The sequence below is a fragment of the Aptenodytes patagonicus genome, chromosome 7 (assembly GCF_965638725.1).
Source record: "Aptenodytes patagonicus chromosome 7, bAptPat1.pri.cur, whole genome shotgun sequence".
Taxonomy (NCBI): Eukaryota; Metazoa; Chordata; class Aves; order Sphenisciformes; family Spheniscidae; genus Aptenodytes; species Aptenodytes patagonicus.
Window position 1 is genome coordinate 41918037 of NC_134955.1, and position 121896 is coordinate 42039932.

General features: G+C 37.1%; 2 protein-coding genes across 3 annotated transcripts; both read left to right on the forward strand.

Moving 5' to 3' along the window:
- Positions 1-42543: 42543 nt before the first annotated feature.
- Positions 42544-66376, forward strand: G2E3 (G2/M-phase specific E3 ubiquitin protein ligase). Of its 2 annotated transcripts, none has more exons than XM_076344968.1 (16): positions 42544-42615; positions 45519-45574; positions 46618-46715; positions 48571-48672; positions 49268-49392; positions 51388-51553; positions 52246-52352; positions 53418-53534; positions 54869-54993; positions 55097-55229; positions 55956-56081; positions 57207-57517; positions 58195-58376; positions 58542-58714; positions 60997-61196; positions 61808-66376. In XM_076344968.1, the coding sequence occupies exons 2-16, from the start codon at positions 45538-45540 to the stop codon at positions 62038-62040; spliced, it is 2235 nt and encodes a 744-aa protein (XP_076201083.1). In that variant the 5' UTR covers positions 42544-42615; positions 45519-45537; the 3' UTR covers positions 62041-66376. The 2 variants fall into 2 exon arrangements, with proteins under 2 accessions (XP_076201083.1, XP_076201082.1); XM_076344967.1 differs by having other exon boundaries at positions 42581-42615; positions 45523-45574.
- An 833-nt stretch (positions 66377-67209) lies between these two features.
- On the forward strand, positions 67210-121328 carry SCFD1 (sec1 family domain containing 1). The gene is made up of 25 exons (XM_076344969.1): positions 67210-67272; positions 70314-70384; positions 71249-71337; positions 72417-72507; positions 73345-73467; positions 74695-74782; positions 78867-78956; positions 80151-80206; positions 81198-81283; positions 83090-83189; positions 86576-86715; positions 87141-87231; positions 87582-87655; positions 89983-90064; positions 97112-97208; positions 101078-101148; positions 102063-102142; positions 102717-102779; positions 104375-104450; positions 107159-107212; positions 111942-111994; positions 114705-114738; positions 116006-116071; positions 120073-120141; positions 121109-121328. Exons 1-25 carry the CDS (start codon positions 67242-67244, stop codon positions 121130-121132), a joined length of 1899 nt encoding a protein of 632 aa, XP_076201084.1. The 5' UTR covers positions 67210-67241; the 3' UTR covers positions 121133-121328.
- Positions 121329-121896: the final 568 nt, after the last annotated feature.

A 121896-nucleotide genomic window follows, 5' to 3' on the forward strand; every position in this document is an offset into this window, starting at 1 on the left:
TAAACTTTATTATAAAATACTTTGCAATTACATATATTGTATTTCAATTTAAATCCAGTCAGGTGTGCTGTAAAGATAATATCCCTTAGACTGAAGTAAGGCACTTATACTAAAAATGTACTGACTTTATCCCCCTAATTGTGTTTAGATAGGTAAGAATGTAAATGTGTGTATGTGTGTCTGCTTGTGTGTGTGTCGTACAGACCATTTATAAATTGCCATAAAGATTAGTCACCTAATTAGTTGCTACTGTATATTATTTTTTAAAAGATCCAGATAGAGGATACATTGGCAAAAGTCCAGACCATCTTTATGTTATTACATCTAATTGTAAATATCAACACATTTAATTATCATGCAAGCATGAACAATTATGTCATTACTTTGTAAACATACATGAAAGGTTATGCATCACTGACATATAATATAAAATATTAGTAATATCATGAAAGACAACCATACCAAACTTCTTCCCCAGTCTGGTTTACTCATCATTTGAGAAAGCCACAATAATGAGATTACTAACACAGAAAGTTGTTTTTCTGATAGAGAATATGTATCTATTCCATCTGAAACATTGAGAGGCGTCTGCATTATCTTTCCTTTAATATCGTGTTGAAGTTACTTATACAAGTTTATACATCTTTGACAATATTTAGTCACATACGTTCCACCACAGAAAACAGAAGCAAACATCCATTTGCCTTCTGAAGAGGCCTTATGAAAACTAACTTAGACATCTTTAAAGATATAGGGGAGGAAATAATCTAGGATCATAGAAGCTGCACTGTGCTTTTTAATTTGTTTGAAAGCAGATAAGGAGTAGGCTAACAAAAAGGTAGTAATTTTATATCATCATTTTTACACATGCTCCTATGCATAAAAGACACTAATTTTAGAAAACGTCTAGACTTAAGGTTGTCTAACACTTTACCATTTTAATATTCAATTTTGACTTGCATTTAAATTTGCTAAATTTTCAAACTCTGGACTCAAATTCTCATGTCAGGTGTTGGATGCTGAATATTTTTCAAAGATTTGCTAATACTATAAAAGCCTTTCATAAGAAATTCTTAGCCCATGCATACTTTGGAGCAGAAACCTCAATTTCGTCCAGCCAAATACAGCCAAGTTATGAACTTACAGTTCATCTTGTACTAAGGAATACCACATACTAGATCTTAGTAAGAAGCTTTTAGAATTAAGCAATATAATTTCCTGAACACTAGGCATGCTTAACTCAATAGTGCATGACACTATGTGCACTAGGCATCCTTCAACTCTACGCAGCAGCCAACAGGCCCGTACAGTCTGATGTACTCCAATTTAAAGAGACTAGCTCAAGTCCAAAAGTGGTTTAGGCATGTCAGCATCAAACTGCATCCATTCTAACAAACCTGCTAAGACCACCGGCTCATTAGCTACAGGGAAGCAATCTGCCAACATAACTATACTATTTCCCACTTAATTGCTCCAGAATTCTTCTGCTGTGAGAAAAATACCCGTGAAGCATGCCGGGAAGATGATGTAACATCAGCTTGAAGACAATAGCCTGCTACTTACCAGCTATTTGCCCAGATATACTAGTATAAGTTCTGTGCTGGTGATTATATACAAGATGCAATATGGTTACTATGCAGCTGATTTTTGCTATTTATTTTCTGGGAAAAAATCAGAAATTGTACGTGTTGCAGTGCAAGAATGTTAATTTTCTAAGTTAGAAACTCAAAACTTAGGAAACCCAGGAATTAATGTTGATTCAGCAATGTTAATTCAGCCCTCACACATACATTTTAGGCTGTAGTCCTTATTTATCTGTTCTTGCAAGAATTTTTTCACGTTTTGCCTAATTGAATAGACTACACTATGTTCTGGAAGCGTATCAAGGATAAACTGTGAGGAAGAATAATGACCAAAAGAAAACTGATTCATCCATCATGTAACTAGGAAAGTCTGTAGGAACAGAGTATGTCTGGAAATGGTAAGTGAAGGATACGGGATTTGAATTGTGACAGTGAGAACTGAATCTACCACAAAGTTCTAATGTGATGGTAATCGAGACACTTAAACCAAAATTTTCACATATGGCTGCTAATGGCTGCTAAAAATGGCCACATTTTCTGGGTACCTATTTGAGTCATCCTTGGCAGATACATAGAAGTGCCAAGTGATCACAGCTGTGACTGAAATGAGTTGGATCTATACTTGTTATTTAAAATGCTCTGAAAAATCAGGCCCAAACTCTTTCAAATTAGCTAAATATTAGTGAAAACTTGATCATTTTAATTTGTTTCAAAACTTCAATTTCTTGTACTGACTTCCTTAATACTGGCAGAATTATTTTACAAGTTATTGAGTTTTTAATCAGCTTATGGTTTTAATACACAATTTTTAGTTGTTTTAATGCAGCTTACGTGGTAGACTTAAAGACCCAGACTCAAATGACCTATATTCCACCAAAGTATCTATGCCTACTGTCAAATTCAGAAATGACATTAATGTTTGCAATACTGTTTTCACTTGTAATAAGCCAATTTAGCCTCTGAATGAATTTAGCACTGTAATGTTAGACTGACTGTAAACCTTAGCTGTTTAAATGAAGTTTCAGAAGGGCATAGAGATGCATTTCCATTGCATTATCCAGGAAGTTCACTTTCTTGCTTGTTTTCACTGTTCCTACACACACTGGAAATGTGGAGTGTCTTCATCATTTTCAGAAACTTATAGACAGCATCATGCAAGGACCTATGTTGAAGACTGAGATAATCAAGCATACATCAAAGATTTCAGTTTCTGACTTCTGGGCTACTTCCAAGCTAGCTTTCATCTGAGATGTGTTTTTATTTTTTTAATTAATTAAATTAACGGATAGTTTATTTCCTGGTGTTACAGGATCATATATATAAACGGGATATATCTTGTATATCCTACTTTGCAACAACAGCGTTTTAGTAGGAAAACTTGGCTATTTCTAGCTAGTGGAAGAAATTAGCCTGGGAGAATCATAGAACCACAGAATGGTTGAGGTTGGAAGAGACCTCTGGAGGTCATTAGTCCCACCCCTTGCTCAGGCAGGGTGAGCTAGAGCAGATTGCTGAGGACCATGTCCAATCAGGTGTTGATTATCTCCACAGACAGAGACTCCACAACTTCACCATGCTAACACACCTGTATTCAAGTTAGCTTATATTTATTTCTACATTTTATTTCCTCCTTGAATTGCCTAAAAGTTCTCCCTGCTAAATGGTTATACATATAAATGATCATGGACTGGCCAGAAGGCAAAGATTTCAGAATATCGCCAGAAGAGGAGGTGATGCATGCTGAAGAGGCCCCACTGTATAATAAACTACCAGAAAATGAGAAGTAATAGGCCCTGTTCACTGATGGGTCCTGTCGTATTGTAGGAAAGCATTGGACATGGAGGGCTGCTGTGTAGAGTCCCATGCAACAAGTTGTAGAAACTGCTGAAGGAGAAGGTGAATCGAGTCAATTTGCAGAAGTAAAGGCCATCCAGGTGGCTTTAGACATTGCTGACCGAGAAAAGTGGCCAGTGCTTTATCTCTATACTGTCTCATGGATGGTGGCAAATGCCCTGTGGGGGTGGTTGCAGCAATGGAAGCGGAGCAACTGACAGCAAACCCATCTGGGCTGCCGCATTGTGGCAAGATACTGCTGCCCAGGTAGGGGAACTGGTTGTAAAAGTCTCTCACATAGATGCTCACGTACCCAAGAGTCGGGCCACTGAAGAACATCAAAACAACCAGCAGGTGGATCAGGCTGCTAAGATTGAAGTGGCTCAGGTGGATCTGGACTGGCAACATAAGGGTGAATTATTTATAGCTTGGTGGGCCCATGACACCTCAGGCCACCAAGGAAGAGATGCAACATACAGATGGGCTCGTGATCAAGGGGTGGACTTGACCATGGACACTATTGCGCAGGTTATCCATGAATGTGAAACGTGCACTGCGATCAAGCAAGCCAAGCGGTTAAAGCCCCTCTGGTATGGAGGACGATGGCTGAAACATAAATATGGGGAGGCCTGGCAGATCGATTATATCACACTCCCACAAACCCGCCAAGGCAAGCGCCATGTGATTGCAATGGTGGAAGCAACCACCAGATGGCTGGAAACATATCCCGTGCCCCATGCCACCGCCCAGAACACTATCCTGGGCCTTGAAAAGCAAGTCTATGGTGACATGGCACCCCAGAACGAATTGAGTCAGACATTGGGACTCATTTCCGAAACAACCTCATAGACACCTGGGCCAAAGAGCACGGCATTGAGTGGGTGTATCACATCCCCTATCATGCACCAGCCTCTGGGAAAATGGAACGATAGAATGGACTGTTAAAGACTACACTGAGAGCAATGGGTGGTGGGACGTTCAAACATTGGGACACACATTTAGCAAAAGCCACCTGGTTAGTCAACACCAGGGGATCTGCCGATCGAGCTGGCCCTGCCCAGTCAAAACTTTTACGTACTGTAGAGGGGGATAAAGTCCCTGTAGTGCACATAAAAAATATGCTGGGGAAGACAGTCTGGGTTATTCCTGCCTCGGGCAAAGGCAAACCCATCCGTGGGATTGCTTTTGCTGAAGGACCTGGGTGCACTTGGTGGGTGATGCGGGAGGATGGAGAAGTCCAATGTGTACCTCAAGGGGATTTGATTTTGGGTGAGAATAGCCAATGATTTAAATTATATGATATTAATTGCCATAATACTGTATGTCATCATTCTATGGTGGCTATATGCCATAGCAACGGCATTACAGTAAGAATCACCTAGATTACTGAAGAATGAACTTTGATGAAACCAAGCAAAGTGCAGCGATGATAGAACCGGACAAGTGCAGCGGTGATGGGACCAAAACTGGCTTCAGCATGCAACAATCCAACACCACAGACCATCTCTTCTGCCCTGAAGGACTGTTATGACAGATGGAGCCCAAAGTCATGGACTAAATTAACTCAACGAACATTTTATAGGGGTGGCCCATAGACTAAGGGAATGAAATCTGTGTGTATATATATCAAAAGGCAGGAAAAGTGGTAGTGATTAATTGGTGATGTATTGGAAAGTGGGGGACCTGGGCATGACGTAGATGGTATAGAATAAGGGGTGGATACTGTCCTGGTTTCAGCTGGGATAGAGTTAATTTTCTTCCTAGTAGCTGGTACAGTGCTGTCTTTTGGATTTAGCATGAGAATAATGTTGTTAACACACCGATGTCTTAGTTGTTGCTGAGCAGTGCTTACACTAGTCAAGGACTTTTCAGCTTCTCATGCCCTGCCAGTGAGAAGCTGGGAGGGGGCACAGCCAGGACAGCTGACCCCAACTGGCCAAAGGGGTATTCTATACCATGTGATGTCCTGCTCAGTATATAAACTGGGGGGAGCTGGCTGGGGGGCAGTGACCGCAGCTCGGGAACTGGCTGGGCATCGGTTGGTGGGTGGTGAGCTATTGCATTGTGCATCACTTGCTTTCTATATTATTATTCCTTCTGTTTCTGTGCTATTAAACTGTCTTTATCTCAACTCACGAATTTTACCTTTTTTTTTCCAATTCTCTCCCCTATCCCACTGGTGGGGGGGCCAGTGAGTGAATGGCTGGGTGCTGTTTAGCTGCCTGCCGGGTTAAACCAGAACACATTATAACATAGCAGAGATGAATATTCATCAGTTTTCACCAACCTCTAACCTACTTCTAGGACAACTACTTTCTTAAATCGAATGCAAATTAAACACAGTACCTTCCAAATCTGTTAACTCTGTCAAATAATAGAAGCAGCAGATCAAAGGCTTATAGAATGAAAGTCACAATGATTTTGACTGAATTCAATCCCTGTTTTTAGAGCTTTTCATTCACTGTACAGATTTAAACTGTATAGTCTGCATTTTCTACTCAGGCACTGAGCCTGTAAAGATGTAATGCATGCTTAATTTTAATGGCTTTTATCCCCATTCAACTGCAAAGCATTAAAGCTTTCCATGTTGTAAAGTTTCCATGTTTCACATGGTTGTTCCGCCATTGTAGAAGAGCTGGTGTTTGTGGTCTGAGAATCAATGTTTTCCGCAGTTTTGTTGCATATCGTCTGTTCTTCCTCAAAATCAAACTTCTGAGCACTTATAATGTATGACCACTTATAAATTGATAGTATTCTTGTTACTGTGATAGGTTGCCAGTTACTTTCTTTTTAAAGTCCAATATATTTTCCAAGTTATCATTGGGGAAACTGTTTGGCATTCCTCTACCATTATTGCTCTAGGCAGGTTTCCTGGAGAATAATTCTTTTGTTACTGCGTACTATCTTTTGCTCAAGAACATATTGAAATTTGGTAATAAAGTGTATGTTCTTCTTCCTATAAATCTGACAATTATTGATTCTGATGAAATATTGTGAAAGATTTTGTAATAGTTCAGCAGAGGGTTGGGGAGAATGAAGAGGTAGCAAAGTCTGTCTGTAACTAACACAGGTAACCTCCCTGCATACAAAATTCATCATTGCCTTTATAGCTATATATTCAGACTTTTCAGTCAGTAAGAGGTAGTGCAGGACAGGGCGTACACGTGTGTGAGGTGTAGGGGTATGGTGAAGTGTGGACTTTATAATAAGGGAAGGTGAGTTTTCAAGCAAAGGAAAAGCTTTGATCTTGTAAGGGAATGTAGGAAAGGAAAGAGAGAAGAGTAGAACCCTGAGTCCCGAAGTGTCAGGTGATGGAAGTTTCAGCACTGAGTGCAAATGATCAAACAGAAGGAAGAGAAAATCGTAACGTGAAATGGGGGAGTACTTCTGAAGAGAGAGCTTAAGTTCTCTTAGAGATCTTAAGTTAATGAGTGGAAAATTATAGGACATTCTGAGCTAAGAATGGTTGAGTTGTGCTGTTGAAACTGAGTGCAGAAAAAGCAAAATAAATCATATATAGAATTGGTGGTGTGCACGTTGACATAAGAGGGCAAGACTTGAGCTAGATTTGAATGAATGAAATTGAGAGTGGAGATAGGGAAGAGGTGACACAGTGATAAAAATTTATCCCAACCTGTCCTTACTACAAAGTGTCCCAGTTTTCTATTTTAGCACTGGAAGTGAGATGAAGAGTGCCCTTTCTCCCCTCCCCCCCGAATTCCTGGCCAGCTTCCCTTTCCCTGTGCCAGAATGTTTCCCTGAGAACCCCTGAACACAACACCCCAGTTTTTCGCTTTAAAAATATGATCAGTCTGCAAGGAGATAGAAAGAATCCGCAGATTGCTACTGACTTACCAGTTATTTTGGCATCATTTTCCACATGACCTATCTTGGGAGTTATTTTAACTCACATTGTGAGTGATGTTTCCAAATGGAAACCTCGATCTTTAATGGTTGATTTTGCAGCACCAGCCAGTCTCATAATTTTGATCTGAATTATAGAAGTAACATCTTGGTCCAATGCTTTTCATATTTGCTATCTTTGCTTTCACCTACACCAGTGTAAATATACTAGTATTCAGTTAAGTGTCTCAGTCTACTGAAGTACAATTAATTCTGAATTTTGGTCTACCTGGACAACAGACGTTCAAAATACACACCAACTTTCTAGAATGTGGTTAGCCTCTTGGTAACCATCCACCTTCATTAGCTGAATGAATATTTAGTATACCTGACAAATAGTTACTGATTTTCAGGCAAAGTGATTCCAAATATCTGTCATCACAGCTAGAAATCTAGAATCTCACCAAAAGACTCTGGATGTAAATGTAGATTTGATGTTTTAAGGTTAGAAGAGGTTGGTCAAAAAGGGAAATAAAACCATTGATCTTTGACAGAAAATATAAAGTAGATTCTGACTTCCTCATCCCTACTTATCTGGGAATGACTTGAGAATTCCCTTTCAGCATAAGTCCAGTGGGGAGGAAAAAACACAATCTGTATTCTCTTGGATTCTCAAACATTTGCCATCCTACTGGATGCTTCTCCCTCTTTTTGGCAATAGAGGAAAAGGAAAAGAACTTTCCTCAACCGTTTGTGTCAGAGAATAAGTTCTGCTACCATTTAAAATGCAGTTTTCCCCCTGTGCTGGTTTTGGCTGGGGTAGAGTTAATTTTCTTCACAGTAGCTGGTATGGAGCCGTGTTTTGGATTTGTGCTGGAAACAGTGCTGATAATACAGGGATGTTTTCGTTACTGCTGAGCAGCGCTTACACAGAGTCAAGGCCTTTTCTGCCTCTCACCCCACCCCACCAGCGAGTAGGCTGGGGGTGCACAAGAAGTTGGGAGGGGACACAGCCAGGACAGCTGACCCCAACTGGCCAAAGGGATATTCCACACCATATGACGTCATGCTCAGCACATAAAGCTGGGGGAAGAAGAAGGAAATGGGAGATGTTTGGAGTGACGGCGTTTGTCTTCCCAAGAAACTGTTACACATGATGGAGCCCTGCTTTCCTGGAGATGGCTGAACACCTGCCTGCTGGTGGGAAGTGGTGAATGAATTCCTTGTTTTGCTTTGCTTGCGTGCGCGGCTTTTGCTTTACTTATTAAACTGTCTTTCTCAACCCACGAGTTTTCTCACTTTTACCCTTCCGATTCTCTCCCCCATCCCACCGGGGGGGAGTGAGCGAGCGGCTGGGTGGTGCTTAGTTGCCGGCCAGGGTTAAACCACAACACCCCCATGATGATTAAGCCGTAGTATTTAGCTTCCTAAAACAGCCTCTGGATGGAAGTGCAATGTGTTCCAATACAGTTTGCTTTCACATGTGCAATTTGTTTGTGACTCATGAATCCCCATCAATATGCCTTCTGTAGAAGACGTTATAAATGCCATCAATCCTTTATTTGTATTTGAATCACATGTATAAGGCACTGAGATTTCATAAGTTACCAAGCAGATTTTGAGAGGTCAGCAGTTTTCATCTCCAGAACAAAAAAAAATTATTTATGTGCAAGATTTTAGTGAAAAGTCAATGTGAAAGAGCAACAGAAATTCCTGACAAAGCCTTCCCCCCTTCAATCCCTCCCACTGCCTCTCCGTTGTCATCCTTCTTAAGTATCACCTCTCCTTTCCATCAGGACTGGCACTCAAAGATACCAGATGGCAGCCTCAAGATTGTAGCACCCTTTAATGTCTGCCCTTTACTGTCTGGCAAAAGTGTTGACATTTCTGCCTTGAATGAGAACTGAAAACATTTAAAAATATATTCAACATGAACAGTCAGTGTCTAAGATGTTGTTTACACACTGCTAATGGGCTTTGACTTTAATAGAATGATCCTTAGGTCTGCAGAACCCACAGTCAGGTGTGAACTGGATATTTTCTTCTGTTATTTCTATTACATTAGAGAAATAACCAGCCTTTCTGCCCATGGACTTAAGAGCTGCACATATTATTTCCATCAGCAAATATGAAGGCACTGTTGTGGTTTTTCTTGCAAGCATCAACCAAGCTATGAGAGCACAACCTCCTAGAACAGCCCCCAGGAAGCTCTGCCTCCTCCTCTGGGAGTTGTTACATGGGTAGGATCAGGAAGAGATCAGGCTCTTAATTTTAAGGGACGGAAATAAGAAGTTCATGTGCTATTAAACACTTGAGTCTTGAGCAGTTACTGGATTTTAATACTCACTGTCACAGGTTTTTGTCTTTAGTTGCGCACTGATGTTCAGGAGGTAAATTATACAAACACCTCTTCATCGCTGAAAGTAAAATTAATTTATTTTGTTGGCTGAGCTGAGCACAGAAATAATGGACTGAATTGTTCATTTCTAAGAGTAAGCTTCAGGGAAATCTCTGGTATTCTTTTTTCTGAAGGACTCAAAATAGGGACCTGAATCCATAAGAAGACAGGTATTTTCTGTAAAACACTAAACAATCTCAACTTACAGTAGAGCAGAGTTACAAGAAGATCTTAGTTTGTCATGGTATTGGGCACTGGCTGAATGCACCCCTGACACTTGTGAAGAGAGCACAGGTAGCATAATATCCCTCTCCTGCGACTCACTCGTAGCACAGTATTACTTCTGATGGACATTAAAAAACCTGTTTGTCTCCTCTTCATCATAAGCTGTTAGATAGCTCTTACTAGAAAGATTTTGAGGCCGCATTTCATGTTTGACATGTTCACAGAGTTTTCTTTTTTGTTGCTGTTAATTTGTCTTTAAATATTGCCAGTTGTTAACAGGCAGAAATTTCCCATTAACAATATATGTGGTCCTTTAATCCTCAGATATGTGGAACAATTCAAGACATATGGGTGACAAAATATAGGACATAATTTACCAGCAAATCCCTCGGATTAATGTATACTGCTTAAAGATTTAGCACAGGAGGACTACACGCCTGGGAAATGAATACTACTTTCTGCTTGCAAACCCTGTATTTTGACAGGCCATATTGTCTTGAGGTAGAACATCAGAAAAAGAATGAATAATTTAATCAGAAATAGATGAGACAAATAGTATAAGGGACAGTACATGGATTTCCTTCTTGAAAGCTGAAGTCTACCCATGCTTCATATGACCTGCCAACCATTCCACACTAAATGGTGAGTTGTTCAGAAGCAGGCTTTTTCCTGTTAGTTTCTAAACCAAACAGATAAAACATTCAGATTGCTAGCAGGTACCGTGAGTTGTTCGGTGGATTTAAGGAGGCACATAGCTTTTAGTGCCCTTATTAAAAGTCTGGAAGGTCATTTTAAGATTAAAACTACTACCCGATTGATCTGAATTTTTTTAATCAATTTTTTATTCAACAAAACAATGAAAACAGTAGGGTTCATCTCCATAAAAATATTACATAGGTTTACTTTTTGCATCCAAGCTTTTATCTGGAATAATATTCCATACGATTTGTTTATCTGAAAAAAAATTGAATACCGTTGTACTTCACTAGACATCTCCCTTCTCTTCCTCAGCAGCACGAAGAACTGTAGGACAGAGTTATTTTTAGATGGAGTGAGCAGAACGAGAAAACCTGGGTCTTATTTAGGAAAAAACACGTATATTAAGAACTAAATATGAATGGTCTCTTTTGATCAAAAGAGGTGGAATAAGCATGTGGGACATAAATGGCTTATGTCAAGGCGTGCTGTTCCTGCATTTCCTTACCGTTCTTTCATATTTTAAATGCTGTTTTATTTCATCTTCACATTAGAACATGCCGAGCGATAGGGTTAGAGAGATCTAGCGGTTTTATATTTGCACGTCTAAACCCTGTTTATTGGTATTTTGATGACATCTAGTGGTGACAGAGCTGTTAGCCAATTTTATGTCCTATGCTGATGTAGCAGGATCGTCACATTATGAAGAATGCTTGTAACTGTGGGTGCAAGGCTGGCATTTTGTAAGCTGCAGAAGAAAAGGCTCAGCAACAGTTCTCTCCTCTTCTTTCACTGCCTAATCATAGGGAACAGCGAATTTCTGGTACTTTCAGGTACAAAGAAACTGTTATTCTTGTAGATTATTTTAAGATTTCAAAGTCAGGTTCCACTGATATTGTCAGGAGCGGTAGCGAAATAGAAGACTAGAACCGGGGTTAGACGATGCCATAGTGAAACCTTGATAGCCAGCCTGTTCTTCAGTCTCCACCCACTGCCAACGAGATAAAAATATTGTGTACAAATTGTAAGTGCTTGTATGCAATAAAGCAATACCTGGTGCTGACAGAAAGCCACAGAAAACACGGTGGGTTTAGATGTGTCTAAATGAAAGAGAACGAACCTCGGCTGCCCTGGCTGGGAATATCAAACCAGTTTTACATATGTTAGATGGTTGCCTTTGTTAGAATTCACATCCATATCTGCGAAATCAGTCTCAGGCCCAGTGTATGCAATAAAGTGAAAAAAGAAATCAAGCTGTGAGAATTCTCTTTTCTCTCCCTCAGAGAATTAGTGCTGAATAGAGATACTTTGGTTGAACAGCACTATTTTCTACAACACAAACATTTTATTTTTAATAAATATTTATGAGGAGTTGGCAGGGGAGGAAGAGGTTATTTTTTGTTGATTAGAAAAAACAGTGATTCAATAAATGACATTAAGCTACTGGCTTTTCTGCTTTTGTTTCAATACTATGAATATGGACACAGAGAGAGAGAGAGAGTTTGAAAGAGAGAAAGAGTGTGTGTGAGACAGGTGGCAGTGGGGTTGCTATAGCAATTACTTGTCACTAATGATAGGAGGGTAATTACTGCAGCAAATTCCCACATAGCTATTCAGCACACAAGTTAGACTATTTCCCATCCTAAAATATTCTTTCTGTATTTGCAAGATTACCTTTTTCGCCAGATGGCTACAGGCTACATTTCTAAAATTTACAGTAGTGTAAAACCAGAAGTTCATTAGTTACGGTGTCACTGGAATCAGAATTTAGTCACCCCCTCAATTTTGAAAGAGGCAGTGAAGTTCTGTCTTTTGGGGTCTACTTTTCTTGAGACGCAATACAAAATTTTGTTTTTCAGAACACTTTTTGTAAGTTCAATGTCAAAAACATATTGAGGTCACCTTCAATGTTGCATTCAAGTAATCGAGATTAGCATGTGATTGAGTCTGACTCATCACTTAATTGCACAAGATGTAAATCAGGTTTTTCTGCAGTGAACTAATAAAATTAAACTATTAATAACTGTGCAAACAACTACAAATCAGGCCACGTTTGAAGGAAAATAGACTCAGGCATTGAGAGAGTCATTGAGAGAGTTTCATTGCAACATGTTCATTAGTATATTTTTCGTTTCCTCTCTTTCCATTATCAACAGTGGTTTATCACCTCATGCAAATCAGAAAAAAATCCACGTTGCATTTCATCTTTAGGCTGGTTCATTCTGCAGTGTTTCAAACATTTCTAAAGGAACAAATATAGATGCAACTTCTTTGCTAATATATATAATGAATTTTTTTGTTTTGTGTAGAGTAATCATCACTAATAAAATGGTCTCAAAAGTTGCGTATCTCATTTCCACAAAAACATGGTGTTACCTTGGCTACAGTATTTCTTAATGATTCTCTTTTCCTTAATGATTCTCTTTATCCTTTTACCTGCCTTTTACTAATGAAAATATGGATTACAGACATTACCTTTTAATTAACTGGTGGCAAATATGTGGAATTACAAGCTGCTTTAGGGAGTTCTTTTTTCCCCCCAGCTGGCTGGACTGTGATGATTTGAGGGAATACACAATAGTTTATGTCTTTTCAAGAAGGTGAAGTAATGGATTTCATAACTACGGGCTGGAAAGATAGCACCTAGGCTTCCTAGGTGGATGAGATTGTCTATTGTGTCATAATTAACAAACGTTTGATGCACTCCAACTTAAGTGTATTTCTTTCTGACTCACTTGTTATAAAATTTAAAACTGTGCATCTCTCTGGTTACTGGTATTAAAAATAGTGCAAATCTGCTTAGCTAGGCTTATTTCACTTTCCATCATTCAGGCAAATTACTGATAAATTCATTTTCCCCACTTTTTTTCTCCAGGATTGCATTTTATTAATGTGAAAAAAAAGACAGCTGTTATTTGGTGTACTAACATTGCTAAAAGAAACCCTTATAAAATGCAACTCTTTGGAGTTATGTTTTAGTGCAATTGAGTTAATTCTTAGATAAAACCAGGTTAATATGCTAGAAGTTAAAATCCACTTGGCAGCTGGTGACCTTGTACAGTAATTAAAATAATACTCACTATAACATCATGAATAATTGTATGTTTAAATAAGGATTTTCACAATTCCCTTTCCTTTGTTTATGCCTCAGGTGAATATTTCATAAATGAGAAAGTTGATTTATAATCTGCTTCTGATGCGTGAATCAGTAAATCTTATGAATCAGTTTCTCCTCAAAGACAGCACTTGAATTCCCAAGGATTTCATGAAAAGCACTTCCCATTTTTCTCACTAAAAATATATAGCTTGATGCCAATTAAAATTCAGTGCACAGTGTATCCAGTAACCCTGATAATCAGTAACAACATGTCAGAGAGCAAGATGGTTTCTCCAACTGAATGGAAATCTCAACAAGCAGTTAACCTACAATAGGAAGAAACTCATTACTGGGATAGCTTGCTGCCTTACAGCACTTGAAAAGCTGATTAAAGAAATAATGACGTGAAACTATATAAAATCCTGGCAAAAGCGGTAGGGAGGATAATGACAGATAGTTCAGCTTGCACCAATACTTATTTCGGCTCAGAACAACAACAAAAAAACATTGATTGGACCGCTACATGTTGCGTTAATGTACAAGAATGACAATTTCTTCCCCCAAACCCCACATTGTTTTTATTGTTTCAGCTCTTCGACTCTTGATGACTTGAGTTCAAGTCCCAAACGGACTTCTGATCAGCAGGGTAGCTGATTTCAGAATAAAGAGAGAGAGAAAATGTGTAAACTTGGCGAAGTGCTCCACAAGCTCCAGCTTGCAAACCTCACAGAGGTTGCAGCCCATCCAGCTCGCAAACTCTCACCTAATACAACGTGCTATAAGTTGTGAAGAAATGTGTTTAAGTATAAATAGTCTCTACTGGCTTCAGGAAGTAAAACTGTTCCCTTAGTTTAGTCAACACATTGCTTGCTGGGGAAGCTGAGAGGCCGATGCCCTAGGCTCACCAGTGATTTCTCCTTGTAAAATGAAAGTTAGCAATAATTGTGTGTATAATATTGTCTATTAGGTGGTGCATAAAGACTTGCATTGTATGTACATACTGTAGTTGTATAGAAAACATTACAGAGTGAGCCTGCTTTTAGCTTGATGCCTCATACAGTGGTAATTAAGGAGAACGGTCTTTTGATTTGCTACTATTTGCAGTTCTGCAGGAAAAACTGAGTTTAGGCTATCTTGTGCTGTGCATTGTTGCCATGTTTAATCTTCTGATTCGCTAGGAACAATTACATGCGACACCTATGGGGAATTTAATTGCTTAGCTCCTGCCTCTACAGCAATTGTAATTATGGTGCAGTACTATTTGGGGAAAAAAAAGGAGAGAGAGAGAGAGAAAAAAAAGAAGCGTGGTGTTTTTTAGAACATAGCACTGAATAATACCAAGGTTAGATTTATACCACAGCATAGCTCCAAGAATTAGCTTCCAGAATTAACCCTGTGTTTCTTTTGATGAGAGGCCAGACAAAATAAAGCATTGGTTATTGTAAATATCCTCATGTAAAGCTTTCCATTCAAGCCTATCAAATGCATTTATCCTCCCAATATATGTGGGAGTTAGCACAGCTTCTTTTTTTCCCTCTCCTTCTCCAGCTGAGGAAACTAAGGCACAGAAATGTGCTGCCTGATTTGTCTTTATGAAAAATCCAAAGGAGAGCAAATTAGTATGTGAGAAATTTTTAATTTCTAGCATTTCCAAGCTTCTTTTACTTTTCATGGATGCAGCTTTGAAAGAAACATAATGGGCAAAAGACATGCCTTTTTAAGCTATAAGACCTCAAAAAATTCTGTAAAATGGAACATAATAAATAAATGAATAAATGTTGCTGCGCACTATTCTGTTGATAATTCCTGTTGAGCAGAATTGAAGATGTCATTGTCTGAATCATCCTGCACAATCCCAACCAAAGGAAGTTGTCGTCAGGATTATCCTATTGCATTCTGAAGGAAATTTTAAAGAGAAGCCAGAGCACTACTGTATTAGAATGTCTTTTATTCCTTATAGAAAAGAAGGAATGATCACTGCTTCGTTTGCAGAAGGCATTTTTATTTCTTTCATCATCTAGATGATTTTCAGAACTGACCTTGATGGTAATTCAGTTAGAAATTAAACTCTCATCGGGAAGTCCTCCAGCGGCTTCACGAGTTAACACTCTTTTAGAAGTAGTGTACAGATCAAAATCAGGACCAATACTCCACAGAACAGAGCCCGTTCTGGCTGAAAAACTCATGACATTTAACAATAATGCTAAGGTTTATTTGTCTCAAATAAACAGTAATCATACAGAAGTGAAATTCACTCACAATTTTCCATGTTACCTGATCACCTTCAACATCTGCTATAGGCCCCTTTAAATGATATACGACATGGCCAAACGTGACCTATAGATAGCAAAAAGGCAACCCACTCCTTCGGTATAATTATACTGTACAAGAAATATACATTTAAGATAACTACAAGGTTTTTCTCTTTGCAGCCTATCAAACATAAGTTTAGTCATGCCAGAGAAGGTATAATGCTATAATTGCCTGCATGAATCTTGGTAGCATTTAGACAACGTGCTGCAAAAGTGAAGGTACATGGTACATACCCCTGCAGATCTGCTGCCATGATTAACCTGAGAAATTTTGTATGAGAAAGAAAGTAACTAAGAGAAATGTGTTTTCTTCAGATAATTATTAACTTCTTTTGATACTGACATCAACACAACTGACAAGATCTCTTTGAAAGTCATGATTACCTTTCTGGAAGTTTTTGCATTCTTTGTCATTAAAAGAAAAAATACCTACGTTGATATTTTAAGCTTTCCCCATGTTTCGTATTAAAAAAGCAAAGGAGTTGATGGAAGATCCTTTGAAGACCAAAGGGAACAAATCTCATACAAGAGCCACTATAATTTTTTCCACACAGTATATCCTTTTTTTTTCCAGTTAATAAAGGTCACTACATATAGTTATGACAATATCTAGTTGTTTCACTGAATTAGCAGTTCCATGTGTGAACTATCCATATCCATTCTCCCCACCTTTTATTATGTCGCAAAAGACTTCCTCTGGACTGGTACAAAACCGGTCAGGTTTTCCACTCAGAACACAATCTGTGTGTTCAAAGCCAATGTGATAATCTCCCTGAGAAGTCAGCACATGGGAACTGTCATTTGAAGACCTGTAGTTTGCCACCATCTGGCCAAACAACATTGGACAAGTCACTTGAAGTCTTTGTTCTTTTAATTTCTCGTTTGTGAAGTAAAGCTATTATCAACCAATATTTGCAAATTGCTTTGTGCTTCTGTCGTAGGTTTAAAGTCATTTTTGTCTTTACTGTACCTTAAAACCATGTTCTGACTTTGTTTGCTCCAAATTTACATGTCTAGCCCTCAACCAACCTCAAGCTGCATCCCTTGTTTTATAATGTGAACAGTGCAGGCACAGTACAGAAGAGAAGAGACTCCAAACAGTGAATCTGAATGCACTTTTAAACGTGCTTTTCCACTGCAGATATTTGCAAATGAAACCCTGTGATGCAGCATTTAATTCCCACGAGAAGTGCTATTCTCATTATATCTTCTGTCTGTATACAAGCTTCTGCTGTGTTACTTGTATTGCCATTTTCAGCAGGGACTCAGAAGAGAGAAAGGATAGAAACTCAGACAGAATTACTAAACTGTAACACAAAGATAATGAACTCTAATGCAACAGGACAGCAAACTAAAAGACTGGGAAGTTGTTAGCCCGTGTAAAAATAGGAAGAAAAAGAGCTTTATTCCATACTTTTGAAGCATTCTTCAAAGCTCAGAGAGCCTACTAAACGAAGCAGTCCAGTTAATCTGCCTAGAGCTCCTCAGTTCGGCTCTCTTTACAAAAGAAATCCAACCAGACATTTTTAAGAGCAATTATTTTTTTATGAAAAGGAAATAACTAAGGCCTAGAAAGGCACATTAGGGGCTAGAAGACACACCAATCAGGAAATGGTTTAAGATCCCCATTCAGCTCAATTTGTTTTAAAGTATTTCAAACCCCCTGAATACAGCAAATTCTACAAATAGCCAAGTGGCTGGGAGACATAGTGCATATTGCCAAACAGATTTAAATGCAAAACCAAGACTCTTGTTTCCCAAAGCTGCGGAGGGTGATTATAACACTGTCTAGTCTTAAGGCAAAGCTAGTCTCTGCTGTTTTTATGTATTTCCCTACCAGAGTCCTAATGTTCCCCTCTGTGCAAATATACCTACAGAAGAACAAACCCATACAGAAACTTGGTAGTTCCAAAAATGGCATGGATTTGGCAAAATCGTGCCCTGGTTCACAACATTATCAACCACAAGCATTCAAGCATCATCCCTGTCCTTTGCTTTGGGACCAAAATTATAATAATTTTAAAATATGCATTTCATAATACATTTTAGAATTTTATTTACTTTTCATTTTTAAAACTCTTGTGAAAATCTAAATCATATGTTAATTTTTTCTTTAGAAACATGAAGTCTAGGAATTTGCATTTTTATTAAAACAAATCCTCAGATTCCCCTCTTCCAAATAATTTTAGCAGCTGAAACGTACAGAAATGCACCACGTATCACAAGACCGTGATAAAATCTGAAAGATGACAATGTTGGATCCATGGGCTGCAAGTTAGTTTTATTGCTCCAAACGTTTATGGGTACTGTCACGTGAAAAGGTACAAACCTATTGTCATCCTGACCTTTTCAAGTAACTGGCATCCTGCAAATGTTCTGACACTTCTAATTTATGGGATCGGGTGAATTTTCTTTTTTTCTGGAAAAAATAAGCCATCTGAATCTCTTAGTCTGCATAGGAACCTGAGAACTGAAAGAAATGAAGGCAGTGTTTCCAGATTTTGGGGGAAAAAAGCACTACCCCTCAGGAAATCAGATATTCAGCTGTGTCTGCAGGTTATAGAAAGCTACAACACAATCTTTCAGCAGAATGAGAGAGACTTGCAAAAAGTCCTTTGCAAGGTTTGCAAGACAGAATAATTCAGAATATTTCTACCAAGACTATTCATTGCAAAAGCACGTTTTCTTTCTACTTACCCACATTTCTGATTTTAAAGGCCTGCACAATAACGGTGAAGTATATGGAGCTGAAAAACCAGTTAAAGCTGCATACAGAATCCCTGATATCTGCTGATCAAAGAGAAGCTATTCGAGAAATTTCATAAGCAACCACAACCATTTGAAGGATAAATTAAAACCGTCTACTGAGAGATAATATGTGAAATAATGGCTGTTAAATAAACATTAATAAATGGGCATTAAAAGAGAATATGAATATAGTCAAATGGCAAAGACCAGGTTTGTTCCTAAGACACATGGAAACAATTTCAGAGATTTTCAGCAAAGCAGCACAGTGGCAGACACGCAGTGAAAGCAGTCGGTTTCCGCGTTTCAGCACAAGTTGCACCACACAAGGCAAAGAAAAGCGGAAGTGTATTAATAAGCACGTAACTAGAAGACAAAGCTGTTGTGATGACCGCGGTCATGCAGAAAAAGATTCTTTCTTGGATCTCATAAAAACGTACAAGACAAAAGGTTTTTTTCAGATGACAGATTTGTGATATTGGAAACAAATTGACATTAAAGAAGGATTAGGAATGATGATGAGCTGGTGGGAAAAAAGTATGAATTATGCCTCTTTTATGTGCAGGTGCATGTTGCAAATTCACAGTGGCATATTTCTAGAATACCAGCCATCCTTCAGATTGTGAGGCAAAAGTTTCCAAACGCAAAACCCAAAGGTGGGTTCTCATTATCTGAAGAAAAAGGTGGAAAAAAAACCCTTAACTAACTTAACGACATCCAAAAGTTATGATATATCATAGGTATAATACTGAAAACCCTGTGAAACACCTGTATTATATGTAAGTTCTCATAACCATTCAGACTAAGTAAAACTGACCATGACTGAATTCTCCATCCTGTGACTGGAATATCAATGTTTACCACAATAAAGTAAAACTATTTAAGAAGTGTTACAGAATAAGAGCTTTAAGGAAGTGAACACAATTCCTCTCGACAGAAGTGCTGCTATTAAGGCTAAGAGAATAAACCTTCCACCCCAATAGGTAGAACACAGTTGCAAGACATTGGTGTGAAAACAGAACTACGGCAAGAATGACAACTGCACGTAGAAGAAATGTTGTGACTTCAGCCTTTCAAAGTAATGGTTAAATGGTTCATTCCGTGGTCATGATAGCTATTCTTGCAGATCAGTCTGGTCACACTCATTCCTGAGGATCAGTCCTGCAAAAAGCACCAAAGCTAAAGAAAAAAAAAAGGCTAATACAGTTTTCCAGTTCTTTCGGGATACTCAAATTACCACCGCCTATGTTCCTTCACTGAAAAATTCTTACCTAATCACTAATAGTGAAAGTCATTGCATGCACAGCAAAACAAACGCTACGATAGAAGCCTAGCTGAATGAATTGTTTGGATAATAAAGCCCTGGGATTCAATATTTAAACCCTATGAAAAAATGTCCAGTGAGACACAGAATCACTTCAGCTAAAAATCTGTCTGTCTCCCGAAGCGTGCTACTAAGTGATTTTATGGGGTATTTGTTGCTCTTTTTATTTGGTGTTTTGTTTCCATTTCCATTAAATGATAAGCAAAATGGAGTCTCAACTTCAATGTTCAATTAGTTTTATTTAAGCATTAAAATAATTGACTGCTTCGTGGAACCTAGCTTCATTTGAGCCAGATTTTGTATCCTTTTTGTCATTATCTTTTCCTATCCTTCAAAGAATTTTTCAAGAAAAATGTTTATAAAAACCTCTTTTTGTTCTGTTAGCCCTGCAAATGAAACATGTTCCATTTATTTTTAAATTAAGTGAAAATTAGCCAGGTGTGATAGATAAGCTTTCTATACACAGGTCTAAATATTGACAAAAGGAGACGTGTCACTGGAAAAATCATCAGTCTAGCAATTATCACGTTAGCATGTTAAATGGAAAAAGATGTGAAACTTTCAAATGTGTCAATACAGATTATTTCATTTCCACCAGCTATCAGCTATACTGTGAACATCAGTGTCTTAATGTATACTCAGCAGCAGGTCTCTTTTGCAAGCAAATACCTTAACGTGACATCCAGAATTGTCAGATCTGTGGCGAAATCACGTATATTCCCTTCAGAAATGGGCTGCCAAGCAAATATTAGACATTTCTAGAAGGCCAGACAGTACAGGGATAGAGCCAGAGGACAGGGACAGGAACAAGCAGTCAGCAAGGACCATCTTTCTCACAGACGTGGCAGTGACTTTCAGGTCCAAACCTGGCTGGACAGGGAACAGAGGAGAAGGAGCTTGCCACCATTTCCCCAGAGAGAAAGTAGCAGCAGAGAATAAAACAGTAGGTCCAGAAACCAGCTGTGATTTTAACAGCTGGTTCTGCCAGAAAAAATCCAATCTCCTTCAGTACGGTCCTGATCCTTTTACGATTCCCTGCCCAAAACTTAAACGGGATTGGTAGCCAAAAAAGAAAGCCTTTTCCTCACTTTCTTCCAACCTCTGCTACTCGTTTCGGATCCCTACCTATTAACAGTTTCTCAGATAAGGAATGTATTTGCCATTTTCATAATCTAGTCAATGTCACATTACCTGCAAGTCAGTTTAACCTTTTCTATTGCTGCTGTCCATCAAAGAATTTTTCAAGAAGTTAAATGAAGGTGCCTTCATTAATGAGTAGCAGACAAAGTGAGGAAGACAGAATAATGATCCGTATAGTTGAACATGGTGCATTTAAAACATATTTTTCTTTACAATGTAAATAACTCATTCCAAAAGCCCTGAGTGGACTAGTGCCTACACTAGGTGTCGTGGTTTAACCCCAGCCGGCAACTAAGCACCACACACTAAGCTGCTCACTCACTCCCCCCCGGTGGGATGGGGGAGAGAATCGGAAGGGTAAAAGTGAGAAAACTCGTGGGTTGAGATAAAGACACTTTAATAGGTAAAGCAAAAGCCGCACATGCAAGCAAAGCAAAACAAGGAATTCATTCACCTCTTCCCACCAGCAGGCAGGTGTTCAGCCATCTCCATCACGTGTAATGGCTTCTTGGGAAGACAAACGCCATCACTCCAAACGTCTCCCATTTCCTTCTTCTTCCCCCAGCTTTATACGCTGAGCATGATGTCATATGGCATAGAATATCCCTTTGGTCAGTTGGGGTCAGCTGTCCTGGCTGTGTCCCCTCCCAGCTTCTTGTGCACCCTCAGCCTACTCGCTGGTGGGGTGGGGTGAGAGGCAGAAAAGGCCTTGACTCTGTGTAAGCACTGCTCAGCAGTAATGAAAACATCTCTGTGTTATCAACACTGTTTTCAGCACAAATCCAAAACACGGCCCCATACCAGCTACTATGAAGAAAATTAACTCTACCCCAGCCAAAACCAGCACACTAGGTTTGAACTTGAAACTCTTTCTCTGGTGAATAATGGCACTGGTAATTTTGTGGCAGCTTATGAGAGCCAGAATCACAGGATAATAGCTCTCAGGGTACATTATTTTGGAGGGGGAACTTACAGAAAGTTCTCACCCCAGTGTGACCTAACAAAATGAGTTAAATACCCTTGAGACCAATTAAACTTTCTTTCAAGGATCTCATATAATCTAAGATTTTTTTAGTATGATTTAAAAAATAATAATAATTTACTTTTAAAAAGCCAGCGTTACATGATGTGTGCTCAAAACATGAGACATTTTTGGTAATGATTCATCTGACATGTATCAATATAAGGTTAGCAGCATGGGCAGTGCCTCAGACAAAGCCTGGGGACGTCCATAGAGTGAATCCCACCAGTTTCAGTGGCTTTGGATCAGACCATTACCGAATGACTCCAGGCCACATTGCGCAATTTGTATGGGTAGTTTTGTTAAGAGCTACAGTACACAGCTATTGTATTCTGGCTACATTATGTCCCGCCTTTGCAGACTCCTCTAGGAGGCACTGTAGAAGGCATGTGGGCAAGATAGAATTTATGATGCAGCTTGATCACAGAAATACAGTTACTGAAGTGCTGAACTTGTTTATAACAGCATTCATTGTACCATGGTCTTATAGACTTTTTAGGTGAAGATGAACAAAATCTTCTTAACTTTATTTGCACTGATTCTTCCTTAGAAGCATTCTTAGTTGATATTTTAAGCCTCTTTTGTCTCAGAAGTGCATTATGCAGGCTGCTGGTGGGATACTGCGAACATTATTCAAAGCCTGAAACTACTTTTCCACAGAAACAAATCTGCATATGCTAATTTTTAATAAGTACTGGGAGATTATTAAGCTATATCACCTTCCCATCTATTTCCTTCAAGAATTTTACTACTCTTTGACTTCTAGGCAAGAACTCCCAAGCACATAAAACAGTGACAAAAAGATGACATTCAGATAAATATCACAAATTTATGTAAAACGCCTCTATAAATAGGTTTTTCCTATTTTTCATTGTGTGGTATTAAATTTAAGATATTGCAGTCATCCCATTTATCCCTTTTTCAATGTTCTCAGGAGTCCAGGGCTTGCAATCTCCTGAAATAAATATTTCAAGATAAAATTTCAAAAGCTAAGAAGAAAGATATTTTAAGATTTCCCTTATGTCTTTTTTTACTCTCCCTTGGTGTTCAGCATCATGCAAGATTTGGCCCCAAGTCATGGAGATTTTAGGCAATAGTTTCCCCATGCTTAAATTTTAAAAGTAGTTGCCATAGCAACTGCCAGACACAGCATATGGTGTGTCTGTTACCTCCAAGATAACAGAGCAATTTCTAAAGAATTTTCTTTACAATATGCTACGAACCTTTGTACTTTTTACAATTTTTCAGAGTGCAGTATAAGGTACTGTTGTTCCCTGACATTCTCTTCAAGTTGAATGCTCATTTTGTAACTCTCTCTTTCATATTAGGCAAATATTTCCCTCTCTTCCTTGTCTTTTTATTCTCCCAATATTCAGCAAAACATGAAAGAATAAAGTGGGGAAAAGGAGACATCTATTAAGTTTTATTAAGGATTTTACGTAGTTTTGCTACAATGTTACCTTTCCTTCACAGTGACAATCCAAAAGACAAAAATACAGAAAAAGACAGAAATCTTATTAAAACTTCTTCAATATATAGGTGCTGGGCAGTCAGACGTTTGGCAGAACTATGTGCAGCCTTCAACCCTTTGACTCCCATACTTGCCCAGCTTCTCATCTCCAATGAAGAATTAGTATCTGTGCACAGTGGCCTCAAACAAGAGGAACTCAGAAACACACCTGGCACCTCTTGTTTGGTAGGTAGGACATTCTCCTTGAATAGCAAAGGCCTATGTTGCGGATCCTCTTCCAAAATGGCTTGGCTCTACTGTGTGTAGCTCCTGAAAAGAAATCCCCTAGGACAGCTTGCGAGTGGGATGACACTACCTACCTTCCTCCACACACCCGAGAAGACCCCGCTGTCCAGCAGAGCTCCCAACAGTTAAGCATTTCAATGCTTGCCTTGCTTTGTAGAATCACCTGCAGATTCGGGAAATAGGGGAAATAAGGCCTTTGTTCCTCCTTCTGCCCCTTTGTGGTTGTACAGGCTGAGACAGGATTAAAAGAATAGTTACTAGGATACGTAATAATGTTCTGCTCTGTAATTCTCTGTCCCCCGAGTCCTTCATTCTGACAACTTTCTGCAGTTAAGGCACCTTCTGCATGTCTTCTAAAAAATTAAAAAATAAAACTCCACCAAAGCAGGATGTATGAGTGCACATTTAATTCTCCCCCTGAGAAGAAGCTAAGAGAATGAACCACTCATTATACACTTAGCTTAATGCACAACTACAAGGTGTTGACACTACCCTTATGAAGATAGAAGTTAGTGTAAGAACAGAAGAAAATAGTTTAAAGGGGACTTTGCATGTTTGGTTTTTTTTTTCCTTTATTTACTCTTCATTTACCATAGTTACTTCTCAGGGAAGGGGTAATCATTCTGTAATTGGAATTGCATGTGATTACCTTCAAGAAATACTTGGCCAAATGTTTTGCAAGGAAATGCTTATAGTTAATTAACAAGTTGCACGGTTCACTGCAGCAATTTATAGCGTAGATATATTTTTTGAAATCCTCTTTTGCTGCCTGGGCAAGGGGAGAAAGAGACCAAAGAGCATAGCAGCAGGTACTATTTCTGGGCAAGTGTAGCTTTCAGTAAAGGCTGAATGACTGTGCTGTGGGAAAAACAGGAGAAATTTTTGCTGCTGAAAAGACACTAGTGACAGCATTTTTTTTCCTAGTAATAGCAGTTGAAGTTAACTAATAACCATAGTTACAGGAAAAGCCATGGTAGTAACTTCAGGTTTTAGCTGCTAAATGGCATGTAACAGAAAGAGAAGGAGGGTCATGTGTGAGTTTCACCTCATCTTAGTCATGCATTACCAATTTATTAGCCTGGAGCATTTAGGAGAAGAAAGTTACTTCTGGTGTCCTGACTGATTGAAGGATGGTGAGAAGATACGATAAATCTGTTAAATTAATAAAAAATACATTATATTTATTGCATATAATGTAAAAGTCATCATGAAATGAAAATTCTACAATGTAGAAAGATATAGTTGTCATATATCATGCCTCACTTTTATTTATGCTGGAGATAATATCATAGTGCATAGGGAGATCATGAGTTAAGGTCATTTCAATACCCATGAATGTAATGTTTCTCTCAAATTGTAATTTCATAGGTTCTTATGGCTTAGTTTTCCTTGCCAGCTCATGGATGGCATTATCTGTTGCATTAGACATACATGTGACATTAGGGTCTTTGTAAGTCCCTAAAGGAACAGCTGATCTCTCTCCTACTTAGTCACTTCCTTCTTCTGAAGCAACCTCTTTCCACTTAATCCTGAATTTTTCTAGTTCTGCTCTTAGCAATCAACCACAATCTCCATGGACACTGGCTGTCTGTACCAGCCAGCCACCAGGCCACACAGTGTACAAGAAGGGGCTGAAAGAAGTGGGTTCGTTCAGTCTTAAGAAGAAAAAGTAAAAGGGGGATCTTGTTGCTGTCTTCAAGTACCTACTAGGAGGGTATGGAAGACCAGAGTCAAACTCCTTCTAGGGTGCGCAGTGATAGGATGAGAGGCGGTGGACACAAATTGCAACATGGGAAATTCCAATTAGATGTTAGGAAAAATATTTTCACCATAGTCAAACAGTGGAACAGGTTTCCCAGAGAAGTTGTGGCATCACCACCACTCAAAACCCAATTGGGCAAGGTACTGAGTAAGTTATTTAAGTTGGTCTTGCTTTGAGGGGGGCCAGATGACCTCAAAAGGTCTCTTCCAACCTAAATTAGGTGGTGATTCTACGATCCTATTCAACTGCAGTTCAGGAGAGCTCAGCAGGCAGTGTTTGTCATTGAAGAAACTACTCTAATTGAAAATCTGAGTACGCCTGAGAGAATAGGTCCCTCTTATAAGTGAAAGGGTGTGATTTATGCCAAAGTAGTTTGTGCCACAGAGGGAGAGGTTGTTACTGTTCTCTTTTGGATGTGTTTTTTCTATATTGGCATACAGCATGTTGAATTTAGTAGAGTTATTCCTGATGAAAATACAAATAGCACAGAATCAACTCCTAAACATGAATGCACCAAAAATAAAATAACTGATAAGTTTCCTTTCAGTATGGCTTATTCTATTTCAGAAAACATAGAACCCAATAAGTTATATTCAAAGCCCCTCTATAATTAAGTGTGAGTGAAGTATATCGCTACCTTGTATTAGCGACTCCATGTAAACATATTTTCCTCCTGAATGGTTATAAACAGGCACACCATAACCTCATTTTTAGCTTTTTTCCACATTATAAATTCATTTTTCTCTCTGCAAAATGTCACTTTCTTTCCAGCAGGTTAATCCCAGGAGGTCTGGTAACTATAATTACTCCATTTAAATATTCCACATATCTGTCAAGACTCAAAAGAATTCTGTAGTGTCAGTTTAAATATAAATATATATAATTCTAGTTAATAATCATCACTTCAAGTCTGTTATGAAAACTGTATTACTCATTCAGAGTGTGTGTGATGTTGTGTACGTATGCAGCATTTGTTGCAGCATTTTCATTGATTTATTGGTTAAAAAACAACCATGCTAACTGCAACACATCAATGATCTCACGCAGAAAACAACACTTTCAAAGGTAAACTTGTCTATAAGTTTTTATTCTAATTACTTAAGGAAAAGGCACCAGAAATTTCCTAGCTTTTTATACAGAGAAAGCTGAAAATTTATATAATACTGTAAAAGCAAATGCTAGCAAAACATATTTGATGCTTTTCATTTCTATGTCATTTCCATCTAAAGAAAATCTTTTCATTTACCAGTGACCAGCTTTATTTTTTAGGGAGTAGGAAGGTTTGGGGGAGTTGACAATTTTCTGCCACCTTATAAATAGCCTGAAACACTACACAGTTAAAAGACAAGCATCTTAATGGCTTAGAAACTAAAATTGTAATGTTGATCAAAAATAGATCACAGTTTATTCTCCTTAAGTTGAATGTGCTCATCAGGTCTTTATTTACTTAGCCTGCTAGAATAGCCTTTGCAATACAGGTAAAAGTGTCATGTTTTTACAATGAAAATTTCAAAGTAGCAGAATGAATATCCTTATGCCCAGCAAACACAACTAATACCAATGAATAGCATTTCAAAGCTTTTAATCTCCATGACAACCCACCTCAGATTCTTCAAGAAAAATGCCACTTTACACACAACATACTCATTTATGCACACCTACCATGTGTTCATAAATATCACCAGTGCTGTGCATCTTAAAACCATATATAATACCATTGATGTCTTTCTCTTGGAAAACTAATCAGTCAGCACTCCAGCTAAAAATTTAATTTGTATCCTTCTGCTTATATTAACTGTTGAATAAACAAAAAGCAAAGAGATACATACAAAATATGGCTCAAACATACAAGGACATACCTTGAGTTTTGGCAAGCATCAGGAGAAATACCTGATTTATAAATAAATCGGAAGAGTTACTTCAAAGACCTACACAACAGAATCACAAATTGCATAGCAGAATTATTCACGGTACTTTTTCTGTCTCAGAAAGGAAATAGTTGACTTAAGTATTATAAGCAGAGCGCTCACTAAGCTGTGTGAGTAAGGATCTAATTATTGATATGAGTCACGTACTGATGTAAATGTGGCTCACACCTAATACTGGAAAAATCACGGCAAGTGTTTAAAAAACTGTCCCAAGACCAAAGTTCAATCTAAGCCACCCCAGGAAATGGGACGTTACAGAGGTCTGCCCACATAAAGGACACAGATACGCGCTGCCATTTGCCCAGCTTGTAATACTGCATTCACAAAATTCACTAATTGCGGTCCGTTACCTTGCCTGTTTGGTATTTTTAGGACTGGTTCCCTGGACTACCCCTACTGCCACAGCTGTAAGATACCCGCTGGGGGATGCACCACATCAGCGCAGAATGCAGTATTGTCACAAATGAAAGAAAAACGTATGCTCAGGCCTGGACGTGGGCCTGCCGAACTATCACATGCATGGCCTGAATGGATCACCGTAGCTGCAACTCATATCCTCCTCCAGCCTGTGGCTTCAAAAGGCAGCATGCCCCTTGCCCCCAACCCTCTGGAGTCTCCGCTCCAGCAAATCTTGCCAGCATTTCTAAATAACCTGTTTTAACAATCTCTCATATCTAACACCCCTGCCCAATCACAATAGACTTTATTAGTCAGGGTTAATTGCACACGTTTCAAGTACGATTTGTACCTGTTAAGCTACTCTGCAAGGTAATATCTGACGAACTGAGCAGATGTCTTTTTCCTGCCTTCTCCCAGGGTGTGTCAAAGGGTAGCCTAGCCATCAGTATCAATTTTGGGAAAAGCACTTTTCTCCACGCACACACAAAAAGGGAAGAAAAAGTCAGAAGCAGCTTTCAGCTGTGGGAATAGCCTTCTCTGTGGCATCCCAGGCCATCCCTCACTTTCTCATGAGTCTGCTCATCACAAGACCTTTTATCCCAATTAGTACGGTCAGTGCGCAGCAGATGACATAAAACTCCTGTGAATCTCACTGCCAGCCTGGAAGCACAGGTGAGAAACTCAGCAGAGAGGACTCTGAAATACCACCAGGTATCTTTTGTGATAGACATGAACAGAAATTCTCAGCAGTCTCCTTCTTGTCCGTTCCTTTCTACCATCCCTGCACTGACCTCTACTACAGAACAACACTACACGTGCGTTTATACAGGAACAAAGGCCACTTCAGCATACCTGTATTTGCATGGCATGTCACAGGACCTTAAGGGCTTAGGAAGGGCTCGAGGGCATGCTGAAGACCTTCATATGAACAGCTTAGCCCTTAAGAGAGTCTCAGAAGGCATTATGGATGCAGGCTAGCTGGCTCATACGCTTTCCTAAAAGACACGTAACAGAACTGTGTTTCAGAAAATGTCAGGGGGCAGGGCAGGGAGCCAGGGCAGATTTTGCAGTCTTGGAGTAACCAATGCTGCGCTATCTGGCTAGCCTGCAGGCATCCTCGAGCAGTAATCTATCAGATATGTTAACTCTGCCTATTCATTTAAGATTAGCTGTGAACTCTGTAATAAAAGTGCCGGGTTTAATATCAGCACTAACTTTTGCTGTTGCCTTAGGTGTCCAACCAAAAAAAAAAAAGCTTCCTGCAGTCCAAGTACATCTCCCATAATGTATCAATACTAATAACGCTGTCTATCCCAAAAGCCTCCAGTGTGGCCACCCCCCTTCCTATGACTCCATCAACAGTGAAGACATATTGTGCATTCTAAAATGGCATTGCATTATACTATAAAATAAAGGTAACTTGCTTAAGCTTTGTGGATAAATGCCAAATTGAGTTTATTTTCAAACTTCAGTATATAAAGTCTGCAGACCGTTTCACTGCAAGCCAACAAAATGAGTCAGTCAAGATGTATTCCTCAAAATTTCTTGCTCTGCCCTGTAACTTCTTCATATACTACTTTCCCTGCTTGAAAAACTTCAATAAGAATTCTTATTGAGACAGAAACTCATCTGCCTTTTAATTAGACATTTATGCTCCTTCTAAATCTGGCAAAAGGACAGAAAGTCTAAAAGGCCAAAATCGAATTCTTTTCCCAAAGAAGACTTAAAATCTTTTCCCATAGTAAAAAGGTAGAGTTCCAGCATGACAGAGATATAAACAAGAGTTTACAAGCCAAAATGAAACCTTCCTGCAAAGAAATGCCTTGCGATGCTTCCTCTTCTAGTCTTTCTTCATTGATAGCCAGTTGCATCATTTCTAAGTTTTCATTATCTTCCCTCTATTAAAATGACCACCTAAGTTACCAAAAGACAATGTGCAATATATATAATCTCCTTTCATGTATGTTGAATGCTACACACAGCCTCAAAATACTAATGCTTGATTGTACTATGTCTAGCCTGAACATCTAAATTTCATACCTAGATATTCCCTGAAATGCTTTGTTTTGTAAGCTGGTGTTGATGGTGCCAAAAAGAGCTCAGCTACATTATTTAGGTACTCAAACAAACACACCAAAAGGTAGGCGTTACCTTTTATCTGCATTTCTAAGATGTAGAGAGCCCAAGGTTGGCCTGTCCACCTCTAGAGCACGAATCATTGTAGAACATAAACCCGTAGAGATTAACCTTATTGTTTTCTCACTATTTCTTTAAGGCACTGTTAAAATCAAATTAAAAAGACAGTGAATTGGACTTTTCATGGTGCCTGGATATAGTTCAGAGTAGATTAAAAAAGTCACAAGTTCAGAGATACTAATTCTTATTAATCATAATGATATTTTTTACATTACAGCTACCACATTGGTAACAACTTCATTTTAGATAAAGAACCCTGTGAACAGATAGCAAAAAACTTTCGTTGCCACCTGTGTTTCTAATGGAAATCTAATATAGGGACCACAGATTTTACATGGAATTAGCAGAGCTTTTGAGCTGTCAAGACCCGATGCAGGTTATTAGAAGATCTAGCCATGCAACTCACAGTAATAATAAGCAGCTTCTCCCTGCTGAATGAGTTTAAGCATTAAGCCAATGCTTCACTTTTTAAAAAAATGTTTTATATGTTCATTTTATTACTAACTACTGCATCATGCAGTTAATTCTCAAGTCAAAAATACTGTTTGTCTAGGATGCTAATGACATTTACAGGGCCTACAATTAAATAAACAAAAGATACTTTACCGTCTCTCAGTGTCTTGTCCCTGTAAAAATTACATACTGTACTTCTACAGAAATGTATCTTTTCTTCTGTTTAGTTTATTATCTACAGAGAAAAAGTTTTAGGTATCTTTTTATGTCTTGTAGCTGTAGCCTCTAAACGATATGTAATTACTTTCAATGAAAAAAGAAAACTATAATGGGAATAGTTTTATTGTCATATTTTTACCAGTGGGTGTGAGAAGTGATTTAACTTACAGGTACTGATTATTTAATTGTATTGATATAGAGCATACAGCCTACCACGACTAGTGAATCATTCAGACTGACAAGAGGAGGTGTAAAAACTCTTCTTGTTTCTATTCTGCCACATCCTTCCAGTTTTACAAAGGAAAAAGCTTTATTCATAGGTGGGGGTTAGTAAGCCATTAAAGTTCTTGATAACAGCTCTGAATGCATAAAGCAAACACGTCAAATCCATACGGTATAATTCTGAAATTAATTGGATAGTGAAACAAACTATTCCAGGAGATGACTATATCATCAGATACACAATATAGCTGACTCTGAGCCTGCATATAGTTTAAAAATAATCTTTGTAAACTTTACAAAATTAAGTTTATGTATAAATTGCTTATTCTAATGTGTTCCATTTCGTTTGTTAGTGTGTGACCTTTATTCAACACAATTGTTGCATAAACCCATTTACTTGTTTAGATATGAAAAGACACCACAAACTATTGAAGTCTTAGCTACATCATTAAGTATGAAAGTAATTGTAGTGTGTATTTTTAAACCTATGGCCCTGAAGCAGTAGTTGGTAAAAAGAACATTAATTTAGTCTGCAAAATAATTGTGCTCTGGACAATACTTGACCAAAAATAATTAGCAGAATTTAGATAAATTCTCAGTCTGGCTTTCAGCAACCTGAATAGAAAAAGCTACCTAGAGATAGGCTTGAATATGACTGTTCGAGTTCTACAGTAATATTACACAGGTATAATAGGGCTCAGATTTTAGATATACAACAAAGCACAGGCTTTTGGCTCAAAAAAGTCTGGTTTTCTTTTCTTCCTCATCAGTTTTGTTTATGTTTTTCACTAAACACACGATGACGAAAAGCGAGTAAGGGATTCGCGTAAAACTCTTAATTTCTTTTCAGTATCACTTTTTGATGAGGATAATTAAAAATAAGATGCAAGTCATCTGCTTTCTTTAAAAAGTTATAATTTTGTATAGTTACAGCCAACAATAGATTTTAAAGTTATACTTTTCTCATTATTTTTCCTATAGTATTTAAATAATACATAACTTTCTGTTTATGTGGTTTTTTCACTGTGTAGTATACATATCCAAAATTGTTATCTTCTATTTTCAGTATCATTAATAATTCCTTTATTAATATAAATGAATATTCTAAGAAGCTGGGTGAAAGTAATATCCTGAAAGCATTAACTAATTTGCCAATAACAGAAACATTAAGTATAAGATGAGGGGGGTTTTTTAATTATTTTTTTTTCTTGTTATTAACAGAAGAAACAAAATAAGGTAAGAGTTGTGTTAGAAGAGATCCAGCACCGGTAAAAGAGTTCTGAACTAGTGACTATATTCACTAAATAGTGAAAGAGTTCCTTTTAAGTACTGCCACGTGCTTGTTTTGCCAGAAATGAAGTGGTTTTCTCCAATAAATTACTAAAAATCTGCCTGGTACTTGTAGTCCAAGAAGAGCAACGTTGTTGAAGGGAAATCTTTTCTCCCTTTTTTTTTGTACAAAAGACAACCACAATGGGTCTGTCTGCAGGGCAAAAATCTCAGAAAATGAAGAAGTTGAGAATGGCTGTACATTCAGCACAACTTCACAGGTGACACGTTAGTAATGGCCCATGGGAAGAAAGCTGGCACATCTGGACAACTCTTCGATGAAAGCAAGTTATATTTGATGGAATAAAAATGAATGAAAATTTTGGCAGGCTAGCTATCTTCAGATGAGGAAGCTAGACCATTCTAAGTAATGCATTATGAAAAAAATCATTACAGTTTCACTTGGATGACACTTGAAATGAAAGTAATGCTGGTCTAAGGTGAAGTTTGCAGATCCTGACAGAAGAATCTTTGTGCTGGGAAATTTAGGACAGCGTACTTCTAACAACTGGGATTTCATGTTTGTTGATGATTTCCAAGTTGCTTTTCAGAACAGTGCATAACAGTATTTTTATTTAAACATGAACTAAAAATTGTAAGTATGGCAATTCACCTTATTTAATAATTTATAATTAATAAAAAGGATGAAACCACTAGAATTGAACTTGCCCTTTGAAATGACAGGATTGAAGAGAATCATAAGAACAACTTAGAGACCTCAATAGAGAATGTGAGCACTGATACAGGATGTTGTAAGTCTGATAAAGAATTCTATTAAAATATTGTTATTCAGCATCAAATTGTAAAAAATATTTTTAGATGAGGTGAAAAATCATAAATTGTAAAGCTAAAAGAACAGATAATGTAATTATAACAAGATACAGGTGAGCTACTTAAATTATCATATTCCACTTAACAACTCAGTGATCGTAATCATTTTGCAACTCTATTATATCCAAAGCGATGAAGAATAATTTAGAAAATCATTGACTCCATCTAGTGGTGATTTTCTGTAATTTTCACTTGCAACTCTGCTTCAGCAGGGAATTCTATTCCAAGCTTTGATTTTAATTTGTTACACTTCAAGAAACAACAACAGATAACAACAGCAATCCACTTGATTGATATATGAAATGCTTTTAGACTTTTTATAGTATTGAAGTAAATCAGTTTCAAAACCTATGCTTAAGCGTTTAAATTTTAATCTTAGGAAAACCAATTGGTAGTAATGCCCATATCTCTTCCAAGAACGGTGCTCAAAATGTCTTGCAAAGAAAGACATCATTTTTCATACACTTGGGAAAGTGTATGCATCTCAGCTTGGGAAGCTGAGATGGGAGAAATGAGGCAATTTTGGCCAGTGCCAGAATGTAGAAAAGAACCTGAGCCTCCTCAGCCACTCAGCTCAGGGTTCCCCCGCAGAGAACTAGGACGAGGGAGGCAGAATCTTTCTCCTTGGATGTTTTTGGCTCAGATCAATGACAAACTGGTGGTGACTGGCACTCCGTGATGACATATGAAATGACATGGTATTTTTTCATCTTATAACTTGAGGAGGGAGCCATATCACTGCAGCCACCACCTTAGCCATTACAAGTAAGCACGTTTGCAGCCTGCTGAGATGATATAAAATCTGTTAGACTTCAGAACCTGATCCGTTTACGCAGTCCCCACTAGTGTACAACTGAATCTAAGTGGCAGCATGGCATGAAGAAATTTACACTGCCACTCCCCAATGATCTACGTTATTCTATAGAAAAAAAGCAATGTCAAGTCCCCAGGGCAATAACTGTCATTTTTCAAAAGCATTTAATCCAGATGAAGTCATTTTGGATATTCTCATTTATATAACAACTAAAATGTAAGTCTGCTTGTGAAGTTTGAGATGCTTGGAAAGCAGTATGCACCAGGCTGCCGCATGTTTATTCAGGGTCAATGAAAGGAAAATTAAGTCCATAGTGATCAGAATCAAAGGAACTAGAGACAAAAGTGATTTTAGCATTGTGAAGGGTTGGGGCTTTGGGGGAGTGTGGACATCAAACAAGGTTAATTTTTATTTCTATTTTTACAACAATACTGTTCAAGCAATATGGTGGACCTCAGGAAGGAGGCCCAGTATTCATCTGCAGAGTTTCCATGACAAGGCAACAAAAATGTCCCAAATACTGTTCTATGCTATGTAAAGTCAAATACATAACACTTCCCAATTGATAATTTGGAAAGCTATCAATAAACTGTGAACTGGTCCACAGCTATGAGGAAAATATCAATTACTGATATAAATAAACATAATTCCATAAGCAGGATGACTGGGGTTCAACCCTAGCTTGATCTGACTATCACTATCTTGTCAGTCATAGTCTGCCATAACACCTAGGACACTGAGCAAAGGATTAGCACTATAGTGAACTGTGCTTTCAGAGCTAAAATTTGAATGTTGAAAGCATTCACTGGTGAAATTATCCAAAGATTATTTTGAGTGAGTAAACTTGGCAAACAGAGTGCTCTTCCAAAAGCAGTATAAATAGTACATGTCAATAAAGCAGCTCGCTCACCCTCTGCTGGTTTTAATCAACCACAGTTGATTCACAGAATTTGTACAGCCAAGCCCTCTCCCACTCAAACCTATCTTCCTTTGACAAGAGTACTAATGAAAATTCACTGGATTGAAGGAATTCTTAGCTACTAGCATTCATTCTCCCAAGAGATTACATGTGTTCAGTACACTGCTTCCAAGTCAAAGTAGCATTCTACATGCTGTCCTTGTCAACACCTGTGGATGAATGGAGCATCTTCAAATAATTCTCTAGACACCTGAGAGTGACTCTGTAGCTAAACAGTTAAAAAAAGCTGGAATTTCATAGGATACTTATCTCTCAGACATAATTACCAAAACAAAAAATAGAGGAAAAGTTTTTTTCCAATTTTCGAGTGATGGAGATACAGGATGACTTCAGGTCTTCATATATGAGCCAACGGCAGCCTAGCAAGAGATCAGTCATTTAGGATATATTACATACTCTACAGCAGCTAACTAATAATTTGGTATGAGTGGTTTGATATGAGTAACAGTTCTCTTCTAACTGTTCATAAATAAGATGTAGATCAACACAATAAATGCAGAACTTGAAACAAATACAGTACTATATTTTTCATGGTAAGTGATGCAGCAAACAGAGTTGTAAGAAACACACCTTTATTAAGGTATTAAAAAGACCAATGTCAGGTACTGGCACTTTTCTCTTTGCCTTTTAAATCATATCCCAGAGCTGGTCCCCAGTGCACAGATCTAATACTGTGGTCTTACAGCTGTATACTAGAACCTTCTTCTCCTATTACACCCATACCTTAGAGAAAGGAAAAATGCCTAAACAGAAGAACAGACTTTTTAATAGGAATAATTTTCCCTGCTTCTAGTTTAAAAACTACCAATTTTGTAATAAAATTCTTTATTTTTAACTATTTGCATATTTGAAAAGAATAAAGGCTGTACTCCCTTGATAGTGATCCAATAAAAGAATGTATTCAAGGAACTAAATAATCTCCTGCTATTTTTAATCTTTTGTCTAGCCACTTTTCAGATCTTGGGCAATTTGCAGAATGTGAGAAGTCTGGATAATCATGGATTGTGGTAGCGAGTTTCAGCTCCAAATTTCTGCAATGAGATAACACTTATGAGACAACATCTCAACCAAACTTATTTGTGTTCTCCAAAGAAGGTCTTCCTCGGTAGAATGGGAAGATAGTAAATTAAACACAGAATGCTTACGTAGGGGTAGCACAGCTGAATTCAGGTGCAGAATATATCATAATCATTAAAACAATCAAGATTTCAGGTTGTCTAGCCATTTCAGAGCTGAGAATTTAACCTCATCTCAGCACTTGAGCAGAAATAATAAAAGAGGGTTAGGATCAAATTTCCTTTCCCTGTAAATACAAAAGAAATCATCAGTAACAAATACGAAAATCAAGACTCATACTCATTTGTCACTGGTGAATAATGCTTCCTTGGCTGGTGTCAGCTCATCTGGTGTTTTCCTTACATCTATCCGTGAACTTCATGAGGGCACTGCATAGGCCCTTCCCTCCCAGACTCTTTATTGCGGTGAACAAAATGTAGATATTGTAACCCCCTGATACCTTCCTGCTTTTTACTTAAGTGAAGTACAGTCAGCAAAGTTCACTGAGGCCATCCCCAGTTTTCTTCTGCTTTTGTCAGACTCCAGAACTAATCTTTCGTGGTGAAATTCCTATATTAGCATCTAAATCTTTTGAAAAGAGATTTAGTGTTACGAACCAACAAAACTGCAACAGGCGTTCTGGCTCTTGGAGCTGCGATCTTCATTCATATGTAATTCCAAGGCATTTGTGCAGCACAGGCCAATTACGTACTCCCTGAGGGTACAGCACCGGTTTCACATGGGAGTGGAGCAGTGTTTCTGTCTTGTCTGGGTCTGATGAAAACAAAGGGTTTGCAGGGTGCACTGAAGGATGATCTACCATTGTCTGAGAAGCCAAAATTAGCATCTTAATTGTCACAGTTAAACCCAAAGGTCTTTTAAAAAACATGTATTAAAAAAAAAATACTTTTGTCAGGGCGGCTTCCTTTTTGATGTGTGAACCTTTGTCCCTGTATCTGTAAAAATTATGAGGGACTTAATCCGTCTTATTCGTGAATGATGTTCAGAGCATCAGTATCAAAGGAAAAGAAAATATGATTGACTGGATATTAGGTGAAAGGAATTTAAAGTCAACTCTAAACGAGGTCAACCCTCAATGACAATTCAGGGATGTGTTCCCATTGTTTTCAAAATCTGAGGCTCTTTCTGACATCCTCATTAAAGATGAGCTAAACAATAACAAGTCCTATTTTATTAAGAAAGAAAAACTAGTACTCATCACCTCTCCAGCAGGGTTCTCCATGAGCTTTTAGCAGAAGTAATATGCTAAGGAGGGAACAGGCAGAAACTTTCTTCAAATAAAAAAGCCATCATCTGATGTACACTTTTGGTTGATTTCGAGATGCTTGAGAAATTTCTGTTTCTGCATCCGCTGACTGCTCCCTCGTCTGCGTCTTCTTGGCAACCTGTTTCACTCTGCACTGACATGGACTTGTTTAGATACTACTCGATAAGTAAGCTGACTACAGTCTACCTGTCTGAAGTACTTGGTTCAACAGATTTCAGTTGTTTGCTTACTTCTGCTTGTTAATAAAAACATTAAGATTTCCACAGTAAATTAAACAGAAAATACCAGCCCTTAAAGGAACAACCCCTGCCCACCTTTAAAATAAGTATTTTATTTAAATGCTCAAAGAAAATGTTTTATATTCTACTTAACCGTTATAGATAAGATTCTTGCCTGAGGTGGGTTAGGAATTTCATAAGCAAGGCTATTTATCTCCCAAATTATGTAAAATATTTGTGTGCTCAAATGAACATCTCAAGAAACCTTAAACTGTTTTCAAGATATAAGAAATAAAGACAGACTTTGACCTAAGTGGCAGCAGAATACCAAAACATTTTCCCAGCTACTCATTTTCCTTAAAGCTACCTACTGTACAAAAATGATTCCATTTTCTTTTGGAATTTTTAGAAGTCTCTGAAACAAAAGTATTTTTCTTTACAAAAACTAATTCAGAGTGCTGAATAAGCCATATAAGAGCTGGCAGTGTTCTCCCGTCCTTTAGAAAACAGCATGTATCTTACCCTTTGAAGATATTGTGGCTGGTTGTTTGCATCTTAATCAAATACTTCACGAAATATCATCAGCATCACCCACAATCGGCAATTAATGACTCCACAAAATGCTTTCTGCAAGGCAAGTATTAACTGACATTTACATATAACTTTCAAACATAAAACAAAACATAAACTATTCAAGCAAAACAGCACATTTACACCTACAGTCTATAGTTTGTTCATTTGGATTGGGAGACGATGAGTGGAAGTTTTCCTGCCTCTTATTTACAGGATGAAAAAGGAAAAACTTTCTAAGTGTCCTGGTTTCAGCTGGGATAGAGTTAATTTCCTTCCTAGTAGCTGGTACAGTGCTGTCTTTTGGATTTAGCATGAGAATAACGTTGATAACACACCGATGTTTTAGTTGTTGCTGAGCAGTGCTTACACTAGTCAAGGACTTTTCAGCTTTTCATGCCCTGCCAGCGAGAAGCTGGGAGGGGGCACAGCCAGGACAGCTGACCCCAACTGGCCAAAGGGGTATTCTATACCATGTGATGTCCTGCTCAGTATATAAACTGGGGGGAGTTGGCCAGGGCAGGGGTGATGACCGCTGCTCGGGAACTGGCTGGGCATCGGTCAGTGGGTGGTGAGCAATTGCATTGTGCATCACTTGCTTTGTATATTCTTTTATCATTATTATTTTTATTACTATTTTCCCTTCCCTTTCTGTCCTATTAAACTGTCTTTACCTCAACCCATGAATTTTACTTTTTTTTTCCCCCCCGATTCTCTCCCCCATCCCACTGCAGGGAGGGCGGGGAGTGAGGGAATGGCTGTGTGGTGGTTAGCTGCCCGCCGGGTTAAACCACAACACTAAGTTTTTTAATGAACCTAAAAATCTCAGTAAACAAGCAAGTAAAAAAACCATAGATACATAAACTACAACTGGTCGTCACACGTAGGAAGGTAATTTTAAGTGCTTTCTCAACTTCAGGAAGGGTAACAGGTACAATGTGTGTAATCACTTTCACCTCAGTATCACAGTTGTTGCCCCAGGGTTCATCTACCCACCGCAATTGCCCTGCCCTCGGCAGAGTGCTGATCGTGGATCACAGTGTTCAGATACATCAAAAGAGAAGCACCATTTAAACTTTTAGCTTGGGAAGAAAAAATTATAAGCAATTTAGCTTACGTCCTGTCTGAAAGGCCGAGCGGAACAGAGTGGTATTGCATTTATATGGACACATTAAGCTGCTGACCCAGAATGAACACAGCAATGCAGGCAGCAGATGAGCTCTGCGGGGTGAAGCCACACCACCTCACAGCAGGAGAAGTATCACCCCTAACCATTGCTGCTCACATACCTGCTTATTATCCGAGCAACCCGGTACCAGGAGACCTGAAATTGCTGTTTTGTGAGGAAATTCCTGCTGCCAAGAGGTGGTATGTTTGAGTTCAAAAGACACCGAGAACAGTCAGAAGTGGTTTCAGATCAAAACATTCAAACAAGGACCAGAAAAGATAATAGGAGAGAACTAGGAAAAAAACCCTTGTGTTTTGTGGTAAATAGTGAGCTAGTACTTTTCAAAGGGTTATCTGAAAACAAAGGAACCAAGAGAGCCCATGATTAAAAAAAAAAAAAAAAAAAAAATTAAGGTAACCTGGTCACCTTTCTCCTAAAAACAATTAAAGAATAAGGACCCAATTAGTTCTTCTTTTAATTTTACTAATATATAACCATGCAAATTGAGTATAAAATGCTGCCATCATGGTTAGGTCCTAAAAACTTAACAAGCTATGTCATGACTGAGCAACTCCATATGTGATTTGGCGTTCTAGACAGCCTACCATACTTCAGATGTTTAGAGGAGGATGCTATTGCTTGTCAGAATTTTACATAAATATAGAAAAATGTTTGAGACTGTCTCATAAAAAAAATCCATAAAAACCAGCAGAACACACAGATATATTCAAATGTTAATTCTTCCTTTAGAGCTTTTTCTCCCTTCTGGGTAAGGGCTACCTGAATGACTGGTAAAGAATGAAGGAAAACAAAAATGTTCAGGCTTTTTCTGAATGATAATAATAATTAAAAAACCACTAACAGATCAGCTGACCCAAAACGGAACATTCTGTATTTGGAAATTATCAGTGTACAGCAAAGGAAATAATGGTATATATTACAAAAGATGGAGGTAGTATAATAATAACAACATCCTTTCTTTATTCAGTAGACCATAATTTGGGACATTTATCCAGAATGTGGCAGACTGGGGTTTAACCCCTGACTCTCAAAAGACAACACTAAAGCTCGTCATTCCCATTGGCAGTGTGACACTTCCTTTTATATATTAGAATAGTCAGCAAGCCAGAGAGGGTACAGACAAGAACGATACTCCACACTTCATGAAACTGTGGATTCAAACCCATGTAGGAGGATGGAATCTATTCTGGATTTTTCATATAGCAGGTAGGTGCTCAGTTATTGCATAAAATGGGACGTCCACCATACTGAGGCACATTTAGGAAAACTAATGTAATTTGTTAAAAATTACTTTTTTTTTTTTTAGCAAACCAATAATTACCTATAATTGTCTCTCTCTACCTTTTGCCCCGTTTCACATCCAGAGACACCCTTCTTCTTTTTCAGAAGTACACACCGTAAGGATATGTAGAATAATCATTTTTTTCTCAGGATACCTGATTAACAGCTGTTTAACATTCAAGACTTGGACAACAGACAGGAGAAGTCATTAATCCCCAGATACACAAACCCAGGAGATAATGGGGACAATACCAAAGACCAGAAATCTCAGGCCACTGATGGGCCATTGAAGGAACCACTCAAAATTCTCGAGGAGATTCAGCTGGAACTTTCTAACTGATGAGGGGGAAGGTAGATTATCACAAGTCTCTCAGGAAAGAACAAACGCATTATGGGGTACTTTAGGGTGTTTACACGATTGCACAAAATGCATTACAGGATTTTTAGGGGAGAGGCCAAAGATGGGGAAAGGGTGGGATGAAGGTACTTTGAGGATGAACAAGCACGGGAAAACAGAGAGGCAGTGGGACAACAGGGGCCAGTTGTGTGTAAACAAGCTGCTGGTCAGCACACTTGCCTAGCCAAGTCCTAACCACGTTCCCTGGTAAGCTCTCTGTTCTGTCTGTGTGTGCTGCTAGCAAACTTCAAGCCAGGGTAGCTAGCCAACAGGGCAAAACGTCTGGGACCTAGCTACTGGAGAGAGCTTGGGTCTGGGTGTCAGGTAGAGTACAGACTCCAGGTTTGACAGTCGAGTTGCCGGGTGGAATATAGGCCTGGACCAGGTATTGGAGAGACCCGCCTGGGTAGGGGGGGAATGAGGTGGAAGATCTGCTACTGACACCGCCTGGTGGGTGGGTGGCTGTTGTACTGGGAACACCTGCTCAGCATTCCCACCAGCTGGACCCCGGGCTGAGGGACTGCAGCAGCCCGGCTGTAGTGGGGGGGGAAGGAGAGCTCGCCTAGGTCCCAAAGCCCACTGGCCTGAGCTTCCTTTTGACGCAGCCCACCATTACAGTGACATTCAGATGGCAAAACATCAGCGCAAACATCAAATACAGAGCTTTAGTTGAGAAACGCCATTCTGCTGTAGCAAATGTCATTGTGTCCAAGTGGGTTTCCCATCAGTTATGGGAAAAACAGGTCAGCGCTGCGGCCTTACAGCAGGATAGCGTCGGCTCCTCGAGAACAAGCTGCAAAAGACAGTAACTTAAAAACAAACAAACAGTTAAAAAAGCGAATTTCTCAGAAGAAAACTTCTTGTTTCCTTAGGCACGTACTCCAAAACAGGCTTTCTGGAAGAGAGGGCCTGGTACCAGGGGGTTTGCAAGGGCTGAGGGTAAACAGTTTGTGGAGACCCTGCGCCTTGCCAGGCCAGGGGCTGCTGACGAAGACAGGCCAGGCTGCCGACGCGTTACCCCTGGCCACAGCCGTTTGTAGGGTTTTGCTTCTGCGCGGCGGCGCCCCTCTCCCCGGCGTCGCCAGAAGGCAGGCAGTCCCGCAAAGCACCGACACCGGGAGCGCTGCCCCCAGCAGGCGGGAGGCGGCGGGCCCGAGCACTGCCGCGGCCCCTCGCCGCTCCCGCCCGCAGAGCCCGGCGACACCGCGCCGCCCACGGGCCTGCCGCCGAGCTGCAGCCGGAGCGCCGGGGCCCGCCGCGGCCGCCGGCCCCTCCAGTCAAGTACCGATCTCCAGGATCGCGCGCCTCCTCCGCTGAGCCGGCGTGCCCGAAGAAGGTGGCCGAGCGCCGATGCAACGGATGGTGGGCGCGGCGGTGGGCGGAGCGGGGGGCTGGCTCCCCGCTTCCGGCAGGGCGGCGGATGTTGGGGTTTGAATTGTCTGTCAGTTAGCGCGGGCGGCTCGACGTCGGGGCGGCCGCCGGGGTGCGTTGTTGGCGGGGCTGCCTTCGGGGTGAGTAACGCCTTAAGTGGGCTGAGGCTTTGCCCTGCTGCCTGTGGCCTCGGGGTTGGCTGAGCCTGAGGGTGAGGAGGCGAGTGCCGCCTTACAAAGGGCGAGGGGAGGCGGGTGGGCCTTGAGCCGCTGAAGGGGCAGTTTAAATCGCTGTGGCAGGGGAGCGGGAGCCCCCTGCTTCTCCGTGAGGGGAGCCGAGCGGGGGAGCAACGTGCAACAGCTTCTCAGCCCGTGCTTTGGGGAGCGAGCGGCGCCTGGCTGCCGCCGCTTGTCTGGGGGCAGGAGGCAGCGGAATAACTGATTGAGAGGAAATCTTCCCTCTCTTCCTATCACGCTTCTGGGAGCAAAATAGCGGGAGGCGAGCAGCGTCCCGGGAGACTCGCCCAGCGCAGCCGCGGGGGGGAGGCGGGTGGCTCTCTCCATAAAAACTGCCGCGGCCGTTGCGCCTTTTAAAAAGACGCCGGTCAGGTTCCGTCGTTGAACCCGTGTGAGACTCGGACCGTAAGCGGCCGCCTGAATCTTAATCAGTTGGGGTTCCTCGAAAGGTGGCGGGAGTTGTCCTGCCCCGCCCGGGTGGTGGTCGCTGAGGGATGGGCTTCTTTCAGGACACGGCGTCGTGTTATAAACCGTGAGATGAACTGGAGACCCTGTCATATGTACATTGCATATGGACGGGTGGGTCTGGGAGGGTTCCTTTGTTCTATGCTAGAGAAAACGTCTGCCTGAAACCTTGCCTCTTGGGGCTGTTTCTTGTTTTTTCTTTTCCCATCCTCTAGTTAAAAAACTCTTAAAAACACCTTACGTTCTGGAGCAGTAAAGAGTTATAGAACTTAGCAAAACCTAAATATCCACTCTGAGGATTTTTTTTAGGCAAAGTAGATACATTTTATTTACACTTCGGTTTTTATAAACACTGGGTGATAATGTGTTCCTGTCTTGCAAATAGACTGATACGGAATTGCTTTGTTCTGTATTGAAAGCCCTGTAGGACTTATGCATGGAGCCTCAATGGTTGTTCTCGCATATCTTTTAACTTGCAAATTTGAACTCCGAGTTCATTTCCCTGAAAGAGTTTGAGACAAGTAGAAGGAACTGGGGGGGGGGGCGAGAGTAGCGATTTTTGTTCTGATTTGCTGGAGCCAGGGAAAGGTAGGAAGGTGCGTTTCTTGTTTGCAGTCATATATGTGTTTTCCCCACCTGGTAGGACTTTTTACAACACTGAGGTGAAAATCTAGTCTCGTGTGGTTATATATAGGTTGTTTCTTTGTTGTATTCCCCTAGTAGATTCAGGACTGTAAAACTGACTGACCGTTCTTGGGAAATCCCGAAGAGAAGGGAATGCGTGTGACCTGTGTGCTTGTCTCTTGCTCCCCCTGTACCTGATTAAGTCTATTTTTTGTAGTTTAGAAAGGGAAGTGTGTTTCTGGGAAAACTGGAACCCAGAACCAATTATTTCATCTGACTGTCGGTGCAGTGTGTGTTCTTAAGAGCCTCTTGACCTAATTTGGTTGCAGCATTGTTTATTTTCTGTTTGTTTATCTTTTGGACCGTTTTCTAGCAAAGGTCTTTTGTGTACAACTACTCCGGTTCTCTAACAAAGTGCAGTGGCGTAGAGCAGTTGCCCGATGCCTGAGACTTCTGCCTCCCTTTTTTTTCTTTCTCAATATGACTCTTTTCCTAAAACTCCAGTCAAATGGCTGCAGTACTTTACTTGCAATAGTTTGGATTAGCCTGAGGTTTGTTCCTGAAGCCTGTACCTGGCAGTCATCTAAACTGTAAATACCAAAACTCCGATAGCTCGGGGTCTGTCAGGCTTCTGGTGTGGACGTTGGATTTGTTACCGGCTGTCTCCCTGCTCACTTCAGCGTGTGTGAAGAAAGTTGTCTGCCTACCTGTGAGGTCAAGCATGGATCTGCAGGCAACCACCCGTGATTCTTGTCTTGCAAAACTTATGTAATGCTTTCTTCAGCTTCCTAAGAGAAGGCAAGTCAAAGATGTACAGATATGTTCCTAACAGGGTTCTACTTTGCACTAGAGAAAGAATAATCATTTTAGTGCTGCGGTGAAGAAACATGGTTTTTTGTTTTTTTTTTTTTCCCCAAGTTGGGCTAGGATACATGGTGTGGCACGCAGTAAAGGCCAGCCCCCAGTATATCCATGTTAATGTATCTTGGGGATCTAGTTTTTAGGGGCATGTGATGTTTGAAAGAAATGCAGGTTAGGTCAGTGTTTCTAAATAAATTGCTCTCCACTTCAGAATGTAAAATACATAGTTCTAAATGGTGTAAATTCCCCTGTATGCATGTCCCTGTTTTGGATTCCTCGCTTTTTTTTTTTTTTTTTTTCGGTCTTAGATCAGAATTTTTTGACTAGGCCAGGATCCTGCATTTTCTCCAAACAGTGGAGACTATCTTGATAGTTACGTCACTATCCTACCCAGTTAATTTTTTCTTCTAAGTTCCTCATGTTAATACAATCTTTATTTGAGCAGGAGTCACTGCCACTTCCTTGGTTGTCCTTGGATCGTTATTTTTGACGTTTAAAGTAACTACAAACTTTTCTGTACAATTAAGTCTATACGTAACTAGCTGTTGCATTGGACTTTTCTATTTTCTCTTTCGAAAATAAAATATCTTGTTTGATAGTTTGGGGAAATAGTTAAAAGTTGCTACATATTTCATTGGTCTGGAAATATTTTTTTCTGAAAATCTGCATCCTGCTTTGCGAACCCCTATCTCTCACAATAACAGTTGAATTATAATATTCTTTTGTTATTGATCCCATTTTTACTTTACTGAGTTTGGGGTTTTTTTCAATTTAAAATAAAATGTAAAAGCAGTATGTATAATGGTCATTGTTAATGCACCAGATGTATTTAACACCTCATTTCTTTTTTGTGACAGACAGCCAGAAGAACTCAGGATGAGTAAAACCAATAATTTTGACATTCAAACTCCATGTAAGTATGGTTCTTATTAAATAGTTACAGATATCTTTAATCTGCATATATAATACCAATTATAACTTGCTTTATTTGGATTCAAAACACAGGTGGATTTTCAGTAATCAAATTGTGTTGGAACCACTTGTCTCAGGGAATGAAAAAGAAATAATGTGTAAACTTCCTTGGATTTGTTTGCTGTAATTGGAATATTTAAAACTAGTCTTTTCTGCAGATGTTTTAAGAAAGTAACCTTGGGAATTCAGCTGCCAAATCACACACAGCTGTGTTTGAGATGTATCAGTCAAGACTTTCTTAGACTGAAGCAGTACCTCTATTCTCATCGCTGCTATGACTGTTCTTGATGTTAGAATATTGAAAATGTATCTTATATCTGTTGAGAATTGAAGGGAAGATACTAAATGTCTGTGGAAGTATGTTAGTGGGCTAGGAATGGCAGAAATGAGGAAATCCTCAAGGTTTTAGTTGATTCCAATGTTGTCTCAAATCCTTGAATGTTTTGAAACTAGCATACGTTTTAAAAGCACTGGTAGCATATGACTTGATACAGTCAGGATACCATTCATCTGCTTTTCATGAAGGTTATCACATAGGTATACAAAGAAACAGTTAAGTTGCTTCATGGATTCTAATATGGTAATGTCTTTATGTACAATACTAAAAACAGATGATGTATTTCACATGCGTCTGGACATTGTTGGCCATTTGATAATTATCTTTGGATGTTTTGGGAAGAACTTTTCAGTTGGGCGCACAATCGGCTTGTGAATTTAGCTTGGGTGATAGCCCTCTCCTGAATCAGCAGGCAGGTGGAACTGGTGAAGTATTTTCTTTCTAGGAACTAGAGAAGGAACAAATAGTACCCTCTTCTGTATTTACTATGGAATTCAACGTTAAAGAGAGAGGGGTATCTACTGTCCTTTATCCAGTAATCTACTTCAAGATGCATGTGATTAAGAGATGAAAGTTACTGCTCAACAGCTGATCCATAGTAATTCCAGTACATTCACTGTGATTATAAACATGATTCTGTATTTTAGTCTGTGTTCTCTGTGGACGGACAGATGACTGCCCTGAAAAGTATGGAGAAAAAAGGACCTATGTAGAATACAATCTCACTGTTCATTATTACTGTTTGGTAAGTATGTGGTATTGATCTTGGAGCTTGTCTGTTTTAACTGAAAAAAGAAAAAAAGGTAAATGCAATGAGTATTAAATAGTAATAACCTGTCCAAACAGTTGTAACAGGTTTTTTTGTTGTAAAGCTTGAACTGTCAGCTTTAACTTGTAGCCTTGAAGGCTTGTACTTGTCAGCAGGTGCAGCAGATTAAATAAGTAAATCCCAACAAGCCTTTATTCAAAGCTAAATTCTGTTCATGATCCATTTAAATGAATTACTTGGTTAACTTCTCCCAACCTATCATAGCAATGAAGGTACATGTTAAGAGAAGGGGAACAGATTGCACGTACATATTTGCTTCTGTAAGAGAAGTGTCGTTTCAAAATTTGGCATGTGAAAATTTCACCCTTTGTGGAAAAAGTAGAGAAAAGTTGTCTTTTTCTTGCTTCTCACTAGTTCTTTTTTGGCTGTGAGTTATTCTCTGACATTGCATAGGACATTGTAACACTTAAGAAATAGTCCTACTTTTCAGTTTAGTAATATGTACCCTATTGATCATATACAGCTACAGTATTACTATTTAGTAAAAGCTTGTAATTTGAACAACGCTATGGATATAAACTACAGCTGAGTATCTTTTGTTATCACACTTGACATTTTCCAAGATATATATTCTTACATGTATATACTTAAACTACCTTTCAAACTCCAAATTTTTGCAGATCTTTAAAATAATATGACTACTTAAAAAAAAAATCAGGGTTTTTTTGTTCATAAATACAGTTTGAATTTTTTTTCTTAAATAAATTTTAAGCATCTGGATGGAAATTGAGGTCTGTTCGTGATAATTTTGTCTCATACATAAGGCCATATGAAATGACAGGAAAAAGTCCTTTCCTGATGGAGCAGAACAGCTAGGAAAGGGCATGCTTGCAACACTGAGCCTTATGATTTACAAGAGATTTTTCCATGGTGAGCTTCCTGCAGTCATCTTTTAGGTTTTGGTCCCTGCTGCTTTTTAAAAACAAACAACCCCGTGATTTTACTTAAATACAGTGAGTATTATATAAGAAAAGAGTTCTTCTAGAAAGAGGCCAGTTAGTGGCGCAGTTTCATTTTTCTTTGCCAAATGTCTCACATCTGGAAAAAATATATTCTTAATTGGTTTTGGTATAAAATTTTACATTTATTCAACTAAAATATTGAAAATATTAAAAACTAGTTAGAAAATGGTGCTGTGTTGAAATTCTAAAATGAGAACTATAAAATGAGATTGTAAAGAATATAGGAGGCATCAAGTTGTGAAACTATTTAACTGTATGAAGTTTGTGATGTAACTGCCTTACTTAGTACCTTTAATCTAAATTATCATCAGGCTCTTCTGACTTGCCTAGTTGATTCTGTTTTTATTTAATTCTCCTCTAAAGTGAATTACTTTTCCTCTTAGGTTGCACTTCAATACAGATACTTCCTACTGTGCTTCATCTTCTCCACAGCACAATTGTCATTCACATTAACTAAACTAATTTAATTTTACTTCTTCTGAAGCTTTATATGCTGACAGTAATTGTTTGTCAATTATCTGAATAGTCTGTATACTTCAAAAAGGAAGGTAAAATACACCATCTTGGGCTCTACAGTATTACATAAGACTTTGATGTTATGAAATATTTCTTTTCATGTTAATGGTTATTATTCCATATTGTGTCATATGAGACAAAAACATAGATGTTTTGGATCAGTTTTTTAATTGTTAATGTTTGCACACAAGCTTTGTTAGTCTAAACTTCTCTCTTACTTGACAGACTAAGTGTAGGTAATTTTAAATCTTTAGATAGGTGAATATCTTACAATACTTAATTTGTTTTCATAGTTGATGTCAAGTGGCATTTGGCAGAGAGGAGAAGAAGATGAAGGTGTAGATGGATTCTTAATCACGGATATTAGAAAAGAAGTAAATAGAGCTGCAAAACTGGTAAGAATGAAGTCTTTGGTATTTACAAGGGGAAAAAAGTAACTTTTAAGTGCACTTAGTACCGCCTGCGAGGGTTGTTTTTTCTTTTTTTTTCTCCAATGGGCAGTGTGCTGAGCCCATTCAAACATCTGAATTTTACATTTAAGTAACAAGTATATTGGGTTCGTGGAAGCCACAAGGGACAACAGAACCTGCAGAAGTTTGCTAATATTTTCATTTATCTGCAACATAACCAGGAAATAAATAAGAGCAAATTAGACATGCATAATACCTCATGACATTATGCTGAGCCTCAAGCTGACATTAGATAATTTTATAGATGCAACTAAACTATAGGTACTGGTAAAATAACTTGTATTCTGGCTTACGTGTCACAAGTCAACATGCATATAAACCAATACATAATCAAAGTCTGAAATAACTATATATCTTCACTCTTTGAAATAGAGCTAAGACACAATGGTCTTGTCACAGTTACAATCTATTGGCCGATATTCTTTCTTACACACTAATTTTTCTATTGGTTTAAATCCTGTAATTTTACTTGGACTTTAGATGTTAATATTCCGTTATTTCTAAAACAAATTATTCCTAGACATGTAATATCTGTAAGAAAAAGGGTGCTTCAATTGGATGCGTAGCTCCCAAATGCAAACGAAGTTACCATTTTCCTTGTGGGATACAAAAAGAATGTATTTTCCAGTTCATGGAAGACTTCAGGTAAGTTCTGCAGTTTTGTTGCTTTTTAATGTTCAATTCATTATATTTTTACAGGAGGTGATTTGTTTTTTCATGGGTTGTCATTGGATAGGCTGTAAATTATAAATGACATCCGGGTTATCTAAGAAAAAAATATCTGGTTTGTGGAAAACATGAAGGCCAAGCAGTTATATTGCATACCTAGTACCTACAAACTAAACTCGCAACACTTTTTTAAAGATATAATTTAATGCTTCTACAAGTAGTTAAATTGTTTATAAAATTGAGCATTAAATCTTAAGCTCTGAAATAAACTGCAAAATGGTTGGTTTTGGTTTTTTGTTTGTCTGCCTCCCGTGCCTTTGACATGGTTTGGCTGCCTATCTCTTTCAGCACTCAAAACACACTGTATGCCATTCTGTTGTGTTTCAAAGCACGAGACTTCTAGATCTGCTTAGTAGAGATGGACTGCAGGAGAAATGGGTTTAATATCGAATGTCTAAAAAAAGTTTTATTTTCTTTTATTATCATCTGTCCAGCATCTTGGCTGTAGTCAAAATACTCTTGAGTGCATTTGATAACGGCTTTATTCTGCCTACTGTAAGATGAGTGTTTAGGGTGGGTGGATTGAAGTCTGGCAGGCACTTTAACTTCTTAAATAAATGACGTGTATTAAGTCAAGCACATCTATAAATAATGCATTTTCAGAAAGGTTTCTTCTAGAGCTGCATTTCTTGGCTGTCTTATTTCTCTGAAAATGTGCTAAATTATAAAATTTATCCTGCTACCTAGACTCTGTAGAATCAATGTGCAAACTCAAAATTGCTCCTTTAATGTCATGGTAACAATGAAATATAGGAAGAACTTGAGGTTCTGAGGACAGGAAAAGCATTCTTTGGACCAAAAGAAGTTTTGAGAGAAAGGGGGTATATGATCTCTGTAATTTACAGAGCATCAGTTGGCAACGTGCTTCTTCCTTACTAATGTTCTATTGACTTGCTCTGTTAGATACATAATTTGTTTACATGTGTGTTGTGGTTTAACCCTGATAGGCAGCAGAGCACCACACAGCCGCTCGCTCACTACCCCCAGCGGGATGGGGAGAGAATCGGAAGGGTAAAAGTGAGAAAACTCGTGGGTTGAGATAAAGACAGTTTAATAGGTAAAGGAACAGCTGCATGCACAAGCAAAGCAAAACAAGGAATTCATTTACTACTTCCCGTCGGCAGGCAGGTGTTCAGCTATTTCCAGGAAAGCAGGGCTCCATCATGTGTAACGGTTACTTGGGAAGACAAATGCCATCACTCTGAATGTCTCCCCTTCCTCCTCCCTTCCCCCAGTTTTATTGCTGAGCTTGACATCATGGTCTGGAATATCATAGAATCATAGAATAGTTTGGGTTGGAAGGGACCTTTAAAGGTCATCTAGTCCAACCCCCCTGCCATGGGCAGGGACATCTTCAACTAGATCAGGTTGCTCAGAGCCCCGTCCAGCCTGGCCTTGAATGTTTCCAGGGATGGGGCATCCACCACCTCTCTGGGCAACCTGTTCCAGGGTTTCACCACCCTCAGTGTAAAAAAAATTTCTTCCTTATATCTAGTCTAAATGTACCCCCGTTTAGTTTAATATCCCTTTGGTCAGTTGGGGTCAGCTGTCCCAGCTGCGTCCCCTCCCAACTTCTTGTGCACCCCCAGCCTACTCACTGGAGGGATGGTGTGAGAGGCAGAAAAGGCCTTGATGTTGTGTAAGCACTGCTCAGCAGTAAGGAAAACATCCCTGTATTATCAACACTGTTTTCATCACAAATTCGAAACACAGCACCATACAAGCTACCATGAAGAAAATTAACTCCATCCCAGACAAAACCAGTACGTGTCTGCCTTTTTAGCTTGTTGCACAGTGTTTATTCATAAAAAAACAGATATAATAGGGAATTCATTTTGCTATCTTCAAATTTTATGAGGAAGGTTCATAAAATGTTGTTTTGATAAGGGAACCCTAAATTATTATTTTTAGATCTTACTGTTGGGAACATAAACCAGTCCAAAAGTTTCCGGATAGAGAATCTAGAGGAACTTCACAGTGTACGATATGCCTGGATTTGGTTGAACAGCTTCCAGTGTACACTGTATTGAAAAGTCCTTGCTGTAAAAACGCATGGTTTCATCGAGAATGCTTGCAGGTAACACAGGTTCTCCCTTTCTTTCTCTTTGCATTCACAGAGATCACATTTCTGTTGTGTTTAAAAGTAATGGAATGGTTGCTTAAAATTGCTTAGGGTTAATGTAGGCAGTAGGTATGGAAATATGCTAGGTTTGGAGGACAATGCTAAAATTGTGTTTTGGAGACTAATGTCTTACAAGAAGGATTTTTTTTTTATGCTATTAACTCTGCCCCTCCCATGTTTCTGCATGTGTGATACACTTCATGCCTTTTAGTTATTTTTAGGAACTGAAGTCCAACCTAGGTAGTTGCCATCTTGCAAGTCATTATGTGCAGAATCTTAAATGCTAAAAATGTCATTTATCCATCATCAGTTCTCTTTGCCTAAGTCCAGAGCTGGAAGAAGTTATAAGGTTCTTTTTGTAAACTTATTCTAGATCTGGAGAGGTTGGCTGAAAAGGATTGTACTTTTGTTTACGAACCTGATTCTACCATGTGAGCTCTTGTCCTTTAAAGGAAGAGAAAATGCTCACCACTTGCTTCAATGTCAAGTGACATCACGATTGATGTCAGCTTTAACATCCATGTCAGGACAGTATCTATGAATGTAATGGTTATAGATACTAAGGCATTATTTATTGGCATCCTAAGGATGGTAGTAATTCAATAATTGGTTTGGTTTTTTGTTGTGTTTTTTTTTTCTTGACACAGTATCAAGCTTTGAGTGCTGGGATATTTTTCTTTAGGTGCACAGTATGTAATAACAAGGACAAATTTCAGAAAGAAATGTTGAGAATGGGCATACACATTCCAGAAAAGTAAGTAATTTTGTAAATAATCACTCTTCTATAAGAACTTTTGATAGGGTGTTAAAACCATTTTTATTTATTCTATAGAACTGCATCTATTAATATGTGAAACCTCAGTTCTACCTTCAATGGTAGAATTGTTTGGCTTGGTAAGGAGTAGCCTGTTCCCTTTTAGTTATGCATAAAAATTGTCAAAGGCCAAATTAGTCATCTCAAACATAAAGCAGGAAGCTCTGAAAAGTCATTTTTAATGCCATGATTCAACCAGGGACCTGTTTAGAAGTTCAAAACACTTCTTAAATACAATAATTTTGCATTAACATAGAGGTTGATGAGAAGTGTATTTTTTTGCGCCCAAGTTTTTAAATTATCAGAATTTCTGTCCAGACAGTGTTATAATTGACTGATTACTCGGCCATACAGCTTCCATCTTCTCCCAAGGGATTGCTAAGGATATGTTTAGTATAACAACTGCTTCTAAAATTCTGAGCTGTTTTTCATAAGTTTTCACCATTTGATGGGGCTCAAAATAAGACAGAAAGTGATCAGAATGATGCTTCTTTGTTAGAAGTATTACTCTCTAATAACTCTTAGTCTCTTCAGAGACTACCATTAATTCCCTCCAGAGACAGAAGCCCAAGATTTTGGAGAGGAAGAAGAGTCAAAATACTTGGTTAACTTTGCTGTACTGGCCTGGAAAATTCTGAGTTACTTATCACGAGACCATTTTCAGTGGTAACTTGAGTGGACTGCCAAAACAACTATCCACGTCTGCTGTGAGAGAGAAAGCGGAATGATATGAAACAGAGCAAACATGCACTGAGGTCATGCGAAAAATAATAAATACTTTAATCAAAGTAACTGTACGCAAGAAGAAGTCTGTGTATTTTATAGTATTATTTTTGTTCCTAGACTTTTTTCTTCCCCTTCTCAGTTGTCTAGCTGTTGCCTAGAACATTACATGATTAAAATATCTTCATGGGGTTATTACATACATCTTTTCCAAAGACAGAGTAACCAATTTAAACAATTGGAAATACAGTTGTAATAACAGATCTTCTGCCTTGTTTATAGGGATGCATCTTGGGAACTTGAAGAGAATGCATATCAAGACCTACTGCAATGTTATCAACATTGTGACATTAAAAGATGTCTCTGCAAGAAAGGAAGAGACTATAATGAACCTGATAGGTATGACACTTTTGCAGGAAGGTATAACCTAGGATGGAATAGTTCTTTGGTGGTGTGTTTTTTTTTTTTTTTTTTAATTGCTTAAATACTTTTCAGCATCAAGTTTTAATGTCAAGCCAAGACACCATGTCCAAATAAAATGTTTGGTTTATTCCCTATAATAATATTTCAATACTAATTTTCTCTAATTTAATCAGGTTATAAAAGCCACGAAAACCAAACCAATCGATAATCAGTTATCTTGTCCTTGTTCTCATTTGATACAGAGCTGAAGTAGAATTTGTACTTCCACATAACATGTAGAATAGTATGTGCCTAAACTAATGTGTATCTTTCATTCAAAGCTTAATTCAACAATTTAATAATTGTTAGAATACTTAACACCTTTCCAAGCAATTCATTAAAGTACTAGACTTGGCTGAAAACTAACTAGCTGTGTAAAATCAATCTAGCTGCGAGCTATTCCTCTGCATGCAAATGGCAGCTAAAATATTGCTGATAGCTTAATGAGAGGCTTGAGTGATCATGTAAAAGGCTTTATGCTGCTCTACCACTTGCTTAATTTTTGATTAACAAGTTCATTTTCTGCATACTTTCTTGTTCTGTTTGTGTGCTTCTGAAATGTGTATGTTCCATTGGCAGGAGTATACTCAAAGCTGTCAGAGCCTCTACTTTGAAGACTTGTTTCTGTAGTACTGTGTCCTGGAGACATTAACACTTTGCTTTGTATAGGTTTGACCAGACATTGCTTGGTTCATTCATGGTATGTGTGCACCTCAGGATTTACTTTGCCTTTAAGAGTTGTACCTTAGGCTTCCAATATTTGAACTAATATCAGTCACATTGTTCCATTTTATGTTTAAGCAAAACTGGAGAAATCTAGACAAAAACCTAACAGATACTTAAACACTGTCATTAATGAAGAGTCTTATTCAGAATGTGTAATAATCAGATATGCTCCTTGAAAAAATTTACCATTTGGAAAACCTGAACGGTGGATACCCATAAAATACAGAAGATGTTGCTGGCTAGCAACATGAGGAGAAAATACGGGCTGCAAGCTATTGACTTAAAGGCAGGGGAGCACACTCACTCATAGCCTCTTTCAATGCAAGTGCTGGAACATGGGTAGCTTTTGTTTCTTGTTGCAACAGGAATTGTGAGTATATCTTGTCTGAAGAAAGTTCCCCTTGTATATAAATACAGTCCTACCAGACTGATAAAATTATGCTTCGTTAGTTTAGTGTCTGGGTTACGCTCACTGTTGAATATTCTTTGTTTTAACTAGCCTCGTTCTTCTGTGTAATTCTAAATACATCAGTTTTTAATTTTAGTAAATGGGAAATAAAGCGTTGTCAGTGTTGTGGTTCCCGTGGAACTCATTTGGCCTGTTCATCTATGAAGTCATGGGAGCAAAACTGGGAGTGCATGGAATGCAGAAGCATCTTTGCAAAATCAGGTAAAGTTATGGATGTGACAGTGACTTCTTAAAGCAATAAATTTTAATACTATGTATTTTACAGCTGGCAAATTCACTAAATTAATATACTTCAATCATACAGGGAGCTATAGCAAACAGAAAAAGCGTTCTTTGGCTACCTCTGAAAAGACAGACGGGACAACTTGTTTGCTGGAAGAGCCATCTCCAAAGTGCCCTCGGCAGTCACCTGGATCTCAACGCAATTTTCTTCTCCAGTGTGTAATTTTCTTTTTTCAAGCAGAAACCGATTATAACATAAAATAGTATTTAAACATGAGGAGGTGATGGCTTATTGCATAGGAGAAACTTCTCACGCTAAATTGCAAATTGGATAAAATTGGAGTAAATTTTAGTGATGGAAGTTTTCTGAGTAAGCCGTGAACTCTGTAAATTTGCTATAGTTATTTGCATTTGGTGGCATGTAACCAGTTTTTAGTTTGATAAAATGAGATCCTTGTAAAAGGAATCTTAACAATTTAGAGGTAACTTCGAATGTACAAATGGCAAAACTTAAAGCTAAGGCTGCTTATCAGTATTTTTTTCTATGTTAATAGTGTGCTAGAAATCTAGCTTACAGAGATGTTTATATAAATAATGTTTTTCTCTGCTGTAATAAAAACTTTTCAAGTCTGTAGAAACTAATATTTTTAGTTTTTACTTATTGTAAAATAAGTAAAAAAAAATATGTAAAATGTAAAGTTATGTACTTCCGTCTCATGTATGGGATGCAACTAAAAATGCATCCTAAAACCACTGCATAATAAAATACTGAATTATTATTTTTAAAATTGTAGTTCAGGCACTGATGGACTTCATGTAAATGAACATACAAATGAGATTCAATACTGAAATAGGGGGAAATTATATTGCTACCTTCAAATAAGAAGTGTTTATGTATTCCTCAATTGTATCTCTTCTTAAAATACTGTTTTGGCTTATAGATCACCAAAGATAATGTGCCAGAACAACTTGCCACCCTGCTCACACCTAGAACTTCCAGCATCCAACAGAGTGACTATGTCCTTATCTCCGCTGACGTCAAACAGGAACTGGTCCCTGAGGAAAAAGTATTTTCTTCTATTTTTCTTACATTGAAGAGTAATCTAGCACGTGGCTTTATACCGTATTTCCTGCAGAACATGGGGGGGGGGTATATATAGTGGGGTGTGTGTATATATAGTCACTGGAAAAACGGAATGAGTACACTGAAGAGCTGAATTCATAACTTGATAAAGGCTTCTGCTGTTTTTAAATGCTAGAGGAGGGTGAGGAGAAAAGGATGATACCTGTTGAGAATTTTTAGGTTAGGTAGTGAGGGAATCAAAACCCAGAAACCCATATTTGTCCTTACCGAAGCGTGGCTAGCATTCTTTAGAAAAGGGGGAATAAAAAGAATCCTAATTACTTTCTTTCAATTAGACGTCCTGAATTTTCAATGTTTTTGCAGTGGTACCATAGGAATAGTTTGTGATTATGCTAAAATCAGTGGTAAAAGAACATGTTTTAATATAGAATATTCAGTTTAAGGATACAAAATTCTTTGTCTTGTTGTGAATACTTAATTTATGAATTCTACCTGTAATATGTGCTAAAAATTCTGATGAGGGAGTTAGTTACTTCTAGTAGGTAGGGTATTTGAAATAGTTTTGGTTGCAAGTTAGAAAACAAAGAAGGGGTCTTACTTAGACTGGTGTCTTTTTTTTTTTAAATGAGAACTGCAACATTTCTCCCTTCTCAAATGTATTTTTGATTATAGTGACAAATATTAAATATTAGTGAACAGTTGACAGTGTATTCTAATTTGGTTGCAAAACATCTCTTTAACACAAACATGGTAAGATCTTCAATTTCTCACTTGTTTCACATTGTTCAAATGCAGAATGATGGTGTGAGAATTGTTTGGCACTGTGTTGGTGTAATGGAATTAAGAAAATAACTATAAATTTTATGCCAAAGTAATAATTTCTACCTCCTTGTTTCTAGTTCTTAGAGGTACTTTAAAATTTGCCACTACAGAGTTAAAATTTGAAGAATCTAACCGGATGTTTTACTGATATAATTTAGGCAATACGTAAATGTACCAAAGTGTTTAAAGAGGTGTTTTTCTTAATAGATTTTAGGATGTTTCCTGTAAACTGTTGCTAATTATGAATCGTAGATTTCATCTGAAAATACATGCAATTTTCTTGTAGGCATTTAAGAAAGCAAAGAAGGGAAGTTTCTAATATACTGAAGGAGTTAAAGTTACAAGTTAATACAAAAACTACAAGGCTTAACATCAATGCAGAAAATATCTGGAATAGTGCTTTAAAAGGATTTAGACAGCGCAACTTCAGTCCTACAAACACCATTGAAATAAAGTTCACAAACTGCAAAGATAGATCAAAGGCAGATACTTCTGCTGCATCAAAACACCGTTTCTTCCAATTATTAATGCTTCACCTTCAGAATTCATCATTGTTTGAGGGCTCTTCTGCAAAGAACTTGTCCCTTGATTTTCAAGGTAATTAAATGCTTTGTTCAAAAATACATTAAGAACTATATAACTTGAAAGGTTTTTAAATCTTCAGCCAGTATGATTGTCGGTTCACAATTATAGTCCTGATGGATAGAAATTGGTTTTTTGAGTTTTTTTGCTTTTCAGTTCTAAAGGGGGGTGGGGTGCAGATTTGTAATAACAAAAAAAATTTGCTTTAGCTGGAAAAGTTGATGACGACCAAGGAAAAAATACAGCATATAATTAGACTTGGAACTTCTTAATTAATGTATTTGTTCTCTACAAGTGAATTTCTTTCTTCCTGACTCACTTTCTCTGTTACTTATTTTCCTTTCCTCAAAGTTCTAGAACATTGTCTCTGATAGCATGCTCCCTAAAGACCTAAAGTTAGCTTCTTTGAGTTTTTATGCTTCAGAATTATATGTACATTGGGTACAAAGGGGAAGAGGAAGTTACATCTTCTCCAAACCTTGATAGTGGATGAAGAGTTGGAGTAAAAGAATATGGTACTCCTATGTAAAAAATACCGGTCTTAGCGTTTCAACCAGCAGGAGATGGCAAACCTCATTTGTTACATCTCCTAAAGTAAGAAGGAATTGCATTATGAGATTTTCTGTAAAAAATTGAGGATCACAAATTATTTTCATGCATATATAGTAAATATATTTTTTTTTCATTTGCAGCTGTGAAAGAGAATCTTTATTTTGAAGCTGGTAAAATGATTGCAGTTTCTCTGGTTCATGGTGGCCCATCTCCTGGTTTCTTTTCCAAAACACTGTTCAATTGTCTTGTCTATGGTCCAGAGAATGTGAAGCCAGCTTTGGAAGATGTTGCTGATGTTGATGTAGCACAAACAATAAAAATGGTAAATAAAACTAAGCTTATTAGCAAATTCTTGTTCAAGACTATATTTGGAGATAAAGAAGGGCTTATTGAATATAAATAAGCTTTTTAATTTGAACTGAAGTTTTTTAATATATATATAAACACATGTAGTAAACAAATTCCTAACTTTTATTTTCTGATACAGATAAAATATGCAAATAGTCTGTCCAGCCTACAGTCTACAATACACAACTGTTACGAATTCCTTGCTGCTGCTGGATGTTTAAGACCTGTAACAGCTTTGTGTGATAAGAATATGCTGGTGAATGACATATTGATCCATCATGTAATCAAGAGAATTATTTCACCCCTAGAAAGGTTTGTTTTGTTTGAGTTTTCAAACTTCCTGGATTTTTTCCTCACTGAAATACTAAATAATATGTTGCTAAAACTAACTTTCACATGTTCTTGCTTATTCTTCATTTAAACCAATGAAATATACTATAATTTTCAGTGGATTAAGTAGCAACTGTTAACTAGTTAGTTAAACTGAAGGACTGAAATTATTTCTTTATATATCCGCTCCGTTCCGCTTCTCCTTGGTCACATTCCTTTTTCAACCTTATGAAGAGGGCAGAGTCATGGTTGTAAACTATAGCCTGACAAAGACCTTTGCACTACAAAATTTCTCTAGCTTGTGTTCATTTTTAATTCAGAATTGCGCGAATTTAGAATACTTAAATTTTAGAAGTGTTGAACATATGTTTAGAATTTAAATGAGTTTTCCAGAGTTCTGATTAGGGAGTTTGTGTGTGCCATTAGGAGGCTGATAATGTGCACAAGTGTAAGTTGGCCTACTTAGAATGTAAGCATTGCATTGGTGTTTCCATGAGGTAGTGATGACCTCAAATAGCTGGGAAAGTTGCAGCCATTGACTATTTTTTGATTGGTCTCTGACCTTACTTCCAATTTGCATTCTTCATCTGCTCAGTAAAAAGGCATTGGATGCTAATTTTTCCAACAAGTATAGCTGGATTTATATTTAACACATTTATGGTGTTATATTTGACAAATTTGAATCAACTGAATCTCCAAGAGCTATGAAAAACTAATTTTGAATGTGAGGATTTTTTTAACAAAGTTGAGAGTAATTATTCTTTCAGTCAAGGCTCTCTGTGGCATTTTTGACCAATCTATATCATGTTTTAAAACTAGTCAGTTAAAAAGTGAAAGGTGATAAGTAGCCTGTTTGTTTATGGGAAAATGTGGGTTTGTGCATTTTTGGAGATGGGCTTAAAATGTGCAAAAGTGAGTAGAGCAAGAATTTACTTGTCAATATCGAGGACTGAGAGTAAGTAAAGAGTTAGTTACTTTATCTGTTAATAGTTTACACCACTGACTGTACACTTTCAACACATTTATTCTGAATTTTACTGACTCGGCCTATCGATATCTAAGAAATGATGAGTAAACAACTGAAGTAAGATTTTAATTCTGATTTAACATGGTGGTTAAATTGTAAAGCCAGTTGCTTGAAATGTTCTTATCTAGTACACAGTAACTAGTCAAATTTTTTCAACCTGCAGAGCTGTTTTTAAAAAAAAAAAATTTAGTTAAATCACAGAATTGGATTGGTGTGTATGTTGGAAGGGACTTCTGGAAGTCATCTTGTCCACCCCCCGCTCTGTTCAAGCCAGGCCACCTAGAACCAGTTGCCCAGGACCATGTCCAGACAGCTGTTGAGTATCTCCATGGATGGAGACTCTACAACCATTCTGGGCACCCTGTGCCAGGGCTCAGTCACCCTCACAGTAAAAAAAGTGTTTCCTGATGTTCAGACGGAACCTCCTGTGTTTCAGTTTGTGCCCATTGCCTCTGGTCCTGGCAACGGGCACCACTGAAAAAAAGCCTGGCTCTGACTTCTTTGCACACTCCCTTCAGATATTTCTACACATTGAGATTCCACCTGAGCCTTCTCTAGGCTGAACAGTCCCAGCTCTCTCAGCCTTTCCTCATAGGGTTATGCTCCAGTCCCTTAATCATCCTAGTGGCCCTCTGCTGGGCTCTCTCCCATATGTCCATCTCTCTCTTGTACTGGGGAGCCCAGAAATGGACACAGCACTCCAAGTGTGGCTCCCTTGACCTGCTGGCACCATGATTCCTAATGCAGCCCAGAACACTGTTATCTGCATTTGCCACAGGGAGAAATAATAGCACGTAAACACATGCAGATGGCAGAAGCTAAGTAAAGGCTATCTTTTAAGACACCTCATTTTGCCTAGGGACAAGGAATTTAAACTGTGTTTTCTAAAGGGATATGTGTAAAAAAGAAATTCAGTATGTTCTTACATAAAAATTAAAAGTAAACCATGCTCATACAGTCAAGTACCAGGAAATAAAGTTAATTTCTGCATATCATTGGTATCTCTTTCATCTACCCAAAAAGCTCCACAGAAATACTTAGATTGTTAAAATGAAAATTAAACGCGTTTTCCAAGATAAAGTAAAACAGGCCTACTATGTACACCTTATTGACAAGACTTGGAGACTGCAGATGGGGAAACTTTATTATGTCCAGTCTTACACCTTTATAAAATGCAGAGTACAATTAGTTACCTACTGGCTTTCTGATGCATGTTTGCTCTTTTTTCCCCTTCTAGTTTTAGGCAAGGTTTGAAAACTCTTGGTGTGCTAGAGAAAATGCAAATGCATCCGGATGCATTCTCTAGTATATTGTGCCACAAACCTGAAAGACTTTCAGCAGAAACTGTTTGTGATCTCTTTACAATCCATTCCTCATCAGATGTAAATAAAGTTGAAGGTGCTGATTTTTGGATGGGTTATTTGCAAGATGTGGAAAGTAAGTAAGTTTTTTTTTTTTTTTCTTTTTCCCCCTTCCCTGTTCAGGGTATCTAGCTGCTGGTATACATACAGGGTTTGGTTTTTAGAGTTCAGTGGGGTAAATAAATGAGGTCACTGTCAGTTCCTAATTGCTCCTTCTTCCCCATCTTCCTTACTAATTATAATTTCTGAAACTGTTGCCCAATTACAATCAAACTTGAGAGGAGTAAATATCTGAAAGATTGGTACTAGAACTCCTGTGAGTTTAAAAAAAAAAAAAACACAACACCACAAAAACAACCTGAGTGATACAGAAAAATCCTTTAATCCCCTCTCTTCAGCTTTGCTGTGAACTTATTATTAGATAGTGTCTCTCAAAAGATAGAAAACGGTGGTCTCTTCTTGCAGAAGAGGTTTTTTTCCTATTCACTTAAGATTTTTCAGAACTAACCCAAGTGGGTTTTTCTTGCTAAAATTTTTCTTATTTGGCCATATAACTGCATATTCATTCAGCATATTGATCTGGGGTTTCCTGATTTCAGGGTTTTTTTTCCTCTAACACTTAACATGCAGAATAATGGTTTATGGGTAATAGGTGATAAGTGATACAACCTAATCCTATTTTTTTAGGTGGTGAGTCTGTAGTGACATTGGAGGATATTCTGCTCTTCGTAACAGGCTCTTTTTCTATACCACCCATTGGTTTTGTTCCTGAACCTACTATTAAATTTTTGCATATAAGGTATCCCATTGGAAACAGACTCCTTAATTGCTTAGAGCTCCCTATAACAAAGACATACGAGCAGTTTAAAAATAAAATGGAGTTCACAATCAGAAACACACTAAGAGCTGAAAGACAATAAATATTTTTGCTACTAAACTGGATGTTGGAAACGTCAATTTTCTGCAGGAATGTCTGCTTGCAAATTGCTACTGTATTTTTTGGACAGCATGCTCTCGGCCTTTTCCCACTTTTCCCCCAAAGATATGCTAAAAGTAGTAATCTTGTAAGATGGAAGACAATTTTCAAATGAAAATACACTTTATCTATTGAATCATCTTCCTGTTTGAAGTTGGCTTTAAGAGTCGGCAATCTCTTGCAGAAGTACTTTAAATGTCTACTTTTGCTGTAGACACATATGAAATGTTATCAAACTCTGTAACATTCTAGCTATTTCCTACAGGTAAGTATGTTGATTGTATTACATACTTCAGTAACTTATTTATCAAAGTCGAATCAGGTACATTTTGAAGATAACTGCTGTAGAGCTTTGTCTTAATTAAAACTGATGCAGTTCTTCAGTCGTTCCATGTATATTTTTTCAGTAATTGTTTTTATTGATGATTCATTTACGTTTTGATGACTCATACAAACCTATGAAAGTTAAGAAACTTGGAGTTTTAAGGTCATTGTGGTTAGTGCATTAAAATATAACTAAGGTCTGGAGAAAACCTAGGCAAAATAATAAGGTGCAAGAACAAAATCTGGTTGAACTTGAGTTTCTGTTGTTAAACAAAATCTTTGACGTTTGCACATGTTTCTGCATTCTACTGTTATACATATAGCCAAAATAGTAAAAAATAGAAGTAAATCTTGAATATGCAACAATACGTGGTCTTTCAAAGTGAAATATAAGAGTCAGACTTAATGTTGAGTATGAAAGTGTAAGAATTTGTTGCTCATTAGAACATGTTACTTCGTCTTCCATGGAAGTCAGTATTTTCATAGGAATATGCACTAAAACTATTTGTTAAACTAAAGGCAGTCTACCATCAAGCTTGTCAGTGCCTGACACTTTTCTAGCTTTTAGTCTAAACTCTTCCTGTTCAATTGTAGGTGCATTCTGAGCAACTTCAACTGTATAAAATATATTTCAATTCTGCAGTATTTGTATAAATACCGTTAAGCCATAAAAGATAAGTAGTGAAATTCCTACACGATAATACTTTAATGTTATTAATACTAAAACTATGAAACTAAAAGGACATTTAACTACAGGTTTTTTAAACGTATGCAGGTCCCTCTTTTGAAATTATTATTTCCCCCCGTCAGTTTGACCACCTATACTATACCCCAAATATAGGCTGTGCTATAGATGTGTGTGTATATATAGATATATATCTATATATATCCACATTCTTCAAAATACTGAAAAGTAATAATACACTTTTTTATTAATACAGCTTGTTTTTAATTGAAAATACAAGCAGGATTGCTTTACTTTTGAATGCCTTGGCAAGAAAGTACATCCACAGTAAATTATAAATGGATAGGTACTTCTGAAAAAATAATAATCCAAACTAATCTGGTTTCAGGTTCTGGTTTATGGTTCACTGCAAGTATTCCTCTAACAAATTGTATTACTAAATGGTAATTACATAGCAGTGTACTGCAACTCAAGAACTGTGAAAGTGGCAGTCAGGACTCACTAAATTTGAGACCATGCTATAAAGGGTTAAAGACAAAGAGGCAGATGGGTATTTAAATTACACGGTTCATTTAACAATATGCAGGTATTTTGAAGTCTTTCTTAAACTGCTACAGCTTCTCTTTCTTTCTTGACCTTGGGAGAGGTGCTAGTCTTCTTATACAGATCTATTTCCATCACTGGGTAACAAAAGCATGCATGCCACTTTTTTGATATTTTTTTTTTTATTTTATTTAAAAGTCTCTAAATTATTGCAAGGCTTAGATCAGACATTTCTCACTACCTTCAAATAGCTAAAACAATCTAATCTCATCAAAGTCCTGTCATTAGAAATTTAAGAATGTTTGAAATTAAGATGGGGCTAGTGGTGTTTTTCTGGTTCTGAGCCACAAGCATATTAAAGTCCCCTTTAAAATAAACATATGAGCTCTTGGAGAATGTCATTTGACTTGTTTATACACTAAGCATTTTCTCATTCTCTTCTGATTTTTTTTCTCCAACAATATTCCATGTTTGTCGTCTTTGCGTAATTTTTGAATGTCATATTGCCAATAACTTCTTTATATTCTTACCCTTCAGAATGGTCTGTTACCATTATAAGGAAGGTGGTTTGTTGCAAATTCATTTGCATAATAAGGATTCATGTTGTATGTTCATATTTTTAAAATACAGCAATGAGTCTCCTGCGGATAGAGTATTATACTTTAAAAATGGTGTACCCAGTGCAGTATTCCTTTTTCTTGCTTAGTTAGAGATAAATGTCGCCTGTAATATTATGTTATTTTTCTGTATGGGTAGTACAGAACTTATAGAAGTAGCAAGCAGAGTGTGGATAATTTCAAAGGACAATTCTTGGACTTTTGGTACCTGCGGTGCAAGGGAAATGGTTTAGAACTTGGAACTAAATAAACTGCATTTTAAAACCTTCAATGGAGAAAGAAATAAAAAGGTAACGTGAATGTAAGGCTTCAAAACATATATGAGAGAAAAATAGGCTTCACACCTTTTATTGCTTATTAGTTTTGAATTCAGCAGTTGATAGGTTTTATGTAAAGATAGAACTAACCTATTTGTCAGCTGTAAGAGAAATCTTAAGTTAACTTTAAAACTATCTGCTGTACAATGCTATATCAAAAGATGAAATTCGTAAAATCCTCTAGTCTCTAATATTGCTTGAAAAGATTTTTCTTATGCAGAACTTTTTCCCATTTTCTAATACTGATATACACATTCAGGACAAGTTGTCTTTCCTTTCTTGTCGGTTTGATCAGCTCTATCTAGACATTCTAATATAATCCTTGATATATTCAAGTTTTATTCCTAAATGCTGCTATGGAGATGAACTTCCTCTCTTCTGCTCATTTTCAGAATTTATTTATATAGACCAATCTTAAATTTACTCGAACTGTTCATTAAAATTCCATTGAATAAGCTGACTTCCAATCCATCAAAACACAGAAGGGTGTCTTTTGTCTGGAAACCGTAAGAGCAATTTCTGTAGCTAGAATGACCATCAGGTGTTTAATTGCGATAGCAGGTCACTGAAATGCAGTATTATCGGGTAGTTTTCTTTTTACATAAACTTTAACCTGAGGCACATCTGGAAATTAGGGCAGTTGCTTACTTTCATTATTTCTGTAACAGAAGGAGAGTAACTGCATATACATTGGCTGTTGTATATTAAATATATTTTTATAGAAGTTGCATGTTTTATAAGATGTCAGGGCCACAAGAGAACTATTGCGGTCCTCTTTGACTGAGTTTGGCCAAAGAACTTCACCCCACAGTTTCTGCATCAAACCCTAAGCTTCCATCTGGAATCAGCACATCAAATAAGCTATTTATTTTCTAGAGTGATCATTTTCTAGTAAACAGTAATAGGTTAGTATTAGTGGTTTTAGTATGACCTCCTTAATAAAGCACATATAATTATAAAAAAAAAAACCAACAAAACCCTCAAGTATTTTAGATCTATGTTTGAAAAACCAAGGGATAAGAAATTTCTGACTTGCTTTCACACGTGCAAAGGATGCTTACTAGAAAAAGCTGTTAGCATTTTTAACTGGTTTATGAGTGAAATATAGTCAAAAGGAGAAGAAATTAATATCAGTTTATACTTAAGGTCTAAATCATCATGTGCTGCAGCTTTGTCTTTTTTCATTAAGATGTTCAGTCTTGGGATTGGAAGACTTGAGGATTTTGAGAGGTATATTTAAAATGTAGAGCAGAGTATTAGTCATTAATTCACACTCATTCTGCATGTGCATTTTGAAAATAGTATAAAAAATTCTCATTCAAATAGAAGGAAGTGCAACTCTGGAGGCTACAAAATATGCTTTTAAAGTTTTTCTTGATTCTGTATTATATGGTAAAGCATTTTAAAGCTCAAGCTTTTTTTTTTACTTAAGGGAATTGCTAGTTGGATAAAAAATTAAAATGCAAAAACTTCTGAAATGTCAAATCATATGTATACAGAAAATCATTGTCAAAATAGTAATGTTTGTTAAAAAAAATGCAACTGATTTTGTATTGCATAAACAATATTCTTTTTAAACTTATGGTAATTAGAATATTATGCAAGAAAGTATAATTTTGTAAATACTTTTAGCTCTAACTTGAACTGCAGGATCAGTGCCTGAAATGTTGCATCTTCAAGCAACATTATACTTGACAGGTGTGACATCAGTGTTGAAATAATCATAATTGTGGGAAATAACTGTCATGTATATGTTCAAAGTGCAATAAAGGGTTAAATTTCTGTTGGAATAAATATGTAACTTTCTTCAGTGTTTTTATTTTGGTGACTTAATGGGTTTTAGCTCTGGAAGTGTTATCACTGTTTTCTGTAGTTTCATTTGTGTACCTAAATACACCTTTATATACATATATACATCTTATAGCATGTTTACCCAGATGCGTTTGTACCCAAAACAGAGTTAGGGTGAGTGGGGCTCTTCCCACTGTAGGATTTCTGTAAGGGCACAGCTGTAAAGGCACAGAGAACCGAAGGAAGGCTGCATGTTGGTATATGTAAACAGTATTTTCCTTTTCAATAACTCACCAAAACTTGGTGACTTTATTTGTAGCTAGCTGCCTGTTTTTGAAGTATCAGTCCTTTTCATGTAGTTCATCTAAGTGCCTCAGAGCTGCCCTGGTTGTGTTTAAGCTATTTTCCAGGGCTGGTTTCAGTTCTCTCTCCTTGAAAACTCTTAATGTGACTTCTTGCTCGGAAAAAAAAAAGGTGCAAAAGAGCACCACCCTGTTGTCTGAAGGATATCAGCCTGTTCTTTTGCTCTCAGCTGGAGAAAAGCACAGGCCCAAATTTTACATCGTAAGATGCAGTTTCTTAATTACAGCTCCCTCAAGAACGGGGGCTGGTTCTAGGGCTCCCGGGGCCTGCCTCCGGGCGGGAGGCGCCACCTCCCCCCGCGCTGCGGCCCGCCGGGGCGGGGAGAGCTGTGCCGCGGCTGCCGCCGGGGGCGGGGACGCCGCACCTGGCGGCGCCCGGGCAGGGGCGGAGGACGGGCGGCCGGGACCCGCCTCCCTCCGCCCTACGGGCCGCCACGTCGTCCGGCGGCTGCGTACGCGGCGGTGGGCGGGGCGCCGCGCCGCGGCCGGGCTGGCGGGGCAGGAAAATGGCGGCCGGTATCCGGGAGAAGCAGACAGGTAAGCGGCTTCCCGCGGTCTCCGTCGCGCGGCGCGGTAGGTGCCCTTTCCGGCGCTCGGGGGAGGGAGGGAGCAAGGTCAGCGTCACGCTCAGCCGGGGGCTCCTGCCTGCCTCCCCCGGCGGGGCCCCGGGGCGGGATGTGGGCGTCTCCGCGCCGCCTCGCCTCCGCTGGGAGATTCGCGCCCTCTCACCCGGCGTGGGTCTCCCGGCCACGGGACGGCGGCTTTCTGCCTCCTGGTACCCCGGCGGCCGCTGGGGCGGAGGAGCTGGGGCGCCGCTCAGCTGCTTCTGCGGCGGCAGGCCCGGGGGACCTGGGCTCCGGGGGCCTCTGGCCGCAGCTCTTGCCGAGGGGGCCCGGCCCCGCTGTAGGGTACAGGGCAGTGGGTGCGCCCTGGCCGGGCAGCGGCGGGCCCAGGCCCAAGGGATGTGGCCGCAGGTGCCGCCGTGGTGTGGAAATCGCCCCCGGGGAGGGGCTTGCGCGGGCCCGGGACGTGAGCGGTGCCCTTCTCCCGTGGCTGTGGGGAGCGGGTTGTGCTCTCCCTCCGTTTCAGCTTCCTTTCTGCCCGTGGCAAGGATCAACGGGAAATATCGTTTAATGGCGCAAAGATAAAGCTGCTGTTGTGATGCTCCTGTTAAGACGATGCAGGGGCCTCGGAGTGTGTACAGACCCTCAAGAAATTGAGAATACGAGATTAACAACTACAACTAATTATGCAGGAGGTTTTCTGTGGGTAAAGGGTTAGTTATTCAGTCCCTCCTTACACATTACTACAAGTTCATAATTGTTTTTCTCTTCTCTGTCTTGATGCTGCTTTGTGGAGCCTCGAGCCGCCCTTTGAACATACTCCTAAAGCGCAGAGCATGTCGACTCCATAGTCCTCTACTTCCCTTACTTGCCGAAGTTTTTGTCAGTAGTTTGAGCTGTTATCTTGTCTCCTTCTCCTTGATAACTGCAGTATCTTTCTGGTGGTATAGAGGATTCTGGGTGCGTTTATTTAACATGAAATGTCTAAAATCATCTGCCTGAAAATCTCAGTCTGAGTTTCTGTGTGGACCTTAAATATTTACTTGTATTCTTCATCTTCTTTTTGTACCAGAAATCTACTTTCTATAATTGCATTCCTGTGGCCAGCTACCATTAATAGTGCTATTTGATGTTCCTTTGCAATCCTTTACTTTTATTCTCTTTGCTACCTTTCTGATAAAGCCCACTGAGCCCTTACTCCATACAGCTTTATGCTTTTCTGTTGTGCTTCACCTTGTTACTTGATTGTTTCAGTCAACCTTTACCACTGAACCCATGTTGTCTTCCATTGGGGAGGTCATTTGCAAGGAAGTAGATTGAACAACTAAAAGATACTCAGAAAAAGGAAAAGATTTATTATTATTTAGTGTTTGTATTACCACGTATGTGCATCATCTGTTGTGACCTTTATCCTGGTTCATAACCAGTCAAAGCATATAATTGTGCAAGCACAGTAAAAACCTGATCCTTGCCCTAGAGAGTATTCAGCCTAAACATAAATGAAATGGCAATATAAATACAAAAAAGAAACCCAGAGACTTGCTGAATGTTTGTCTGATTGCTGTCTTCCTTAGTAGAGAGCTTATGCCAAGTTTTAATTTAAAGGTAAACTCTACAAAGAAGCTGCTTCAGGTCCAGTAGTACCAAAATACATAACCACGCAGCTTTATACAAAATTGCTCATATGGCTGAAATGTATGGAAGGTGTCACTGGCAGTGAGGGAGCGAAGGCTCCAGGAGCAGCCTGTAATCAGCTTTCAGGATTGTTCCATGGTGTTTTTGAAAAAAAAAGAGGAAAAAAAAAAATGTATTAAGCAAGTGGAAGGCTGGATTCCAGGGAGACCCAGCTCCCTGCTAGCTTGCTTCCTGCCATGGTCAAGTTTCACTGCTGGTAATGTGATTTGAAAAGGCAGTACACAGGAGGAGGAGGCAGGGACAGACTGCAAAGGAGGACTTTAGAAACATTGCCTGGGCATGGATGGATGGTGTTAGGAAAGCCAAAGTTCAACTGGAGTTGAGATTTGCAGCAGATGTCAAGAGCAATGAGAAGAGCTTCTGCTGCAACATTAGTAGTGAAAATACATCACAGGACAGCTCAGGCTGGAAAGGACCTCAGGAGATCTCCAGGGGAACTGCGCTGAGTATGCTCACAAGCCTCATTCAGCCAAAGAGTTAGAAGTTAACCATTTCTACTGCTCTCCATTTATGAGCAAATTGGTGTACATTGCCCTGATTTTTCCTCTTTGCAAAGCTTTGTGATTATTTTGTTTATGAGTTTGAAGAGAATAGCCACTAACTTATATTGATGCAAATAGTCTTTTGCTTCTAGTCAAAGATGGGAGAACAGCACTTAGTGTATTGTTTAATCAGATAAATGAGGAAGGACTCCTCGCTTAATAGATTTGTAAGTTAGAGGTAGGTGAAGGGATCTGCTTTGGTTTCTGTGTTGAATGTAAAGTTAAATGAAAGCTCATTCCTGTTTCAAAGAGTTTTCCTGCTGCAAATTAGGGGTATTTTTGTACCCCTTAAAGCAGCAATTTCTTCCAGTGAGTTCTCAAAATGTTTCAAAGTGTGTATCAGTTTGAGTCAGGTGAAAAGGTATTTTTTGCTTGTGTGTATACTGTTGTTCCTGTAGGGTAGGAAAAGCAGATCAGGGGAATAAAGCAAACTAGTTCCTACTGTACAGAATGCACCTTCAGGAAGATACTGGAATTATTTTTAAGGCAAACTGCGACAGAATATAGCCCGTATAACTAAGGAGAGAGATTCTTTCTTCATGTTTTGGGACTTGCTTCGTTTCCTTTTGCAGTGTCTTCCAGAGCCCATAAGTTCTAGCTGATGTGTGCCACTTGTTGGTCAAAGCTGCATAAAAATAATGAAAATGTGACTTGTTGCATTTATATTTTATGATGGTTTTCTTCTCAAATGAAATGTATAATAAAATCCTGGTAATGTATTTAGTCTCTATTGTTGAAGTGTAAAGAGAGTAAAGCATTATTCTGCTTTGTTTTCCAGTGGCTTTGAAACGTATGCTGAACTTCAATGTTCCTCCTGTTAAAAACAGCACAGGAGAACCAGTATGGAAGGTAAGAACTATTTGAACAGGAATAGAAGAATTTTATAGTGTTCAAAAAAGTTCAGATTTTCAAATTTTAACTAACTCGAGTATCTTCTCTATGTTCTTAACTTGTACAAAATGGTTGTTATGTGTGTTATGAATATACAGAATTGAATATCAGAATTCCTGAGCAGAATACATATTTGAGATATTGGCTGCTTGAAGACCCAATGACTGATTCTTTAGGCAATATTTTAATGAGCAACTGAGGAGGACATTTTTGAAATATACTTAGGTCTCATTGATAACTGTTGGCGGAAACTTACATGATACCTTACAGGTGAACGCACAGAGTCAGAAAGAAGCCCATAGAAAGGGAAGAACTATTAATAGCCTTAAATTTAGGACAACTGAGCTCAAGCTACCTTTATTAGCTTTAAAAAGTAAGTAATTTGTGAGAAGTTTTTGCTACTACAAAGCATATATACTGTCTCTTCATCCATCCTGTTGTCTTTTTTTTTTTTTTGCTAGTTCCTTTTTTCCCCGCTCTGCTTCTCCTTTTGTTTCCTCCCAAATGCAGTCAGAGAAATTCTGCACTTACAATAACAAATTTCTGACAGCAGATTCTTGTTTGACTGATGCTTTTCAGGAGATGGAAATAATGAATTTATTTCCCTTTGTCATTGAGTTTCTTTTCTTTTTTTTTTTTTATTAGTAAGCACAAATGGAAGCCCATGACAAATTAATGATGTATTATAAATTGGTAAATGTTTAGCACTTTTCAGGCTAGGACAGTAGTTCCTTAAACCTGAATTCCTGTATCCACTGTATCCTGTATTCTACAGTATCCACTTTTTACACCACTTTGTAAAAAGATGTGTATCTATTTCAGGTTCTCATTTATGACAGATTTGGCCAAGATATAATCTCACCTTTGCTGTCAGTGAAAGAGCTGAGAGATATGGGGATCACTTTGCATCTGTAAGTAAAAAAAATCAGGGGTTTTTTTGGGTGTTTTTTTTGGGGGGGGGGTGTTGGGGTTTTTTGGGGGGGTTTTTTGGTTTTTTTTCCAAAAAAACCCTTTATTTAATATTCCCCCAAAATCACAAACAAAACATTGAAAATCGTTTGATGAATAACCACTAAAATAAAGATTATACCCTGACTTGTTTCTAAAATCAGGTGGTATTATTCAGAATTAGGGAGTGGAAAGGTCATTCCAAACACTATTCAGTAGGATTTCTTACTAAGTAGAGGAGGCCCCTGCTCAGAAATAAGAATTATCCAATGGGTGTTTTGGGGAGTCTGTCTGTACAATTCCCTCTGTATTCATATATCTTAAAATTATTTTGGCACAAACTGTTTCATGGGACTGTGCATATTTTCTGCTTGTCTTTTTGTACATAGATTTTAATTGTCTTTGTCAAAGATACGGAATCTTTAAGTATTATTTTAAGAGATTTCCATTTCTCTTTCTCCAGATTACATTTATTTAGTTCATTGTCATTCCTTAGCTGTGGTAATAGTCATGGAGGATCTTTGAAGATACTTTTTTTTTTCAAAAGTTTATTAAGTTTTACTAAGTGAAGGCTAGAAATGGAAACACAGTTTAACATGTTGACATATCAGCAGAAATGTGAGAGAAACGTGTAAGCACCTTGCCTGTCTTTGTTTTAATGAGCAGGAAAGGCAAGTTTAATAGTCTGAGATACGCAGGTTTTTTGTTATCATGTCAACAATTAATAATTAGTATATGAACTTTGTGGATGCAGTATTTTACCTTCCTCTGAACATATTAATCTATTTTTGAAGATTTGCGAAGCCTTTTCTCAAGCTTTGAATAAACTTTGGAGGCCTCTATTAATATATTCAGCCAAAAATTATACAAATACGATTTTGCTATTTTTTCATGTTTTGTTCTTGCTAAAATCTAGCTAAATATAGGGAGAAGCTGTAGGAAATTAAATGTGTCTGTATAAATAAATAATTTCTTTAACTTTTATAATTTTACACAAATCTGAGGAGGAACACATTAGAGAAGTGTTTTTTCTTCCTTTCAGGCTTTTGCATTCAGATCGCGATGCCATTCCAGATGTTCCGGCTGTTTACTTTGTAATGCCAACAGAAGAAAATATTGACAGAATGTGCCAGGTAACTTGCATGCTTAATGTTTCAAATGAGTGGACGCAACAGAGGTAGAGTGTGTGAAGTAATCCTGCACTCACCTGAGTGTGACTGTTCGATACCTAGTTCTTGTGCGTGTCTGAACACCTTTGCTTGCATTTTTTATATATTAGCACGTATTTGTCATAAAAATATTATCCCAAGTTTTTACATGCAAAACTTCAATTTCCCAGAAAGTGGAAGGGTAAATATGTCTCCTGTGTTTTGGAGAGAGAGTTTTGGGGAGTGAAAAGACAAGAGGCAGTGGGCAGAAATCGAAATATAGGCAATTCCATTTAAACAAAGAAAAAAATATTTTAATGAGGGTGGCTGAATGCTGGAACAGATTGCCTGGAGAGTTTGTGGAGTCTCTATCCTTGGAGATGTTCAAAACTCGGCTGGACACAATCCTGAACCACCTGCTGTATTTGACTCTGCTTTGAGCAGGGGGGTTGAACTAGGCTAACCTCAGTTTTTCACATTCTCTGGGAGGAATTGGTCGAAGGTTGACATCTTCACCAAAGGAAGAAAGAAGAGCAAAGGGTACTTCTGGTCAGTGGTAAGGTGTGGAGTAGTAGTTGCTATCTGGTAGCTTAAATTTCATTTCCTGGTTTTTGCAGTTCTGTGTTAGGTTAGTTATATCTAGTTACGTAGTGAAAACACTGCGTACAGAGCTGTATGAACAGACAGCTAAGCACTTCCAAAAATTTAGTTTGACTGTGGATATTTGGAACGTCACATAGTAAAACTAAGAATGTTTTTTAATTAGTCAGAAGTATATTAGTACTTATTCAGGAAAAAGGTTGTGGTTTTTCTTCCTTTTAGGACCTTCGAAACCAGCTTTATGAATCTTATTATTTAAACTTTATTTCTGCCATTTCGAGAAGTAAACTGGAAGATATTGCAAATGCTGCCATAGGTGCTAATGCAGTAACTCAAGTGGCTAAGGTAAGAAAATCCCCCAGTCTCTAATGTTAAAGATACTGCCATTACAGGTGTTACTGCATTCTTACGTGGCCACTTCAGTGCCATACACAGCTTTTCTGACTGAAATACGAACAAAATAAATGTTTAGCTAGATTCAATGTCAGGCACAGATTTACTGGGGGGAAAAAAGGGAATCTACGGTCATCTCAGTAATGCAGCTTAGTACTATACTTCAGCTTAGTAAAAAGTCCAAGTGCTGCAAGACCTTTGTGCTAAATGATAAGAGGGGAAATACAGTGGTTTCAGAGTATTCCCGATCTCATCAGCTCAATGAGTACATCCAGTGCATATATAACGGGGTGGGGGTTTTAGCTCCTAAATACACAAAAAGTGCAGTATGAGTGCAGTTGTCATTTTAAATAGGCAGTGTACTGCAGAGGTAGATGTTTCATACATACACAGTTATTCAGTACACTCCTATACCTTTATGATATAAAGGCAGGTGTCAGATAAGTACCCTCTTATTTTTGTTGAATGCCTGTACCAAAACCTGTACATTATTAACTAATTATTTTCATATATACTTAAATACATTCACTTTTTCTCACTACTGTTAGGGCATACTACTGGCATGAGAGAAAGAAACTGTTGTGAAATGAAATGAAAACTAGTAGTATTGTTTAAGCCTTAGGTCTTCAGCAGGAGTAAATTGGTGTAGCACTGTGAACTAACTTTCTTAAATCTATTTTTCTGTTGTGATGTCCCATTAACAGTTTACGTTATAGAGGTTTAATTTTTTTCCTGAATGTACAGGTATATTACCAAAGAATGAGAATTTGTGAGCTATAATCTCTCATTGTGTAGATACTGCCCTCTTTCCTCTCTCCTGCCTGAGAGCTCAGCACTGTTTATGTTGTAGTCCTTCATATTAATAAAAAATAAACCTATAATATTATAATATCCTCCATATGTTTTTTTTCAGTGATGAGTGGCTACTAAAAATTTGTCTGTCCACAGAAATACTTGAAGTTGGACTGTTTTGTTTTAGCACTTTTCAGGTGCTCTAATGTTTTGTGTTATCACTCAATCCTTGCACAGGCTTTTTATTTGATAGATTGTATCTTGCATTTCTTTCTTTTAATAGGTAGTTCTGTAAAAGGTTCAAAAAGAAGTAGCAATAAATCACAGGTAGTTTTTTTTTTTATGCTTCATTCTGGACTGTTCTGACCATTATTCCTTGATTTCTAGGTGTTTGATCAATATCTTAATTTTATTACTTTAGAAGATGACATGTTTGTATTGTGTAACCAAAACAAAGAACTTGTTTCATATCGTGGTAAGTAAAATTTGTATAAAAATTATACTGGAATGGCCAAAGTTGAAATTTACTTTTGAAGTTGTAGCTAATACAAGCAATGATTTTATTTTGCTTTGGTCTGCTCAGAATTCAGGATAATCTGTTAGATGTGTAGTTTAAAGTCATGAAGGAAGCAGTTCTTAGATATTAGTTTCAGCATCTTTACTACATGGCTATTGTAATACTGAAAAATAATTATGTATTTTTAAATTACATTTAGTAAAGCAAAACTGCAGTATAGACATATGGATAGTAGGGCTTTTTGTACGTGGAATAATATAGGAAAAAATTCATGTTGTTTACACACGTAGATAGTAGACACTGGGTGGCTGCTGCTGTGTTTAGGCACCACTTCTGCAGTTCTTAAGGAATTAAGTATTTTGTTTCTGTGTGAATGGTCAGTTGGAAAGTTACTGTAAGGAATGCAAAGCAAGAAAGATGGCTTTAGCTGATAAGAGTTTCTTGTAGCTTCTAGACAGTGACCAGTCGGTACCTGCTTTTCTCATTCAAGACATGAACACGTGGGAGTGTGTAAGGGGAGACGATTAGAATCAGGGGCTGGAGTAGCACAGGGAAGAATCTGGGAAAGGGCATTTTAGAAAGTAAGAAATGCTGATTGCTTCTGCAAGCATGTGAGCCAAGCATGTCAGCTTCTTTGTAAAGTCTCAGAGTTGCAAGTGAAGTCAGCCTTATGGAACTCTTTTTTTTTTTTTCTTTTCTTGGGACTTCTGTTGGACCTGTTTTGGAACCTAGCAGGAAAACCAAGTGGCTGCCTTAGGTCAGTTACCTCTACAGCTATAGTGCTATGGCAGCTCAAGTCAACATATATACTAGTTGTCATAATTGTCCACATGGTTTTCCTTCCTCCTTTGATCTGATTTTTGTGCTCCCGTGACCCATTCAATATGCTAAATCAACAGAGAACTATCACTCTACCTCTCTGCCCCTCTTACTCAAATGGCTAGCTATTACAGGGTGGGCTGTCCTGCTGCCCCTGCTGTAGCTTCCCTCATCTTCTCCTTTTACGTCAGAACCAGTAATCTTGGAGTTGCAGAGTGTTTGTTCAGTTGACTCGTTCCATAGAAAATACCATTAGAAAATAGAAGTGTGTAAGTCAGAGGCAAGATAGCCCTTTTTTAGCAGCAGCTCCTCATTACTTTAGTGTAGCCACAGTGTCTACACACAGTGTCACACAGTTAATTCCTGATTTATTTGGATGCACAGAATACTCACTAGTGACCAGGTAGAGATGAGAAGTCTCCATATGCCTAACATTTAGCAGTGAAATTTTTCTCCTCTCTTGCCCAATTTCCAAAGTCGTTACCTTTCTTTAAAACCAGATCCATAATACTGAGTTCTGTCTCACACTGGGGATTGATTCCATTGTCAGAATGAAGGGCATTTTTGTTTGAAAAGTACTTTTTTTTTTTCCTAGTAAAACCTGCTGTTAAGAGTTTTAGTAGTAATTGTTTTGTGATGTGTTTGTGTGTATGTAAAGATACTTGACAGGCTCTCATAAGATTCCTAGCTAACAAGGAATTTGGATTTAAATGACTGTAAATGTTTTGCACCCATCAGTTTCTATGTTGTTTGTTTTCCTCTCTTGGGCTGCTGAAATTTGCCACACAACACGCGGTTTCACACTATGTTTAAACCAATCTAGAAGTGGGCTGTTTCCAAAAGCCGATCGAACGGAAATCTAATCTCCCATAGAGAGTGATTAGTTTTCCATTAAAGCACTGAGCCGATCCATCTCGCTGTGTGAGTTCTAGATCTGACACAGACAGGCGGTAGGAGTGCAGGGGCGAAGAAGAAGTGGTCTTTTTTGCCTTTGGAGAGTAACCCTAGCAGGAAACTGTCAGTTTGTGTATAGTTTCATAATCTACATAAGTCAATGTAATTCTGATGGTGATGAAAGACGGCTGCTGTTCTTGCAGCAGCACTGCCATGTGTGGCCACGCATGTAGCTGAATGGGTGAACTAAGAACAAATACAACAAAAAAGGTTAATTTTCAGTTTCCTGGTTTCGTGGCTGTATGACTGCATTTACAGAGAGGTAATGTCAGGACAAATAAGCATGATAAAGTTTTTCAGTTATGTAAAAGGCTTTCACAGACAGAAAGGAGATAACACATTCTCTCTGTCCGTGTAGTAATGGACAAGAAGTGATGCACTTAAATTGCAACAAGAAAGTTTCTGGTCAGATATTAGGAGCACTTTCTAACATCAAAGGCAGTGAAATACTAGAATAGATTACCAATAAACATTATGGTATTTTCATGACTGGGAGGCTTTGGGAATTGGTTTAGACACAGAAATAACACAGGTTTAACTCATCTTTGGGCAAGAGGACTGACTAGATAATCCCTCAGGTTCCCTCCCTTTGGTTTTGTTTTTCTACAACTGTGTAGAAGGAAGAGCAAATGGGTAATATTGATATGAAGTTGATGTTCCTGGCATCCTGTTCGATGCTGTTTGAATGCTTCTTTACCAAATTTGGATCAATGTTGTAAAACAACAAGAAAATGTAGGAGATCTAAGCTTACTTTTCTGTAATAGATGCATCCCCAATAAGCTTGTTACAGTGGAGAGAGAGGAATATATAGAAAACATGATAGAACATTTTACTGAAAGATTATTAATGGAGTTTCTCAAAGGTTCACCTAAGAAGCAGTAATATCGAATATTTGTGTCGATTGCTATGGTACAAATAAAAGGAATGTGCTCATAAAATGCGCATGTTACACTGCACTGACAGTATGCAGATTACTGGAAGATCATAAGTGAGTACCTTAAACATAGTAATAGCGAGGGAATTAAATTCTAAAATTGAGAAAGGCAAGGGGGTAAAAATAGGATTATTTCCCCCCTGTAAACTGGGAGACCGTTAGTTGGAGATAACTACAGAATGATAGCCCTAGTTAATTTCAAAGCTTTGTCATTACAGAAAAATACAGATATTGGGAACAGCCTGCCTTTCTTGGTTCTGATATTTCAGGACCTTGAACTCATAATAAAAAAAAAAGCTGAGGGGGGCGCTTCTATTGCTGCTGTTATCCTAGCAGCCTAGTAAAAAGTTTGACTTACTAAGTATAGCTGCTGATAGAAATTGCTAATATAATCCATCTCTCTAAAGTTCTTAGAGGACAAAAGCTGGGGGAAAAAAACACCTTTAAAGTTAGAGAATTATTATGGCTGGCCGTGCATAAATTTGGGATAGAAGGCTTATTAATGTTCAGAGTTTTTTGAAGTTCGTTTTTGAAGAAAGAGTATAAGACAGGTAATTATGTGAGAAATCTTTAAAGGTAAAATAAAACAAAGGAGGATGGGTTTTATGGCATGATTCCTGAGGTAGTGCTTGACTTGAGACCTGTGCTAAGATTAGGTTTGATGTTACTGTTCGCTATTATATTCTTGTCAGTGTTAATTATTTAATAGAAATGTTGCTATATGTCTCTTGTTCTGACCTAAATATGTGAGTAAAATCTTTCTATCTGTAGTGTGAAATGTTTTAGAACTTGGGAATTATCCCTAACCTAGAGACTGACAGTAAATCTATTAAAAAAAGAAAAAAGAAAAGGAATCTCCATTACAAGCAGTGGGATTTAGAATCTTTAAATATAGATAACTGCATACTGTAATTCTCTTTAAATTGCACAAGTGATTCTTGAGGATTTTATATCTGAAAAATGCTTTCCAAGTGGATGGCCATTTCTGTTCCGTAACGTGGTTTTCTGGGAGTTTTTTAGTAATGCAATACTAACGCAATCCAGAAGTTACAGTATGCATTGTCAGAGATAGTTGAAAAGATTGTTAGTGTTTGACCTTATACAGTGAGCAATAATTAAGTTCTCCCAATTTTTTGCTCAAAAAAAAGCAAAAAAAAAAAAAAAAAGGAAAAAAATTAATGGATATGCTAAGAGGGGCATTTCACAATTTAATCTCTTCTGCAACAAAAGCTGTTGGCTGTTAACAGCCATTAGGTAAGAAGAGGATGGCGCTCTCAGTATTAAAGTGGCATAAACTTTAACCCTATTCTTAACTCTTTTCCACACTGTTTTAGCCATTAACCGACCAGACATAACGGACACAGAAATGGAAACTATAATGGACACTATTGTTGATAGTCTCTTCTGTTTTTTTGTTACACTTGGTAAGTTGTCAAATTCTAGCATATTTTCCATATGTTTTCCTTTTAAAAAAGATCCATGTTCAATGAGATACCTAGAAGTTTAGCGATTTTGTGTAGCAAATTAAAGGCAGAATTAGATCTGTGACAGAAATCTTAATAGTTCACAGGGTGGGTTAATGATCTTGCTCAAATTATTGCTATACTTCACTGCAAAAGATAATAAAGGCTGTCCTACGTGGGAGTTGAGTCTTAGTCTTCAGTATCAATGGGAGAAGAATACTGAAATGCAAAGGTTTGGATTTACTGTTTTTACAAAATCCTAGTTTTCAATGAAGATCAATAGTGCTTTGAGTTTGGATTTGTAGCTCAAAAAAAAAAAAAACCCACACAGAAAAAGAAGAAAAAAAAACCCCTCACACAAACCCTGCAAAGATCTAACTGAAGTAACTCCAGGAATAGGAAGATATATTAAATTTACTTATTTTATTTGTGAGTTTTCTTGATGCTTAGCTCATACATTTTTCATAGTGATGGCATTTAATCAAAGTTCTCACTGAAATCAGGCAGTCTGAGATAGCATTCGTACAAGGGGAGCTGGGGATCGCTATGGGGCAGTCTGTTCAAGAGAGATTCCCTTCGACCTACTGAGTTCTATCAAGTGTTAGCATGATACAAATTAAATTTCTTTTACTCAGTCACTTAAACTGTTATGGTATTGGAATTTTCGTATTTATGTAGAAAAGTGAGAAACAGTAGCTAAAGATTATGAAACCTGAAAGCCAATGGAAAATGTGCTTTTGAAAGTAACATTACCCTGCAGTGAGTTGTAACTGATACATTGTGGTGGTGGTGTTATAGTACTTATTATTACCGTTTTCAAGGGACTTCTAACATTTTGAAACTAAGTTTTAATATTTCTATATGAGATAGTTTGTCACCTCCACAGTACATTAGCTATCTTTCTAGTGTACACTATACTTCTCATAAATTCCTGTATGAGGTATTCACTTACTTTTGTAAAACTTTATTTAATATTTCTATATAGTATTTTGTTTCACAGATAAAGACTGCAAGAGACAAATTTAATATAAGTTTGTATTGTCCACTTGAAAAATTTCATCTCAGAATGTTACTGAAAACTTGTTTTATGAAAAGTACACTAACTTATAATCTGAAAATTATAATGCAAGTAGAAGTCAATATATCTTTTATTAGGAGCTATTCCTATAATCAGATGCTCAAGAGGAACTGCAGCTGAAATGGTGGCAGTGGTAAGAAACTATTTTCTAAACAAGTATCATTGTTTTAAAACTTTCCTAACAGCTTGTTTACTTTTCTCAATACTAGGCAGAGATTTAGAGTCATTGTATACTTTTCCTTATGAAGGAAATAAGACTGGAAAGGAGACAGACCAGTTTTCCTTTCTGATTTCAGTTCCATGGAACTCATCTGTGGAAATTGTAATATTATGGAATCAGCTGATGAGAAACTTGAACATGCATAATCATTCCTAATCTAGAGTTTATCGATTTTCTGGCAGATATTATAATTACAACCATTAAGCTATATCTACACAGTTTAAAAAGTGGCTGTCTGGCCTGGGTTTTTCTGTGTGTCTTAGTAAGAAATTTTTATCTATATGATTGGGAAACCCCATAAGTACAAGACGTTTTTACTATATCAAACTAAACTGACATTGAACTTGATCATCAAGTAGGGATGAAATTACCAAACTAAATCACAATTAAAAATCTCTACAGCACTGTCTTTATTAGGAGTCACGGTGCTTCATTTCTTCCGTCTTCCTCACATCATTCTTTGTTAGTGAAGCCTTAATACTGATTAAATCTAAGCATTCAGTGTGCATGCATTCATAGAGGGTAATCTCATTTTTATGAAACACTTAGTGTGGCAGTGTCTGACAGCCCAATTTGCTGCTTCTGCTGTGGTTCCTTCTTGGTGCCTCCTACTGGTATTTTCTATTTGCATGTTTAGCGAGAGGGTGCTAATTGCCTGGGAGGAGATTAGTGGACATAAAGGAAACATCTTCTATGTAGTCCTGGATATAGATATAAATGCTGGAGGGAGAAAATAGAAAGAAGAGATTTCTTACTTTCCCGTGTGCAGTGGACCTAGACTCCCTGCAGCTAAGACATTTATAAACTACAAAACCAGCGCAATAAATCTTTAAATGTTGATGATATAAAGAGGTTAGGAAACCATTAGTTTGTTAAACACTGTTTTGTTTTTTTCCCCTTTCAGAAATTAGATAAGAAGCTCAGAGAGAATCTAAGGGATGCCAGAAACAGCCTTTTTACAGGTGACACACTTGGAGCTGGCCAGTTCAGGTATGGTGTTAGTAAATAACTATGTATTTTTATTTTTCATATTTCAGTTATCTGAAATATGTCATTAGGATAGTCACCACTGTACTGAAAACTGTATTTACAAGAATTTGGTTCAAATTCTATATTAAAAGAATTTGTATACTCTTAAGGGAGTTTTCCAATCTCTTAGCATAACTGGTTTGAAAACTTTTATAGCTAATAAGTGTGCAGTCCTAGGACAGTGAGACAAAAATCATTTAATGAAACAGGTAATTTTGTTCAACCTCTAAACACAGCGAGAACCAAGCTCCTGCAAATACACTCAATTTACAGGACCACAATACTCAGTTGGATGTCTGAACATATCTGTTAGCAACCTTTAGTCCATTAAAAAGAAAGAAATACCCGTTTTCTCACTTGTAAGCACTGTTATCAGTTGTAGTTATGTCAAAAGCAAGTGTTTCTCATCTGATCCCTATATCTACCAGAGGAGAACTGCTTAAGGACTACCGCTTGGATAATTAGATCGTTAGGGACTGTTAAGTCATGACCATTTGAATCCTTTGAGGGGGAAGAGAGGTGAGAAAAGACATTGTGGATGCTTGCCTCCCATGCATACCGTTGCCCCCAGATAGTTGAATACTCCACAGGCTGCCTTAGGAAAGCGTATTACAGGAGTTTACACTGTACATGAAAAGGTAGGAGATGTGTTGGGAAGACTGTAGCTGAAGGTAACGGTTGTGATCTCTTAACTGGATATAAAATAGTCATCATATTTTTATCTCAAGAGCAGAACTTGGATAAAAGATGCAAAAAACATCAGGGGTGGCAAAATGGAATGAGACTGAAAGGTATTAGGGGAGAGAATAGCTGTGAAATACCAGTTCCTTCATTTTCATGGGAACTGAATTGTAACCACTGTTCTTTCAGAGGGGTGGCTTGTTTTCCTGATAGTATAGCATCATTACCCTCAGAAAATCAAAATGCAAGGAAAGGGAAACATGGGAACCTTTAACCGGTTAAATGGCTTCAGATCTTTAGTTTGGTTTTTCAGAATCAGGTGACTAAGGCTCTTGAGATTATATATCTACGTGAAAATATGTGCTGCAAGGAAATCCAGAGCATGGAATTAACATGCTTTTACTCTGTTCAAATACACTGTAATTTAGCCATCACATTTACTGTAGGGTTAATGTGCTGAAGGGAAATGGTTGCAATAATGTTCTGTCAATTCACAGCCTTCCTGTCTTCACTACAAATTTTTCATGTAGCCGTAACCCAAGACATTTAGGCATGTCTGCATTCTTTTTCCACAAAATTGAGTATTGACGGAATTACCACAATGCATCTCAGGAGTTCATCGTTTTTTCTGTATGGAATTCATATGCAAGCAAAGAGAAAAATGAAATGAAAAACCCTTGAGAGAGATATTTTGTATTTGAGGTTAATGATGGGGATTAAGGTTGAATATTACCCACTCAAACAGTTGTTTGGAACTCAAATGTGTATCCACACAAAGAGGTATTAGTTAGTACCTAAAAGGCTAGTTACTGTTTAGTGTTTTGACTTCTGCTCAATATTTATGCATTGGTAATTTCACTTAGTACAAAATAAAATAATCTTTTTATCATTACTAAGACAGGGATTCATGGAATTTCTGGCAGTGATCAGCCCCAGATGCTTTGGGGAAGGCTGGAGGAACTCTGCAGTAGGCAGTTTGGCTTTTAACTTGAAATATGATGGAGAAGGTGGCTGATATCACTCAGGATGTTACTGGGGTGTTGTAAACATGTTTAAAGAAGTACTAATACAGTGTCATCTTTTCAGCTTCCAAAGGCCCCTATTAGTCCTTGTTGACAGAAACATAGATTTAGCAACTCCTCTACATCATACTTGGACATACCAAGCTTTAGTGCATGATGTTCTGGTAAGAATAAATCTGATTTTGTTACCAAAACTATTTTTTCACTCGGTTTGTTATTAAACTTAATACCAGATTCTCTCTTAATCCAAAAATCTGTTTTGTTTGTTTTATTTGGAAGTTGTTTAGTAAACAACAACTTGGAATATTTTCTCTAGAAGGTTTATTTAGCAATAACTTCTAAAATGGTTAAAAAGTTGAAATCCTGATATCATCAAAAGATAGGTAATTCAGCAATCCTAGCTTTTTCTTCAGTAGTTCATGATCTTTTATGTTATGTAAACGCCCAACTCAATTAAGTGCCATTCAGTTTTGAAAAATAAATGCTTTTAATGAGTTTTTAAACCAATTCTAAGTATGTTTGAATTTTTAAAAATACCTATTTCTGTTTTTCTCCACAAGGTGGTGTAGGTGTTCAATATAGAGATACCAAGTGGTATATGACCCTACTGTGAGGAATCTAAAATAGATTTTTTAATAATTTTTTGCAAATTCAGATAGCCTTAAACCACTTTCATTTCCTCAAGTTTATTTTATAAAACCAGTAGTAGAAATGTACTTGAATGAAAGCAAATACTATTTACCGAAGATTTATGCATTTTGTATATAGTTACGGCCTAAATAATGAAAGATAATATGAGTAAGAATAATACTATCTGGAGGCTTTTTTATACTGTAGAGTTAGTCATGCAAATCATTTCAATATCTGGCTTTGAGAAGTATTTTGTTTTTATTATTGAGACTGTTAGAGGGATATGTAAAATATGCACGTGCACATGTGTGTTTGTATACAAAGTTGGTTGTGAACTGTATAGTCATACATACAGTGTTCTCCAGAAACTTGCATTGCTACAATGAAAATATTTTAGCACTAATGGGATGTTTTAGGACACTTTTAAATTCTATTTTATGTAATTCATTCCTTATGAAAAGTCCCTTCCTCTTAAACTTAAGGCTGCTTTTTACAAATAAACAATTTTTGGCCTGGTTTCTTTAGGAAAGGCATATATGAAAATAACACAGTTTGCACTATTTTCTCCAATAACTGTTGAACTGGCTAGAGACTTGCAAATAGAAGTACTGAATTTCTACAGGTTTCTTTTGAAAATCAGTGAAAGTAGGGGATGGAAACCCAAATTAGAATTTTTACAGGTGTAAATGCTATTGCACAAGGCTTACACTTATTTCGGTTTGTTACCTGCCAACCATTTAATCAGCAAATGCTCATTTACTAGATAGTAAAACCATGCAAAGCTCCATGTACTTGCCTCCTACTCAGCTGCTAGGTAGAGAAGGTAGTATCAGGTGGCCTCAGGCATGTGTTGGGGTAGGACTTTGGTGCATCAAGATGCAGAGGGATCAAAGATGTAGTGGAAGCTGAGGACAACTAGTGCTGCAAGTAAGGAGGGATATTAGAATAACACTAGAAGAATGATTTGAGGATCATTGGATATTTATCTGTACTGCATCAGACTTCAGTAGTTTCTCTGGAACGACTTGTTAAATGTTGCATGTTGCATCTAATTTTTGACTGAGTTGATAGGATTATGAATTTGTCTAGTGAAATTGTAACCAAGTGGCCTGTGATTCCATGTCAAGGGCAAAAGTTTAATTTCAAAACCAGTCATGTTACTCACCTTAAAGGCAAGCCTGCCAGGTTCTTTACATACTGAGCATAATATTTCATGAAATAACCACAGTAGCCTTTTAAAAGGCCATAAATTGTAACTGTGAAAGTGTTACCAAGGTGATGATTACGTAAACTGTACTTTCAAATGAATTTTCATTTAAGCTCTCAGTTACAACAGTTCAGGAGTTCTGTGGGGTGTTGAACTAAATGCTAACCCAGCCACAAAGTTGTGTGCTGCATCCGTTTAGATTATAATGGTGGTGTTTCTACAGATAAACAGGCTTGTATGAAGAGATTCCCATTTCTGAATAAAAAACCTTTCAGGATCGGATACAGAAAAATGGGAGGCATGGATAGAAAGCCTTATAAAGACAAAATGGGGAGGTGAAAGGAGGAACACTAATCAATAAGAATCATTTTGGTAAAACGCCTTGTAAATGCCAAAATTAACTTGGAAACTCAGGTCACTGGTGAGTTAAATTGAGCCAAAACATAGATCTCCATTAAAAATTACAGCTGAATTTGCAATCAAATGATTTTTTTTTTCCCTTAAAGTTTTTATCAAACATATGTACTTGAAAAATACCTTTTTTTTGCTGAAACATTAAACACGTCTTGTAAGATGAGGCTTGTGCTCACTGACTGCATGTGCTTCCTTTGAGTAGCTACTTAGTTTTGTTTCTATTCTGGCATGGATCATTTATAGCATTTCATTTTCAGTGTGAACTCTGCCAAGGGATAACTAGAAACATTTTAAAATCTTGACAGTTTCACTTACAGTGATGTAGTTCTGTATCCTGTAATGAACATAATAAAGTGGAGTTTTATTTCTGGAAAAAATACGTATTCTGAAAGATTCATGGCAGATTCTGTATAGTTGAAGATTTGACTCTATCACTATTTGCCAAGCAAAGAACACCTTTGAAATTTTAAATGTTCTTGAAAAGGGTTAGAATAAAGTCAGCAAGTGGAGTACTTGTTAATCTTTGTTGAAAACAAGAGGGAATATGTATGCTGCAGAAAATATAGAGCTGTCCTTGTCAAAAATAATGGGGGCAGGAACCAGAAGACATACAGGGAGCAGTGTGCTGACATATTATGTGAGCGTAACTGTGTCATCTAGCAAAAAGATGTAGTTTCTAGGTTCATGCATCTGTGGAAGAAGAAAAGCTATATGGAGAAATAGCAGCTTTGTTGCAAACTGTTGCTTTATCATGCGCTCACTATTTCACTAGTGTTTAAAAAAAATAGGAAAAGAGCTATGAAGGTATATTCCTGGATATTCCTGTTGCTGATGTCATGAGCTTCTTTGCGGCTTTGATACATTTGCTGTAGTTGTGTAAGTGAAATTCAGCCTTAAAAACATTTTTTGTCTGCAACACAGAAAATTCTGTTACTTTAAAGTTTTGGTCAGTTGTTATAGCTCAGTTATTGCTAAATGATTTATTTTCCGTACAGAAAACAGTGTTCAGAGTTCAGTGTCAGAAGATTGCTTGCGAGACAATCAGATGTCTTTGCTTAACATTTGTTGCTTTGGTTGGTGTTTTTTCAGTAAGTGTGAGTAATTTTGGAGTTCTTACATTGCTGCTGTTGTTATCTAGTTTGTTAGTAAACCGATTCCTGCCCTCCTATGAAATTCTGATAAATAGCTGTGTTAATATTTTTTTAGAAAATATTCTAGAAGATAATTGGTTGAGTATAAAAGACTGATTAAAGAATTAAAAACTGTCAAATATTTACATAAGATTCCTCTTTTTTTTAGGATTTCCATTTGAATAGAGTTAACTTGGAAGAATCAACAGGAATGGAAAGTTCTCCAGCAGGTGCTAGACCTAAGAAAAAAAATAAGAAGTCCTATGATTTAACTGCATCTGATAAATTCTGGCAAAAGCATAAGGGCAGGTAAGCTGTATAGGTGCAGAGTTTATATTCATTTAGTTAATATAAATTCTAAATATTCTTCATATTATGGTAGTTCTATTTTTAAGCTTCTTTGAAAATATTTTTGAAGTTTGGGGGTTTTTTTAAGGAATGATCATTGTCAATATTCATTGTCCATATTAATTGTGTATTAGCTATTTTGTTATAGAGCACAAAATTGTTCTTATCAAAATGATATAAAAATATTGAAAGCAGTGAATATATCTTAGAAAGTTTAAGTAAACCTACAGTAAGATGTCATTATTTTCACTGATTTGATACTGCTGCATGATTTGTGTGTTGATATTTCTGAAAACATTTCATGGTCATCTTGATCATGCAACCTGTCTGGTTCTCGTGTTTCAATTTGTTGATTTAACTGAGCCTAATGCAGAGTATTGCATTAGTCCTTTCCCAGAGGTAGCTGAGTCTGTTCAGCAAGAACTGGAATCCTACAGAGCCCAAGAAGATGAAGTCAAAAGACTTAAAAGTATCATGGTAAGTTTTATCACCTATATGTGCTTTCTGTAAAGCATAATAGGACTTGTAGAGATGCTTAGCCCACTCCGTCGCCCCCCCCCCAAATTATCAGCACATGCTGAATTTTAGGCATAATACAATCTTAAAAGTAGGACTAGAAGTACCGTATTTCATGAAAAGGTTCAATTTCTTGCATTTATTGGCGTTACATTTATGTAATTCCCGTAATAACTGTAAAACACAATCCAGACATTAATACCATTATGAGAAAATAGGTTCTAAATGTACTGACTGTATTTGCATGTGTGATCTTTGTAATTATTATGACTATTTTTATTCCTCTTTCCAAACCCTTCCCCAAAACCCAGGGTATAGAAGGGGAGGATGAAGGAGCAATAAGTATGCTTTCTGATAATACAGCTAAGCTAACTTCAGCTGTCAGGTAAGTAATCAATAATGCATTATTGTTTAATTAATTGGGAACCCTTTCTAATTCTTTCAGTCGTTTCACTTTTAATATCCTTTGAAATAAATAGCTTTAAAAGTAGGCTATTGAGCTCAATAATAGAGTTTAAATGCTTTATAATTCTGGTGAAGTTTAATGCAATGTCCTAGACAAGTACTTGCACATCTAACTTCCACAGCGTGTGTATGTGAGCCCTCTACACATGGCTTTGGAGTGTTTCCTCAGCAAAGCTGAATAATCTAAGTGCATCATAGACTTGCTTACACTCTTCCACGAGAAAAACCCAACTACCTACCTCTGCATTCCTTCCTTAAAAAAATTGTTAATGAAATCCACTTCCTGAAGCATCTGCTTGCTTTGCACAGTGTGTAATTAATTACATTTTGATTAATGTGGTTACTGTAACATCTGTTGGCAAGATTATAGTAATTAAGAACTCTGCATGGGAAATTTACTCTCCTGCTTTTGGAGACCTAGCCACCATGGATGACACTGAAAGTCAGAGATTTAGATTTGTTCCTCATTGTAAATCTGTTTGTCATTCCACTGATGCCTTGGAGAAGGGAGATGTTCATTTTGCTGCCTTTTGCTAGGACCTCACTCAGAAGTAAAAGGAACAATAACTATTCTGAGGATAGATGGGGTGATATGCCCAGTGTCCTATGAAATCCAGCATGTGTCTGCATTAGTTAGTTGTCTCTTTGTGAGTTTCAAAAGTTGTTTTGTATGCTATGCCCCGGTTAGAATTTGATTGGAATTACAAAGGATGTGTGATGGATCAGACAGTTTCAAAAAAGCGAGCAGATGTTTCCAAGCTCCCCCTATAAAGTTTTAGAGTTTTGTACTTCTCAAGATGCTGGTTTTCAGGTTAAGGCAGCAAGGTATGAAAGTGACAAGCATCAAAAGCTTTAAACTGATAGCAAAAAAATTAAAATCATATGACTAAAACTTCATCAAGGAAGTTTTACTGTTCAGTTAGCCTCTATATGACTAAATTCTGTAATCTGGCATTATTAAGGAAAATCTTGTCCCCCTTCAGGTGTATAACACAGTAAACTCTCCTATTGCAATGTTTTGGCTCTAATCTTTAGGATTATGCTGAGAAGTCCAAATACCATTAAGATCTTCCATTTAGGCATGTTTCTGCTGGAAGAATTAGACTAGGCTTTGTTGTTTTTGCTGTCCATCATCTGCTAGCAGGAAGAAGATACCCTTCAGAGTTGTCTTAGGCTTTACAATTTCTAGAATATCTATTTGGAATATCTATTAGTAATTAAAAACCAGAGGTTCTAACATAGAGGATCTCCTGTCTTTGTTTTTTTTCTTTCTTTTTTTTAAATGCAGTCCTTTACAAAGGCAGTACTAATCACCTTTCAGCTATAAGGTCATTAATGGCCAATCATCATAGCTAACATTGATTTTATAATTGCTTAAAGGAGGAAAGAAAGTATGGTTGCTTAACTTCGTGGTTCTTCAGGACATGCAGTCAATGTCATTAAGTGCCTTCTCATCCGCTTATTATTAAACTGGGTAAGACGCTGGCTGTCCAGGGTGCTTTTGGATGTGAAAGCGTATAGACCCTGAGCAGTCTTTTATACATGTGATGCCCAAGTGCCAGGAGTGAAAGCCACGTAGATCACAACACCTTAAGTAACAAATTTTCTACGAAGTAAACTTAACCATTCGGTTTCCCATTTCACAAAAGAAGGGATTTGAATCATGAATCCTGCATAGAGAATTGTGTTCTATGCAGAAGCACAAATTCCAGGACATCCAGAGGTTCTGTGTTTATTTGACAGTTACTATTATTATTTAGTATTATTGGATAATTATTTGACATTATTTGATATTATTTGACAGATACTATTATTTGGCAGATATTAATACTTTTATATGTATCAGACATGAACTAAATGTTGATTATATAAGCCATAATTCTAGCAGATTATTTGTTTAGGTAGTCAGGGCATATATCTGTTGTTGATCACAAGCTTTCAACAGGAATATTAAATTATCCACATTATGTTATTTTTTGCTAGTCAAGGTAAAAACCTGTTTTACTACATTACATGTGGATAACGTCCTTCTGTTACGAGAATCATTACATATGTACCTTGTAATTTTTTAGTTCCAATCCTACTGTGTTCTATAATTTTAGATTTTAATAATCTTCAAAGGTCCCTTCCAACCCAAAGTGTTCTATGATTCTATGATTCTATACATTTTTTTGTACCGACCGTATACAATACACAATTCAACTAACTGTGCAACTCAGCAGGTTAGTTTGTATTTAATCTCTTCAGCTCTCTTCCAGAACTTCTGGAAAAGAAGAGGCTCATTGATCTTCATACAAATGTTGCAACAGCTGTTTTGGAGCATATAAAGGTATGATTGCTTTCCAACTTCAGTTTTCTATCAGTAGTGTTCCTGACCTAGAGAAATATATTCAAGCAAGTGAAGTAAGATAAGAAAGTGAGCCTTCTCAGTTGTGCTACCTTTTACAGAAATCACTGTATAGCATTCCTTAGTGTTGAAGAGTGAGAGGGAATGAATTTTGAATGCCTCTGCATGGAAAGCAAACTAAACGTATGAATTTTTTTCTTATCAGAATTTACCAGTATACTTTCTTTTTTTTTTTATGATGGCCACATCATAAAAATATAACTTGTCATGGCAAGTTATCACTTCAGTCTAAGCAATTCTCTGTTCTGTATGTGTTTGTCAGAAGGGTACTGTTTACTGTTCGCCAATGAAAATGATACCCAGAGGTGTGGCAATAATGATGCCAGTTACTAAACTGGTCTTTCCAGAAGGATCTGTGTTAGATGTCTTGTGCATAATTTAAGCTCTTCAGAAGGATGCTTGTCCTCTTTTTGTTTAAGTCTGCTGCTCTTATATCTGAGAACTTGCAGACGGTTTCAGTATCAAGTAAAGACCATGGTTACTGCTAGGATAACTTGGAAGATGGATCTGTTTTCACAGTATGAGAACACTGAAATTCTGTTTTTGAAAGTGATTCAAGACCAAGTCTCACTGAAAATCAATAGTTAGAAAATTTTACCCCATACTGTTTATAACTCATGGAAGGCAATGTGTTTTGAAACTAACTTTAACATTTGTAAAGTGCATAAGATCTGTCCTCAGTTATTACTGCTACTGAATTTTTTTAAACTAAGTACTATAAATGAACAAAGGCTTAATTCTGAATTTTAATGAATAAATTAATTTTACGTATTTATAAAATTGGGGAAGAGATGTAAGTGTGTCTCTATGTTTGGCTCATTACTGTAGGGACTAATTTATGTGCTTTCGCCGTATTAGGCATGTCAATTTTCATATCTGGCAATTTAAAAGCAGTACATTAATATAATTGAAGAAAAAAAATACTAGTTGATAATGTCGGTATTTTATTTGATGCTTTGACTGTAAATTCACTTTTCTAAGGAAGATACTGAGACGGTAATGTCAGGCCTACACCAGTAGTATTTTATATATTATTTGTTGGACGGAAGCCAGGTTTCAGAGCAGGATGTGGAATGGCAATAACATCAGTTTTGATCGCCAGTGTCCTCTTGGCAATGGACTGGAGTCAGATGCGCTTGTTCATTCTCCATTAGGTGATAGTGCACACTTTTCTGTTACCTAGAGGTGGAAGGAATTACCTTAGGGTCCCTGTGCTGTAGCACTCTACCAGCCCTTAGGCTCTCTCCTCTGACAGGGAGCCTGCTATTAGAGAGTTCCCAGGGAGCGGTGATCCATTTCTCCATAAATGATTCTTAATTCTGGTATTGTGAAGTGCTCAGGCTCCTTACCTTCTTATTGTATAGCTGTCAAAGAAGATTGTGAGACAAATGGGCATGCAGTTTCTTCAATATATTGATGATATGTGCATCTGTGTGATCTTTTCTTTTGGTTTAGAAAGAATCACTTCCTTCATCTCCAGATATTTAGGAAACTATCTTAAACTCAAACTAATGCAGAAGCACATGTTTTTTCTTTTGGAATTTACCTACACTAAAGCCTTTTCACTGAATGAATGTAAAGTTTCTTCCAATTGCTTTGTCCTGTCCATTCTCTCCCCTCTTTTGACTCTCCAGTGTTACAGAAAGTATCTTTCTGTCTTGAGCTGTGGAATTTTAATGTGCAGGATGATATGCTACCTAATGGATTCCTCAAAAATACTCTCAAAAAGGGCAATGTCTCAGCCAGTACTTTCTAAAGAAATTCTGATGGCACCTTGAGGCTGTGGTTAATAGGTTTTATATACAGTTAAATAACTAAACGAGATTAGGATAAGAGAGAATTTTTTTGGCAAGTGCCTGGTCATGAGGAGCTAGTAAGGCACCATGCTCTTCTTCAGGTTACTATATTTTCACTTTTAAAATAATCTGGAAGCACATTCATACTTTAAAATAGAGTGTTTGCATTGTCCATTATGTTTTTTTACTACAGTGAGTATTTGAGCGTTTTTCTTCACTACATGTATGAGAATCAGTGCAAAGAATGCTACGAGACCTGCTTTAGATATACTAAGTGAATTTAATTTTTCTTGTGGTCATATTTTAGTGTTCAGTTTACAGCTGCTTTCCACGTTCTCTTGGATCATTTTCTAAGACACAGCAAGAGGAAACCAGAAATTAATCACATGCTCAGGGGTCCTGGCAGTTTTCTGGCATATCTAAGCGTTTAGTGAAATAATGGAAAGAATGCATCACTTTTTTCACGAAGTGAACCATCAAGTATTTATTGTCAGTGCTTAGAACAAATGCATCCTTGTTTTGCATTGATTGTTTTTTCTCTGAAGAAGCTGGTGACTGAAGGACTGTACCCAACAGATAACAGATCTAGGACTGGAATTATGGATATCTTTCTAGCTGCTTTAGAGTTTCCAGTAATGCTTATCTTTGCATGTCATTCTGATGTGAATACTAGGATTACTGAAGTATGTTAAATCGTCGCATATAAAAAGGTGTACACATACACTTTTCTAAAATGATTAATTGGAGAGGGGGTAGATAAGATAACATCTTGCTTGAATTCTATACATATGAACTTAAGTGGCAGATTTTTATGTGAATTATTATCTCTTAGATTACTTACCCTTGTTTGGTTTAGGGTTGGGGTTTTTTTTAATTCCTGCATAATTTTCTTATCATCTATCTCCGGTTTTGCTTGCTCTCAAGGCCTGATCCTTTGAATGACTTTGTTATTGGGATTGCCAATAGCCTTTCAAATTATCGAATTTGTATTTTGTAAAGCAATTCCGCTGTTTTAACTACGTTGTTTTTAAATGAGGTTACATTTTTGTCGTATCATGTGAACAGAAACAGTATGCGTTTGTGAAATATATGTGTCACAGTGGTCCAGGCTGTTGCTACGTAGTTCAGAACTGATAATTGAGTAACTTTCCAGTAAACAACAGCTTTTTCTGAATTCAGTTACAGTGACCTTTTCGGCATCATTCTGTGCAGTTCAGTCGAAGGGAACTGGCTGTAGCTGCCACTTTCAGCCAGAGTTTCTCCCAGGGTTTCTCTTCCTCTTGATAGGAGCACACTATAATTACCAGACCAACCTCACTGATTCTAAGGGCTGTTATTTCTGGTTGTTTTCTGTCAGTATCTTTGAGAAATTCCTCCCAGTAATTTCTTAGAAAATTTCTTTTCTCTTCTTCTGCATGTTCTCTCTCTCTCTAAAAGGAAGAACCTTTGTACTGTAAAGAGGATAGGAAAGCCTCCTACAAGTCCTTACAAAAATGACCATCTAAGAGATTTCGTTGGGTCCTGCTTCCACTTCTCTGCTTAAAAAAGAAGGACTTTTATGTTCATTTTGGACTACAGTACTCAGGTAGAGATTCCCATGCGCTTCAGTAATTTTCCCTAAAATAAGTTTTGGCTTACGAACAGCCTGTTTCTAATGATGCTAAGTTGAAAGTTTTCACAAATATATTAAAAAAAAAAAAAGACAAAGCAAGCTGAAGTGTAGCACTTTAACTGCAGTACAGATTCTGTCCCTGAATTGGCAGCCAGAAAGGTCTCCTGAATGAGGTTGGTGTGGAACAAGATGTCATACTTAGGAAATCAAGAGCAGGAGGCAGAAAGGGAATAACTGTAAATGTAAATGCATCTTGATTTTATTATTGTTTTTTATTATTATTTTTCTTCACCTTGCTTGCCAGTTTGGCACCCATAAGAACCTCTTCTTTGCTCTCTTTTTTTATTGAATCTACAGGATTGTTTAGCTCCTATTCCCCAGCTTTTCCTCTTGGCATGTCTGTGAGTTTGCCATTGAGTGAGCAAAATTGCAGTTATTTAAATTAAATGGGACACCTGCTTCTTATCAGCACTTCTTAGACAAGTTGGCTCTTCAGAAAGTAACTGTCTCATTGATGTGGCATATCTGGGAAATCTGTCAAAAGGTAACTAGTAATGTTTAAGGCTATTCAGTAATCCATATGAAATTTGATTAGGTGTCCATCTAATCCTAGTGAACCAGTATAAGAAAAATATTGCCCTAATTAGCATTCTTGCTAGTAACCTTTGTTAGTTATCTAGTGAAGAAGCAGCTGAATAGACTCACCATATTGATCCACCTCTTTAGTTCATGCTTTTGTGACATCAAAAAGAGAGTCTCAAAAATTTTATAGTGCTGCTTACCTCTGATGTCTCTGTTGTGGATAGAAATAAAGGACCTGAAGTTTTAGGATTTTCATTTTGTTTTTTTTTTTCCCCCCAAAGAGTGCTAAGTTCACACTTCAAAAGTAATTGTCCAAAATTTTTGAAGAGAGTGATTGTACATGTAGCATTAATGTTTCAGTTTAGGCTCAAAGTATAGCAAATATATGCAACCAGTGAGTTTTCTTTGCTGCGGTTAGTCTGTTTTGTTTGTCAAACAGTCATAAAATTGCACATGGTTGAGAAGAATTTTACCTAGTTTGTTCTCCAAGTAAGTTAACAACTGTAAATCTGTTCTTACAATTGAAAGTATCTCATATTTGAATTACATAATTTTATTTAAAAGTTGATCTGTAAACAAATATAGTGAATTAATTAATCTTTTTTTTATGTTGTACATTTTTGCATGCCATCTGAATAAATTTGTCTTAAACAAATCACCAGCTAATATGGGCATTACCAAATTCAGCAATAATATATTTATCTTAATAAGATTAAGTTTCCACATTTCAAGACAGTCCTTTGTTTGTTGGATGCCTTTTGTCTGGGAAAAATATTTTAAACTTAAAAACATTGAATTTAGCTCCATGTAAGGAGATACAAATGTAGCTAAAACACAAAAAGCAAGTTAACGTAACGGAAAGACTAGAAAAATTGTAGTAGTTTCTTTGCAATTGTTTTGTCTCTCTAGAGAGAGAAGGAAACTATAACACAGGTAGTCTCCAAGGTGCTGTAGAATTGAAGTCACGGAACATGTCTGATGTGCCGGATACCAAATTGCATCTGAAGTAAGGACTTGGAAAAAGGCTGGTAGTTCAGTTCTATTCAGACCTGAAACTAGTGTGACATAACCACTGATAATCACTTTAAGTTTGGCTAAGTACAGGATTAATCCAAGGTTTTACAGTAGTGTAACTACCAAAATTTGGTGGTGACTACTCTTCTAACATGAGCTCAAGGTAAATATAGCTTGAAAGAAGCTCTAGCTCTTTTTTTTTTTTTCTTTTTGTCACGTCATACACCTTCTATGTAGTCGTAGTCACTATGACAAACAACAGAAGACATCCTTCTGACACTCACAAAGTAGTGAGTGGTCATTTTTTGAGCACTCTTCATGGTAATTTACTTTATAAGCTGCAATTACAAGCTTCCACAAAGACTTTAAATTAAGTTGCTGTTCTGCAAGTAACTGCTCTTCTCAATGAGTTCAGTAGATGGTGAATGAGAAATAGAAGTGTTACACAGCTACCTGCATCATAAGCTAATTGCCAAAGGCTTTCAATATTGAAATATTCTTGTGACTTACCTCTTCTTTTATTTTGTATTCTCATCTCCAACTCTTTTTTGATGAACTTACAATACTCAGAAGGTGAAATATCCTAATATCCTTAGGCTAGAGAAGTACTTTTTTTTTTTTCCTTCTTCTTTTTTCCCTTTTTTGGGGGTGGTGGTGAAATAACTGTTTTTTAAAATTCCATTTCCTTATTTGTGATCTCAGGAATAATTTTAGTAGAATTCAAAAACATGTGAAAACCAGACTTCTAAAGTTTTTATGTTGCTGTCATTACAACAACCACTGCACTGGGTTAGAAGGTGCCATAGCAGTTTTTCAAGCCTCGGCATTGTCAGGCAAAATTTCCTGAATCTCTTAACCAAAAAAAGCCCCGGTGACTCTTGCCTCACTCTCTCAATATCATTTCTGTCTCCCAATGGGTATGATGTGGAGCTGAAACACTTCCAAGGCAAGGAGATGGAGAGCCACTCTGCCAGTCTCCTCTTTGAGCCAATACATAGCTGAATGTGTCCAAACACCAGGATTTAGTTAGTTACCAGATACTAAGGTTTTGTCAGCTGAGTAGTTGTAACATTTGTTGTGGTGCTACATTTTAATGTTCAAACGCTCAAAATGATCTGTGATGTAACAGAAGTTTTTTAAAGAAGTTTTTGAATGCATTTTTATATCTTTAGATTGTAAGTTCATGATATGGTCAAGAAGTGCGAAGCTTGGCTGTTTGTGCAGATGTATGGCAATGCAGTCATTGTTGCATGGCCACGTGATGTCTTCCATAAAGCTTTTGCCGCATTAATTTTGTGCAGTCCCTGTGCCATCCTCCCTAAAAAAGGATTTTCACAACGTGATCTACATGTGTCATTGTATAATGAGAGACTTCTTTTCCAGTGTTAGCAAGATAATCTAATTTTGAAGTTCTCCATCTTTGGTGTGAATGAATTATTGCAAGCCTTTGATCTGAGGTAGTTATTTCAGTACCAGCCCAAGCTGGCAGTTGCCAACTTTTCTCTGGGATGATGCCTTAATGTATTTAGGAATTTCCCACATTTATCTGCATTGAGTAATTGCATTGTTGACTGAGAGATTGAGGTTCAGCATAAATTTGACATAATATTCACTTGAACATTATTTTTTCCTATTACAGCATAACACTACGTGTGATGGCATGTAGTTTTCAGCTATGGAAAAACCATAATTAAAAACAAAGCTCCTCTTCCTGTTTAATATTTGCATGTCAGACATCCCTTGCTTAACTTGTATTTTCACTCTTAATATGAGAATTACATGTGTCAATTTTCTGAGTTAATAAAAGCATATTATAATACAGCGTTAGTTATTTTTACTGATGATTTATTTAAAAATAAATTTTAAAAACAGTCTTGATAACTAAAACTGTATACCTTTGTAAAGAAGAAATAAATGTTCTTTCACAGTGTTAAGATGTTAACCCTAACACTTACTCTTAAACAGAGTCGAAAGCTGGATGTGTATTTTGAATATGAGGAAAAAATAATGAGCAAATCCACTCTGGATAAATCTCTTCTGGACATGATTTCTGACCCAGATGGTGAGTACTTTAAATCTGAACTTGGTATAAAATTTGTTAAGATAGACAATAAATCTGTACCTGCTGGGACTTCAGGGTTGGTAAAGAGCTTATGTGCAAGCTATGCAAAACTTGTAAAGACGACAGCTTTTTATTGATTTTTAGTAGCAGTCTAGAGAGTTTAGTATTTCGTTTGAGTAATATCCAAAATACTGGCAACTTTTGCAGTTGAAGTCCACTAAAATCCTTTCCTAATTCCTTGTTTCTGAAGGTCAAAATACTTTAACTTTTGTGCTTCTCCAGTATTTATTAGTATAGCATGGAATCGTGTGGTCTGAACAATAATGATTCTTTAGAATCCTACTGCACGTTTTATAATACACGCATACCTCACAAACAGAATGAAAAAGGGCATTCGATAGAATTTGGTTAAGTCAAGGGGTTGTAATGTAGGTAGCTCTTGCTTGTGTGAGGACAAAGATGGATGGGGAGAAGGTGGAGAGAAGGGAAGTAAGATGTAAATTGTCCAGTTCACTGGGAGACTCACCTGAAGTTTTGCATGCCTTGACCCAGCTGTGGCATATCTGTTTTCATCGTCTAAGAGCAGTGCATCCCAGCTTCTGTTTCATTTATGGTTCATACATAACAAAGCTTTACACACTGGGTTATACTCAGATTCTCTATTAGCAGGAGTCACTAGGGGTCTTTCTGTAAAAGGTTGAGACCAGAATGGCTTCTCAGCTTTTCACGGTATCATAGCATCAACTCTCGTTTCAACCCCTCACAACCTGAGGTATGTCACAACCCTCTGACGGATTTCAATATGATCTGATACCAGTTGGCGGGAACAAAATAACCTGCAGAGCAAGATTGTAAAACTTAAGTTATGACCACTGGCATGTCTGCATATTGGCAAGTATATTGGCAAACCTCGAACATTTAGAGACCCAGGGTTCCTGCTCTTTTCCCAGTATGCTCTTTAAGAAAATGTTTTGTTACTGCATGCTTATGTGTGTAGTCTTGTAGCTGCCTACTGGACATAATGTCTGCTTGGAGTTTGTATAATGATTCATATTTATAAAAAGAGTATATATAAATCCTGCTGACTTTTTAAAAAAATCTTTTATTAGTGTCTGTGCTATAGAATCAAAAGGCAGTAGAAGAAAAGTACGCAGTTGGTAGAAGTCTGAGCTAAAATTTTACAGATCTCATATTGGATCAAGTCTAGAAACTAACAGACTTCTAGAAAATCTAATGTCAGGCATCAATCTGTAATTCAGTACAGATGTTCACTGTTAATATGACGCTAATAAGAATATGTATAACCTGTACTTTTGTTAAGCATCAATACAAACTAGTCCTTTTCCATGTTCAGAATTAGCTGTTCATGTACTATTTTGATTTAAGCTTTTATGTTTGCATGAACTCTGATATGAAAACAGAAATTACTGTGCTTGCTAGTGTTTCCTACTGGATCAATTACTTGTTACCTGAATCCATATTTTCTATGCGTTTTTAGATTGCAGTATAAAGCAAATTGTTTTCCAAGCCTGATGTATCAACATTCCTTTTAGCAAAGTTCCTGGGTTTTATGCAAGAGAAAGATTAGATTTCCAAGCTAGAGTTTTCCTTCATAAGCTGAGTGTTCAGGTGTTCACAGTAGCACGTTAGCACTTCATATACATTGCCTAGGTTTAAGATAAGTTTATATAACAAAAGGATTTAAGTTAAATCACAGCCATTATTTCCAGGCATGCTATCTTGTAAAACTGGCCAGCTTCCTATTTTGTGATTCACTGAGAAATACCAGCAGAAAACATTTTGAGGGAAGAATGTGTCTTCCAATGCTCTCAGTGGTGAACTTCTTGTTTGCATTATCTGTGGGGATACTTGTCTTGTGGACAATGATATCTGCAGAGCTCTTCACAAAAGCACTTAGACTTGACCACTTAACAGCTTCAGGCTTCAGCCTCCCATGTCTTACTATGTTGTACTAATCTACCACTAAGGGCTATTAGCTGCCTCCCAGTTCACTGGATATTATTATATCCTGGAGTAGTGATAAAACGAGAGTTACTGGTTTTGCTTTGCTCTAGTAGTTAATCAGTAGCCCTAAAGGCTGCCTGCTGGTTTTTGAGTGGAAAATAAAATCATTCTGTTCTAGGTTTACCAAGTTAAGTTTTATTCAGAACATGTAGCACTCCCCCTCTATGCTGTCACATACCCTAGAAAAAAAAAGCGAACATTTTACAGGCAACTGACCTGGGTCTTATAGCTGTTTATCACAGCTATGATTTATGTAGTATGTGGTATGTCTTTACATAGTATGTCAAGAGTAAAGTACTTTTGTCAAAGTGGTTCTCCTAAGATTTAGTAAAGTCACCAATTTTTTTTTTTAAATTTATTATCCTTTAGTAAGACAAAATATCACTTACACTCATGTATAAGTGAGACCATTTACACTCCTTTGAGCACAAACCTTCTAGGAGTTTTGTAGACATGGTAGACAGGCCCAGCAAGGGAAATGCTATCGAGTGCCAGCGGATTCCAGTTGAAACTGAAACTTAGTGATCAGCAAAGTACTGAAACAAGCTATAAACTGGCAAGGTGGAAACCAAGTTTCCAAGTCAGTTACAGAAACCAAAGCCAATTACACTGTATATTTAGAATGTTTAAGTGCTTTTCTTACCCAAGTGAACTCCAAGTGGATGTCTACCTTGAAATCTGGCTTTTGGTTTAGATAATACAAAGTTTCTTCAGTTCTTGATCTTCTGGCTTACTGGTATTTGGTAAAGGTTAGTAAAACTTATTTCCCAGAAAAAATTGTACCAAGTCATAAATGTTCATTATGACAGCGCTTACTCTTAACTTCTGCCAAACTAAATATATGCTCACATATAAACAGAAGTTGCAGATGAGATTAGATGATCCCCTGCTGACATGATCTACATTCCATAGTGGGGGGAAAAAACCCAAACCAAAAAAACAGAAAAAAAAATCTTTTTTCTTACCCACAAGTACAAGAAAGTGCATTTTTATAAAATATTGTACTATATCTAAAGGTATCAAGCTTTTTTAATGAAGTAGGGATTACAAATTTGAAACATTTGTTTTGAGAAGTTGTACTTCAAAATCTTCATTTGAAACTATGGTCTTTACAAGTAGTGATTCTCTTCTAGAAAAAAGTAGACGGTGTTTCAAAATCTGCTGTAGTAGGTTATAGTCTAAGTAACGCAGGGATGGCCACATCATCATTTTGATCTGGCAGAGGTGAATTTTGATTGCCATTGATAATGCTTCCCAAGAATCTGTAGCAGTGTTTTTCTCCAACAAATGGTGTGACAAAAGATGATTCGGGAGTTGAAATCCTTCCTGAAGGCAAGTTGGAAGTTCAGGATTTTTTTTCTGACCAAAAGTTCACATAAGTGCTTTTGCAGCCCTCAAGTGTTTCAGTGCAGTCAACCATAGAGCTGCATAAACAAATTGTAGAGCTAAAAAATAATGTGCTGTGGCTTTTACTTTTATGATTTTTCTTTAGTCTCCTCTTTCATGGATCTACTCCCTGCTAATGCTTGCAATCCCTGCATAAAATAAGACATAATGCCACTACGTAACTTATTTATTGTTATTTGAAGAATAATATTCACTACAAGCAAAAGGGGGAAGTGTAAGTAAACTTTCAGAAACAGTGAGCCAGTCTAATCCAACTTACAATAAAATTGCTAAATGTCTTTCTACCATTTTATGCACTAAACAAGGCCATGGTTATAGATAACAATTACTGTCATAACTAAAGGTCTGAATGTACATACATATTATTAGTGAAAAGCAATTAACACAGCAGCATAGTTACAATTGTAGGTTTTTAATTTTGGTTTTTTTCACTGCAGCGGGAACTCCAGAAGACAAAATGCGATTATTTCTTATCTATTACATAAGCTCAGCTCAGGCACCTTCAGAGGTATGTATACTCTTTACAGCTTCCAACACCAAATTCTACCACACAGGATTGTTCTGTATCGTTTCAGCACTAAATAGGTATTTCTGCTTCTCTTTGAAGCAAAATATGAAATGCCCAGGAAATATTAAAACTTGAAATAAATTTGCTACTATCAGGGAATCTGCTCACAAAGCTTTAGCCACCATTTCCAAGGATATGAATGACTAGTAAGAAGGAGGATTATCTTTTGAAATATTTAGTTCAGAGTTACGTCTTGGCATGCTTTCTATTATTCTGCTCCACTGCTCAATAGAAGTAGATAAAACAAAATGTTAATATGACTCTCTTCACTCTATCCTTGTATATTGAGGAATAATTGGGTCAGTTGACTAGCAGATGAATAAAGGAGAAATGCTTCTTGTTCCAATATCTGAATATTTCAGGAAACAATTTCTTAGTATTTCTTTTGAACTTGTGATGGCTAATTTCAAGGAAGATTTTTATTATACTGTAGAAATATTATGTGGTAGCAAAAATATGTTGGGTTAGGCAAAGACAAAGTATTCTTATAAATGTATATTAACTCCTTCATTTTTATTATTTGCTGTTGTGACATCTTACAGAAACCGGTGTTCTGTCAGGTTTTTTAAAGATGCTGATATAAAAGACTGTTCCCATATCTGAAAGTGCACAGGATTTAATTCCACAAATACTGTTAAGTTTAATGAGAGCTGCTCATAGCAAATTGCATTTTAAGTTATATTTTCATACTTGGTAGGAGATGGGATTAAGACTCATAATTACTTTATAACTTTGGTTAATGCTATACCTTTACACTGCTTATTTAATATTTAGATAATAATATCTTGTCTGTCCACATAAAGAGAGTTAAGAGTAGTTTCACCCTTTTGCAATTCTTCACTTCGTAATTTCAGATTGATTTGGAGCAGTATAAAAAAGCATTGATGGATGCAGGTTGTAATCTTGCTCCTTTGAGCTACATAAAACAATGGAAGTAAGTAATTTCTTTTTCTCCTACGTGAGGCTATAACTGGGTAATTTTACAGAACTCAGCATTGTTATCAAAGAATTATGTGTTACTTCTCATACATTGTGAATTATCCTTAAACATTCATTCTGGCATAATTTTTTTCTGTCATTGTTATGGTGATACATGCAAATCTTATTTTAAAACTGAACTCCAGTAATGCCAGAACACTATTGAATACGAGACATGGTAGTGTACTTAATGATCCAAGACACAAACAACTTACTGAATTAAATGAAAAGTTGTGCTGATTCAGACTCCAAATTTTTTTGGTTTGTACCAAAGGGCCATGCTGCCTATCAGCTATTCTAGTTTTACATGGTATCAAAATAAAGTCTTTGTCTTTTAAGTGTAAAATCTAACTCCTTTCAGTTCCCTAACTATTGTATTTCTAGACAAGAGGGATGCATGTAATAAATAGTTACTTCCTGAAAGAGTTTGAGAAGCAGAAGTTTTTTCACTTTCAGATGACCAAAGTGGAACATTCTACAGCAGTATGTGCCATGAGATAAGCATTTGATTTCTATCCCTGCTTTCACAGGGCTTTCACTAAGATGGCTTCAGCTCCAACCAGCTATGGAAACACTACACCTAAACCTTTGGGGTATGCTTTTGATTAATTTTCTGTAAGCCTTTGGGTTCTTTTAGCTTATTTTAGTAGTACTGAAAGTGTGATTAGTGCTATACAAGGCCCAGAATAAAACATCTCCCTATTTGTAAAAAGTTTTTAAGTTACAGACAGTTACAAGCACTCATCTCCCCTTAACAGTGCATAGGACTCCCACACAGGAGAATAAAAGGATCTGTGACTAAATCCACAAAGTAACATAATATAGTGATATCTGCACCTGCACATTAAATGTACAGGCTCTCATAGGAGAATTCGGCACCAGGAAATGGTTCTATGACAGCCATCATTTTGAGCCTTATTTAGTCAATGGCAGAAGATACGAACAGCCCTGTGTGTTCAAAACTGGTTCTCTCCAGGGCTTGGAGACTGTCAGGGGTGCAAGAATACACTGCTTTTTCATTAGGATGTCCTGGACTGGGTGTCTGTCTGCTTGTTGAAAGGTGTAGTTATTTATTTCAAGACATGGAAAGAAAAGATAATGACTGTGCTAAGGGTACATATATCCCATACAGGATATGGGACTTGGGTCTTTCCATGCTTGAGAGGATTTGAATCTTCATTACCAACTTTACTCTCAGGAATGTACTGTCACTGTCATAAGGAAATTGGCGCAGTATGGTTAGAGAAAATTCCAGTGCTGTCTCACTTGGGAAAATTACTGTTTGGTTGGCTGGAGACACTGAGCATCTCTGTTAACTATGGTCATTAGGTGTCGTGGTTTAACCTCAGCCAGCAACTGAGCACCACACAACCACTCACTCACTCCCCCCGCCCCAGTGGGATGGGGGAGAGAATCGGAAGAGTAAAAGTGAGAAAACTCGTGGGTTAAAATAAGAACAGTTTAATAATTGAAATAAAGTAAAATAGTAGTAGTAATAATAATAATAGAATATACAAAGTAAGTGATGCACAATGCATTTGCTCACCACCTGCCAACTGATGCCCAGCCAGTCCCCGAGCAGCGGTTGCTACCCCCTGACCAACTCCCCCCAGTTTATATACTGAGCATGACGTCACATGGTATGGAATAGCCCTTTGGCCAGTTTGGGTCAGCTGTCCTGGCTGTGCCCCCTCCCAGCTTCTTGTGCACCTCTTCACTGGCAGAGTATGGGAAGTTGAAAAGTCCTTGACTTAATATAAACACTGCTTAGCAACAACTAAAACATCAGTGTATTATCACACTATTCTCATGCTAAATCCAAAACACAGCACTATGCCAGCTACTGGGAAGAAAATTAACTCTATCCCAGCTGAAACCAGGACATTAGGACACCCCCTTGAAAGGAGCACTCAAATCCTTGCGTTACTGAAGTTGTAAAATAAACTGTTCAATGGATTAAAGACTAGAATTCAAGACTCGTATTGATAGGTGAGGATGTAACTGCTAGATTATGGGTGTATTCCCATACACTTGGTTGCCGTGTGGTTTGAAGAATATATTTCATTACATTGAATGAATTGGTACTTAAGTCCCATCAACTTTAATAGGAATTGGATGTCAGCATAAAGCTTAAGAATGCAAATTGAAAAAAGAAAGTCTTACACATCATCTTTATTTTGTTTTTCAGTCTGTTTTCACGTGTTATGAATACAGGATCACAGTTTGTAATGGAAGGAGTGAAGAACTTGGTACTGAAGCAACAAGTAAGTTTAAAAAAAAAAAAGTCTTATCACATGAGCATTGTGAACATTTAGAAAAACAACTTTCAGTAAAAAAATTGTCATTAATAAAATCAGTTGTACAGTAAAAAAAACAAACATCAGCTTCTGCTGGTGGATAGATCTATCATTTTGTAGCTCCCAGTTTTTAGACAGGTAACAAAAAATGTTCAAATTTTCTTTGAAAACCTCCATTTGTAAGGAAATAGATTCCAGTATGTGTGATTAAGGCCGATTTCAGCATTATAAAAAGAGCAGCTGTGGAATACTCAAAATAGACTAGACCTTCATAAACAAACAAAAAAAAAAACCCCTCCGGATCTTTACTTAGAACAGCATGTATTAAATGCATCTATTCCAGAGTGATTCAAAGGCTGAAAGCGTTCATCCTCTGTTCAGTTACAGTTCAAGCATTTCTAGTTTTCCCACATAAGTAATGTACAGCAACCATAATCTTGAAATGTGCTTGAAAATCAGTGTGTTACAATGACATGGCCACCTTCAAATATTCACTTAACTTTAGAAAATATTTCTGAGCATAACTTGCATGCAAATTTCAATGTACACTCCCCCAAAAGAAAACAAACAACAAAAAAAAGACACTGGTTGTATTACTTGTTGTAGCTGAAATTTTGAATTGTGGTTCCCAGAAACCTGCTTCCCTATAGAGGACGCATTATTTTCTCCAATATGCACTTTCGTCAGATGGCAATAAATCAATATTTACAGCTAAAAAATCTTAATTCTGTAATATTTTGACGTCAAGATTTCTAAGAAAAAGATCATTCATCATATTATAATTCTTAGTGGAAGAACCAGAATTTAATTTTGAAATACAGCATATCAGAACTAAGGAAAATGAAATCTCACCTCTTAATTAAATGTGCATCTTTTTGACATAGTTAATCGTAATCATAGCCGTTGTTTGTTTAGTCATCCTCTTATACACATAATTTATGCATGAAAAGTATCAGCTATCACATAAAAGGTTTAAAAAATTGTTTCTGTGGCTTTTGTAGGGTAGTCAATGAAATTAATTCTGTGGGAATTTCACTATGGCTAGATAAGTTGCATTGCACAGTTACAAATCAGTGGTATGTCATGAAATACAGTGTCATGGTTTAACCTCAGTTGGCAACTGAGCACCACACAGTCACTCGCTCACTCCCTGCCCCCCCCCCCCGGTGGGATGGGGGAGAGAATTGGAAGAGCACAAGTGAGAAAAACTTGTGGGTTGAGATTAAAACAGTTTAATAATTGAAATAAAATAATAACAATAATAATGTAATAATAATAATGATACTACTACTACTACTACTACTACTACTACACAAAGCAAGTGTATTGCATGACATCACATGGTATGGAATGTCCCTTTGGCCAGTTTGGGTCAGCTGTCCTGGCTGTGCCCCCTCCCAGCTTCTTGTGCACCTCCAGCCTTCCCAGTCGGTAGAGCATGGGAAGCTGAAAAGTCCCTGACTAGTGTAAGCATTAGCTAGCAACAACTAAAACATCGGTGGGTTATCAACTTTGTTCTCATCCTAAATCCAAAACACAGCACTGTACCAGCTACTAGGAAGAAAATTAACTCTATCCCTGCCAAAACCAGGACATATAGTTGAGGAAACTTTTAAATATGCAGCTTGCTGGTATGTTGTATTTTATAGAGAGATCTTCAGATAAACTGTTACTTGTAATAATAATTGTATTCTAAATGAGACTTCCTATTTTTCTTGTATTAAACATTTTGTCATTTCTTTTAACGTGTGGCTTTGAAAAGTTAGTATTATTCTTGACAAAATGGCTTGCTTTGTTTTGGGTTCTGAGTGAGTAAGAAGCCACAATGTCAATGTTTTCAGGATATTTTTTTCTCTGGCTTTTAATTCCTTCTCCAGGTGTTTTGGGATAGCCAAATAAAATGCTGTTCTTCCTCATATTTTTAAGCTTGATGTAGGTCTGTGGTATTTCTATTAAAGTTAACTTTTTATTTCTCATTTGGTCATTTGGGGATTTTTTACTAAGTGTTTTTCGGTGTTATTTGTCAGTTATCCTTTGGAATGTCTTTTTTTGATATATTCTGTCAAAAAAACCCATTTCTAATTCCATTGCTATGTAAACTCTCAGTTTATTATAACCAAAGTGGTTTGACTGTTTAATACTTCAGATCTTTTGTCCAAGCTAACATTTCCCATCTTAAATAAGGAAAAGTCATCTTGAATCTCACCTCAGTTTATTCCTTTCCAGTTCATCCAAACATTTGTTGCCAGGATTGCTTTTTTTTACCCATTTCTTTGACAACATTAGTTCTTTTTTAGAATCACACCCTTAATTTTCATCTTCAGCTTTAAAATTCTTTCCTTAAACTGCAAAGTATTTTTTTAATATGAATTCATACATCATCACATGTCTGCATATATTGGTAATACCTAAATACAACCCTGTTCCTATCTTTGCTTTTTTTTGCACTTTCTGTTCATCCCCTAGCTAGATGATCCTCAGATGTTTGCATTTTCTATACAGAAAGGTAATTTAGGTGATGATAAAAATGCTCAACCTTTACAAAATAGAAGAGGAAAACTGTTTAAAGTAGAATTTCAAAGGCTCTGTTAACTAGTCCATAAATAATAGTGTGCCTGTGAATAATTCTTAGTAAGCATTTCAGCATTCCATTAATTTCACATTATGTTTTACAGAATCTACCAGTCACACGTATATTGGACAACCTTATGGAGATGAAATCAAACCCTGTGAGTATAACTGCCTTCACATGGAAAGAGGTGAAACAAATGAAATTGTGAGGCTGTGATACGTAATATGCCATGGCGATTTTTTTTCATGATAATGTAGTTAAATCTAATCATGCAGTATCTCAAGAATAGAACCATTTTCATAACTATTTCGTAAGATTTTTTTCATAAAATAGTTTCTAAACAATGATAATTTATTGTCTCTCATTGGAACTAGTGTTTTTGAGGGTTTTTCTATTCTGAGCTTCTATAACTCTTGTGCTATACTGAGTTTCTGTTGCTCCTAAATTTCTAAAAGTTAAACTGGGCTGAAATTTTCTTTGCATCAAGGCGATTTTTTTTTTTTAAAGCGCAGTTTCAGAAGTAAAGTAGCTACAGAGAAGTATGTTAGAGAAAATTTTGTTTCCCACATCTTTAAAGCTTTGCTATTTAGAGGAAAATATTCTAGTACTCATGCAGTCTTTCAATTTGCAAGCAGAGTTGGGTTTGTGCCAGAAAAGTCCTCTTTTCCCCTTGTTTCTGTGAAAATTTACTCACTTACATGAGTTACAAACTTTTGAAATGCTTAAATGTTAGCTAGATAGTCAAGATATTTGCTAGAATTTACAGCTAAAAATAGCCCTAAGTCTTTTTTTACGTAGTGTGTAGTCAAAGCAGTCTGTCTTTCTTGCTATGTATTTCCTTTCTTCAGAACTCTTACATATGGCCATCCTGTGCACAAACTTGTTCTGTAAAAATCACCTGTTAAAAGTCATTTAGAAAGCTTTAATATGTTTGCCACATCGTATCAGTCTTCCTGTTTTAATGACAGTGTCACACAGAGAGATACAATTGTAATATCTCACACTGGTTAGTAGATTTAAAACATTCTTCTTAGTCCACTTTCACCTTCAGGTATTAACTATATGTAAAGGGAGATACATAATGGTAAAATATGAAAATTATCAACATGCAAGTAATCCTGTCTTTTCTTAAACTGTACTTCATAGATAATATGTCATGATTGTTAGCAGAAAATTTGCTTTCTCTTAACAAACAAAGAAATTGACACTGTTTTCAGTGGCACTGGATTGTTGTCTCTATTTGCAAGACTTGGAAAAGATGTACAGGGCTAATTTTATCTAGTCAACCAGTAGAGGTCACTCAGAACACTTAATACAGAAAGCTGAAATTAAAAACTACAGATAACTTAGAAGTAGGTGAAAATGAAACAATTTCTTTTAAAATAAACACTAGCTTCCTCAGGCTACAAGTTTAGGATTTGATTTGGAAAAGTTTACAAGTCATATGGGGTTTTTTTGCTGACTTGATATTGTCACATTTCACTTAGTAGAAAACAGCCACGATCACTTTGATAATTTGGAGAAAACATTGATCTTCTCACTTGAAAAAGCAGAGATTGAGCCAGTCTGTCAGACAGCAGCTTCATGTTTCACTGCCATGTCAGAGACTGGAATTCATGGCCCAAAACAGGGAGTCCTACTTTTCAAGTCATAGGAGACCAGGCAAGCCCTAAAGAATGATTCTCCTAACCTGCAGGAAAATTGACAGCAGCTTTTTGAGTAAGTTTCAGCTAACAGAAGCAAGCCAGAGAGTCATTGTGGAATATGTTTGGACTTGCTGTACCATTAACAGAAGTGAAATTGTATCTGGAAAAGGATGATGCATAGAAATACACCCGTGGCCTCTGTTCATCTTCTGACGTTTGAGGTCCTTTTCTATTCCCCAGATTAGAAAACTGTTGCACTGCAGAAAAAATACAAAGGGAGGGAAAAAAAGCTTAAGACTTTATTTTTTTTACAACACAAAAAATCTCCTTTATAGGAGATGTTCATTGAATCTTACTAACCACAGTGATCAGTGTATGAAACGTACATACAGATGAAAGTTGTAATGCAAAATTAGAACAGATTGTTGAGAAATCAAACAATTATGGTGGACTTGGCAGTGCTAGGTTAACAGTTGGACTCTGATCTTAAAGGTCTTTTCCAACCTAAACGATTCTGTGATCTAATTTAAATTATTTTCTAAATATAAAATGCAACAATAAAGTAAATATATGAAATGTACAACTTGTACCACCAACATTCGCAAACATTATTGTCAGTTGAAATTTTAAACCTGTTCAGAATGGTACGCTGTGCAAAACTCTGTAGGGTGGTCTGTAAATCGCTTTGTGTGTTACTTGTCCCTGCTGCTTCTTTTGTCTCACAAGGACAGCTACCAGAAAGGACACCTGTGTTTTCCGAGTTTTTCAGAAGCAGGAACAGATAGAACAGTTCTTATGGGCAATAATATCATCCTGTAATTTTTTAAATTTGTCTAGATTATTTAACTATAGTTACACCTCTTCTTGAAATGTTTATTCAGAAACATCCATTGATGACCTTAAAGTAATCCATTACTTGGGTTTTTTTTAATAGTAACATTTCTTGGTCGAAACAGGTTTTTAAGCAATTGCTTTTGGGATTATGTTTTCATAAAGGAATGTTCTGTTCATAGATCTGATAACATAGTTGCTTTGTTTTGGTATTGCTAAATAGAGATCGATTAAAACCTTAAATCTTCCTAACACAAAAAAAATCATATTGTCAAATATACACAAATTTTAAGTCATAGATATGAAATTGACCACCACTTACTATAGGATTATGGAGGTTCTTTTAAGTATCTTCCACAAAATGGTTTGATTCTTGAGTAAGGACAATCTTTGATAGGTAAATCTTTCATATTTTTATGACAAAGTCCCAAAGGGGTTTAGCCTCTGTCAATACAGTATGTACACTTGTATTGACTTAAGAGGTAGATAAATCTTATTTGTGATATGTATGCATGGAACTGTATTTTGGTTAATATCATCCCTTTCAGTAAATATGGTATCTTTCAGGCTTAGAATATACTGTATGATTACCTTTCATGCATTACAGCGAAAAATTCTAAAAATGGGGGATTTCCTTAGTCCAAACTAGTCATGTTGGCTTCTGTACAAAAACAAAGACTGAAAGTCAAGGATATTTCCATGGGTCTTTTTTCATTTTAATTTGAAATCTTGATAAGTTTATAATTTCAAAAGTATGAATTTTATTCTTGAATTGCTTGGGGAAGTCACAAATTCAGTTGTGTGTAAGGAAATGGCTATTCAGTTGTTTTTATTGGCAAACTAGCTATTTCTTAAAGCAAATAAAATCTAGCAGGGTTTCTTTCCCTGCACCGTCAGAACTGATTTCAGCAGGAATGATGTATTTAAACAACAAAAAAAATAAACCAGCTTATCACATTTCTATTACTTTACCACTTTTGTGTGTCTACTGACACAAGCCCACCGGGAAAAAACACAGCAGTAATACGTGCATGAGGAAATGTTTGTAATACTGGGTTTTTAACTCTGATTTTAGTTCTGGCATTAATCTGTAATTCATTCTAACAAGCAGGGAAGCTGCAGCTCTTTATCTGAGTTAAAGGTTTCTCAAATACCTCTCAGTTTTAGTCTAGCAATATCTATCCATTGCCAGCTTTCTCATTACTTCAAAGTTGCTATACCACCTTTATGTACGAGGCTGCCAAAATCATGAATGCTGGCAGACTTACAAATGCAGTTGAAATTCCTGGTGGAGCATATAAAAGCATTTTACAGAGGTTCAGTGTGAAATTAGATCTAAATTAATTTTTTTAAAAAGCCAAACTTGAGGATAAGAGACTTATTTTATGTAATTACATAAAAGTCTTTAATAGCAATTACATTTATTGTCTTTGTGTAACCACCACATGTATACTAAATATTTTGTAGTAGAAGAGATAGTTATGCTTTGTGAGCTCTAATAAATTCCCCAGATAATCTGTCTACTACTCAAGAAGAATTATTTCTGCTCTACAGAATCATCAAAACACAGAGATCTTGCATGTAAGCACCCAGATGAAATCAGCTGTGGTCCTGCATGCAGTTTATCCACAAACTAAACTTCACAGTACCTGGATGAAAATGTAGTATAGAAACAGAAGAAAGCCAAGTAGTTGTCAGAAGGAGTTACTAAGAAGTTTTGTTTTTCATCCGTAATAATTGGCAAAAATCCTGCTTTGTTGCCAGCAAAAGTATTGGAAGAGCTTCAGTGTTTTGTGTGAAGAAGAAATTTTTTTGTGTAGTTTAGGCAGTCAGACTTTTCAAATTCTTGTGGGACTCATTTCTTCTTCAAGAGCTTAATTTTGGTTTAATAGTAGTCATAAATCATGAAATGAAAAGGGTAAGTTACATAACAGTAGCTGATTTTGATCTATCTTGTATTTAGCATTCATTGCCATAGAAGTGTTTTGTTTTATAATATTAAATAAATATCAGATCTCTCTAACCTGGAAAATTTTAGCATTTATAACTAACCACGTGATGTTCCTCTTAAGCTGGTGACACCTTAATTTTAGTTTCTGCATACTGCCTTTCTGTTGGGATTTATTGTGCAACCAGTGTATTTTTTGGAAAGTGTGTAATAAGTCAATTTTAGATGAACCAGAAACAAAAAGCTCAATAACACCCTTCATAGCTCTCTCACTGTTGTTTATTCTGTACTGGTTCAGTTTGTACAAATACTATAAATATTAGTGGACAATTAATTTTGAATGGTGTGACTGCTAAATGGGGAGTGATGTTAGTTTGACTGATGTTTAATGTAATAGGTACAAGCAGAAATTCTTAAGCCAAAATTCCAATCTTTTGAGATAAAAACATGCTTTTTAATAGGAGACAGATGACTACCGGTATTTTGACCCCAAGATGCTACGAGGCAGTGACAGGTGAGTTTACTATGAGTTTTGCTTCTTTCCTTGTACCCTGTGAAAAGGCTAACTTAAGAAATCCGGTTTTATTTTACTTGCTGACTACAAGTAATTAATTTTAATCATTAATTCTAAGTCAAGACAGTTGGTGTTGAAGGATTTCACAACAGGAACTTGAATCAACCAGATAAATTTTTATAATACTGCAAAAAAAATAATCTTTGTTCCAGTGACTGAACATGCTGCTAACATGTACATCAGTTCAGTCACAGGAATGTGTACTAATATTTAGCAATAATAAATGTTAGAATACTTTATAGTTGTACTGCTTGGTTTCTTTGAAACTTTGTGGTTTTTCACTGTCAAATTAAAAAGTCATCGGGTAGTGCACCAAAATTTCTTCATCACTTTTTAAACAGTTAAAATTTTAATACAACCCTTCTTTAGTAATTTGTTAATAACTTTGCAAAAGAATAATTAAAAATTGACTGCATTTGCTCTTGTATAGGCAGGTGCACATTTTATATTCATATGCATATGAAGGGAGAGTTGGATATAGTTTAATAAGTAGTAGTTTAATAAAAGAGAGGAAGAGGAATTACACTAGAAGTTGATAAATTTATATCTTTTGCTTTATATCTTTGACCAATAACTGTGGCTGATAATCTCACCTCTAATATCCTAGAAACAGAGAAGATACTTAATTTTAACATACCTTCTAAAAATTATTTTCATCTGAGCTGTGGGAAAACAATCAGCTCATTTAATTGCAAGGGTTTATTACAGGACGAATATGGGTAAAGTAGGTCCAGACTTGGTTTTAGTTACTTGCCTTAAAATCTGTCCCCACTTCCTCTGTTCTTGAAACATGGAAGTGTATTTCTGACAGCATAAGTAGTAATAGGAAACAAATTTCAGATAATATATGTATCTTTTATTGGAAAGTGTGATTGCAGACTATATAATTTCAAAGATAAGCAGATTTTGAAAGCATCAAAGAAAAAACTGCCAATATTTTATATTTCATTTTAATTGCAACTTTCATTGTTTTGTTTTGCTTTTATAGCATTTTTGGAGGGTTTTGTGCAAAAGTGCAAAGATTTGTTTTATTAAAGCCAAAGGGTTTTTCTCATGTAAATGTGCATTTTTACCCACTCCATGTATTTCTTATGTTGCTTTAAACAATGTGAAGATACACATTTACAGCAGTTCATAAATGTGCCATTCTGTGTAGCTATAATAATCATCATAGGGAAAAACTTGTAATTTCTGTTTTGGGATTTGTTTGGATTTTTTACATAAAATCAAGTTATATTCCTTAAATCATATTTGAGCATGTCAACAAAACTCTAGTATAGCCGTATAGGGGTCTGTCTAATTCTCCCTTCAAATATTTATGTAGATGATAAAAAAACATAGGTTAGCTGGCTTGGCAAAATATTACTAGTTTAAAATAACAATATCAAATAGTATAATTAATGGAATGATACTAGAAAGTGATGATTTTTTTTTTCTGACTTACTCCTGTTTTAAGAAATACTGGCATTTCTACCTATTATTTTTTAAATAGAATAGGAGCTGCATTACTATAATTGTCTTAGCAAAACAGTAGCTTTATATCCTGTGTAAAGCCTATGTCAAGTATAAACAGGCCTTGCCCTCTGAAAGGATGACACAAAATGTATGTGGATTTGTCATATCACACTCAAACGATGGGAGAGTTGGGTTAATAGTTCTCCTTATGGGGAGTCTGTAGTATTCACGATAGATCAAAACAACATATTAAAACCTGTTTTTCTGATACAGTGGAATCTGTGTTGAGTCAATTGTTGTTGGTCACTCAGAAAACTTCTTGAAATAAGGGAAAAGATAAGCTGAAGGGAAAAATGCAGTGCTTTTAATCTGTGTTAGAACATAAGATGTATGGGGCTGCAGGCCAGTGCAGGGCAGGAAGGTAGTGGTAGTGTGTGAGCAAAGGGAAGGAGAGCAGACTGACCCTTCAGAGCTTTCTCTTTGCTTTTTTCCTTCCTCCTGAAGGTGCAAGGTGATGCAGGAAAAGAGGTTTCTCCCCCTCTCTCTGCCACCTCCCTGTGGCTAGGACTGTGTATTCAAATGGAGAGGAAGAGTCTGTACCACCCGAAGTGTAACTTACCTCTTCCTCCTTAAATCATTTTAATCCTAATGTTGTTGTGACACCTGACAGCAGAACACATACCTGCTGCCTGTAGTAGTTTTTGAGATTTTTGAAGCATCAGTAAGTATATATCCAGGCACTGCAAACTGACTGGCTTACCTAGTTAAGATTCCGGTAGGCAGGATTTGTAAGTGTTAAGAACCATGGTAATGCTGCTGATTTTTTTTTTTTTTTTTTTTTTTTTACTCATTCTATTTGCTCCTACCTAGCAGCACTATAGTTAGAGCTTTTCAGCTCTAAAAGAAGTGTTGTCATAAAGCTTATGATTCAAACAGCAACCTTAAAACTGATGAAGTAAACCTCCTGTTTACTCATGTATTCATTCCTGTAGAATGAATGATTTTCGGTAACAAATTATTTAAATAAAATACTTGCAGAATGAATGCAGAAAGGCAATTATTGTTCTATTTCATGTCTTTGTTTAATATTATGTAGTATTCCATAAACATGATGTGTACATAATACTTATTTTGCATGTTTACATTAATCTCTAATAGAATTTGAGTTGTAGTTTGTTTGTGGTTTTTTTTATAGCTCAGTTCCAAGAAACAAAAATCCATTCCAGGAGGTAAGTCACGTAGAAATTATTTTTCAGTGTTCATGTGTTAAAAAAAATAAAAACCCTGAAGTACCAGTCATGTTTTATGATCATGATTAAGAAAACAGGAGGTCTTGTTTGCAAAAACCACTTAGACTAATTACATCTAGTATTAATTATAATTACCTGTTATTCTGAAGAAGTCTTTTCATCTTCAAAGGACTATGTAAGCATTAATTAATACTGGAGAAAAAAAAATTAGAAAATTCTTCTGGAGGTAATTACAGGGATTTATTAATATCATAATTGGGTACTCAGCAATTTAAAACCCCCATTTTTATACCATGTCTTTAGTATGCTCTCTAGACTTAATCCTTTGTCTGACCTTAAACAGCAGTGTTGACCACTGATTTAAGTGACAGTATTTTAAACAGCCTCTGCAACTAAAGGAAAAAAGCAGAACAAATGTTGTCATTTTATACAAATGCCAGTAACTTTCAGTATTTTTCAACATAAATATTTGCAAATAATAAAGTCTTACTTATCTGATCTTACTACCAAGTTTCATAGGCAAAATCTTTGCCTTGGCAATACACAAATATCTCGGATTTCTCTTGAAATGTCCTAATTATCCTCCTGAACAAAAGAAATGCCATGTCATGTCATGTCGTATATATGGCTATGTCATAGCAAAAATGTCAGTAGTAACATAAAGTCTATAAAAATTTCATTTAGTGTAGTCAAACAATTGTGGGTAGTGAATGTTAACAAAAATGATGCAACTATTAAGTCTCCTTCTTCTATTCATTAATTGTTGTCTTTTAAACATAGCCCAGAAAGTACTGATGGCCTTTACCTGTAATATTATAGATTATTACCAGTAGTAAGTGGGAGGGGGGAAGAATAATGAAAAAATGTATTCCTTTATAACAGAAGTATTTTATTTGTGTCCCGAATTAATTCTTAAGCATCCATGGAAATATTTTACCTGTTCCTATGGACACTGGAGACATCTCCACACAAAAAGTAACATGTTGAAACTGCATATGTTTCAAATATTTCTTAGTAGAAGATAGCGACAGGTTAAAAGCTCTCAGCTTGCTATTCTGCATCCTACTAAAACTCTTCTATTACCTTCTTTCAGGTAGGAAGCTAGTGGTTCTGTATCCAGTTCTTATTAGACTGAAGTGTGATTAGGATGATTTTTGCTGTAGGTTTAATGATTTGGTACATATTTTACTACTGAAATGTTAAGAATTGGAATGCATATTCTGATTATGTGTGTGTTGCCTTTTAGGCAATAGTGTTTGTAGTTGGAGGAGGCAACTATATTGAATATCAAAATCTTATTGACTACATAAAGGTATGTGCACTTCTGTCAGTTGTAGTCTATAACTTACTGATATAAACCAGTTTTAGCAGGTTTTCTGTAACATTTAGTATTTAGAAGATTAAGGCTATGAAATTAGCCTTAACATCCTTATTATATACACAGTCTGGGGAAAAAAGTATGTAAGAAATCAGTAGAAAATGGGGATTGTTAATTCAGACCAACAAAGAGTTACTGTTTCTGGTATTTTTGCTCATGTTGCACTTTTGAATTGAGTAAATAAACTGCATTCTGCTTTATTTTGTCTTCACAATTTACACACTAAAGTCGTTGAAAACTGTCAGCAGATGTAGCTAACAATTAACCGGTCTTCTGTATTCATACCTCAAATGCTGTCACTTTGGCTGTTCATATTGTTTGAGAGTCCTGTTACTAGTTTTTGTTTGCTGTTGTTAAATAAAGCAGCTGTAGCATATCATAGCCTTGAAAGTAAGGAACTGCTCAGAATTCTCTAATTTTGATCGATCTCGCAAAAGAGATACTACAGCGCTTTTTCGTATGCAACTTAGCAATATGAAGTCAGTTCAAAACAAGGCCTACAGATAACACTATCTTATTTTACAACAATCTTACCTGAGCATAATGTCTGTTGTTTCAGAAGCCAACATAATGCAAATACTATCCCATCTGTCAAAGCAAAGATCGGATCATCAGGCATCAATATCTGAGCATTTAATATTTACCCACATTTAGAAGTTTTTGCTAATGAGTTAATGGAAGCTCATTCTTGATCTGCTGCATCATTTGATCCTGTGTAGAAATCATAAGAGGTGTCATATGCACAAAGAAGAAAATATGTAACCAACTATGTAATGCTGGTGTAATAGATTTAATGTCTCTGGTTCCAGCTGGCCAGCCTAGCAGAACACATGTATACCAAAACTCAGTGGATGGAGAAAAGTAACTACATGGTTACAGTTCTTGGGGGGCAGGGGTGGGATTCAAGCACTTTCCAGGAATAAAAAAAAATACAAAAGGAACCTTGATAAAATTTTGAAGTAGGTAATAAATTATTTAAGAGCAGCAGCATACCATTCTTCCTTCCTGCTCTTAACCTTGTTCATGGTACGATCATCCTGTGGTGGACTGGATTGAGGCTTTTCACACAAAAGAATAAATATGGAGCATTAGTCACTGAAAAACACTTCTTCCACAAAACAAGCACACGAGGGCTTTACGTCCAGGTAAATCTTGAAGAACGTAAAGTCAGAACGTGTGTGCTGGGTTGTTTTCCACCTCTAACAGGCAACCATTTTGGAACAGAGCTGGTCTGGATAGGGGAAAGGAGAGGAAGAGGAATGTAAGTTAAAGAAATTATTTAGGCTCAGCTTAGCACTTACCACTATTCTTGATAACTAATTACAGCATTCAGTGGGGCATCTGCCTGTAGCAGAGTGCATTGTCAAACTTTTGGCTTGCTCCTTAGTTTACCCAAAGTCACTTCAGGTGCCATATCAATTCAAAAGATGCCCAGCAACATGTGTATTTGTGAGGTATATTTATTACTTCCTACTAAAATAAAACTCTGAATCCCCTAGAGGCTAATACATTTCTCTGATACATAGCTGCATATTGACAGAGCTGAGGTTTGCTGTGTATGTGTTTATGTGTATATACAGAGCATTTGTATGATGAGAAGTTAAACACTCATCACTTCATACAAAGTGGCAGGAAGCTGAAGTTTCTGAGGAATGAGAGGGCAAACAGAAGGTCATTTGGTAGACAGATGGAAAGGACAGAAGAAACTGCAAACTACAGGAATGGTAATGTTAGATCTTACGGAGAGTCAGAAGTTGGACATAGTTTTTCTTCTTCTGGAACCCGTGGATAGAGGTTTCTTCATCACCAGTTGTCACAGCTGAAGGGTGCTGTATGTTTCTCCAATCAGACTGCGTACTTGGTCAGTGGGAGATGACCTCCCAAGGGGGAAGACTCCCCTCACCTTTATTCCACTTGGCCGTTTGCTCTTGCGAAAACAAGAAAGGTTAGTGAGAGCCTTAATTCTACCTCCCACCCCCCAGAGACTTGTCTGCCTTTCCCAGGTGACTCTTACAGGCTTATCCAATAAAATTTGCTTTTCCATGTGGTATGCTTCCAGCATCTGTAGTTTCAACAGATGTAGCTTATTGATTATTCTAATAGTCACTCAGTCTTCCTCCAGAATAAAAAAGAGAAAAATCAACAGTTCTGTTCTTGCAAGCAGATACCAAAGATTTTATTCACTGCTTTATTTTTCTAAGCACTATGTGTTTTGCCAGTTTGCCTCTGAAAGCACAGAGAAAGTATTTTAAAACTTTCTAAAACAGGAAGCAATGTTCATTCAGCTTTGACATTCTGGGTTTTTTTTGTAGGAGAACTGAGAGGAACCCTCAAATCCAATTACTTGCAGTTCTGTGCTAGAATGGACTATCTCACTTTGTCAAAAAGCAAATATTTATAATGTCAGTAAGGCAGATTGTGCCTTAAAATAGATATGTTGGCCCAGTTCAGTTCAACATGCTGAAAATGTGTCATCAGAATTGCAAGCCATAGGGAGCCTCTAAGAGGAGACTAGCATACTGTTTTGTACAAAAGAATTTAGCATGTCCTTTAATTTCCTTTTGTAGATGGTTAGAAAGGTACTGCTTGATAATCTGTTCCAAGCTACCTGTGATAGACATTATCATTTATCACAAGAAATTTAAACCCAGCATAGTTTTTCAGTCATTAAAAAAATTCTGGACTTTGAAGAGTACTGAGGTTATTTTTTTTTTTAGATGTTAAGCAGTTTTGATTTGGCTCCAGTGATTATTTGGAGATACAGCTCTTTGCTTGAATGGACTAAGTAATTAAATTTAAATAAAAGCATACACATTTTAAAAATTACACTTTCAGAAGAATATATATGACAGACTGGAAGTGTACATTCATGTATTTTAGAGCTGCCTGAAAGGCAACAGTCCCATTTCACAATTATTTGTATAGTTTAATTGGTACTAGGCAGAAACAAATGCTACTCAGTCATACTACTGAAAGCGGAATCTATCAAAATAACAGCCTGAAACATGGAAAGATGCAAGCTCAGGATCCTGTTCCGCAACGGGAATAGCTTATTACCACAAACCACTCAAAATTAATAAAGATGAGGACTTGAACCAGGATTACCATCTCCCCAAATAGCGTGTGACCACTGGCTAAGGACTGTTAGAATCTGCTTCTGTTACTTTCTGCTGAAACACCACAATTAGTAATATATATGAAAAAAAATCATTTTGTCAAGGCTTATGTTCCTATTTTGCTCTTTAATAAGTAAGTTTTACCTAACTATTCTCAAGCCTGTGCTTGAACTTTGAAGATCCATGGGATTATTAACCAACGCTGGAAATAAACTCAGTCTGAAACTATGTTTTGCTTAAACTGATTTTCACTCCCAAAATGCTAACATAGCGCTTTGGCAGCCTTACTATCAAGCGAATACTGTTAAACTGTTCACTGCAAACAGGTTTATTATGCATCTGATTGAAATCAACATTTTGTTTCAGAATCCCTTTACAAAAAAAAGTGTTGTTTTTAACATCATCATCATCTGGAAATGAATTACAGATTGAAGTGTTCAGGCTCTAACACAACAGAAACAGTAAATACGTTGTTACTATTCTTAGTGCAGTGCCTAGTTGTTTCAGGGGATAGGGTTTGCTCAAGTAAGGTTGCTACCTTCCTCAAGCTATTCATAGATATGTCAGAGAACTTAGCATTCTAGTGTGTTTAAATGCGTAAAATGCCCCATTTTTTCCACATTCTTTCTGCCTCTGGTCTCTCATTTTCCACTTCAATTTAATTACAGATTTTTTTCCTCTGGTGGAACAACTATTCTTTTTCCAGCCAAAAGTGTAGGACTTCAAGATTTTTTTTTTTTTTTTTGGTATACGATTACTTTAAGCCACTTCTGCTACTCTGTTAAATACTTGATTTCTTCCTGTCTTTTCTTTTTTTAGGGTAAACAAGGCAAACATGTCCTGTATGGCTGCAGTGAACTTTTTAATGCTACACAGTTTATAAAACAGGTAGGTACCTTTGATAACCTCTGCAATATTTATTACTTCTGTAACTGTGTGTTGACTTATTTACCTTTACATCTGTCCATGGCTTTAAAAAAAACCAAACAAATTTGTGAAAGATTAATACATGTTCTTGTTATCTATTTTCACTTGACTGAAATGGAGGTTTGGAGTCACTATTTTTACTTAACTTTTGAAGGCCTGTATTGGCAATGTGAGTTCGCAAGTAATGCAGGTGAACAAGTTCATAATAATTGCCTAATTAAGAAAATTACTCGGTCCTGATACTTTCACAAATAGCATGTCTTTCCAGGCTATTCTGGTGACTTTCACAAGTTAAAAACTGCTATTCAGCTATGATATTGAAACCTTTGTCCTAAATTTTGCTTTAATTTATAAGTACTGACCTAGTGGGAGCCTGAGATTATCCATACCTATATTAATTAAAATCAGTCTTTTAGTGCTTTAAAAAAAGTTATCGTTGCCATTACTTCTCTATGCCTCATTCCAATACAAATGCAAAATAAAAATTATTCACGGTGGTCAGCAAATAATAGCCCTTCAGTAGCTGTCACCACCTGTGGTTTTACTTCCTACTAAGATGAGAGTAAATTGTTACTCAAAAGTACATTTTAAAGAACTAAATTCCTTCTTGTTGCACTTGAAGGAGACAAAACAAATGGTACTTACCAGCTTTTAACTCTTCAGTCAGCTTAATTAACTTTTTCGTTCCTCCAAGACTTGACTGTGTACGTGGCATCTTTACTTCTGAAATTTATTCAAATCTTAAGATTTGAAGCTCAGATCCTCTCCTGTGAGGGTATGCATTAAATATTCTATTACCAGCATACTTTTCATTGTAAGAGACAAACAAAACTTACAGGGCAGAAATGTTTACTGTATGAACTGGATATTAGTTTGACTGAAAGAATAAGATTAGCAACCTAATGGTTTTCTGTCTCTTCGTGTTTAGCTGTCCCAACTTGGCCAGAAATAAGACTGAAACACCATTACCGGGACGGCAATGTGACAACAAAGAATTGTTGCAACATTCAGATATCTTCATATCTATAATTTTGTCATTATATTAAAACTTAAACCCATTTCATTAATATGATAACTTTTAAAAAAAGACCTGTAATTAATACGGTGTATACCAACATTTCGGAAATAAACCTTAAAACCTGCTGTATTTTTGGTAAGGGTCAGTTTCATGTTATTACATTCCAAATGCAGTATTAGCTATGGTATATGACAGAGCTGGCCGAAAAGTATCACATTTTCAAGTCCTTACATGTAGTTTCTGTTACAGTAAACAAAACAATAGCTTGAAGAAAAGGTCAAGTCTGTCTTTAGGAGATGTGTTCTTCTTGAAAGCCAGACTACCTTTATTTAACAAAATTGAAAAGGACAAAACTGCCTGTTAGGACCACAAACAACCAGCCTTAGTGCAAGAGAACTACTGCTTCTAGTTCTTACCCTTTCATTTTACCAAAGTCCTTATACTTGTACTTAGATTTGTGCAGTCTTTGCTCGATGGTCCAAAGATGTACTTGAAGTTGCCTTCAGTACAAGTTGCTGATACAGTAATTTAGCTTTTCGCTTAAAGTTAAGAGAAAACTGCTTGCCTACATAGTCACAGTTTCAAACTGTAAAATATTTAATAATTTTCCTCTGCACTTTTTATTGTAACTGCTTTGGACTGTTACGTTTGGGAAGAAACCAAGTCTCGCTCACAGAACAACTCCTAACTGTTTTATA

Excerpts from the sequence above, each read along its gene's own strand:
- SCFD1 (XM_076344969.1), top strand. The coding sequence starts at position 67,242 with ATGGCGGCCGGTATCCGGGAGAAGCAGACAG. Across the intron at positions 81,284-83,089 it reads CTTGGAGCTGGCCAGTTCAG|CTTCCAAAGGCCCCTATTAG; the intron begins GTATGGTGTTAG and ends TCATCTTTTCAG. Across the intron at positions 97,209-101,077 it reads CATGATTTCTGACCCAGATG|CGGGAACTCCAGAAGACAAA; the intron begins GTGAGTACTTTA and ends TTTTCACTGCAG.
- G2E3 (XM_076344968.1), top strand. The coding sequence starts at position 45,538 with ATGAGTAAAACCAATAATTTTGACATTCAAACTCCAT. Across the intron at positions 46,716-48,570 it reads CTGTTCATTATTACTGTTTG|TTGATGTCAAGTGGCATTTG; the intron begins GTAAGTATGTGG and ends TTGTTTTCATAG. Across the intron at positions 52,353-53,417 it reads GGCATACACATTCCAGAAAA|GGATGCATCTTGGGAACTTG; the intron begins GTAAGTAATTTT and ends CCTTGTTTATAG.